The sequence below is a fragment of the Oryza glaberrima genome, chromosome 11, assembly GCF_000147395.1.
Source record: "Oryza glaberrima chromosome 11, OglaRS2, whole genome shotgun sequence".
Classification (NCBI taxonomy): domain Eukaryota; kingdom Viridiplantae; phylum Streptophyta; class Magnoliopsida; order Poales; family Poaceae; genus Oryza; species Oryza glaberrima.
In genome coordinates this window covers 6,004,915-6,134,121 of record NC_068336.1, presented here as the reverse complement: position 1 = coordinate 6,134,121, position 129,207 = coordinate 6,004,915, and the positions used below count along the sequence as shown (strand labels likewise).

At 41.4% G+C, this 129,207-nt stretch overlaps 11 protein-coding genes, 1 long non-coding RNA gene and 1 other non-coding gene across 17 annotated transcripts; 8 read left to right on the top strand and 5 right to left on the bottom strand.

Annotated features, from left to right (window-relative positions):
* Positions 1-3,712: 3,712 nt before the first annotated feature.
* On the top strand, positions 3,713-7,617 carry LOC127753767 (uncharacterized). Its single transcript, XM_052279192.1, has 7 exons — positions 3,713-4,206; positions 4,927-4,995; positions 5,398-5,511; positions 5,617-5,691; positions 6,576-6,707; positions 6,799-6,940; positions 7,134-7,617. Exons 1-7 carry the CDS (start codon positions 4,048-4,050, stop codon positions 7,283-7,285), a joined length of 843 nt encoding a protein of 280 aa, XP_052135152.1. The 5' UTR covers positions 3,713-4,047; the 3' UTR covers positions 7,286-7,617.
* A 2,417-nt stretch (positions 7,618-10,034) lies between these two features.
* On the top strand, positions 10,035-11,336 carry LOC127753769 (uncharacterized). The gene is made up of 3 exons (XR_008012696.1): positions 10,035-10,631; positions 10,724-10,780; positions 11,128-11,336. It is a non-coding gene; the product is annotated as an uncharacterized LOC127753769 (long non-coding RNA).
* Positions 11,337-29,266: 17,930 nt separating this feature from the next.
* On the top strand, positions 29,267-31,310 carry LOC127754843 (uncharacterized). Its single transcript, XM_052280438.1, has 3 exons — positions 29,267-29,444; positions 30,341-30,417; positions 30,927-31,310. The coding sequence occupies exons 1-3, from the start codon at positions 29,317-29,319 to the stop codon at positions 31,067-31,069; spliced, it is 348 nt and encodes a 115-aa protein (XP_052136398.1). The 5' UTR covers positions 29,267-29,316; the 3' UTR covers positions 31,070-31,310.
* Positions 31,311-31,494: 184 nt separating this feature from the next.
* LOC127754842 (uncharacterized protein At4g06598-like) lies at positions 31,495-35,039 on the bottom strand. The gene is made up of 5 exons (XM_052280437.1): positions 34,872-35,039; positions 33,763-34,458; positions 33,153-33,228; positions 32,935-33,061; positions 31,495-32,208 (listed from the first exon to the last, which is right to left on the bottom strand). Exons 2-5 carry the CDS (start codon positions 34,437-34,439, stop codon positions 32,003-32,005), a joined length of 1,086 nt encoding a protein of 361 aa, XP_052136397.1. The 5' UTR covers positions 34,440-34,458; positions 34,872-35,039; the 3' UTR covers positions 31,495-32,002.
* Positions 35,040-50,771: 15,732 nt separating this feature from the next.
* LOC127754922 (uncharacterized) lies at positions 50,772-63,591 on the top strand. Its single transcript, XM_052280528.1, has 18 exons — positions 50,772-50,958; positions 54,386-54,563; positions 54,940-55,075; positions 55,191-55,342; positions 55,626-55,709; positions 55,784-55,846; positions 57,142-57,279; positions 57,355-57,561; positions 57,848-57,961; positions 58,174-58,223; positions 58,844-59,006; positions 59,092-59,214; positions 60,218-60,346; positions 60,440-60,538; positions 61,943-62,032; positions 62,134-62,218; positions 62,538-62,668; positions 63,052-63,591. The coding sequence occupies exons 2-18, from the start codon at positions 54,435-54,437 to the stop codon at positions 63,184-63,186; spliced, it is 2,028 nt and encodes a 675-aa protein (XP_052136488.1). The 5' UTR covers positions 50,772-50,958; positions 54,386-54,434; the 3' UTR covers positions 63,187-63,591.
* Positions 63,592-63,948: 357 nt separating this feature from the next.
* On the bottom strand, positions 63,949-68,879 carry LOC127754925 (glucuronokinase 1-like). Of its 3 annotated transcripts, none has more exons than XM_052280531.1 (7): positions 68,727-68,878; positions 67,811-68,020; positions 66,487-66,636; positions 66,047-66,235; positions 65,802-65,918; positions 65,547-65,707; positions 63,959-65,443 (listed from the first exon to the last, which is right to left on the bottom strand). In XM_052280531.1, exons 2-7 carry the CDS (start codon positions 68,012-68,014, stop codon positions 65,203-65,205), a joined length of 1,062 nt encoding a protein of 353 aa, XP_052136491.1. In that variant the 5' UTR covers positions 68,015-68,020; positions 68,727-68,878; the 3' UTR covers positions 63,959-65,202. The 3 variants fall into 3 exon arrangements, with proteins under 3 accessions (XP_052136492.1, XP_052136491.1, XP_052136490.1); XM_052280530.1 differs by having other exon boundaries at positions 63,962-65,443; positions 67,811-68,034; XM_052280532.1 differs by lacking the exon at positions 66,487-66,636 and having other exon boundaries at positions 63,949-65,443; positions 67,811-68,034; positions 68,727-68,879.
* Positions 68,880-71,999: 3,120 nt separating this feature from the next.
* Positions 72,000-74,984, bottom strand: LOC127754924 (methylthioribose-1-phosphate isomerase). The gene is made up of 9 exons (XM_052280529.1): positions 74,827-74,984; positions 74,676-74,731; positions 74,353-74,511; positions 74,148-74,247; positions 73,416-73,558; positions 73,206-73,311; positions 72,762-72,900; positions 72,408-72,676; positions 72,000-72,305 (listed from the first exon to the last, which is right to left on the bottom strand). Exons 1-9 carry the CDS (start codon positions 74,890-74,892, stop codon positions 72,219-72,221), a joined length of 1,125 nt encoding a protein of 374 aa, XP_052136489.1. The 5' UTR covers positions 74,893-74,984; the 3' UTR covers positions 72,000-72,218.
* An 11,424-nt stretch (positions 74,985-86,408) lies between these two features.
* LOC127755893 (DAG protein, chloroplastic) lies at positions 86,409-89,966 on the top strand. 2 transcript variants are annotated; one of them, XM_052281504.1, is made up of 6 exons: positions 86,411-86,853; positions 88,127-88,224; positions 88,317-88,382; positions 88,485-88,745; positions 88,827-89,116; positions 89,600-89,966. In XM_052281504.1, the coding sequence occupies exons 1-6, from the start codon at positions 86,483-86,485 to the stop codon at positions 89,609-89,611; spliced, it is 1,098 nt and encodes a 365-aa protein (XP_052137464.1). In that variant the 5' UTR covers positions 86,411-86,482; the 3' UTR covers positions 89,612-89,966. The 2 variants fall into 2 exon arrangements, with proteins under 2 accessions (XP_052137463.1, XP_052137464.1); XM_052281503.1 differs by having other exon boundaries at positions 86,409-86,853; positions 88,485-89,116.
* Positions 89,967-104,062: 14,096 nt separating this feature from the next.
* Positions 104,063-109,585, top strand: LOC127755296 (protein ACTIVITY OF BC1 COMPLEX KINASE 1, chloroplastic). 2 transcript variants are annotated; one of them, XM_052280949.1, is made up of 15 exons: positions 104,063-104,223; positions 104,984-105,300; positions 105,383-105,589; positions 105,712-105,801; positions 105,908-106,054; positions 106,435-106,599; positions 106,835-106,975; positions 107,070-107,249; positions 107,521-107,716; positions 108,022-108,149; positions 108,241-108,312; positions 108,575-108,687; positions 108,764-108,911; positions 109,022-109,091; positions 109,173-109,585. In XM_052280949.1, the coding sequence occupies exons 2-15, from the start codon at positions 105,001-105,003 to the stop codon at positions 109,241-109,243; spliced, it is 2,028 nt and encodes a 675-aa protein (XP_052136909.1). In that variant the 5' UTR covers positions 104,063-104,223; positions 104,984-105,000; the 3' UTR covers positions 109,244-109,585. The 2 variants fall into 2 exon arrangements, with proteins under 2 accessions (XP_052136909.1, XP_052136908.1); XM_052280948.1 differs by having other exon boundaries at positions 104,978-105,300.
* A 623-nt stretch (positions 109,586-110,208) lies between these two features.
* TRNAA-UGC (transfer RNA alanine (anticodon UGC)) lies at positions 110,209-110,281 on the top strand. The gene has a single exon. It is a non-coding gene; the product is annotated as a tRNA-Ala (tRNA).
* A 743-nt stretch (positions 110,282-111,024) lies between these two features.
* On the top strand, positions 111,025-112,479 carry LOC127755013 (NAD(P)H-quinone oxidoreductase subunit T, chloroplastic). The gene is made up of 2 exons (XM_052280640.1): positions 111,025-111,467; positions 111,899-112,479. Exons 1-2 carry the CDS (start codon positions 111,133-111,135, stop codon positions 112,317-112,319), a joined length of 756 nt encoding a protein of 251 aa, XP_052136600.1. The 5' UTR covers positions 111,025-111,132; the 3' UTR covers positions 112,320-112,479.
* A 138-nt stretch (positions 112,480-112,617) lies between these two features.
* LOC127755012 (pyruvate kinase 1, cytosolic-like) lies at positions 112,618-118,528 on the bottom strand. The gene is made up of 16 exons (XM_052280638.1): positions 118,281-118,528; positions 117,628-117,724; positions 117,432-117,529; positions 116,333-116,488; positions 115,960-116,037; positions 115,757-115,888; positions 115,087-115,167; positions 114,513-114,581; positions 114,337-114,426; positions 113,878-114,022; positions 113,717-113,805; positions 113,544-113,639; positions 113,395-113,462; positions 113,220-113,319; positions 113,057-113,113; positions 112,618-112,844 (listed from the first exon to the last, which is right to left on the bottom strand). The coding sequence occupies exons 1-16, from the start codon at positions 118,347-118,349 to the stop codon at positions 112,686-112,688; spliced, it is 1,584 nt and encodes a 527-aa protein (XP_052136598.1). The 5' UTR covers positions 118,350-118,528; the 3' UTR covers positions 112,618-112,685.
* Positions 118,529-127,170: 8,642 nt separating this feature from the next.
* LOC127754047 (uncharacterized) lies at positions 127,171-127,751 on the bottom strand. Its single transcript, XM_052279499.1, has 2 exons — positions 127,589-127,751; positions 127,171-127,439 (listed from the first exon to the last, which is right to left on the bottom strand). Exons 1-2 carry the CDS (start codon positions 127,731-127,733, stop codon positions 127,171-127,173), a joined length of 414 nt encoding a protein of 137 aa, XP_052135459.1. The 5' UTR covers positions 127,734-127,751.
* Between the last annotated feature and the right edge of the window lie 1,456 nt (positions 127,752-129,207).

The window sequence follows — 129,207 nt, the reverse complement described above, 5'->3', positions numbered from 1 at the left end:
ACATTTTCCTTTCTTTTGATTTTTTTCTTAAAATATTTATTTGGTCTATTATCCGATTACAGTGTTATATTACTTATAATTCAATCTTTATAACATGATATCACATGATTATATTTTGATAAAAAAAATCGAACATTGTTTCACCACTTGTAAAATATTGTTTTTAATTCACTTTCAGAGATATGCAACATTTAAAAATAGTCAACCAATATATGAAGCATTGAGTCCCAACGAGTAAAACATAAAGAATCATGGGGGACATATGATATATTTGAAAAACTTTATATTGAACATGTTTTATCATGTATGAACATTAAGTTGTAACTATAGAGACATTACACAATATTTGCCGAAATATTCAAAGAGCACCGTACAACATTTGTAAATTAACTAGCCATAAGCCACTCTAACACTATTAAGCCAAAAACTAGATTGGAAAAGCTTTTTTGGTTTATGTGAGGTAGATGCATGACTCCATCATTAAATTTAGGACATTAAATATATTGACTTATAAATCTTATAAGCCAATAAGCTAACTTAAAAGTCTAAGCCAATAAATTTAAGCCTAAACAAAGAGGGCCATAATCTGGTCCCAACGGCTAAGATAGGCTTAAATAAGTATGTTAATTAGAATATGAAGTCACTCATTTCTCACGATTATTTTAGAATGCGTACATGCCGTTGACTAATTAGCCCGTGCACACAAAATGAAGTGACTCATTAGCTGATGACTAATTAAGTATTAGCTAAAAAATTAAAAATGGATTAGCAAAGCAACTTTCCTATCGATTTTTCTTTTGAAAAAAAAAACTCACCATTTAGCAGAAAACTTTCCTTGCCGAACACAACTTAAGACCGCTTCAACTCTTCTAGCCAGTACCCAGTTGATTAATGTCTTTGCTGGGTAGTTGATGAAGGTCTCTTTGGCTCTTCGCCTAAATACCAGTCCCATCATCTGCGAAGGCTATGTTTATGTTTAGTTCATGAAAAAAGTTAGAAGTTCAGAGAAAGTTAGAAATTTGGAAAAAAAAGTTAAAAGTTTATATGTGTATAAAAATTTTTAGATATGATGTGATATAATGGAAAGTTAGAAGTTTGAGATAGTTGGGGTGAACTAGACAGGGCCGAAATAAGAAAATGTCAGGCTATTCATCTGCTTATCTAGCAGTCCCGTCATCCATAAAATAAGAAAATGCCAGGCCCATATCTCATCGAACATCTCATCTTCCTCCACTCTTCTCCCCTAATCTCTGCTTTCTCCTATACATATGACGGCAGAAAAAAATGTGATTGAGCCATAGACCATAGCACGTGAAACCCCATCCTAGATGGGTGCGGGTTTAATTCTTTGAAAAATCACAAAAGTTCACCTCATGAGATAGCATGTATGGGGAGTTTAGTACCGCCTTGCTTATTCTAGGAGAGAGAGACTTCCTTAAATGGGAGGATGCCCTCCTAGCCACTTGAAGCATGTGAGGTGGAGAGAAGAGGGGGAACACATGCGCTCGCTCGCCTCGCTTGGCGCGTGCACGATGTTACGCGTCGAATGGTCCACAAAATTGGTTACTCATGTGTGAAATCATGTGTGAAAATGGCATAGAGTCCGAATAAGTTACGCGCGACTTACGTGGAGTGGAGCTCGTAGACTACTCCATCCTGATCGCCGGTCTTCGACGTCCTGCACCGGGAGAAGGCGACAATAAGGTTTTTGGGAAGCGCTTCACACGACTGCTCCTCGTTTGTCCATGATGGCTTGTCTTCCTGTTTGCTCGCGTGCTGCGCGCCTTCGTCAATGCCCACAACCTACTCCATCCTGATCGCCGGCCTTCGACGTCCTGCACCGGGAGAAGGCGGCAATAAAGTTTTTAGGAAGCGCTTCACACGATTGCTCCTTGTTTGTCCATGACGGCTCGTCTTCCTGTTTGCTCGCGTGCTGCGTGCCTTCGTCAATGCCCACAACCGCGAGTAATTCCTGCTGAGCAACCAATCTTTCGGTAACCTCGATACGCGTTCAACATGTTGCGCATATTCGATCTGTTCATGTTTTACTGCTTAGTTTACATGTGTAGATCCAATGATGTGATTATTCTAGTTTACATCTGTAATGTCATGATTTATTTATGGAATAAATTAAATCATTATGTGCTTATTATTTCAACAGGTTCTTCCTACTCCTATATCTTTTGCTATATCTCAGTTGAAAGTTCATGATTTGGAGCGGGACATTTAGAGATTTCAGTTGAACAAAGTTTTTTTTATATATAAAAAAGAAATTTTTAGATCTTTGATTGAATGATTATGATTTTGAGTGAAAAACTTTTCAATTTTTGAATTCGTTTGAGTATATTTGAAACTTTCTCTTTATAAAGTTTATACATTTATACATTGAAACTTTATGCGTATAAAGTTTATACACCGAAAATTTTATGTTGCGATTGAAAGATTATGTGCATGAGGTTTATGCACTGGTATTTATTGTCAAACCGAGCTCAAAATCTCCACGCATCTGGTCTGTACGTGTTTGGAAGAAAAGAAAATGGGTAGAGTATGTGATTACTTTTTTATTATCTATTATATATTAAAAATCCATTAAACTTTCTATAAACACTCTAGGACGTCACTTGGCGCTCTAATAAATTAGAGAAACCCAAAAAATTCTAAAAAAAGAGAACAAAACATCTTACTCTTATTTTCCCTTAATACAGTGGGCCCATTATATTACACCATTAGATCTATTTTAAATATAAAACCAAAATCCCATCTCCCAAAAATCATCTCCGGCTCTCCACCTCCCTCACGTAAATCCCTTCTTTCTATATAAAGTTAAGATCCAAAGCTGAAACCTCAGCGTTCCACGTTATCACTAATTCTCAGTCGTTCGATTGATGTATGAGATTGCATATGAACTACTGGATCATAAGGTCTACGTCGAGCTTATATGCTAATCATCCCTGCAGCCAAAGAGTTGTGTTGCAGTGTTGCTCTTTGGCCTCCATCCATCCATGGCTCCCGTCGTCTCCCGCGGCGGCAGTGGGCGCGCGATGTGGGCGAAGGAGCGGAAGGACCGAAAGATGCGGTGCAGTGCAAGAAGGAGGCCGGTGACGAGGACTACATAAGTTGATATGACTTAAATTGAAATGGTATATAGAATGATGATTCAAATGTAAAAGTAAGATGGTGTGACTTTATGAGAGAACAAAAGAAGGAAGATAATTTAGACTATATATCTGAAGGCTTAAAAAATTGAGATAATATAGTTTAATGAGAAGAAAAGGAGAAAGATAATTTTAACCATAGATTAATCATATAATAACTAAAAGCAATTGATATTATATGGCTTAATGAGAGAAAATAAAATAACATTAACTAAGTGAGGATGAACTTATAGGATATTATAAAAAAATGATGGAGAGATATATCAAAATATTATATGAATTATGTGGGATGATGAAACATGCTTGCATTTTGAATCTCTAACTTTTTTTTTAAAAAAATATAAAACTATAGATAATATAGCATACTTACGTGATCCTTAAATGTTATAACTTTTTATATATATAGTAAGAAAGGATTTGCACGATTTCTCCGAGACAAAACAAGAAAAGAGCGAACGAGCCGTTGGCTCGGTGGTTGGGCTGCTCGGTGGAGCGCCCACCACCCGCGTTCGAGCGCCGCTCGACACGGGTTTCGCATTGGGGTTTTATTCCCCTGTTCCTTCTGTTGCAGCCTCTTCCTTCTGTTGCAGCCTCACACGTGAATGTGCCACAATGGTCAGGGTGACATGCTCGTGCGAAGCCAGTTCACTTCGCATATCTCTCAGCCACGTGCAGCCTTTGGGTATTTGCGTAGATCTTGGTTGTGTGTGTGTGTAGTGTGCGGTGTGGTGGTGTGAGTTTGTGCGTGAGTTCAGACACTACAACTTGTACTTGAAGGGTTGAGGCTTAAAAAGAAAACAAGAAAAGAAAACAAAAGAAAATAAAAGAAAAGAAGAGAAGAGGAAACAGGTGCGCATTATCTCTCTCCCACGGCTCCCACTCCCACCCATCCATGGCCGCCTCGGCTCTGCTCCGCCTCCTCTCTCCCTCGTCCCCAGCATCCCTCCACGCGCGCGCGACGCGCCGCCGCCATCCCCGCGCCGTAGTACGCTGCTCGTCACCGTCGCCGGCGTCCCTCGACCTCCCCCTCCTCTCGTTCCAGCCCGCAGAGGTACTACCTCATGACCTCTGAACAACAAGAAAGCTGCCGCCCCTACCTATGGCTATGGTGATTTGAAATTGGACGCACATGCATACCGTCAGTTTGACACAACAATAGGTCAATAGCAGTGTTCGAATCGAGCTGGATTAATTATCTGTAGCTAATTCAAGTGAAAGAAAGTTATTGCTTTCTTGCAAGAGGCTAAGATGAGGAGCTACCAAAAAAATTTCGCAGCTTAGGCCGTCCCTGACATAGTGGCAGTGGCTGGCATGTATCTACGATTGTTTCTAGCAACCAGTGTCTGTGCACTGTATGCCATGATTAGCACTAACTTGATCACGATGCCAATTGTTTACCTTCAGCTGCCTTTGTGTAACGTCTGTATAATTTTTCTTTCACCCCACTTGGGAATTACATGTGAAGAAACATATCTGAATCTGCAGTATCTGTGATAGTAACAGTTCTCTGAATTGTTACTGGTTATAATGAATAAGAAGTAATTTGATCAGTTACTCGTCATATGCTGCAGCGACTAAGCAAGCTAGCCAGTATCTTAATTTGGTAGCATGTAGGTATTTGGCTCATTACTCGGCAAAGGCCGATTGGGTCAAATATCTGCATTCTAACAGAGGTGTTTGGTTTTCAGGGTTGCCACAAATGCTTACTATCTGCACGTTTTACTGTCAACTAAATCACTAGGGTGCTGCTAAGACAGTAAAAATATTGTAGGTGTTGATTCCATCGGAGTGCAAGACTTTACACTTGTATGAGGCTAGGTATCTGGCGTTGCTAGAAGAGGTAATTACCATTTGCTGAATCCCTTAAGTTTGAATTATATTGCTATTGCGCTATATTTTGATTTCAGCTCTAAGCTCTTCTAAGGTGCTCTAGTTACCCTTAATAGGCAAGGGAAGAATTTCTCGGTGGAAATGGGATTATGACATAATATGACGTAACAGAATTACAAAAACTGTATATCTCTATCACTAGATTAATAGTTATAACGAGACCTTCAGTAGTTCAGCTGAGTGACACACCACACCAATTTCCGTTATGTAAGACTGTCTCTGTTTTTGGCTTTCTCCCAAAGCCGGGTAATTTGCTTGTTATAAAAAAAACACACACAACCCGCACCAGTGTTGTTGTAGTTATGCGAAAATATAATTATTTCTCATCTGTTTCTAACTTTTTGCTCAACAGGCCTTGTATAGGAAAAACAATTCTTTTGTGCATTTTGTGCTCGACCCAGTTGTATCAGGTTCACCTAAAGCTTCCTTTGCTGTAAGACATGGTTGTTTGGTCCAGATAGAAAGTGTAAGTTCTTGTGGTTCATACCCTTTCTTTTTGACGTTTTTTTTATGACATGATTCTGCATAGGATTATTTACATTTTCTACTCAATGATCTTTCTTTAGTATAGGTTGAAAGGCTTGATATTGGAGCACTAGTATCAATTAGAGGAGTTTGCCGTGTAAACATTATCAACCTTTTGCAGGTAACCTCATTGCAATTTTATAGTTTGAAATATTTTTTCAATGTTTATACTTATAACATGTCATACTTAATCAATATAAATTCCATGAGTTGTCTGTATAATCCACCAAGCGTTGCCGCATTGACCCTGTAAGGGCATTGTGTCACCGATAGGAACACATGTGCCATTCAATGCTTCATATTTTGTACGGTGTTCAAAGCTATATTCCCTCTGTCCCAAAATAACCCAACCACAGATAGGATGGGGCATAATATAGTACAATGAATACTATATCACATCCCATTCTAAGTTTGGTTTTTAGGGGACAGTGAGTATATTGCATCCCATGCTATCTGGGTTGGCTGGCCTGAGAGTGCAGTGTTGAGTATCTCAAACTTAGCATCCCATTTTTCAAAAAGAGAAGATGCAGCAGCCAGCCTCTGACACTATGCTAGCTATGGTTGGTTCAGCCTGTAAGGCTGTAACGCTACGTTGGTGGTTGTGGTTCAATGGAATAGCCTACTTGGCTTGGCCAGGTGAATAAAAAACCGGTGGCTGAGCCAGTTTTTTCCAGGGTTAATTACATGAATGGCTCAGATGTTTGGTTTTTCCCTGTCAGACCGCTAGGCTGGTCTAGTTTTTAACTCCATACATGTGATTGTATACATCCCTAATTGATGCAAGTCGAAAGTACTAATTCTACTGTCTATAAAATGCTCTGGTTTGGTATATTTTGATGGAACATTATATAATGGTTTTTTTTCATTGGTTTTGAAGTATGTATTTATGCTAGTAAGAAGTGGCACAAACAAATGACTTTTCAGGCACATTGCTCTTTAAAACTGTACGTTTATTTGAGCAGTTGTGATTCACAGTCCCTCTCTTGTTTTACTTCACTGATCTAGATGGAACCCTACTTGCGTGGCGATGTTTCTCCCATTATGGACATATCTTCTGAGAGTATTGAATTGGGATTAAGAATTTCCAAGCTAAGAGAGTCTATGTGTAATTTACACAGTCTACAGATGAAACTGAAGGTTTGGCCACTACCACTGTAATTTCAGCAATTTGCGAATGCTGAACAATGGTTTTGTCATTAAGTCGTGAGACTTCATTTTTGCCACATAGGTACCTGAGGATGAACCATTGCAAACTAACATCAAGGCCTCCCTGTTGTGGTCTGAAAAAGAAATTTTTGAAGAGTATAATGAAGGTTTTATCCCAGCGCTACCCGAACGTCTCTCCTTTGCTGCGTACCAGACTGTTTCAGGTGACAACAGATCATTATTGCCTAACTATATAGCTTACAATGTTGAATTTAGCTTTTTATTTGAAATTTCAATTTCAATGCGGTATGCCAATCTTTCATGGAATGACCAACAAAAACAGATGCTGCACACAGTGTGTGCAGCAGCTTCATGTAGTCCTATGATCCTATCTAACATCAAAATCATGCACTACAGGTATGTCAGAAGCAGAACTTCTTTCCCTGCAAAAATATAAGATACAAGCAATGGATTCAACAAACACTCTTGAAAGACTAAACAGTGGGATTGAGTATGTAGAACATAATATTGGTATGATCGCTGCAAGACTGGCAATTCAGAATATATGATCCTCTCTATTCTATCACTCATGTAACATTATCATCAGGGAAGTGATATTTCATACTTATTTGATCTAACTGATCGTGCCTGTGATGTGAGGTGTATTTGAAGCATTTGCAGAGCCAGAATTTGATGGATGGTATTGAGTGTACAGAACTATGTGCAATGGAAAAAAAAAATCAATTTGCCCTTGGCAGGAAAAAAATTTAGAAAACAGTACAACTTCTGGCTGTTGCAGCAAACTAGAGATACACGCAACCATTCTACCACCATGCTAAAATCTTACTACAAGTTTGGCCAGAAAAGCCAAAAAAAAAACATTACAAACTAAATTTCAAGACACAATCAGCCAAAAGGGAAAATAAAAATCATCTGGCATCGAAACTAAACAATATGCCATCCACAAGAGCATGACAATTGTGTAACAAAGAAATGATGTGGCTTTAGGCTTTGTTTTTAGATGAGGGTTGGGAACCCTCACCTTCGTATCGACAGGACTTGCATCATCGATACTAGATCCGACGAGTGAAGGTCAAGTGAAAGATATTCACCTTGGATTATAGGTACTAGTTCTACGAGGCAACACCTTCAAGAAGGACATATCACTCTCAACGTCATCGCTCGATCTAACCAATAAAGGCCATATATGGGGTTTTCATCTGGGATGGAGTACCAAAACTTCCAGACCGTTTCTTTGGTGTTCATGGCATTGCTGGTTTAATCGGGGAACCACACAAATTAATGTGATACAGTGCAGCACCCGCTCATTAAGGAGATATATATGAGACAAAAGAATAGAGGAATGTGAATAGATCTTCATTCAGTTTTTCCCCTAAAAATTTAGGCTGCTGACAATTTCAAAAGGTAAGAATAGAATGTTGAAAAATTATCGTTTCCAATAGATCTTATTAACAAATCTTTAATAATTTTGGGTCGATATTTGATTCATTTGTAAGTAATATCTTATTAATCAACAGATTTGTGAAAATTCTACCATACGACTGTAAAATTCTTGTCAAAATTTATGTGTTTATGCCCGAAAATGGAGGACCAAGATCATACTCTACCGGTTTTCACCTGAATTGTGTTGTCTGTTGGCACATGTTTAATGACTTTATGTACGTGCATATATATCACTCTATTCAAAAGAAGTATGTGTAAATTCCTGAATTCATGGCCCTCCTTGCTCACAAGCATTCATAAAACAAATGAATGGTTGAGACATTATTTTCTACCGCTCTTTTTTTTGTTACGGAAATATTTTATACAATTCTCAATCTTGATAGTTTTTGGCCCGCGATCCTGGCCCAGATATTATTTGACATTATTAACGAAACAATAATGCACGATATATCATTTTTACTTTCTCACAATGTAAGTAACATTTTCTTTTTTACAAGCTGCTTGCATATAACCTGTACTAGATGAATAGTTATTACTGATTACAAAATTAAGTTTACAATACTAATATTTATGCCATCACTAAAAAAAAAAGGTCTTTTGTGAATATGATATTGTATAACCAACTAATTTGACAAACTATCTTTCTGCCTGTTGATATAATTGTCAAGTATGTTAATTGGTTGTCCTTTCTCATTTTTTTCTAATGTAATACAGTTCTTTTTGGTGCAAACCATCTCAACTAATATAGTTCCACATTGCTATAAAATAATATATTCTTTATATGGCACACTGAACGTTATATTGTTTGAACACACGCCTAGTTCATTTTCTTAAATGTTCAAGAATTAACATTTTTATAAAAATATAACTACTAGTATTAGTTTACATGCAAGTGCTATGCACATTTCTAGAAAATTAAAAAACTATTCATCTCATATTTCTGGTATATCTCGTTAAATAATTTACGGAATATATTAGTTTTGATAGGCGGTTGTATAGTTGCATTACCAATATATGGCTACATAGAAGACATAAAATAATCTTTATATAAGAAATGTGATGACAGATGTGCAAAATATAATAGCAAATTGCTAGTATTGTTTGGAAGTAACTTAGTTTTACTGTTATCAATTTTGATAATACAATATATTTCCTTATAACAATAATAGATGAGATGAAAACTGTGGGAATGTATGTGATAGAAAATTGCTAGTCAAATTAATCCTACAATTTACATGTTTGTGAGATACTGTAGACAGTGTATCTGCTTATTGTCATTTATTAAATGGCATATTAGGAGTTTTTCCCTATACTAAATAACAAGGGAATCAATTACAAGCTGTCATTTCGTAATATTGTAATAAAGAACAATGAAAAATAATATGAGCTATCACTTCTCGATAATAACAAATAAAAATATTTTACAAGTTAGTTCCCTTCCATATCTTACCTAACCTACCTAAAAAATCAACTTACCTACCTGAACAAATCAAAGTGCTTCTGTTTCGTCATCTTTTTTTAATCGTCCGTCAATCTTAACATGCAGCCCCCTACCCACATCCTTCCTCGAAAACACTTACGATTGATTTGGTGGTCCATTGTATTTAATCGGATGGTTGACATCTGCATTTCCACCAACCAAAACTCTCTACTAATCATCCCTCCCCCACCCTCACCCCTCTCCCTCTCATCGAGAGCAGGGTTTCCCTGCGCCGCAATCCGCTTGCCCCAATCCTCACCAGTGTGCCGCCCCCACATGTGCGCATCTGGTATTCCTGTTCCATGCCGCCCACTACCCTCTCTTATCCTCCCCTCCTCTCTTCATCGTGTTGCTATCTCCTCCCCCACCCTCCCTTACGCCGCCATCTCATCTCATCCCCTTCTTACCCAGTACGCTGCCTCCTCCCATCTCCTCCTTGTCACCGCTCCCCCCCCTTCCCTAACATATCATGCACCCCATCCCCTTGCACATATGCCCAACGGTGGCGCCCTTTGAATTGGTGCTCTAGATCTGGACTGGCTCATCGATGCAGAGTGGATCTAGCAGCCATGGTAGCCAAGGCGGCCACATCCTCCCCTCCTGGCTAGATGATCATTGCCAGTGCCACCTTTATATACCACAGCCCCGCCTAGTCTAACATTGGGACCTGGTTGTAGTGACCACGCGCTGTCGGGCCGCTCCGCCTGATGTTCCTGTCCCCGCGGCTGCAGCTGCGGCTACGGTGAGCAGCTGGCAGCTCAGGATGGATGAGCTGTTTCTGGCTAGCAGTGGCCGTGAAGGAGGTGAAGGGGAAGTGGCTGGAGGTGGACCCGTGGAGGGGGAGACAGAGTGTAGTGGAGGGAAGGACGAGTGGAGCGCGCGGATGGCCGGGCCCGAGGTAGTGTAGGGCGGGGGGCTTCCTGGAGCACCTCATAGTCATGGTCGATGGCCTCGTTGGGAGGTAGATCCGTGTAAGCCATTGTGTGTTGGTCGTCACTGTATTAGCTCAGTGCGATTTTCTGGCATTGGTTGCGATTCTTAAACTTTCTAAGTTGTTTTACAGTGTGGATGACTGGAAATTTGCAGCGGAGCAGCTCGTGAGGTGGAGTGATCATGCACGGTAAGTACCCCCCCAATCTACAGGAAAATCTAACTGTACCTCTCGCTGAATTTATTTGTTCTCTCAAATTTGGATTGCGTTGCAAAGTAAGACCTTTCCGTTTGCGTGATGTTTTGAGGTGATATCATGGAAAATTAGATTATTGCCTCTTCATGGAAGAAATCGAGTTTAGGATAGACAGTATATATCAAGTAGTTATTTTGGTAAGTAAATTGATGCTCCAAAAGATCATATCCAATATGAATGAATTAGTTTCTTCCATTTAAATTTTGATGTATTTATCTCAGGATGACAGGATTTGAGCTGGCCGAGCTGTTTTTCATTGATGATTGATGCTTTTGCTGTAGGGTTTTAGCTGATCGTGTGCCATCCACCGCAAAGCAGTTAACGCGAGACCCCACCGTCTTCCATAGAGAAGGTAATCTCCCTTCTTAGCACTACTGCTCGGTCATAGAGAATGGATTCACCCCAGTTTTGGATTGATTTCTTTGTTTGTTAATTAGTGATGAACTATGGCATGTGTGGAATTACCACAAAACGGCAGCCCACAACCTATTAGCCCCCCCCCCCCCCCCCCCCCCCACCCCCTTCTCTTTGTCTGGTACACGCGGACAGGAAGCCACCCATCCGTGCATGCAACATAGTGAGAAGAGAAGTCGCAGACGAGCAGCCTTCCTCCAGCGAGCTTGCTCCGCATCCATCCGGTGAGCTTCCTCCGATTGAGAACACAAGACGTAGTCGAGCGGCTTCCCTCTGGTGATGACGACGACAAAGGCCTCCTCTAGTGAGCCCCAGCTCACTCACTCCGGCGAGCTTTCTCTTGACGAGATTGATCTGGCGACTAGGTTAGCTCTTACCTCGACTGCCACCCACATACATTGCAGTCGCGTGGCCTTGGCGGCACCAAAGGGAATCAATGTGCGGCGCGCCACTGCAGCGCTGGCCTCCTCCCCTCTCCTTTACCTCACTTTGCCTCCGCACCAACACCAGCCCACAGTCAGTTGCCGATCCGTGGCTCCGGAGGCACTACCACCGCCTCGTTGTTGATGTTATGTATCGGCAATAATTCAAGAAGGCTACGCACGAGATTTAAAAGCAGATGGATGTGAAAAACAAGGGTTTTGTCATGGTTATGGATACCACATACCTAATAGTAGTTGACTAAATTTTTGCAGGACCTACCACATACCATGTCCTATACGGAAACTGACTTCAGATATGGAGGGAGTTCCGGATAAGGAAAGACAACCAGAGTTCTACATGGAAACGACAAGGACTACTCGGATTGTATCCATATTGGTTTCCCTAGTTCTACTTAGACAAGGGGACACCTATGGGTATAAATACAAATCCCCCTAGGAAGACAGGGGCACACACTCACCATGAAGAGACAATCAACACCCAACGGGATCAGCGCCTAACGGGAGAATCAACATACACAGAGGATCAACACCCAATACAATCAACATAGAAGCCTACATACGCCAAGACACGCCGCCGGATATCGACTTCAGGGATAGGCATGGCTATTCCGCTACGGTGTCTCCGGATACCGTTAGGAGATACGAAAGCGCTATCTCTGATCTCGCCGGGCACGGATTCGAGGAGGAAGACTATCCTGTTGTCGACTATAAGTCAGACCTTCAGACCGACATGTCGACAACAGTTAGATAGGCTACCCACATATTGTACTGGTGTGATTATGGTGAATAAGAGCAATACCGGCTTCGGCCAACAGGATGTAGGGTTATTATCTGACAACTCAGGGGCCTGAACCTGTATAAAAATCCATGTCCCATCTCTTTTACCTCAGTCTCGCGTATACCCTAGCACCGACGATCCCCGTACTGTCTAAATACCGTAGTCGTGACATCAAACATCGTCAGTGGCACGCCAGGTAGAGGGATTTTGGTGCTCTAGGATTTCGACGAGATGGGTTTAAGAAGATGGATTCTCCGACAACATACTACTCGACAACTTCGGCTATAGGAGATCTAACCCGACCGAAGTACGTCTTCCGACGAGATTGGAATCATCGTTATCAACTAATCGATCCGACGAGATCGACCAAGCTTCGAGAAATCGTTGCCGCGGAGAATCAACCCAAGATCTATACGGCATCAAATTGGTGTGAGGCACTGGCCGGCCGATTTCAAACCGTACACGGCACTGATCTCAGCCAACCCATGCCGTGACCGAATTTTTCCAGCAGCCCAAACCGAGTTGGAGTATGCATGACGTCAGCATGTAGGACAATGCACAAATCACATTGGTGCACGAAGGACCATGACCGTACAGTGCACGTGAGTATTTGTCTCGGGAACCATGTGTGAAAGGCCGTTCAGCACATACAAGTCTAATAAGGTAATTAGTGAGATTAATTTTTTAAATTAAACTACTAATTCCGTAGATATATCCGGTATATATCTACACAGGTACGCAGTAATGCATATGCAATTTATCGTACCTACCTATTCAGATTATACAGCATTGTCAGATCTATAATTTATTATGTTTACCTAGAGCATGTTTTTTATACAATATCTGTTGCGCGAGTGTCCCCGACGTTAAACCAACTACGGTCTAACGCTGGGGGCTCGCTCCGTTCTATTCTGTATAAATCATGCTTGCTTACGGTTTACATAATGCCTGATATTTAATCTGCTCGTTATATCCTGATAATACTAGAAGATCCACGCAGTTTTTGAGTACATACTCGATATTATCTGCTATATATCTTGCCTTGTAGAAAATATTTTTCAGGAACAACTGAGCACTCGAGTAGGTTATAGTCGAGTACACTCCATTATCGAGAACATTCTCGACAAATACGGAGTTATCGCACCCAACCTACCAACAAAGACCGACGACCTATCTCATAGCACTGGCCATGGTTGGACTACTCGAGAAAAGGTTGTTAACGGATAACTCCTCGCGAACGTCGTCGGCTTGATCACCCGACATGATTGCGAACGGACATCCGGATATGCTATAAGTTGGGTACGTGAGTCATGCTGGCCACATGAGATACACTTGCAATAAACCAACTCTAGCACTTCCATTGGTATTCGAGAGATAATTCCACTCGCTCACTGGTTCTCGCACTAGTACGCAGCAATCTCTCACACCACAACTTCCATTGGTGTTCGAGAGATAATTCCGCTCGCTCACTGGTTCTCGCACCAGTACGCAGCAATCTCTCACACCACAACTTTCATTGGTGTTCGAGAGATAATTCCGCTCGCTCACTGGTTCTCGCACCAGTACGCAGCAATCTCTCACACCACAACTTCCATTGGTGTTCGAGAGATAATTCCGCTCGCTCACTGGTTCTCGCACCAGTACACAGCAATCTCTCACACCGCAACTTCAGATGGTCAAGGTACGACTACGGTAGCATAGCGGTCCTCGTACCACGACTCCAAATGATCGAGGGACACCTATTCACCGGTTCTCAACCAGTTGATCGTAGTGATCTCTCGTACATTGGCTTCAATTGGTCGAGTTACGACTACTGCCTGGTCCTCGACCAGCGATGTAGCGTCTCTCCCACCACTTCCACTTCAAGTGGTCGAGTTACGACTACTGCCTGGTCCTCGACCAGCGATGTAGCGTTTCTCCGGCTACTTCCACTTTCAGTGGTCGAGTTACGACTACTGCCTGGTCCCCGACCAGCGATGTAGCGTCTCTCCCACCACTTCCACTTTCAGTGGTCGAGTTACGACTACTGCCTGGTCCTCGACCAGCGATGTAGCGTTTCTCCGGCTACTTCCACTTTCAGTGGTCGAGTTACGACTACTGCCTGGTCCTCGACCAGCGATGTAGCGTCTCTCCGGCTACTTCCACTTTTAGTGGTCGAGTTACGACTACTGTCTGGTTCTCGACCAGCGGTGTAGCGTCTCTCCGGCTACTTCCATTTTAAGTGGTCGAGTTACGACTACCGCCTGGTTCTCGACCAGCGATGTAGCGTCTCTCCGGCTACTTCCACTTCAAGTGGTCGAGTTACGACTGCTCCCTGGTCCTCGACTAGCGATGTAGCGTTTCTCTCACTATTTCCACTTCAAGTGGTCGAGTTACGACTACTGCCTAGTCCTCAACCAGCGGTGTAGCGTTTCTCCCACTATTTCCACTTCTAGTGGTCGAGTTACGACTACTGCCTGGTCCTCGACCAGCGATGTAGCGTTTCTCCCACTACTTCCACTTTAAGTGGTCGAGTTACGACTACTGCCTGGTCCTCGACCAGCGATGTAGCGATTCTCCCATTACCTCTACTTCAACAAAGTTGGTAGCAGGTACACAATATCGCCAAGTGGTTTACCTAGAGATCCCTTACTACGACGACACCTAGCGTTGAAACCTATCCTACTGTCCCTTTACGCCGTCTTGACAAGGCCTCCGAGGAACCTAAGGGATTTTCGGCTGGGGACGCCCAGAGCCGATAAGGCCTTGTCGGATCCTGTAGAGATGAAAGATCATGTAAGATCTGGTCGTCTAAGAGTTCTCGCCGTGCGTATTAACCAAGCCGTGTAATTGGAAATTAACTTTCTAACTTCAAGGCTGGGGGCTAGGATCAGTGCTTGTTCAACCAAGGCAGGTCAAGGGTCCAAGAGCCTTATCCTCCGAGAACGATTCTCTGACGACAAGGCTGGGGGCTAGGGAGAGTATATGACTCTACAAACTGACTGATCGAAGTCGGTAAGAGAGAAGACGCTCATACACAAAACATTGGTCGGTAAATTTAATTCATTTTCAATTTACCATACATATTATAACATTGTCACCTTTTGAGCGTTCGCTCGGGGGCTATTTCTATCTAATATTCTTTTCTGAGTATTGATTTCAGGAAAATTCTATTCGACATTGTTGAAGACTCCATGTCTCTGTGGTTCTACACCAAGATCGACTAAGGCGAGTACGACAAATGTCGACAAAGCTCTGTCGCAGACTCTACGCCTTCTCGATCGCTCGAGAACGGTTGCTGGATCTCGACAAGGAATACGGAATGAAGAGATGGTGTACCCGCCGAGATAAAATTTCTTGACTTCAATCCAAATTCTCGATTACAGCAAGACGGGAGACTTAGTCGTACACTCTGTACTTTCTCGGTCGACATCAGAGATTGACTTAGACAAACCCTTTCGGTGCCCGCACGAGGCTGACAAAGGAAGTCCAACGTTATCTCTAAACTCACCGAGAACGGTCACATGAGCTCGATAACAGTTACTCCAATGTCTCCACGCGGTTGAGAATATGAATTCGTTCATTTGCATTGAAGTCGGGGGCTACTGTCATGGTTATGGATACCACATACCTAATAGTAGTTGACTAAATCTCGGTAGGACCCACCACATACCATGTCCTATACAGAAACTGACTTCAGATATGGAGGGAGTTCCGGATAAGGAAAGACAACCAGAGTTCTACATGGAAACGACAAGGACTACTCGGATTGTATTCATATTGGTTTCCCTAGTTCTACTTGGACAAGGGGACACCTATAGGTATAAATACAAACCCCCCCTAGGAAGACAGGGGGCACACACTCACCATGAAGAGACAATCAACACCCAACGGGATCAGCGCCCAACGGGAGAATCAACATACACAGAGGATCAACACCCAACACAATCAACATAGAAGCCTACATACGCCAAAACACGCCGCCGGATATCGACTTCAGGGATAGGCATGGCTATTCCGCTACGGTGTCTCCGGATACAGTTAGGAGATACGAAAGCGCTATCTCTGATCTCGCCGGGCACGGATTCGAGGAGGAAGACCACCCTGTTGTCGACTATGAGTCAGACCTTCAGACCGACATGTCGACAACAGTTAGATAGGCTACCCACATATTGTACTGGTGTGATTATGGTGAATAAGAGTAATACCGGCTTCGGCCAACAGGATGTAGGGTTATTACTTGACAACTTAGGGGCCCGAACCTGTATAAAAATCCATGTCTCCATCTCTTTTACCTCAGTCTCGCGTATACCCTAGCACCGACGATCCCCATACTGTCCAAATACCGTAGTCGTGACATCAAACATCGACAGGTTTATATAGGTTCATGCCAGAATGGCCGTTGCGCGAACGTTCGTGGAGGAGTTCGCACGAACGATTGGCCCATCCTAAAAGAGCTGCTTTATATACCTTGGTGAACAGGGTTACAAAGGGGGAAAATTTAGCCGGACATGGTTTCAGTTTCCTAATCTATACATAGTATTCTTCGGCATGGATTGTATATCCTATCTTAGGGTACAAGGCTACATGGCAATCGAGTTTTACTTTATCTCACATTACATGGATCTGGTTCACCTTCTATCACTAATCTGATAAGAGGCCTTGTGGGTATCTAGTACCCATACTATCCATACTCGTCGTATGCCCTTGTCCATCGCCTCCTGCGCTATCCCTCTAAGCCCGATCCCCCACTTCCCCTCCCTAGCACCACACCCTCCCCAACCCACCCCCAATACCCTAACACTAACCTGGAGATTGTTGTTATGCGTCCAGAACGTGTTCATGCGTGCAATGGGCATGTGTGTTCGCGAATTAGGCTTTTTGGATGAAGATGGCTAACCCCACACCACCGGTCGATGCTATGCCATTGTGTAGCACGTCACGGTGAGCGAGATGTGACACCCAGGAAATGTTAGGGCTGAGTGATCCTCTTCCGGAAATCTCATGATGTGTTGTTAGGTTTATGCGTGAAGTGTAGCCTGGTTGGCTGGTTGATTGGTTGACTAATGGGCTGAAGACCCTCTAGGTTGGTCTTGATTTTGGAAAAGTCTATTTTGCCTTCCTCAGCTATGGGCCGAGCCTCATTCGCTTCCCTCAGACCTCTAAACTAGATATGAAGGATCCCTCAACTATTGAAATGGTTTGTTTTGCCTCCGCAAGCTGCGTGGATTGTGGTTGCATCCTATGTAGTGCCTACATGACATGTTTACCTGGTCTTCATATGATGTGATGCCTACATGTCACTCATGTGGCATTGCAATTAGGGAAAAAAAAAATAAAAATATATATAGTGGTACCCACATCTCAGTGAGCCCATCTTCATCCTCTCTAGTCTCTTCCCTTGCCTCCTCCGTTAACCTCTCTTTGTCACCCTCTAGGGACATCAATACCACTCTCTCGATGCCACACTTGGAAGTTCAAGTTGGCATCATCGAGTTGCTCTATCTAGACGATGGTGACCTTGTGTTCGTCCATTGTTAGTCAATTAGTACCTCTGGCTGCTCCCCTCTTCATTCGCCACGGGTGTACATGCTCCTGCATCAGCTTCTTCCCCCCACTTGCCGTTCCTCTTCGTCGTGGTTTTCTGCTCCATTCCTATCAATGAGGGAACCTCCCCGGCCTCACCTAACCTCCCACCATGGCTGCATGGGCAATAACTACCATGGCTAGTAAGTTGGTATATTGTGCTTTTGTCGTGTGTTGCGTCATCCATGCCATCTGCAACAGGCTCAACTACATACCCTATTTCTACACGGTGTGCCGGGAAGAGGGGCTCCATCGTGCTGGGCGCCACCAATCAGCCACTACACAACTCTAAAGCGTTGCCCGAGTTCATCATGAGTTATATATATATAACTCACCATGAGTTATATATATATATAACTCACCATGAGTTATATATATAACCCATGGAATGTTGAGACCATCACAAAATCCACGTGCATCGCCATGGATGTCTAGGAGGAGCAGGCGAGGCATGTCAAGCACTACACCTTCCTTAAGCTACACAGCATCATCATCTAGACAAGGTCGTTCATCACTGACCTGTCCTCATGGCCATGCGTCATCAAGGAGTCATCGTCACGTAGCCCAAAAATGCCATTGGACGTCTACTCACACCTACCAATCATAGAGTTGACAATGTTGTGTCAAAACTGACAAAAATCTAGTCCAAAATCATTTGACTATGTTTTAGCGAAATCATTTATTTAATACCACTACTTATTACACTTGCTTCGCATATCGCTCACCCCTCTAATTATTTAATATCAGCAAATGCACATGCGTCCACTCCAACTACAAGCCAATCACTAGTAGGCAGTTAGCCATCGAAAAATACTCTACTAGAAATCAAACTAATCTAGTTGGTGTGGCATAGCTCCATTGTGTCATATGAGTTCATGTTCATTGGGTGCTTGTCATTGCTAAGCGACGTGATACGCTCAACCTGTGGAACATAAAGGCCATGTACATCACCATCACCATGGACATCAAGGAGAAGCAAGTGAGGCACATCAAGCACAACATATTTCCTCATGGTACACATCAACATCATCTGGCGTGGCCATTTACCACTGACCTGTCCTCCAGACCTTCTTGTCATTGCTAAGCGGTGGGATACATGTCAATGCTTGGAACGTGGAGGCCATGGCACACGCCATGTATCACTATGCACGTCCAGGAGAAGCACAAAAGGCACGTCAAGCACTACATCTTCCACACGCTGAATGGAACTATCACACGGGCGAGGTCGTTCACTACTTATCTGTCCTCGTGGCCTTCCCTCATCAGGGATTCCATGCCGCTAGGCCCGACATTGTCACTAGATGTCAAGGTGCTCCTGCTCCGGTTGCTGACACATGTGTGCGCGCACACACGCATGCACGCACGCACACAAACTCGGATACACAAAATCATATATAATACAGTGAGCAAAATTGAAAAAAATGAAGTCCAAAAATCATTTCACTTTGTTTTAGCAAATTCTTAATCCAAAACCACTTCAAGTTTCCCTCGTATGACATATAACTCAACCCTCTAATTGTTTAAATCCAATGGAACATCAGCCAAGCACTACTAGGCATTTAGCCACCAAAAAGCCTTCTATCTAAAAGCTCTCAGAAAAACCAATCCCCTTCAAGATAGTGCGGCATAGCTCCATTTGTTGTCCGAGTTTGTCGGGTGCTTGTCATCGCCAAGCGTCACCATACACATCAATCCTTGAATTGTGGAGGCCATGGCGGAGGCCATGTACACCGCCATCAACATGGACATCCAAGAGACGCAAGAGAGGCATGTCAAGCACAACACCTTCCCTGAGTGGCATGGCATCATCATATGGGCGAGGTCATTCACTGCTGATCTATCCTCCTACCCTTTTCTCGTCATGGACTCTACTCTGCAAAGCCTAACATTGTCACTGCATGTCAAGGTGCTCTTGTGCCGGTTACCGACACACACGTCGGTGCGTGAACCCCCCCCCCCCCACACACACACACATGCACACGCGCGCGCGCGCACACACACACAAACGGAAACTAACACGCAAACTCACAAACAATCAATCATACAATTTTTAATGCAGTGTGCAAAATTGATAAAAAGAAACAAGTCCAAAAATCGTTGTTGTAAATATCACTCTTCGGTTCCTTATCGAGCATGGGCAGTGGCTGGTTGTTTTGATGAGCGGCCAAATTTGTGCTTCCACTTTTGTTTCCCAACTATAGAGAGGTCAGCCAAAGTACCCGACCAAGTAGGAGCAACGCTTTTCTCTTGAGTAAACACAGTGCTAAATGAAGTCGGATCTTAGGGTTTGTATAGTGGATCCATGTGATTTGAAGGAACCAAAGAGACCGCACCATCCTAATGCAGAGGAGGAAACTTTTTACTCTTGCTTTTCGCAGTTGCGTGTGTTATTAATCTTGTTTTAACAATATTTACTTGGAAGCATTGGAACGGCTATATTTTAAACAACGTCATGCCTAGTGTCAACGTTGTTTTGGAAGCAGTGGTAGGGGAGAGTGTTTTGTGGTCCATGGCTAGAGCTAGGGCTCTCCATGAACTCCTATGTCGGTCTATCCTATTGACTGGTTACTTGTTGCCTGAAAGTGTGTTTTGTGTTTTGGTGACGCATCGCTTGTTGTGATGTTTTCTTTCTCAAGAGGGTTCCTTTGTGAAATTCTCTTTTCAACATATTTTGAGTATTCTTAATGAGAAATGAAGCACATGGCTTTTTGCATTTTCATGAAAAAAGAAGTCCAAAAATCAATTTGACTTTTTAGTGAATTCTGTAATCCAAAACCACTTCTAATTTTCCTTGTATGACATATAACTCACCCTTCCCATTGTTTAGTACCATCAGAATGTCTACATATTCTCACAATACAAGCCAAGCCCTAGTAGGTAGTCAGCCACCGAAAAATCTTCTAGCTAGAAGCTCTCACAAAAACCAATCCCCTTTTATGTAGTGCGGCACAGCTCCATCCATCGTCCAAGTTTGTTGGGTGCTTGTCATAGCCAAGCATCATGGTACACATCAATCCTTGTATCGTGGAGGCCATGGCAGAGGCCATGTACACCGGTATCAATATGGATGTCCAAGAGACACATGAATGGCAAGTCAAGCACTACACATTTGCCACATTGCATGGCATCATCATATGGGCGATGTCATTCACCGCTGATCTATCCTCCTAGCCTTCTCTTGTTAGGGATTACATGTTGCAAAGACTAACATTCTCACTGGATGTCAAGGTGCTCCTGTTTCAGTCAACGACACACATGCATGCACGTGACCATAAACACTCCAAAACACACACACACACACACACACACACACACAAAAACACACACACACACACACACACACACAAACTCCACGTGGACCCCATGGCCTCACCCGATTTCGCTACCTCCCTACCATCACTGCTCCATCTCCAAGCCCAAATCCCAAAACCATAGCCCATGGTCGCATCTCCCACCGGCTCCTCCTCCTCGGCCACCGCCGTGGCGACGATGGCAGCAGCGGCCGAGCCCACTGATGGGCCAACCCTTAGCGTCGTCTCGAAGTGGCTCCACGCGCTGCGGAAGAAGCACAACAAGATTATCGAAATGGAGGAGCCGCTCGCTGACAGGCGGAAGCTGAACAAGGAGCAGGAGGAGGTGCCCTAATCCAAGCTCGTCGTCGTTGTGCTCATCGACGAGCTCGAGCGGATGCGTGCCCCGCTCGCCACCACACTCGCTGAGGAGCTCTCCTCCCGTCCCGCCCGTTCCCCATCCGTCGTCACGTCCTCCTCCTCCAGTGTCGATTTGTCTATCGAGGATCTCCTCGCGCTCATCTACTTTGGCTCCCTCTTCGACGTCAAGCCGCAGTCCGAGTTCGTCGCCACCATGCTCGTGCGTGCCAAGGAGTGGGACTACTGCATCACCTTTGACTATGTCCTCCCTTGTCGCCTCACGCCCTGTCACTCACCGGTCCCGCTGCCACTCGCCGCTCGTTGCGGGAAGAAGACAGGAGAAAAAAGGAAAAAAGGGGAAAAAAGAAGAGATGGATGGAAAATGTGACAGTGGTGGCACGGTTCGAATTTTGTAAAATTTTAGTAGCACGGCTACGAATAGACGAATTGTAGTGGCATTTTTCTGAACCGACATATTTGTAATTGTATGGATCCAATTAACCCTAGTATTTATTGTGTGGTGAGAAAAATCGATAAAAATCAAGTTCAAAAGGCATTGTCTGTAAATATCACTCTTCAGTTCCTTACCGAGCACGGGCAATGTCTGGTTGTTTTGATGAGTGACAAAATTTGTGCTCCCACTATTGTTTCCTACCTATAGAGAGATCAGCCAAAGGATCCGACCAAGTAGGAACATAGCTTTTCTCTTGAGTAAACATAGTGCTAAATGAAGTCGAATCTTGGGGTTCGTATAGTGGGTCCATGTGATTTGAAGGAACCAAGAGACCACACCATCCTGATGCAGAGGAGGAGGAAGCACAATAAGATCCTCCAGATGGAGGAGTCGCTCGCCGACGGGAGGAAGCTAAGCAAGGAGCAGGAGGAGGTGCCCTGATCCAAGCCCGTCGTCGTCATGCTCATCGATGAGCTCAAGCGGATGCGTGCCCTGCTCACCATCGCACTTGTTGAGGAGCTCTCCTCCCGTCCCGCCCGTTCCCCATCCGCCGTCGCATCCTCCTCCTCCTCTAGTGTCGATTTGTCTATCGAGGATCTCCTTGTGCTCATCTACTTCGGCTCCCTCTTCGACGTCAAGCCGCAGACCGAGTTCGTCACCACTATGCTCGTGCGTTCCAAGGAGCGGGACTGTTGCATCACCTTTGACTATGTCTGCCCTTGTCGCCTCACACCCTGTCACTCACCAGTCCCACCGCCACTCGCCGCTCATCAGTGCGGGAAGAAGACAGGAGAAAGAAGAAAAAAAAGGAAAAAAAGAAGAGATGGATAGAAAACATGACGGCGGTGGCACAGTTCCAATTTTGTAAAATTTTAATGGCTCGGCTATGAATAGACGAATTGTAGTGGCATTTTTCTAAACCGACATATTTGTAATTGTATGGATCCAATTAACCCTAATATTTATTGTGTGGTGAGCAAAATCGATAAAAATCAAGTCCAAAAGACATTGTCTGTAAATATCACTCTTCAGTTCCTTACTGAGCACGGGCAATGCCTAGTTGCTTTGATGAGCGGCAAAATTTGTGCTTCCACTTTTGTTTCCCACCTATAGAGAGATCAGCCAAAGGACTAGACCAAGTAGGAACATAACTTTTCTCTTGAGTAAACATAGTGCTAAATGAAGTCGGGTCTTGGGGTTCGCATAGTGGGTCCATGTGATTTGAAGGAACCAAGAGACCACACCATCCTGATGCGGAGGAGGAAACTTTTCACTCTTGCTTTTTGCAGTTGCATGTGTTATTAATCTTCTTTTATCGATATTTATTTGAAAGCATCGGAACAATTGCATTTCAACAATGCCATTCCTAGTGTCAATGTTATTTTGTAAGCAGTGGCAGGGGAGTGTTTTGTAGTCCATGTCTAGAGCTAGGGCTATCCATGAACTCCTTTGTCGGTCTCTCCTGTTGGATAGTTGTTGTCTGAGAGTGTGTTTTGTGTTTTGGTGACACATCGCTTTTTGTGATGTTTTTTTTTTCAAGATGGTTCCTCTGTGAACTTCTCTTTTGTGCTTATTTTCCCTCTTCTTAATGAAATGAAACGCAAGGCTCTTGTGTTTCATGAAAAAAGGTCCAAAAATCATTTAACTTTTAGCGAATTCTGTAATCCAAAACAACTTCTAATTTTCCTTATATGGCATATGACTCACCCCTCCAATTGTTTAGTACCAGCAGAATGTCTAAATCTTCTCACAATACAAGCCAAGCACTAGTAGATAATTAGCCACAGAAAAATCTTCTAGCTAGAAGCTCTCACAAAAACCAATCCCCTTCTACGTAGTGCGGCACAGCTCCATCCGTCATCCGAGTTTGTCGGGTGGTTGTCATCGCCAAGCATCACGATAGACATCAATCCTTGGATCGTGGAGGCCATGGTGGAGGCCATGTACACCACTATCAATATGGACGTCCAAGAGTCACACGAAAGGCACGTCAAACACTTCACCTTTCCCACGATGCATGGCATCTTCATATGGGCGATGTCGTTCACCGCTAATATATCCCCATGCCCTTCTCTTGTTAGGAATTCCATGCTGCGAAGCCAGACATTCTCATCGGATGTCAGCGTGCTCTTGTTCCGGTTATCAATAGGCACACGGGTGTGTGACTACAAACACTCTAAACACACACACACACACACACACACACACAAAATTATAGAATTTACTGTGCAGTGAGCAAAATCGATAAACATGAAGGCCAAAAATCATTGTTTGTAAACATCACTCTTTTGTTCCTTATCGAGCACGGGCAGTGGCTGGTTGTTTTGATGAGCGGCCAAATTTGTGCTTCCACTTTTGTTTCCCAACTCTAGAGAGATCATCCAAAGGATCCAACCATGTAGGGACAGAGCTTTTCTCTTGAGTAAACACGGTGCTATATGAAGAAAGATCTTGGGGTTCGAATAGTGGGTCCATGTGATATGAAGGAACGAAAGAGACCGCACCATGCTGATGCGGAAGAGGAAGCTTTTCACTCTTGCTTTTCGCATCTGCATGTGTTATTAATCTTCTTTTTTCATATTTATTTGGAAGCATCGAAACGATTGTATTACCAACAATGTCATGCATAATGTCAATGTTGTTTTGAAACCATTGGCGGGGGAGAGTGTTTTGTGGTGCATGGCTAGAGCTAGGGCTCTCCATGAACTCCTTTGTCGGTCTCTCCATGAACACCACTATCACTGGGCGTCCAGGAGAAGCACGGGGCAGTCAAGCGCTACACCTTCCCATGCTGCATGGCATCATCATATGGGCGAGGTTTTCACCGCTAATCTATCCTCCTGCCCTTCTCTTGTTAGGAATTCCATGCCGTGAAGCCTAACATTCTCACTGGATGTCAACGTTCTTCTGTTCTGATTATCAATAGACACGCGGGCGCGTGACCACAAACACTCCACACACACACACACACACACACACACACACAATCATAGAATTTACTGTGCGGTGAGCAAAATCAATAAAAATCAAGGGAACAAATCATTGTTTGTAAACATCACTCTTCCGTCCTTATCAAGCACGGGCAGCGGTTGGTTGTTTTGATGAGCGGCCAAATTTGTGCTTCCACTTTTGTTTCCCAACTCTAGAGAGATCAACTAAAGGACCCCCATGTAGGAACAGATATTTTCTATTGATTAAACAACTTTTATCTTGAGTAAACACGGTGTTAAATGAAGAAAGATCTTGGGGTTCGTATAGTGGGTCCTTGTGATATGAAGGAACCAAAGAGACTGCATCATCCTGATGTGGAGGAGGAAGCTTTTCACTCTTGCTTTCCACATTTGCATGTGTTATTAGTCTTCTTTTTTTGATATTTATTTGGAAGCATTGGAACGGTCGCATTTTCAACAACGCCATGCATAATGTCAATTTTGTTTTGAAAGCATTGGCGGGGGAGAGTGTTTTGTGGTGCATGGCTAGAGCTAGGGCTCTCCATGAACTCCTTTGTCGGTCTCTCCATGAACACCACTATCACTGGACGTCCAGGAGAAGCACGGGGCAGTCAAGCGCTACACCTTTCCCACGCCGTATGGCATCATCATATGGCGAGGTTGTTCATTGCTAATCTACCCTCCTGCCCTTCTCTTGTTAGGAATTCTATCCCGCGAAGCCTGACATTCTCACTGGATGTCAGCGTGCTTTTGTTCGGATTATCAATAGACACGCGGGCATGTGACCACACAGACACACACATACACACACAAAATCATAGAATTTACTGTGCAGTGAGCAAAATCGATAAAAACCAAGGCAAAAAATCATTGTTCGTAAACATCACTCTTCTGTTCCTTATCGAGCATGGGCAGTGGTTGGTTGTTTTGATGAGCGGCCAAATTTGTGCTTCCACTTTTGTTTCCCAACTCTAGGGAGATCAGCTAAAGGACTCCCATGTAGGAACAAAGCTTTTCTCTTGAGTAAACACAATGCTAAATGAAGAAATATCTTAGGGTTCGTATAGTGGGTCCATGTGATATGAAGGAACCAAAGAGACCACACCATCCTGATGCAGAGGAGGAAAATTTTCACTCTTGCTTTTCGCATTTGCATGTGTTATTAATCTTTTTTTATATATTTATTTGGAAGCATCGGAACGATCACATTTTCAACAACGCTATGCCTAATGTCAATGTTATTTTGAAAGCATTGGCGAGGGGAGAGTGTTTTGTGGTGCATGGCTAGAGCTAGGGTTCTCCATGAACTCCTTTATCGATCTCTCCATGAACACCGCTATCACTGGACGTCCCGGAGAAGCACAGGGCCATCAAGCACAACACCTTCCTCACGTTGAATGGCATCATCATATAGGTGAGTTCATTCACAACCATCGAAAAATCTTCTTGCTAGAATCTCTCACAAAAATCAATCCCGTTCTAGCTAGTGTGGCACATTTCACCGTGTGGTTGTCATCGCTATGTGGCACGATACACATCAATGCTTGGAACATGGAGGCCATGGCGGTGTCCATGTACACTGCTATCATTATGAACATTCAGGAGAAGCATGGGAGGGCAGTCAAGCATTGCACCTTCCTCACGCTGAATGGCATCATCATATGGGTAAGGTCATTCACTGTCGATCGGTCCTCCTGGCCTTCCCTTGTTAGGACATCCATGCCGCAGAGCCCGACATTGTCACTGGATGTCAAGGTGCTCCTGCTCCGGTCGCCGATACACATGCGGGCACGCGTCCACATACACTCCAACACACGCACGCACACACACACACACAATCATAGTTTTTTGTGCAGTGAGCAAAATCGATAAAAATCAATTCCAAAAATCATTTGATTTTGTTTTAGCAAAATCTTGAATCTAAAACCACTTCTTATTCCCCTCAAATATTTAGTACAAGCAAATGTGTCTACATGTTCTCATAGTACAAGCCAAACACTAGTAGGCATGTGGCCACCCAAAAATCTTCTAGCCAGAAGCTCTCACAAAAACCAATCCCCTTCTAGCTAGTGAGGCACATCAACATCATGTTGTGAGAGTTTGTCGGGTGCTTGTCATCACTAAGCATCACAATACACATCAATCCTTAGAACGTGGAGGCTATGGCGGAGGCCATGTGCACTGCTATCACTATGGACGTCTAGGAGAAGCACGCAAGGCACGCCAAGCGCTACACCTTCCTCACGCTACATGGCATCATCATATGGGCAAGGTAGTTTACCGTCGATCTATCCTCCTAGCATTCCCTCGTCAGGAATTCCATGTCGTGGAGCCTGACATTGTCACTGGATGTCAAGGTGCTCTTGTTTCGGCTGCCAACACACACGCTAGCACGTGACCACACACGCATACTCACACACACACACACACAAAATCATAGGGTTTATTATGCCGTGAGCAAAATTGATAAAAATCAAGTCCAAAAATCATTTGACTTTTGTTTAGCAAAATATTTAGTCTAAAATCACTTCTGGCTTCCCTCATATGGCATAATTCAATCCTCCAATTATTTACCACCAGCAGATGTGTCTACATCTTCTCACAGTAGCACTAATAGTCATCCAAAAATCTTGTACCTAGCTAGAAGCTGTCAAAAAACCTGATTCCCTTCTAGCTAGTGCAGCACAACTCCATCATGTTGTCTTATCATCGCTAAGCAGCTCGATATACGTCAATGCTCGGAACGTGGAAGCCATGTACACCGCTATCACTATGGTCGTCCAGGAGATGCACGCGAGGCACGTCAAGCACTACACCTTCCTCATGTTGCATGGCCTACACCTCCTGGCCTTTCCTCATCGGGGATTGTACACCACAGAGCCCGGCATAGTAGCTTTAGGTCAAGATGTTCCTTCTCCAATCACCGACACACACGTGGGCGTTCGACCATACACACACACAGAGAAACACACAATCATAGAGTTGATTGCAATAATACGTGCCTTAGTTCTATTTGGCACAACTCTCGGTTCTAGGTTTATGCTGAATTTAAAGTATGGCACACACAATCGTAGAGTATTTTGTAGTAATACATATTTTGTTTTTAAAAAATTAGATTAACTAGAAAAAATGCCCGTGCGTTGCAACGGGTGAAGACTATTTTTATCGTATTATTGTTAGATATATTTTTTTGTCTAAAAAGTATATGGAATTTTTATTTTGAGATGATATCAAATTCGAAACCCTTGTATTTTTAAAAGCGAACGAATTTTAAAACCAACTTAAATACGGACAACGTACCAAAACTATCAGCGGAAACAACTTCAGTTTTAATAATAAATCACTTAATACTAAATGGCCGAACGAAATCATATGTTCAAAAAATTACGTTAAAAAGAATCATGCGTAGATGAATCCTTCACAAAATAAACGGACATGCATGCAAGCCACCTATACAAAAATTAGTATGTTTCTATTTGGATGTGTACAAAATTATTGAAATAACACAAACAAAACTGGAATAAATAGTATGTAACGTATGCTTAGAAGATGGGCAATATCTTCAAAATAGAAAGACAGATTGTGATAGATGTTGGGCCCTTTTACAATTTTAGGCCCATATGTGAAAAACGTATTGGATGTGCAGAGAAAAATAAAAGGAAACGTGAATATGGTCAAAATGCTAAAACAGATATGAATCGGAACAAGACGGCTTGTTAGAATGAAGGGACTACAGACGAAAATTCGATGAGTATAAAATTATCTTCAATTTTTATAATAGGTAAAGATTACGACGGAAACGTTTTGTTCTCTTTTGAAGGCATTTTTTTGTTTTTTTTTGCCTTTTTATTATTTTGGATGGAATTTTTTTCACGGACCGCTTGACTGCCTTTTTTATTGTTGCATACAAAACAAATCTTTTTTTTGTTTTTTTTTAAGGAACGACTTTTTTTGGCCGCTCTGGGGAATCGGACTTCTCTTCTGGGGGACTTTTTCGCTCTTTTTATTATTTTTTTTTACGGACGGTTTTTTATCTTTTACGGGAATCGGACACGTTTTCTTTTTAAGGCGGCCCAATTAATTCGCTCGTATGGAAACATTAAATTAAAACCTATTCAAATATGGGTGACCTACTAAAATCTCGATAAAACCACCTTAAATTTGTATAATATTAGAGAAAAGATAGGGATAGAGATAGAGAAGAGATATAGATATATGGTTCGACCGTTCGAGGAGGCGGCGATGGAGCACGGGACAGTGGAGGACTCGAGCGCGTCGACGTTCTCCATCGCGGAGGAGGAACACACCCTCGCCAACCCCGCCAGATTCGTCCTCAACCAGGAGTGAGTTTTGTGTACTCTTTGTTTCTTGTCCCCTTTGTTTTTTACTTTTTTTTCCTGTGTCCCCTTTGTTGGTTTCCGTGAAATTCGATCGTATTTCCGGCCAACAATTTGAATCCAACATTTTGAATTTGTGCGGTAGATGAAACTGTGGTTAGAGCCCTAGGAGAGGAGGCAAAAACTTGGTTCTAGCTTCTATCAATCTTGGGGTTTACAGTGGAAGAGAGGAGAGATGTGGATTTGTTAGGCAATTAGATCGATTCTATTTTAGTGAGTAAACCGATTGGCTGTAGCAGTTGAATCTCCAGTTCTCGATAGGAATTCTGATGAAATTAAGTGGGCAAGATTTTGTTTTGGGTTTTTGGAGAATGAGGGCATTGTGAGTGTTTAAAATGGTGAAGCCTGCTTTTTTTTTTTTGTTAACTAAGTAAAATTACAAAGATAGGGGGAAACATTTGTGGGGTAATGTTGCAAACAACCATCTTGACCTGTTGATATTAGTGTCAGTGTCACCATGTCTATCTTGCTTTTGCAGCTTGCATCTCGTCATTTTTTATGTATTTGTATCTCCATTATCATCATATCCATGCCCTTCAGATTATATGTGTGGACTTAAGTACCCTGAGATTAGAAAACCAGAAATCACATGAACATGTCAATTGGACCAGTGCAAATTTATTTATTTTTTTACGATACTCATTCTTGTACAACTTTCAAGTGAAGTTTTGAGATGTGTTTTAGCAATCAAAAAGCCATATTGTTTCACTTGGACCAGTTGGTTGCGTTGAGTTCAAAAGATTGTGGAAGGTCTCTCTTGTGCTTTTGATGTGTAGAAAAGTATTAATGAACATGAAGATTCTTATTTTTTTCTCCTTCCGGTTCTCTTTCTGCCATTGCAGCCCAAGGGTAGCGTTTTGTGGATATAGCATCCCTCGCCCTGCTGACAACAAAGTCAACATAAGAGTTCAGACTACAGGTAATTTAAAATGTTATATTATCCTGATGTTTTTAATACTGTAAGATGGACTGAAGTTGTTGGTTTCAGACCTTTTTTTATCTTGAATGCATATTAGATTAATTTGTGCAACTTAATCAACTAATTAAATTATGTTTCCTCTCAAAGTTTGTCTTTTGGCATTTAATATTGTTTAGATTGTCACCTAACATATATTTTCAAAATGGTAAATAGTCCCATTATCTTGTATATTTTTTCCCACTTGTGGTATAGATAGGTCTTACATCTAAATAGAATGTTATGGGCATGTTTCTGTTGAAAGATAATTCGACTACCAAAATGGTTAGTAACTTCTAACATCGATATTCATGTTTGAACCAAAAGTTAAATTCAAATAGATGTATCTCAAAGAAATACTTGTACCATTATGGTCGACTTGATCTCATTGCCTTCTTGATATTTTATGGTTTCACTGCTTTTGTCCCTGAAGAAAGTGTGCGTTCTCTTCTGACGCGTTTTTATGTTGGCAGGGGATCCAGCCATTGATGTATTCAAGGATGGTTTACAGGACTTGATAGTCATGTGCCAACATGTTAGAGGGACTTTTGACAATGCAGTGGTAGATTTTAGATCAAAGGTACCTGCTCAGCAAATGGACATAGATTCAAAGTAGAAATGAAATTTCCGTATGCCCTCTGCTCCATTGTTTTCCATCAGAACTTTGTGTAACCAGTTCATTATTGGAACGTTGATTAGGTGTGATTCTTGGCTATAAGGCGATTTTACTAGAAATCTGCTTTGACTGAGTTGTGGAAAGTCAGTGCTCTGCTTTTCAATGTTTGGAAAATCAGTCTATGTACTAAAACTAGCCTGACAATGTGAACAGTAAAATGTTTCCGTGGTTGTTGCTTAAATACTTGTTCCAAAATGCATTATCATCCATTCATGTTTCAGGTAGGAACATAGAGAATTAAGAGAACTTTGCTTTCGTTATGTTCTGCTGTGAATTATCCTCAAACAGGCATTGCACCTAATGATAAAATGACACAGCAGTTGACAGGATTTCACAAGGAAATTGCAAACATTCTCACATCATGGTTTGGAACACTGAACAACGCTAATACTTCATTTGCACTAGCTTATTGAATAACAATGTTACAACACATACGGTTTCTCAAGGATGTGGCACAATTTCAAAGCATCTGTAGGTACCAGATGCTGACTAGTGCTCCACATTCCATTGATAAAGGCAAGACTAATCCAAATATCGCTAACATAATGCATGATCACAGGGAACAGGACGGTAACAAATTAGAACCCTAGCATTCCGAAAATGGTACAACGATGCGATAATAAAAGCATCAAACTACAAAGAAAAACCCTAAACACCTCCGACTGGTCGAGCATCAACAATGGAAGTGAGCTGAGGATGACCGCCAGGTGCATATTCCAAAAGAATAAAGATCAGATCCACAGTTATTAGCCTTTCCAGTGTTATTATTCACCATAGATGGGGGTACACGATTCCAGGTGCGCCTGCTCCTTTCTTGATGCAGATGACAGCCACAAAGAGTTATCTAGGAGTTGTGGCAACTTTGTGTGGAACTCACAAGATTGACGAGGACTGAGTACGAAGAGGCCCAGAGTTGGGGTCTTTGTGTTTCAGAGACAGATTAGCAAACTGTGAATCCAGGTCTCTGCTGTTACTTCGACTGAGGGTAGTAGTAGGTTGCGGCTGCTTCTGTTGCTGCTGCTGCTGCTGGTACAATGATCTGAGACGACCAATTTCCCGCTCAAACATCTCCTGTTGAACTGAAAAATCAGAGGAAAAAATCTTTAGAGCACTTAATAATTTGTTGTCAGCATAACTTTTGGTTTATTTTTAGCATCAGTAAATAAATTGATATACAGTATTCCGTTGGACTGAAAGGCAGTGATGATGCTAAAATAATACTATAGTTCATCATTAGGGCAGAATTTTTCTAGTTTAGGAACATATGAGGCTTAGTTTCTATCTTGTGATAAGAAAAGAAGCTTTAACAATATGTTCAGGCCCTTATATAATACAATCACTGGCATACCGATTATGCAACTATCCAAACATTTATAGGACTTCAAATACTCATGTACCAGCAGTCAGAAGTCAGATACTGTATGTTTCTGCCAAGTTCCTAAGTTATAGAAGTGGATATGGAATTACTTGACCTTTGCACATCTTGGCCAAGGGTAGCATCATTCTTACTAAAGGAGCTAAGTAGTAGGCTGTTTGGCTTCTATATTTGAAATCTTTGGTTAAATGGTTTGTCAACTGAGTTTATACTCCATGTATAGACCAAAAAAACATTCTACAAATAGTTTGGCTAAAAGCTCAACTATAGGTATTTTTGTCATGATTAGTACATCTTAAAACTTGAGAATTAAATTTCATTTCTTCCTAACTGCGAAACTTTGACACATGCTAAAATGATTTTTACTAGCACTTAAGTGCAGACAAGAACAACAAAGTAGGTACACCAAATCAAAATGGAGCATACTTACAGCGTTTAATTAGTTGCTCTTGAGCTAGACTTTCCAGCCTTTGCTTTAAGGCTTTGTTTTCCAAGTCAAGCATAATATTCTGTTGGCTAAGAAACTCCATTTCAGCAGACACATCTATCCCTTCTGACTGTATTGTTCAAAAAAAAAAAATCAGTGTCAAATATAGAATTGGAGTGTTGAAGAGATAGCAGGGGAAAAAAAGGTTGTAGCAACCTCACCTGTAATGCCTGAACTTTTCTCTCAAGCTCTGCAATATATTGAAGCTTCCGAACGCGGGACCTTTGAGCATATTGCCTGCAACAAACATGGGGAAAAATCTTCAAAACATATAGCATGAGAAGTATTTAATCACGCCATATGAGGAAACATTTAATTACGTATGTTGTAAGTTTGGAGACTTTGATGGGCTGTCTAAGATTTACGTTGAAGGTTTGACCATATCCAAAATACAATCCACAGTCTATGCACATGCATACACAGAAATGAATGCATTGTTCGTGCCATCCTGTCCCATGAATCATACGCACAAACTGCGCACAAGTGCCACTATACAAAATAATTGACATCCACCAAATGCACTGTTCACTTTCATGTGACGCATACTGCATTCTCAAGGCTTACTGGTTGATAGATGAACTCCACAACAAAGCCTCCAAAAGCATATTCAGATTGCATATTCTAAGTGAAGGCCTGATCCTTCTTGTATGTGTTAAAGCAAACATTATTTGATCTCTTCAGATTATCATCATCAAATTTCACATGTGATATCCTACAATATGAACACACTTTTGAAAGCGATAATGTGAATGCGACAGGATTTGAACTCACTGTTTAGCGCGCTTGGTGTCCGCCTCGGATTGTGCATGCTTCGGCGGCACGCCCTCCTTCCTCTCAGGCCCAACCTTCTGATCATGCCCCGATTCGTCCGAGGATCTCCTGTCCATACCATGATCATGATCCCTCAACACGCTCGGCGACCCATGGTGCCCACCAACCTTCTCCTTCGCCGGCATCGGTGGACCGCCGCTTTGCCTGTAATTCACCAAATTGTTCATGCCCTGCTCCCATGGCCGGCCCTGGTGCCTACCAAACGAGCTTGGCTTCGCATAGTACTCCTGCACACCACCCCACGGCGCGGCCTGCCCTCCTCCTCCTCCTCCTCCCATCCCTTCAAAGCCATTGGCGTAAGCGCCGGCGGCGGCGCCTCCGTCGAACATCGCAAACGAGTCACTCGACGACCGGCGGTGGCCGGCCCGGCCGTGCTGCCGCACCGGCGTCTCGGGCTCGTTGAGCAGGTCGTCGAGCCACGACGGCTGCTCCTCGATGAAGCTCTCCGACGACGTGCGCTGGTGGTGCCCGTGGCCGTGCCCGTGCCTGTGGTGCGGCGCGCCCTGCGGCCGCGCGATCGGGCCGTGGTCGCCGGCGTACGGCCCCGCCGCCGTCGGGAACGGGCTGCGCGGCGGCAGCAGCGCCTGCTTGGGCAGCTTCGCGTTCGCCATCATCATCCGCTCCGACCCAACCAATCTGAAACAACAAACACCTCTCCTCCATAAGACTCTAAACCCAACATCAACTCGAGATTTGAGCGAATTCAAGCACCGAGCAACCACGAACTCGCATCGAATCGAAGCAGGCTACTCCCCCAACCCACCCCCCAGATCTCAGCGACCAGTTCGCTCAAAGCAAACCCCCGAATTCGAGCCAAAGATTCGATCCACCCCCCGAGCGGAAAAATCAAGGTGAAGCAGCACACGGACACAGTCAAGATCCACCAAAGCACAAGCAGCAACACCCAAATTAACCTCAGAAACGCGGCTCCCAAACCCCGAATCACAACGAAAACAGCGCAAACCGAGCACGGATCAAGAACCACAGAACCCCAGCCAACGCCAAGAATTGCAGCGACAAACACCAAAAACCCCCCACGAGATACCCACCAATTCGGCCGCCCCGACCGCCGCAACGAACCCCAGCTACGAGTTTCCGACTCCCCGGACTCTTCTCCGGTGGTAGCCAAGCTAATCTATGGAGGAGCTCGAGCTCGAAGGCTACGAAGAAGAAGAAGAGGATAGAGTAGTGGAGAGGAGGAGAAGAAGAATGGAGAAATCGTGGAGAGAAGGGAGAAATCGAAATAAATAGTGTCCTTAAATAAAAATTACTTGGATTTAAATTAATTTTAGGAGGAGAGATTTTTCGGGGCGGCGAATTTTTGGGCGAAGCGTGGCCGTTGGATCTGATGATCCGACGGCACGTGAGGGTGATCAGGATTTTTTTTATTTTATTTTATTTTTCAATGCGATGATATTTGGGTGGGGGTGGCCAACAGCCCAACACTGGGACACTAGTGACTCGTGAAATGCTAAGCGTACTACTGTAGTGTACATGAGGAGAAATTCGGGTTATCCGTTGATATGTTTACGTTGGCAATTCGCGCCAAAAAAAATAACTTCTTATTTTCGGCCGTAAGGAATATTTAAAATATTACTATAATTTAGGTGTTGTGAGTTTAGTAAGTAATAGAAAGTACTATTATAATTAATATTGTCTCATCTATTTCGGTTATCTCGTATGTATTAAATTACGTCTATTCTTGTAACAGGTATAGGTACTACCGTTTGTTCACTGAGCTTTGGGCAGTTGACAAATGTAATATTTTTGCCATGGTGCCTGCTATGAAACCTAGCATATAAAGCCCCATGACATTGACAATTGCCAATTTTCTTCTCTTTTTTATACCTTTATGCTTTCATGCATATAAATTGTTCTCCTTAGTGCCTAAGCTATTAACATTAGTTGTTTCTTAGATTTCTACTGCTAAAACCATAATATTGACCACAATAAAATATATTTTTATAGACTGCGGTTGGCTTATTTTAGTTTACCACTTACGCCTGCAATATTTTTAGAGCCTTATTGCTCTATATATATATAATTTTTAGAGCCACAATAAAATAATTTTTCTCTGTACGCCACGTCTACGACACGTATATAAAAAATTTATTTACTAATTATTTTTTATTTACAAATATATCGTTTCGCATTTTCCTTTTATCAGCCAACGATGGGGCCGAAAGTCACAAAGATTCATCTTTACCAAAAACTCTAGATCAGGGGGAGTGGATAAAGGGCGAGAAGGAAAATATCCAAGAGGTACATAGATAGCAAATGCAGTTGGTGCATGTGGCAAAACACCAGCTATATGAATGGCCTTTCTTTATGCAGCCCATATTGGGTAGTGGGGGCGAGTGAGCGAGCGAGCAGAGCAGAAAACAACTAATGCCAACAGCAGGACAGCTCAGGGATGGATCATCCAGCTGCGACCACACCACCATTTGTTGGCTCTGTCGTGCTGTTTTGTTTTTAATTAATTGATTATAATTAAACCCCATCTTTATTCTCCCCCCTCCTTGATCTCTAGCTTGTTAATTCTTTCTCCCTTGTGACCATCTCTTTGGCTGACCTGATTGGGTGAAAGAACCAAAAAGAAAAGATCATGCATTTTTTTTTTTTTGGTAGGGAGATCATGCATGTTGGCAACAAAAAGGAGGAGACATAACCCTAAAAAAAATGATCCCATGATTGATGCATGAGTATGATGTGCATGCAACGAATAATTGTATGTGGTATAGTGGCATTTCTATTTTATTTTCTTTAGAATGAATTGGTGAAGATAATGTAATAGCTATCCATTCATCTTATTTATGAAATGTCAAATGTTATCTTGTACTATGTGGAAGAATAATATGGCATATACATAAATTGTTTACAGAAAAGAATTAGCTCAATTGTATTTCTTTTCAGATACTCAATAGTGGATGTGGATTGGGTGGAGGTTTATTGGCAATAGCTGTGTTTCTTGGAAGGTTTGGTTTGGTTTTCATTGTTTGCTACTTTGATCTTTTTCTCTATTTTTTTTCATTTCTTGGCTCTGAATATTTACATTATTTATGAGATTGGAATTATGAGGGGGAAAATGATTTTTGGTAACATTATTGGATCACCTTTTGCTGCCCCTACACTCTTGCCTTCTGGGGTGACCTTAGCTGTGGGCAACTGAGGTAACAGCCGGCAGATCATGGTTGCATACGCACCAAGCTTATTAGTTGTAAAAAGATGACAGTTACATTACCAAATCCAAACTATACCTCTTAAACTCTGCCACTGAAGATTTGTGCTTGACAACGATGCACTTATGTTTTTCCTACCTGCTATTAGCTTCAGGTTTTTAATGCTGCCCTATGATATGGTTGTCTAGTTGTAAACCTAATCAACTGTATTCCTAGGCTAGCTAACTGCCACATCCTCGGGGAAAAGAAAAAAAGAAAAAAAAAGAAAGAGTTCATTATATGTTTGAAATATGTTCTTAACTTTTGGACCGAGTACATTATAATATAGGGGTAAGTATGTGTTCTTTAAAGGTTATATTTATATAACTTTGTGTGCAGATGTTCATGAAAGTCTAGAAGAGAATGATAACGACACACATTTTAATTTATCACACAATTTATATTTTCACGAATAACTACTTCAAATAGAGTTATATATCTAAATGCGATGATAATTTATACGTTTAGTTTTATATACTGGCTCATTGTTGACAGGGTTCATTAAAAAAAAATCAGATTTCGTTGCAAAAGAGATGTGTGACATGTAGAGCTTATCCTGCTTGAGTCCAGCCTGCTGCTCGTATCATCGACGTGAGGACAAGTTAGCTAGCCGTTCGGTTGGATGTCACGGTTGGAGTATGTTGGCTCATCAGTGTCACAGTGCAATAATCTCATAACAATATGGCAAAATTTGCTACATGATATTTAGGGATGAAAACGGATCGAATACGGTCGGAAACTAGCTCTATCATATTCGTTTTTATTTTTTTTAATCAAAATCGGAATCGGAAACCCGCATATGAAAACGGAATCGAATATTATCGAATACAAATACGGAGCGAATACGAAGCGAAACGAATACGGTGACGAATATTAATCGGAATATAAAAACCCCTCACTACTAAATAAATGATTTTTATGTACGAGACCCTACGATTTTTGCAAATAGACTACAACTTCTCGCGTCTGGAAAAATCAAGCAGCATTTTCACATACGGCTCCTTAAGACACCCCTATGGAAAAATTGATTTTTTCATACGGGCTCTTCAGCATATGGACCACTTAAGAGTCCGTGTGGAAAAATTGATTTTTCCATACTGGCGTCTTAAGAAGCCATATGCGAAAATAAAATTTAAAACTAGTTTATCTTACTCATATGAACTCTAAATTGAATAATTATTTTTCCTAAATGTTTCTAAAATCATACTCTATCATGTTGTTATGTTCTTACTGCTATTATTTTAGCCATTTTTTCTTGTGAATTTGTTTTATCAATTAAAAATTTGAATTTCAAAACTTCAAATAATATTTTGAAGCAGTAAATAATTTCAGCTGAAAAGGTTATGAATATAAAAGTTGTAGAAATCATCAAGACATACAACTTTTATTTTGATCATTTCTTCATCCGACAAAATGGTAGTAGTATTATTTACAAAATTTATATATCTCTCTTATAGTTTATAAAACCAAATGAGAGATATGAAATATACAATGTTACTATCACTTTGTCGGATGAAGAAATGACAAAAATAGAAGTTATAGATCTTGATGAATTATACAACTTTGTTGTTGATGACTTTTTCAGTTGAAATCATTTAGTATTTGAAAATGTTGTTTGAAGTTATCATATTTTCAAATTCAAATTTAAACTATTCAAACAAAGTCATATAGAAAAATGACCAAAATAAAAAAGTTGTTGATCTTGATAAGTTATACAACTTTGTTTTTGAGAATTATTCCATTGGAAATTATTTACTACCCGAAAAATTATTTGAATATCTTATATTTTAAAATTCAAATTTTATACAGTTCAAACAAACTCGGATGGAGAAATGACCAAAATAAAATTTGTAGATCTTAATGAGTTGTACAACTCTGTTTTTGACAACTTTTTCATATTTGTTCATTTAGCATCATATAATTCAATTCGAAATTTATTTTTACCAAAAAAGTCCGATTTGCCTCCTCTTCCCTCTCCACTGATTCAAAATTTCAGCAACTTATCTTCTCTTCTCCCTCACACTCAGTCCTCTCTCTCCACCAATATTTCTCATCTTCTCTTCACTACTTCTCACTTCTCAGTCCTCTCTCTCTCTCTCTTTCTCACCTCCTTTTCTCTCTCTCTCGCCAACCGGCGCCCGACGGCGGGCTCGACGCCTGCGACGGCTGGTGGAGGCGGCGGCGGAGGCCGGGCGGTAGTTTGGCGGGCAACGGTAGGGCGGCGGGAGCGGCGGCGGCAGCAGGGAGGCGCGGAGGCGGTGGGGACGGTCGGCGGCGCCGGATCCGCCACCCACACCCTCGGGAGCGACGGTTATGTGGCGGGAGTGGCGGCGGCAGCGATGGGAAGGGTCGGCGGTGCCGCATCTGCCACCCACGCCCTCGGGAGCGATAGCGGCGGGCGGCGGCGGCGGGAGCGTGCGACGGCGATGTGGCGGGCGAGGAGGCGATGGGACATGGCGGCGGCGGCTTGGCCCTGTGGCGGTGGGCTGATGGGAGCAGCGGCGGTGGGCCTCATCCCGCCCGGATCCGGCAGCGGCGGGCCTCCTCGCGCCCAGATCCAGTGGCGGCGGGCCTCGTCCCGCCCAGATCCAATGGTGGCGGGAGCGGACGGCGGTGGCTCCCACGACAGCGGTAGCGGAGGGCGCGATGCCAGCATGATTTTTCTTTTAAGACTTTATTTTTGTATTTTGGATTTTTATTTTTCATAAGAATACCATATATCCGATGGAAAATACCGGATAGTATTCGACCGTTATCTGATTCCAATGGATATCACATATATCATATTCGTTTTCATTTCCGAAAAAAATATCCAAATTCGTCTCCGAATTTGAAAATTTCCGGATATATCCGACCGAAATTATCCGAATCCGAAAAAGTTTCGGTCGGACGGAAACTATCCGAATCACTTTTAACCCTAATAATAGTCAATTTTTTTGTAGATATCGTAAAAATATGTCACGATTAAAAGATACCCTAAAAGACTAAGAATTTGTTGGATGACACTTTCAACTCAGTTGGATAGAGGAATTCTTCAAAAAGACAAGAATATGGGTAAACAAAATCTTTTGAGCTAAGACTAAAGTGAAAATGAAATACGAGATATGAAAAAAGAAAAAGCAAACGTTTTAAATCAAGTAGCAATAAAATGAATGATCAAAAATTTATCAAAAAGTCAAACGGTGGTATATATTAAAAACCGAGATAATATTATAATAGTTGTCTTTACAACCTTACCACAACTTAAGTTGGAGGAGAGAAATACAAGGACAATATGTGCCGTCTCATGGCACGCAACAAGACCAAAATATACGTGTCCCTCTCAAAATAGTTAGTCTCGAGCACTTCTTAAATTTGGCATCAAGTCTCACTCTAAGATCGTGATGCCATTTTCAGTAAACATCGTCCGGTTTGTGTTTTATTAGACTAGAATATCACATTTTCTTGTAAATTAGAGGCTCATGTTTTTCCTGGTTGACTAAAGAAATGTTTAAAATATTTGTCTATATATAAAGTCCATATCTGAATACGACCTACACATAGCAAAATAGAAGGTGTCACTACCACCGAGTGAAAGCGAATTACACTCGCTAGACATTTTGATGTAAAAATAGCTGCCATACATTTTTTCCTTTGTATTCGGACAGACTAAAACTCTCTTGTGTTTTTTTTTAAGAATAACTCTCTTGTGTTTTTAAATGTGCATGAATTGGAATATAATTATATAATATTCTAACAACTTCAACTCTAGCATGCATGGAGTAGTGCCCGTGCCAATTTCGTAGCAAAGTGCACGACATTTCAACGAGAACACTAAAAAAATTGTTATAGTGGGAACAGGAACAGAATATATATATATATATATATATATATATATATATATATATATATATAGTCACTGTTTAGTTCCAAAAACTTTTCGCAAAAACATCACATCAAATCTTTGCACATATCTATGGAGCATTAAATATAGATAAAAAGAAAACCTAATTGCACAGTTTGTATGTAAACCGCGAGACGAATCTTTTGAGCCTAATTATTCCATGATTAGCTATAAGTGTTACAGTAACACACATGTGCTAATGACGGATTAATTAGGCTCAAAAGATTCGTCTCGCAATTTCCAGACGAGTTATAAAATTAGTTTTTTCATTCGTGTCCGAAAACCCCTTCCGACATCTGGTCAAATGTTCGATGTGACACCTAAAAATTTTTATTTCACCAACTAAACAGGCCAATAATCCCTGGCTTGTGTACCGTCATTGATATTTATCATGGTCTCTGTGTCTAATTGACATAATTGAGAATTGTTTTAATCGATCTATGCCTGCAGGTGTACGTGTTCAAGGCCCAGTAAAATTTTACACCATGTCACATCGAATATTTGGACACATGTATAGAGTATTAAATATAGACGGAAAAAATAACTAATTACACAGATTGCGTATAAATTGCAAGATGAATCTTTTAAGCCTAATTGCGCCATAATTTGACAATGTGGTGCTACAGTAATATTTGCTAATGACAGATTAATTAGGCTTAATAAATTCGTCTCGCGGTTTATAGGCGGATTCTGTAATTTGTTTTGTTATTAGACTACGTTTAATACTTCAAATGTGTATCTGTACATCCGATTGTCACGTCAAAACTTTACACCCCTTGATCTAAACACAGCCTAAGCAGAAGATAGGAGTACTGAGGTCCTCTTTAGGAAGCTTGTATAGCTGCAATTTATTATTAGTTTTTGAAGAGTTGTAACTTCTTTTAGAATATTCAGCTTTCCAAACAATTTAAATTCTCACATAAATTCCAAAAAGTTGTAGTTATTGAAATATAAACTATCCCTCTATTTCATATTATAAGTTTGACTTCTTTTTAAGTTAAATTATTAAAAGTTTAGCTAAGTTTATAGAAAAATATAGTAACACTTATAACATCAAATTACTTCCATTACATCTAACATTAAACATAGTTTGATAGTTTATTTGTCCTGTATTAAAAATAAGGTTATATTTTTTTATAAATTTTATCAAACATAAATAAGTTTAACTTAGAAAAAAGTTAAAATAACTTATAATATAAAACAGGTGTAGTAGAAAGCAGATAAAACGAGGTTCATTCTCACTAACTGGTCACTGTGTTGGGAAGAGGATCCTCTGACTTACACACAAGTTGATTCTCAGAGCTTTCTCAGCCCTTGGCTGGTCACTGTGATGGGAAGAGGATCATCTGACTTACTTCCCTCTGACTTTGAGTCACTGACATGTGGGGCCACTGACTTTGAGTCACTGAGTAGAGGGCCCACATGTCAGTGATAAAAGTTAGAGGGAAGTAAGTTACATAATCTTAATTCCACTATGATAGCTCTAGATGTTCTTTTTGTTTCCTATAACACAAAGGATGTACATGTATATATATTTGACGAAACAGGTGATTACATGAATTCTATGTTCCGATTAAGTAGTTAACTGAGCATCACATCCAGTTGACCCAAAAGAAGTGAAGCCGAAGTAAAGTGCTCAGCTCAAAGAAAGAAGATGGTGGGGGCTTCGAAGAGTGAATAAGTTCGGCATTCTCGATCTCAGGGCTTGACTAGTTGACTATGGGCCTGTTTGGGATGTTTGGCAGAGTTTATAGCTATGGCAACTTTTCCTAAAATAAGAAGTTTCCTAGAGTTAAGATTCTAAAAGCTGTAGTTGTAAAACCCAGAAAATAAATTAGAACATTAGACGGATTTGCTAATTCGCGCATACGTGCCGTGGGCGCGCACTCCAGCCCACCCGGCCCACGCGTACGCGCGCACGGTCCACGTCGCTCACAGAGCATGACGGGCCCGTTACGGAGTAAAATGCGATTAGCGCGAGGATTAGCGTGCTGATTTTTTCTGAGTAATTAGATCGTAATTATTATTTCGGTTAAAGTTTGAAAACTTTCTACACAAATTTAAAAACTTTTTAACTCATATTTAAAACTTTCAAATTAAAATTTAAAATTTTTAAGTCATTTTAAAAAGTTTTCAATCTAGATTTGAAAACTTTCAACCTAGATTTAAAAACTTTCAACCCAGATTTGAAAACTTTCAATTCAAATTTGAAAACTTTTAGCTCAAAATTTGAAAATTTTCAACTCAAATTTGAAAACTTTCAGCACAAAATTTTAAAACTTTCAACTCAAAATTTGAATTTTTTAAAGTCAAATTTTAAAAACTTTCAACTCAAATTTAAAACTTTCAACCCATATTTAAAACTTTCAACCTAGATTTGAAAACTTTCAACTCAAAATTTAAAAACTTTCAACTCAAATATGAAAACTTTCAACAAAAAATTTGAAAACTTTCAAGTCAAAATTAAAAACTTTCAACTCTACATTTATAAAGAGGTGTGTGAAAGATTGAAAAAAAATCGGAAAGAAACAGAAAAAAGAAAAACACGATGGAGGAGAAAAAAAGTGCGAAAAAAGAAAAAAAAGGCGCAGGGACGGGCCCAGCTAGGCCAAGCTGGCGTGCGCGCCAAAATTTGAAAACTTTCAACTCAAATATGAAAACTTTCAACAAAAAATTTGAAAACTTTCAAGTCAAAATTAAAAACTTTCAACTTTACATTTATAAAGAGGTGTGTGAAAGATTGAAAAAAAATCGGAAAGAAATGGAAAAAAGAAAAAAGAAAAACACGATGGAGGAGAAAAAAAGTGCGAAAAAAGAAAAAAAAAAGGCGCAGGGACGGGCCCAGCTAGGCCCAGCTGGCGTGCGCGCCAGCTAAACTGCTGACGCGTACGCGCGCGCTAGGAACCCACAACATTAGAAGCTGGGAAGCTTAATTTTTCCAGAGAAACTGACTACCTACCAGCTGTTTCTCAGGATGTTAAGTTTCTCAAATAGACCCTATAGGACACAACAATTAAGGAACCAAATGGCTGTGATATCAAGAGAGGGAGTTGGGGGGATACTTATACAAAGTTAAAAGTTAGACAATAATTGACTATAACCACCCATGCCACTGGTAATACATAGCGTGATTTGATTTAGCACGCGTGAGATGGGACATTATTACACGAAGCACGTACTGAAATTTGGCGAAGCATCACTCGAGAATGAGATTGTGATGCCTACGCGGCTACGCGCCGTCCAATTGTGCTGTGTTTACTTGGAGTACTTTTGATAAGCACGTACCCTTGTGCCGCACAACACCATCGCTCACATCATCTAGGACCAAAGAAAATTCCAGTGGTCGTGCTCACTGCAGCCTGCAGGCATCAGCATATTGACCATATTTCTCTGTCAATTTCCCGGCACACCGTGTTGTAGTTTTAGCTTATTCACCAGATTAATAAAACAGATTATTTGTTTCATGTTTTAAAAAATATATTCAGTAAAAGATTTTTTTACTGCATTGCATTAATTAGACCACTTGTGACTTGTCTTATGTGGCCCTGTTCTTTTCCTTAACTCCAAACTTTATCTTTCTCGTTTTCCATTAGCATACTTTTCAAACTATTAATTTTTTTTAAAAAAAGTTCTACGTAGAAGTCGTTTAAAAAATTAAATAAATCAATTTTTATTTTTTTTATAATAATTAATATTTAATTAATTATGTGCTAATGAGTTTTCTCGTTTCGTATGCAGTATAGTTAGAGAACGAACAGGGCTTTAGACTATTTAACAAGTTTATTCATTAAAATACTTAATGTATCCTCGTAACAAAGGAGATAGTTTGTGATAATAATCCATTCAATAATTTAAATTAAAGGGGCCAGATCATCTACGCTAACAATTTGGAATTTTGCAAAGGTAAAGCTTAATAAGAGAGAATTTTAAATTTTTATACTACTGTTGGTAGCTGTTGATAGCGGTGGTGACAATTAGGGCCTGTTTGGCACAGCTCCAGCTCCATCCCTCCTGGAGCTGGAGCTCAGCCAAACAGTTTCAGCTCCATCAAAACTGGGAGTGGAGCTGGGCGTAGAGCTCTCTCACAAAATGAGTTGGAGTTGTGAAGCTGGGTTTAGGCAGCTCCACACTCCACTCCAGACCCAACTCCTGGAGTTAAATTTAGGAGCTCTCTCACAAAATGAGCTGGAGTTGTGGATCTGGGTTTAGGCATCTCCACACTCCACTCCAGACCCAACTCCTGGAGTTAAATTTAGGAGTTGTTGTGGAGCTGCCTAAACCCAGTTCCACAACTCCAGCTCATTTTGTGAGAGAGCTCCACCCCAACTCCACTCCCAATTTTGGTGGAGCTAAAACTGTTTGGCTGAGCTTCAGCTCTAGGAGGGGTGGAGCTGGAGCTGTGCCAAAAAGGCCCTAATTATCAGTGAAAAATTCAAACTTTCTTGCCTCCTACTGTATGAGCTACTCCCCCGTCCCATAATATAAGGGATTATGGAGGATGTGACATTTCTTAAAACTATGAATCTGAGCAGGGAGCCTAATATTATGAAATTACTTATTGTTTTATAACTTTATTATTACAAATCTTACTAACTTTAGCCATTAATTTCTAAAAATCTGTATAGTTTACTTATGTTTTCTAATTTACCATAGCAAATACTTTCATAATTTATAATTCACATGTCGTTAAACTATATAAATTTTTAAAAACTTTATGGTGAAATTTAAAATTGTTTGACTTATGACATGCCTAAAACGACAATAATTTAAAACTGGGAAAACATGACATTTTCCTTAAAATATGTGCACATACAAATTTTTCTTGATTCTTTGTTCAGTTTTCTATGCTAAAATCATGTAGCTATACATCACTTCAGGGGCGGAGCTACATGTTCAGAGGGGGGTGCCCAGGAACTCGGAAAATTTTTTAGCTATAGTTCATCTATTTTCACCATAGTGTGCACTCCCTCAGTACAAAATTAAGCACCTACATCAGTTTAAATTTGGTCTAAAACAGAGTAAAGCAAACATGTGGCACCCCTCTCCATTTGGCTCTAGCTCCACCCCTGCATCACTTCGTAATAAATACGACTGAACATGAATGTTTCTAAAAAAAAAAAAGAAAGAACATGAATGAACAGTTCTAATTTGTGTGGCTGACGATGCTCCTCGCTCTCGCTACATTGCCAATTTGCCATCATCGATCTTCCACACAGAACCGCAGTGCAGACACAAGTCCGAAAATGAAATGGGTGAAAAAGAGAGGAAATGAAACGGGTGAAAAAGAAATCAGGTTATCTCGCACTGATGCATGCGGTGACGTGCTTGTAATGAATCGACACTAAAATGACAGCTTGATTGATACAAAGTATGCGTATGATCAGCTATAGGCGTCTATTGTAGCTTTTGAGTGAGTTAATTGAATTGTTTGCCTGTATTTTGAGCTTATTGGAGATCTGGGCAATTTTTTTATTCGTTCAAATTTCGCGTGTAAACTGGTTGATATTGATTTTACATGATCTTTACAAACTCTTATCCTCATAAGAAAACTTCCACAGGTTGCTTTGAAATTGTTCAGATCAAAATAGCAGCAAGAAAAAGGATCAAGAAAAAGAAGTACTTTATAGGGCCCAAATGTATAAGAAAACTCAAGGGCTGCATATGGCCCATTAGTCGCTTGTTTGGGCTTCAAATGGTTAGGGTGGGAACGACGAGAAGGCCCATCCATCCACATCTATCAAGCGATGGGCTTTTGCTATAGGAATAAGTGCACTTAAGGTTCCTCAATTTGTTACTGAATCTGAAATTCGTCCATGAACCCAAAATCAGGTATAGCACATCCCTTAACTCACAATCCTATGTCAACTTTGATCCCTCTGCAGTATAGTGGTCGATTTCGGTTGACGTGGCGAGTAAGACCCACGTGGGCCTATATGTTAGTGGTTAACTCTTCTTCCTCCTTTCCCTCTTCCTCTTCTCTTCTCTTTTCTTATCTTTAGGATTGTGCCGGCGCTGTTGATTGATGAGGAAGAAAAAGATGATGCTCCTGAGGCAACATGAGGAGGAGCAGTTTCAAAAGATGATGCTCCTGAGGCAACATGAGGAGGAGCAGTTTCAAAAGATGATGCTCCTGAGGCAACATGAGGAGGAGCAGTTTCAAAAGATGATGCTCCTAAGGCAACATGAGGAGGAGCAGTTTCTTCACCACCGACATTAGGAGGAGCATGAGGATGAGAAGGCATTTGAGTCCAAAGAGACGACGGAAATCAGACTTCGAAGAGACTCCGACGATGAGAAGATGGCCGTCGTTTTACATGGACATGCTCCTATTCATACCTAAGTCATTGCGTGACACTATCTAGCTCAAAGAGCAAGAACGGAAGCGATGACGACAGCTTGAGTTGGAGCTGCACGAGAAGAGGTCAAGAGGGTTGATGACAGGAAGGCTCTAACGAGGCAGATCCTGCTCCAAGAGATCATCAACGAAGAGCTCCTCACCTGCAACACAACTTCAAACGACGAATCCATCAACTGTGTTGTCAACATTGACGACGAGACAGACCAAGCCGAGGAGCATGAGTCATGGCAACGCCGGGAGATGGCAAGGATCAAGAGGGGCAGGGAACAAAGCAGCATTGATGACAAGTCGATGGAAGATGAGAACCCGGTTGCTGATCATCCCAAGAAGCAAATGAGATCCGTGCAGAGGTACTACCACAAGGGTAGCTTCTTCCAACAAGACGCCAACAACGCCACGCAGACTGCCGAAGCAGAGGGAGAGGGAGATGAGGGAGAAGAGTTGGCCGCTAATATGTGGGGTCCACGTGGATCCCACTCGCCACATTAGCCAAAACCGACCACTATACTGTGTGGGACCAAAGTTAACACGATATTGTGAGTTGGGGAATGTGTTATAATTAGTATTTCGGTTCACAGACGAATTTCAGACTCGACAACAAAATTGAGGGACCTAAAATGAACTTATTCCTTTCATATACAATGAAGCTTCATTGGAGCTAACCAATGAATATTTGCTAAAAATATAAAAACTATATAAAATGCTATAGAAAAAGTTGAGCTAGGGTTTAGGATTCAGATTTGGGTTCGGGGTTAGAGAGAGATGCATAGTAATACACCCTTTCAGTTCCTCTTTTGTGTCCTATCTTACTACAAGTTATCCCTCACTAACTCCTTAAGCTTAAGCTTAACATGCAAAGATGCCACATCATCATCCACTAACAATCATCACATTTAAACATCATGCAAACATGTTGTATTATCTATAATTTTATAGTTTTTATAATTTAAAAGCTTTTAAAATATAAGCATGTTAAATTATCATCCCACATAATTCACATGCTGTTTCAATGTATATCTTTATTATGTTTTATAATATCCTACATACTTATATAGTTCATCCTCACTTAGTTAGTGCTTAAATGATTAATCTATGGTCCAAATTATCTTTCTCCTTTTTTTTCTCTAACTAACTCCTTAAGTTTAACATGCAACAAAGATGACAGATCATCATCCACTAACAAGATGCCACATCATCATCCACTAATTAATAAGATGCCACATCATCATCCACTAATAATCATCACATTTAAACATCATGCAAACATGATATATCTTTATAGCTTTTATAATTTAAGAGCTTTTCAAATACAAACATGTTAAATTATCATCCAATATAATTCACATAATGTGTCAATGTATATCTTTATTATGTTTTATGATATCCTATATACTTATATAGTTCATCCTCACTTAGTTAGTGCTTAAATGATTAATCTATGGTTCAAATTATATTTCTCCTTTTTCCCTCTAATTAAGTCATATCACATCAATTGTTTTTAGCTTTTAGATGATTAATCTACGGTCCAAACTATCTCCCTACTTTTCTTCTTCCATAAAGTCATACCATCTTACTTTTTATGTTTGAATCACCATTCTACATACTATTTAAATATAAATTATCATAAACCACATTAATTTACTTAATCTGATGTTATCTAGCTATCTTACACGTTATTTTATTATTATTATCCCCGTAGCAATACGCGGGGTTTCACCTAGTTTTAAACATGTTCAATACTTTGCCACATTTTATGAGTGTGTTTTAAATAATATTGCCAGTGCATTTTGATATATACAGAGGGTTAAACATATAAGTTCATCCAAATATGAATGCTATCCTAAGCTCTAGAATAATTTATATGAACAGAGCACAGAGTGTCTCACACCAAGAGTAAACTGAAATAAAATGAAACATAAGTACATAATCTCAGCAATAAGAGTTTTAAAAAACAAACAAAGAAGTGGGGTTGACTAGTAAAGAAATTAGTCGACCCATTAGACTCGGTACCTAAAAACTGTAGGTTCGAATAATGCTAAAATATAATTTACAGAAAGCGATATAACCTTACCTGTCATCAATCCATCGCTCAAATGTCAATGCCAATCGTTCTCTATACTCTTATGGCTTCAAATTATTATAATAGAGACAATAATCTTACCGAGTCATCACCAATACTCACTATTGTGGGCGAAACATTAGTCGATCGACGATGTGTCCATGGAGTCATGTATTCTACTCACCTTGTTTAAATCCAACTTCCTACATATATTAAGCACACACAAATATGTTCTTGGTCTCCGTGTCTTCCCCGTGAAGGAAAGAGAGGAGGCAGAAGTTCAAAAAATTGAGATTACGCCTAACGCGATGGTCGACCTCCTCCACTTCCTGCACCGTCACAACCTCCTCTAGCCCCAGTGCAATGGCCGAAGTGGGAAGCAGGGACGACGAGAAGAACCTGAGCAGAGGCGGAGCTTGCGGTCGTGACAATGCGCGGAGTAGTAAGAGAGGATTGGTTGGAGCTCAAGGAAGAGAAGAAGTAGGGAAGGAAGTATTCTAGCAATGACACACTGGTTAATAATAACAATTTAACTAAATAAACCTATTTATAAAATAATATTTTAGAGAAAAACCGTTCGTAACGCTGGCTTTGTTGTGTTCGATCCTTTGCAAAAGAGATATTTTTAGTGCACGCAAAACAAGAAAGCTCATTAGCATATGATTAACTAGATGAATACCCCGCCACGTTGTTGCAGAAAATTAAGTTGCATAATATGTACAAATAAGATGTAATTTGATTATCAAAACTAAAACAATTGGATACAATTTTGAGCCTAAAACTAATTAAGATTGCATGTTTTTATGAAAGAAGAAAGAAGAGACAATTTGGACCATAGATCTATCATCCAAAGACTAAAAATAATTGGGATGATGTGACTTAATAACAGAAGAGAGAAATAACATTAACTACACTTAGTGGGATGAAATATATATGTATATAAGATAAGATTAAGTATTAATAATTATAAACTTGAAAAATAGATTTATTTGATTTTTTTAAGCAACTTCTATATATAAAATTTTTACAAAATACATATTATTTTATAGTTTGAAAAACGTACTAACGGGAAAACTAGGAAGCTAAAATTTGAAGGTGAAGAATAGAACTACTATGCCTTAATCTCAATTTTCTCACAAAGCAAAGCAGTAACCAAGAAAGCAAAGCACTAACGGGAAAACTAGGAAGCAAAGCAAAGCAAACAAGAAAGCAAAGCAGGCCGCGCGCAACCAACGGAAAGGACGAACGAACTGACCAGTCAGCAGTAGTAGTCCAGCGGAAAAAAGGTTGCCGTCGTCTCGTCCCGGTCCGGGTCCGGGTCCGTGTGTGCGTCCAGCCGCGCACGAGAGCGCCAACCCAACCCAATCCCACGCCACGCCACCGCTCGAGCCGATTCGAATCGTTTCCACTCCATCCCATGGCTCCCCCCAAACCCTAACCACCCTCGTCCGCAGATCCCCCACCACCACAACCCCCGCCCAAACCCCCCTCCCTTCTCCGCCGCTCGCCGGCGACGCCGCCGTCCCGCACGCGCCCCTCCCTCGGCGGGAGGAGGGAGGGACGACAGCGCCCCCTCCCTGACCACCACCACCACCGCACCCCCCCGCTCCGGCGCGAGGTACGCCACGCCAACCTCCCCCCCTCCCCCTTCCTCCTCCTCCAACTCCTCCTCCCCCAATTCGCTGCGGTCCTTGGCTCGCGCTCGCTCCCACGGCGGTCTGGTTTCACCCCCTGCGCGCGTGCGTGGCGGGGGGCGCGGGCTGGGAAGTGGGAATTGGGGGCCGCGGCGGCACGGGAAACCCTAGGTTTGGTGTCTGGGTCGTACGGGCCGGGCGACGTGCGTGTATGGTCTCGGGATGGGGGGTTCGTGTGTTGGTGTGCTCGCGGTAATCCCCCTAGCAAGCGGTTTGGCCGGCGTTTCACCCCGTTTTTGGGAGAACCCTAGCTAGCTGTTTAGCTATTGCTGTAACTGGTAGTAGCGGTGGTGTGAGCTGTCCTTGTTTTTTTTTTTAGCTCGAATTTCATCTTTTGTGTCGTGGGCTTGTGGCTTGGGGCGGGTTTTCAGATGACACCAGGACATTTTTTTCCCATTTTCGCTTGGTCACTCCATTCTTGACATTAATTCTGTGGAGGTATGAACCTCCGTCATTTTTAGGTGGTAATATAGCTGCAAGAAACCTACATGCACCCTTTTTTCTCCTTGAAAGTACCATGTCGTCTGTCACTGCATGAATTATGTTACCTCTTTATGCTGCTATTGTGCTGGGGAAATTAAATGCCCCAAAATGAACATTTATTGTTGCTATCTTGGTTTCATGGACTTCAACATTTGAATTTCTCTTCAGTTGATAACTTAAAGTTGCAAGGTGCTAGGAAAAATGCACTTTTTCGGTGCCATGGACTTGAATATTTGCATATCTCTTCAGTACATTACTTAATAGTTGCAAAATGGGTGAGGAAAGAATGCAGATATTTTAATGTCTGGTGTGCAATTAACAAGTCAAATAATAACTTTAGAGTTGCTAGCTAAGTCAAATGCGTTGCAACGGATATTATAAGAGAGAAAAGCAAAAGCAAAACTTACAAGTTTATAGCATAGTTAGTCGATTAGGCATATAATGTCATCTTCATAGGCAACCATGCTGAAATATGCTGCTAGATCACCTCCTTTTATCTTCTTCATCTATTTCTATAAGCCATACGGTTGGATAATAATACTGTAATTCATTTGTGGGTGGCAGGTGAATTTGAAGATTTTGTATGTAACCCCTTAAAATTTCTAGAATTAGCAATTCTAGGGCCATTCATGTGTTGTGGGGACTTTATGCTTATGGCCCCACATGTCAGTTTATGCTTATGGCCCCACATGTCACTGAAACCCATGCAAATAAATGGGCAGTTTCTCAGTCTGATATTGCAGTCTGCCACAGAACTTACCTTGTATGGAGGTGATACTGTTTTATGTAACAATGGACCCTCAAAATCACAAAATTATTGTAAAACCACCTTATATTTGCGAGAAAAATTCTTTTTAAGTGACAATCAATATTACCATGTTTCCTTATTCGCCACTGAGAGTTGGCTTATCCCTTATATGCCACTAGTTCAGCCCCCCCCCCCCCCCCCCCCCCCCCCCCCCGGCCTCTCTATATCTTGGGATGCAGCCATGCAGGGCTGCCCATACCCATATGTACTTGTCTTGTATGATAGTCCATTCACTGGATTCACCCAGTAGATGTGGGTTGGGGCTGAGGTCGAGCACCTTGAGGGCGGCAGAGAATGCAGAATGGAGGTTGGTCTCCATTCCAGCTGTGCCCAGATTCCTATCTCTGCCTTAACTGGCTATTCACACTTGGATACCTATCTGCTCTGCTATTCCATGTCTAAATGATGAGTCTTGATGAGCATGATAAGTTATTATTATTAATTCGCTTGAAGCAACGATGAATTAGATAAGCTGAGAAGCGAAGTGCGTGAAAAATATATACTAAAAGGTTGGGGCTGACCTGATTTCATGCGTCTACGAAAACATGCCAGAAACCTGCTGTTATCAGGTGTCAGGTAGTGGAGGTTTTTTAGGTGAGCCAGAGGAGTAGCTGGTTTTGCCTTCTTGCCTGCGCCATGTGCTGCCGGTGTTACCTACCTCGGTGTGAGCAAGCAACGACTGATGGAACCAAAGGGGGGGGGGCAGAGAAGAAAAAGCAAAAGATAGATAGAAAGAGCATGTTGAATAGTGAGCCTGGGACAATGACATGTTGACTAGGGGCAAAATTGCCATTTTTGTATTTTAGTGACTAGGGTCGAAAGAAGGTTTGAAATTAATGAACCTCAGTGATGGGATTTTAAAGTATGATTACGTCGATGGCAAATAAGGGACGCAGAATTTCATTCGATAGTGTATAAGAGATGAGCCATTTATCAGGAATTAAGGAAAAATGATAGCATTTGATGGAAAATGAAGAATGTTCTCGTTTATTTATTTACCAGAGGCATAGCTGGTGCAAGCCACAAGACCTGTAATATCCAAAAATCTTGAAGTTGTGCAAGTGTTTGTCAAGTAATCTTCCACCATACAGAGATTTTCAGTTTCAAGTTTGGGTCTGTTCTATATAAGAAAGTTAATATAAGATTAATTGTTACAATAAAATGAAGGGAAAAAATAAAATTATTGTCCACAGAAAGTTTGCCATTATTGGTTATCTTACTATTGATTGAGTCTCCCTTCCAAATTTTCAGTCTTGGTATGTCACCATTTTTGTTCTTTTCAAACTTTGCGCTGACTTGATGCCTGAACTGAGGGTTTAGTGATGCTAGCACTAATTTTCCTGTGAACTAGATTTCCCCCCTTGGTTATAAATTTATATACTTCTACATATACTGGCAGGATTTGAAATACTGGTAAAATGGTAATCATTAGTATGCGTAGTCTTTATGATTTTGTTTCCATTGTTCATATCTTGTGTGCCTATCCTTCATCTTAAATTTGAGTCTAGTATTGTGTAAGGTTTTAAGTCAGGGGCATCTGAACTGACACTCAATCTCGTTTGAAATTTACAAACATGTTCTTGTGGGCTTTATGGCCATGCATGTTCATTGTCAACTTCCTGTTATTTGTTGAATTGTAGGCGTCACAATATGAAATATTTACTGTTGTGCTGTTTTCATGTTCAAGCTGGTAGCATAGCTGTAAGAGTTGTTCTTTTTAAAATCTGCAGTGCATAGGACATCGCATGCTTTATACAGGAATAGATACTAGGCTACACTGTTTGCAACTTTGCAACCAACACTGTTATTAGTGCCTATGTGATGCAAGATTTTCGTCAGTAGTTTGTATTATAAAGGATGTGGTTTGTTTCTTTGGGGGTGTGGAATGCTTGTCAATGAAGCTGTCCCTCAGTCCTCTTTCCTTAAGCTTGTATAGGTTGAAACTTGTGCTGTCTTTTCAATAATCGTGTTAATGCCTTCCGCTCACTTTTAATGATTTTGAGATTTTGATAATATTTGTTTCTCCATGTGTGATCATCTAAGTATATACTTGTTCTTAGGTGCAAATCTCAAAACGTTATTGAGGATATATGAAGTAGTGGATGTTGAATGACCTTCTCAATGGATTTAAACGCCTCACCATTGCCTGAGGAAGATGAACAGCCTTATGAACAACAGGTCGAGGTTGATTTTGCACAGGAGGAGCATGTTGAGTCTGCTGTTGCTACAATGCGAAGGGTACTACATGACACTCATCCTGCATTTACCTTTTGGTTCCATCTAGAAGGTTCCTAATGATAGCTGATTATTTATTACTGAAATGCAAACTGTACATTTTATCTTCAGCAAGTTCTCTTATTTAATATCGTTAGATGATGGGAAACAACTCGGAAGTTGTTAATGTTGGTTTACATATGTTCCTTTTCCTAGTTTTACTGGTATGTCGCTTCCTTTGTTTGCATAGCATCCAAATTTTCTGCCTTTTGTTTTGGTCATGCTTCAGATAATTTATTTTGAGGATTGGAAAGTGGTGACTGTCTGTTTCAGTTTTTCTTAATGGCAAGCATGCAAACTTGCATGCCACCTTTTTATGTTAATCTTGCCATTGTTGCAGGAGCGTGAAGAGAGACGCAAAAAATTAAAGAGAGAGCAACAAGATGAAGGCTCAAGATTACATTCTCAGCAGATTAGGAACGATTATGCACCTTATAACAGAGCTGGTAGAGGTCGAATAAAAGAGGCACCTGATGGTATGAAATGTTGGAAAATGTTTCTAACTGTTATCAACTTTATATGGCAATTTCTAGCTATGAGCATGCGCAAAATGGATTTTGATTATTCTTGCTTTTGTCTATGTTACTTCAGGTTGGATGAATTGTCCAGCATTTGGTGAGCCAATAGACAAAATCATACCTTCCAAGGTTCCTCTTGATGAAACATTCAATGACTCGGTGCCTCCTGGGAAAAGATATTCTTCCAAACAAGTAGTTAATAAACAAAGAAAAGCTGGTCGTGAAGTAAGTATTGACTTGTTGATTATTTTTATAGTTTGTAGTTGTACTACGTACTTATTTCCCTTTTGTTAATTGCGAAGATGATGCTGTTTTCAATTGATATTATTGTATAAATAAAAGATTGCAATTCTGAAATTCTTTTGTGAAACATGTGCACTTACTGCTCCTCCTCTTGTTCGAAATGTTCATATTATTGGCATGGTACGGATTATCTCGTATGCGTACATTCCTAGTCAGCCCCCTTTTGCTAACAGAACTATACCGATTTTTTCCTATCCCTTTTCAGATAGGTTTGGTGATTGATTTGACAAATACTACTCGATATTACTCACCTGCAGAATGGACAAGGCAAGGTATTAAGCATGTCAAGGTGAGAGAACTTAAGCTTATCTGCATCCTTGAAATCAAAAGGGCCTTTCCTATGTTAACACATTTCTGTTTTAGATTCCATGCAAGGGAAGAGATGCTGTACCTGATAATGAATCTGTTAATTGGTTTGTCTATGAGGTAACACCTATATTTGGCTACATGTTTTGTATCAGCAGTATATTTGATTCTGGTGTTTATTTGTCCAAGTAGGAGTCTGTTGCTTAATTCTTTCACATTTTTAAAGTATTTCATTTGTTTTCCTATCCCATTGTGTTTGCAATTTGTTTCTTGTGAGCTGTTTTCTTTTTGTTCCTCAAGTGTTTGAGCTTATTCTCTAAGGGCATGCTCAGTTAATCCCCATGAGGAAGTGATTGGAGGGGATTGAGATTTGAAAGATGTGGAATTAATCCCCTCCAATCCTCTTGGGAAGGGATTAACTGAACCAAGGCCTAAAAAGTAGTTTTACCTTTTAATTAGGAGCTACATGTTTTTAACTTCATGTGATATTGATTAAGTTGTGCAATGTGTCAATATATACCTATTATGATGTTTTGGTCTGCACATGTTAAAGGTGCCATGACAGTTTAGTTATTAAATGGTTATGAACTGCAGATTTTGGCTTTGCATGTAACTACCGTGTGTCGTCTTGGAACACGTGAAGCCAAAATTTTGGAATTTTTTACCTTTATTATTATTTCTAAAAATAAATGTATTTGCCGCATGTAATTGTAAATTTGATAGCTCTCTTTTGTATTTTTTTGAAACATACATACAACTATAAAAAAAAGTAATGGTCAATGTGTCCATCGGAGACTCTCTGTCAATACCCGTGGCGGAGCTAGGTTCTCAACCCTGTGCATTCAAAATGCATAAATATGTAACTATGTGGGGTCAATCCATACAAATTTTCATTGTTTTATGTATTTCTTCACTATTTTTCACATGATCAAGGTGTATGATGCAACCCCACAGTTTTAACGTGGCTCCGCCACTGGTCAATACATATAACGAATTACAGTTTGCATCAGAGGGAGTACTTATTTCTTCGCACGGTAGTTTATACCTACTTTGTAACTTAAAAGGTGTTTGCACTTTGGCATCTTTCATTATCAAAGATCCTGTTACCTGTATGCATATTTCTTTGGATCATCAGTTCATGGGAATGGTGTATAGTGGTTAAATGATCTAGGTTTTTCTGCAACAACAATTTGGGCTCACCAAATTCAATGATATACCCATTGAAGTATATAAACCATTATATATATTTTTTCTGTTACATTATTTTTAATGACTTATTTCCTCATCTGCAACCAATGATTTTCTTTATTATTTTGTACCATAGAACAATAGATTCAGATGTATGTAGTTAGCAACCATATGTACAGACAGCATTCAATGTATATTTATGGAATGATTTTTTTCTGTTATTTCAGGTGATGATGTTTCTTGACCGACAGAAGCAGTCAAAGAATCCTAAATATATTCTTGTTCACTGTACCCATGGTCATAATCGTACTGGTTTCATGATTATCCATTACCTTATGCGAACACAAGTATCCTGCGTCGCTGAGGTATGCCAACTAGATTCTCAATGTTGTTTGTTTGACTTAGTTCTACTGTTCTTCTTGACCTCATTTTCATTCTAGGCGATAAACATATTTGCAAAAAGGAGACCGCCTGGTATATATAAGAGGGACTACATTGAAGCACTGTATTCATTTTATCATGAGGTTCCTGAGCATATGATAACATGCCCTTCAACACCAGAATGGAAAAGGTCATCCGATCTTGATTTAAATGGTGAAGCCAAGCAAGATGATGATGATGAGAATGGTGATCTTGCACCAGTACATGTAAGCATTTTCAGATATTCAAATCTGAAATTACTTCCAAGTAATTTGGTAGAGAATTAAGTGCCTGATTCCTTGTAATTCTCGAAAGGTTTTTCATTTATGGACATAAAGGTAGAGTTTTGAGTCCATACGACCTACTTTATTATTTGATTGGATTTTTGGACTTTACTTTGGATGTAATTTACTATATCTCCTGGCTCATATTGTTTTTTTTAATTGTTGTGAAGCAAACTTGCTTGGAATATTCAAAGCTATTTTCTTGCTTTTGAGCCCTTGTATCTTGCAGAATGAGGTGGAAGATAAAGTTATCACTAATGATGATGTGCTAGGAGATGCTGTACCATATGATCAGCAAGATGCTCTGCGTGTCGTATGTTATCGCTTGCTGGAAATGCCCCCTGTAAGTATAAATTTTATATGGTCAATTGAACATCCATATGTGCACATACAAATTATATTGTCTGTTCATCTAGTCTCCTTTTTAGCTGTTATAATGCTTGTGCTATTTTCAACTGGTACTTATGTTCTGTAACTTTAATAGTTTCTGCATGTGTTGCCAACCACAACTTGTGTTTCTTACACGCTGCTATAATAGCATTTGTTTTGTTACAGGTGAGAGGGCATGCACAGTTTCCTGGATCACATCCTGTCTCTCTTAACAGGTGGCTAACAGTAATCTGGACTTCATGCATTGTTTGTAATACTAGTAACTTATTAGTATCTGTGTTAAGTCCATTATCTCTTACATGTTATCTGTGCGTTTTGATTTCTGATGTTCTTTGGGGCTTTGCAGAAAGCAAAACTGTAGAAAGTAGTTTATGAAAAATTTAAATTTCTGCCTCTAATATAAGGTTGGTAGGTAAAATTTGTGCACTTGATGGGTTGGAAATATGCACCCAACCCCTTCTCTTAGAAAGCTCCATTTCACATATGAACAACAGATTTCTGATTGCAGAAAGCCTTTCTTTTATGTCATTAATTTCTTCAGATCTTTTCATGTAACTTGTCCCAAATTTTTTTATGTACACATATTAAAACTTAAATGCGACTCTTTTTTTATCAGTTAAGCCTTGAAACTATGAGATCGCGCCTGCTATGCTGAAGAAAATTATTGTTCTTTCAGGGGAGGAAAGAAATGCCCGGTTTTGATTTAGAGGATTTTTTTTTGTAGCGTCCTTTTTCTCGTATGAAACTATTTTGTTTCAAATGGTCCTTATTTAGTATTCATTTGATTCCCACTCTAACTATGTTCTTGTTCTAAATTCCTTTTTACGCTCCGCAGTGAGAATTTGCAACTACTCAGACAGCGATACTACTTTGCTACATGGAAAGCTGATGGAACCCGATATATGATGCTTATAATGAGGGATGGCTGTTTCTTGATTGATCGGAATTTTTGCTTCAGAAGAGTTCAAATGCGCTTTCCCCATAGGAATCTTAATGAAGTAAGATCCCATTATTGTTCTGGAGAAAAGGTCGTACTGCATTTCGTTTTGCAAAAAGTTAACCTTATTTCTTTTCCAATCCAAGGGACTACATGAGATGACTTTGATTGATGGAGAAATGATTATAGACACAGTACCAGATTCAGGATTGAAGAGGAGGTATTTAGCATATGATCTGATGGCACTTGATGCCGTGTCAAAAACCAAGGTAGAATAATTTTTTATCCAGTTTATGTTCTGTTATTTGAATTGACTTATTTCTGTCCAACTGTTGTACTCTGTATTTATCAGATTCAGTGTACTTTTAGTTGGGGTATATTGTATTTGTAGTGAACAACTCAACCTGTTACCTAACTAGTCAGACCTGCTAGCATCTCAGTGATCCCTGGTTGAATTGTTACAGCCTATACTGGAAACAAGCTTTGCTATCCACTATCTATGTTACTACTCCATCCCGTTCCGTATTATAACATGTTTTGGGCTTGTCCTAAGTCAAACTTCTTCAAGTTTGACCAAGCTTATAGAAAAACATAGCAACATCTACAGCATCTAATTAGTTTCATTAAGTCCATTGAATATATTTTTATATTATATTTGTTTTGTGTTGGAAATGCTGCTGAACTTTTCTATTAAGTTTGTCAAACATGGAGAAGTTTGGCTTAGGACAAACCCATGATGCCTTATAAAGTTATAATATGAAACGGAGGAAGTACTAGACAAACTATTATTTTACTTTTGATTTATCTCTCTGCCATGATTTATTTAGTCCATTTTTGTGTCAGAATATAATCACGAGCGATTACAGATTTTCTGTTCACACATTTTGCTAACAATAATCGAAATGTTGCTTCATAATACCATCCTATTTTATTTGGAACCAATTTCACAGCGCTGAGCTACCTTTGTCAAAACCATCAAACAACAATTCTTGTGAGTGACATTTGCAGAGAAACACACTATTCGCATTATGTTTCAGAAAACTAAACTTGTACTGCTTTCATTTGATCTTTGCAATGGGGGCAAACATGTCATCCTTCCATCTCACATGCCTGTTTTGTTTAGTATGTCTGTCTATTAGGGCTCACACTTTATACATATTTTCCAATATAACTTTCCGCTATCTTAGTGACATATTTTTGCTTACAGTTTGCTCTTATTGATGTAGATATATGTCTGAATATTGTTCTAAATTTTCATGTTTATGCTTGCAGTTGCCATTTTCTGAAAGATGGAGGCTGCTTGAAGATGAAATAATTCGTCCACGTTATTATGAAAAAAAACAGTTTGAGAGTGGCGTTAAGAGCAACCCAATGTACAAATATGATATGGAACTATTTTCGGTACCTAAATCGACACCGGCTGAAATTTCTTGTTCTATCTACGTATATTCTGGAAAATACATTTTCTTACTCTATCTTCTGATTCCTTACCAGGTCAGGAGAAAGGATTTTTGGCTTCTTTCTACAGTAACGAAGCTACTTAAGGAGTTTATTCCATCACTTTCACATGATGCTGATGGTCTTATTTTTCAGGTAGGTTTGCCTTCTATCCAAGGGAATGGCTGTATAGTGATTGGTGAAGTTAGAATGCATTGAGGATTTTCTATTCAAGTTGATGCAGTACTTATATTTTTGAAATAAAGCATGTTATATCTATGAATTTTATTGTATATTTGAAAGCCAGATATTGGGACATAAAATTGAGCTGGTAAACAATCATTTTCACTCTTTGATTTGCAATTTGCATTCTACCTTGATTTTTGCTGTATGTAGAGCAGACCTATTGCTTTTGTTTAGGATAGGGCATACTTTTTGTTGCAATGCATGTGATCACTGATATGCAACTATGCAGTTCTGTGTTAAGTAAAATCACTAATATGCATTTATAGATTGCTGGTGCTTCACATCTCATTGCTCCATCTTTTTTTCCCCCATAATGTCCTTGTTGAGATTGCATTTTTGGGAACTGAAGCATGAAGTGCTGATTGTACATGAAGCACCATGTTGCAAGTCTGTGGGAGACCTATATGCTTCATTTGACTTGTCAATAACTCAGTATGTGAATTATTGAGAGCACCTAAATTATTTTCTTTACTTAACTTCTCAATATATGATTAACTGAGAACAAGGATATGAGATCCTCTAACTTCCCTCTTAACTTGTGTCACTGACATGTGGGCCCCTTACCTAGCGGGCCCACATGTCAGTGACTCAGTCAGAGGGAAGTAAGTCAGAAGATCCTCTTACGAGAACAAGTCATGTAATTGATATGTGACTTGGTTGCATGTTTGTTAACAAATGGGAAGAGAAATGTAAATTGAGAGCGAATTCATATAACTTTTTTCCTGATCCCCTATGGGGGGGGGGGGGGGTAAGATTGTAAGCTAATTCACATTAATGTCTCGTCAGAGCATGAAGGTGGTGTTAATCAATAAGGCCCCTTGCTTTCTGTTTTGGCAATCTGAACTTATCTTTTAGCAGGCCCCTTGGAATTAGTTTTTCATTTGTCTTGCTGTTGACACAAATCGTTATATATTATGCTTCAAAAGTGTTCTTTCAACTCATCTGTGAATTTCTTTAAAATAGTTTTGAGGTGAGGTTTCAACTGTACTAGGAGGGGTGGAATGGTGTAAGTAATTTCTACTGTGCTTTGTAGACTGGACGTAAATAGTTTCAGCAGGCTATTTTTTTCCTCATTATTATATTATAGCTGGATGTTTGATGTGGAGTTGTAGAATTGTGTTTAAATTTGTAAATACAGTATTATATGTTTGAATATGTGTAAAGGCTTTCCCGCACATGTGAATTCAACCATCTTCTTGGATTTATCATGTGCCATTGACATTCATATTGTGAATTTGTGGTTGTTAACAGTTAATATCTATTCAAAACTATAATTTGTTTGTGTTGGATGAATCACTTCTGTTATTCATGTAGGGCTGGGATGATCCATATGTAACTCGTACCCATGAAGGTCTTCTCAAGTGGAAATACCCTTCAATGAATTCTGTTGACTTTTTGTTTGAGGTTTGTATAAGTTTTGTGAACCAATGTTGTTGCTTCAAATGGTTTGCCATGTGGAAGAAATTTTTTTGATGGTTAGGTTCATTATACATATATCGTTACAGGTTGGGGGTGACAATCGTCAGCTTGTTTTCCTTTATGAGAGAGGCAAAAAGAAACTTATGGATGGTTCCCGCATAGCATTTCCAAGTAAGCATGTCATCTGATGTTCATTTCATCCTGTACACAGTTTTTTTTATTCTAATGATTGGCATAAGATAATATTTGGATATGTGGCGAAGCATTTTACTCTTTTATAGTATTAGATCTGACTGATTAAAGCATATATTATAATTTGAATGATTTTGGATCCATTATTATTTTTTAGCGTGCAAACTTTCTGATGCTAGCATGTAATTAGTTTCCTGTTTTGGAATAACCAAGTAAAATCAGCCATCGAGTGTTTACTGTTTTTTGTTGATGTGCTATGTGCTAAATAATTTGTGCTAATGTTCTGAAACTTGTGCAGATGAAGAAGATCCATCCTCTATCTCAGGGAGGATTGTAGAGTGCTCTTGGAATAAGGAAGAGGGCTGCTGGGTCTGCATGCGTATTAGATCTGATAAATCAACTCCAAATGATATCAACACATACCGCAAGGTTGGCTTTCCTATACAATCTGTTTTCTTATACTATCTTCTGTGTTACAATATTTTCTAATTTAACTGTGCATAATGGCTGCATCTGAATATGGTCGGTACTCTGTAACATTATGATTTGATATTTCTTTTTATTTGAACTAATGCGAAAAGGATTATTCCAGAATCAGTTGTTTTTTCTTTATCTTATGTTAATATGGCTTACCTGCTAAAGTCCTATATAATACCATAAGTCTGTATTTTGATGTTTTATTGTCGATGTTCTCTGGGCGCAATGTAGGCTAAAGATAATTTTAATAGAATATGATATGCTTACAGCTTACTGATGATGATAAAGGCTCAAATAGTGCTATGCTCTGACCATTTCATTCTATTTATGTAAAGGTAATGAGGAGCATCACAGATAATATCACCGAAGAGAAGCTTCTAGAAGAGATCCATGAGATCACGCGCCTCCCGATGTATGCGGATAGGATAAAGCAGGCTCAGGCAAAGATGGCCCAACATCGACGAAGATGAGGATGGATGCCATCAACATCGTCAGTATTTGGTAGTGTTAGTCTTGTTGCTATAGTGCTAGAGCGCTGCTACCGTCTATGGCAAGCGGCGGGTTCGCGTAGATTGTGTAAATTAGTAGGGGTTGTTGTAGGATCTTATTATAATGATGGCTGGTTAAGCCAACTAATTCTTTGTACCTCTCAAGTCTCACCAATCCCCTGTATAGTCAGTCAGTCGTCTGCAGAGTAGCCCTTGTAAATCGTGTATTGTGTTTCTGCATTCTCTCCTATGGTTTTATTTTCATGGGTGTAGAATAGCTTTTAACAAGAGGAGGGAGGGTTTGTGTTCAAGTATGCCCAGTAGCATTATTGTCTTCCTGTGCTCTAGAGTAATAAATGGCGCGTGAACTGTGTTGGCTCCTCGTTCTTCATCCTAGTATTGTTCGATTCTTTTGTGGTGAGACAGCTTGAGGTTCTTCTATCAGCATTTTGACGACACAAGGTCTAATTTTGTAGTTTTTTTGACCTCTGCTTAAATCTAAATTTGTAGATGCAAGGTCACTTGATCATCTGTTGAAATTGCAGTTCTATCTAAATCAATTTTGCTCACCTTGCCTCTCTTTTGGGGAACAAATTCAGCCTATAAATCAATTAGGCCCGCCTCAATTTACTAAACAAAAGGCCCATCCCTTTGGTCCAGCCCATCTATGTGAATCTATTCTGGCCCATCTAAAAACCGCATACGGAAAAAACGGACTGCATATGGCGCACATGAACGCCATTCGCTCTTAGCTAAGACTAATATAAAACATGATCATGCATACGTTAGGTTGGGTTTCAGATGTATATTATTTATTATATTCAACCAAAAAGAAGAAATGACAAGAAAGTTGTACATAGATAGAGGATAAAATTACGATGTGGAAAACAAGACACGGGTTTTTGTACAATTACACTGTACAACAATTTGGAAAAGGGATGTAGCGCAGCTTGATAGCGCGTTTGTTTTGGGTACAAAATGTCATGGGTTCAAATCTTGTCATCCCTGCATATTACTTCTCTTATGGGCAGTAACGAGGGATCAATTGAGATCGATTCAAATTGGACAAAATTTTGAGTTTCATTTTTATATATGCATGCGGAACAAAAATCATCCTTTTCTTTACTGCTTTATCTCCTGTCTTATGGTTGGTTGCCATCATTTGCATTAACACAATTATAAGCAGAATGATCAGGTCCAGTTGAACTAATCATATTGTGTGCCGCTACAATCATTTCCTTCTCGTTACAATTGAAACTCTCGGTAACATAATACTTTGGTTTTCAGTAATTGAACTGTTCGTTCTGGTTTTCAGTTAAGATTCAAGAAGTTAAGCTAAGATCCCAGTTCAGTGACCAATTCAACCGTCCCAACTCCCAAGCACAAAAAAAGTAACAAAACTCGATCAGTGCTGCACTCGTATTACGTTTTGGCTACCCAGAGCATTCAAATTTGAATTGGCTTTCCAAATTAATCGATGGGGAACTAATCCACTGGTGAACAGTAGTAATATTACATTCTCGTGTATGAAACTGAACTAGTGTGCTCTTATCTCTTTCAGGAGTCGTAAATAAAACAAACTCAGTCACTTAATTGAAAGCAAGATGATGACTTATTGTCATCAGGATTTGGGGGGAAAAAAGAGGCTCGACAAGAGGATATTAAGTTCTGTGCCTTCATGGAGGATTCAAAGCAAGAGAGTATGTATAATGTATGAATGATAACAAAAAGCTGAGAAATACTCCCTCCATCCCAAAATGTTTGACACCGTTGACTTTTTTAAAAATGTTTGACCGTTCGTCTTATTTGAAAAATTTAAGTAATTATTAATTCTTTTTCTATCATTTGATTTATTGTTAAATATACTTTTATGTATACATATAGTTTTACACATTTTATAAAATTTTTTGAATAAGACGAATGGTCAAACATGTTTAAAAAAGTCAACAGCGTCAAACATTTAGGGAAGGAGGGAGTAAACAAGAAGTCGAGAACAGATTAGAAAGGAGGATTACCCTCCGTGAGCGGTAGCGGTGATGGCGCGACTTGGATTCGCTGCACAAGAAAGCCAGCATCCCGACACACCTTCTCCAGGAGCAGCACCTGCGCTTCGCCGTCCGGGCACAGGGCCACCACCGCGCCCCCGCTGCCGGTGAACTTGGCGGCCGCGCCCACGCTCCTCGCTGCCTCCACCATCTTTATGTTCACCGTACCAATCACATCGTCTCCAAACATTTGCCTACTTGGACCAATGCATCCCACGCACACAAGCGTTCAAGTCAAAACATGTACTGCATTTATTTTCTTCTACATGACCAACTCAATAAATAAATAAATCTTACCTCCGCAGGTCGAAGTTCCTGTTCATAAGCCTCGCGAGCTCCCTATAATTCTTGTCCAACAGAGCCTTGCGGCCATCAAGGGCCAGCCGCGCTACTTCTTCCATAGATGATATTATAAACTCCTCTCCATCAAGCCATCTTTGTCTAACGGTGCTGTGGACCTAGCTAACAAGGGAGGAGGGACATCAGTTATTAGTCCTGTTTCTGGCATTTTTGCATTATGTCCAAGCAAAAGAAATCTGTAATTTCAGTAACCTTGCCAGAATCACTCGGATTATCTGCATAGATCAGATGTAGAGGAGGGAGAAGATTGATATCCAAAGGTGTGTACACGCCATGACCCAATGTGTCCATATGCTCCTTGCCAAAATCCTTGGGGAATAATAATACACTATAAGTGAAAGATTAACCAAACAGTAGCAAAGCTCTAGGTGGATCTGTTGTACTAACCAACCATTATGGAGTACTGCTAGCTAGTATGAATTGCATGGCATACATACCATATAGACTAGCCCACCATAAACCTGTGCCACCCGATCCTGAAGACCAGCAACAATTCCAAGCTCTTTCTCGGCATCAAGAATAATATTAGGTCTGATTTCGACTTTTATTAAATGTCTGACGTTGTAGAAATCAAGAAGGCAGCTTAGAGCGGCACAAATAATAGCGCTTGAACCAGAAAGCCCAGCCTACAGAACAAAAGAGCCACAATAATATAAAATTCCAACTTATCAACATCTAAAGAGAACTTCACAGCTAGGATAAATGTACATCAATCAGGAAAAAATTACTACTACAAACATTAAATCACACCAAGCTTTTAAGGATAATGAGAAAGAAGATCCTCTAGTCAGCCTAGAATGTGCAAGCAATACTATAATGGACAATTGAAATTAAAGAGGGACACAAAGGGTCAGTATTGAGATGCTGATCACCTCACCTGCCGAGGAATATTAGTATCATATGATAAGGTGAAATTTTGCTCCTTTAGTGCGATACCATGTTGGATACAGTGGCTATAGAAAACTTTACAGATGGCCATGAGCAGCCGAACACCCCCATTATATCCTTCATTTTGCAAGCGAGTCACCTAGACAAAAGGGACATAATTAATAATGCTCTAAGGAAGTTGTGAGATGATGGGAAAGGAAAACTAACTTATAATCTGTGCTGTTGATAGCTTGAAGTTGTTTCACGTGTTTTTCCATGTACACCACACTTTTCTAAAAACAGACAAAATTACATTCATCTTGACAAAACATTCCATGGTTGTTTGACATAGTAGTACCAAATACCAAATTGATCAATCGATCTATACGAAAAACTTCATTGCCATGGCCATCCAAATTATGTCTAGGTTCATAGATCCGCATCACGCAAGATAAAGGCTTGATAATTGCATCCAATCGTGTACAAATTATGTGGAAAGACACTTTTTTTTTTTCAGAACTGTAAGTGAACTTGTATTTTTATTCTCTTTTGGCAGGTTGGGATTGGGTATTTGAGTGTTTCCGAAGTTACAAATCGAATAGAAAATTACACAACATTTCACTCTGCTCCTGCTCTGTTTATATACATGCAGCACTGAAGAAAGATTTATGAGTACAAAAGTTTCTTTTGGTTTTATTTGATAAAGTTATGTCACAATAACTGCATGATTACCTCGGCCCTGCCTTTGGAGGAAGAAATTAACAGAAGATGATAAAATAGCTTACAGTTGTCTGAGGAGCAAGGGTAATTTGATGAATTCGGGGTACTTGTGAGGCTGGATGACAGGGCTGTCTACTCTAAAAATACAAAGCTGGACATCTATTCTATTTCAGTATAATTTACACTGGGACTGATGGCTAATATTAAATAAGCCGGATTTTGGCATTCCAGCACATTTTTAAGGAATTGCATGTGGTCTTACTGGCAATGTTAAAAAAATGTGCAGTGACCTTTGGAACACAGGAATTTCAAATGGTGTAGTTCATCTCACACAGGAATCAGGAAAAACTCCTGTGCTCCAAAGGACGCCATATAGGTTTTTCTTGGGCTCTTGTTCAGCTCGAACTTGGTAGATGATACATATGTTGAATTAGCATTGGTTAATGCTAGTTATTTGTCAATTTAGGCATTTTGAGTGGTGAACAATAATGCCACTCTGAGCACTGTCATACCCATGAGAGGAACTAATAAAGCATGCACATAGCTAAGCTAGCTGAGCCCCTATAATGAGAAGACTGACAACAGAGATAGAAGAAGGTACCAGAGAATCTTACAAGTTGTGGGAGGGACGCAAAATCGACGAGATCGTGTCGTGGGTGCGGCCGGATCACAAGGGGGCCACCATCATCGGATGGAGCTAGATGGACAGTGGCCCAGAAGTTGGAAATGGTGAAGGAGAGCGTCTTGCCGCCATACATGTCGCTCGGATTGCCGAGGAGCCCGACGCGTGCATACGCACGGTGCTCCTGCTCCGTCATTCCCACCTGAAATCAACGATCTGGTAGTCTGGTTAGGCCCTGTTTGCAAAAGCTATAAATTACGAGCAGTTAAACTAATAATCAACGGCGTATCCAAAATTTTAGATATGGGTGGTCCAACAATGTGCAACAAAAGAATAAAAATGATCAAATGTGCATCACGTTATATTAATAATGGAGCCTTTTCTCTTCCCAATAGTTTTTTTTTTCCTTTTTATTACATACATAGGTTGGCTTCCTATTTTTGGTGATCCCAGGACCACTTTTAGATACGTCTATGCATCAAAATCAGCCATTCAGCGAGCCAGGTTTTGTTTTGGGAGATTGGCTAGTGGCCTGATCAATTCGAAGCCAAAAATTGACTGGATTGTCTGAATTTCTCAGATGCAATAATGTTGCTGTCAGATTCACCGAGCACAAATCATTCAAAGTTTCGGCAACCAAGATTATCAAATACTTACCCCACCATAAACAGCATAAACAGCAGGAGGGGCGAATCCCAAACTTATTTTGTTGTGGGGGCAAACAAACTGCTATTATTAGTATCAAGATTAAGGTACAAGAGAGGCTAGGGTTTCACGCAAATTCTTTTTCTTTTTCCGAAAAAGAGTTCCACGCAAATTCTAGAGGAAACAACAAAAAAAGAAAAAAAAAAGAAAAAAGTGCGTGGGTAGAGGGAGAGGATGCGCGAGAGTACGGGGCGGATGCTCACCGGGATGGGATGGGATGGAGATCGGATGGGAGCAGCGGGACGGCGGCGCTCCCTGATCTGGCCGCGGGATGGAGATCGGCGGCGGGCCAAGTCGCGAGTCGCGGGGAGTCGACGCCGAGGGGATTGAGTTTATCTCCCTATCTCTCTCTATTTCTTGAAAAAAAAAACAAAAATAATTCTCAACTAACCTCCAATTTTATCCGAAAATTTGACAATTGACCCCTCTTATACTCCCTCCGTCTTATAATATAAGGGATTTTAAGTTTTTTTTATAACGTTTGACCACTTGTCTTATTCAATTTTTTTTAAAATTATTTTTTTTTATCTGTGACTTACTTTATTATCGATAATTCTTTAAGCACAACTTTTTTCTTTTTATATTTGTAAAAAAAATTGAATAAGATGAGTGGTCAATGTTGCAAGAAAAAAACTCAAAATCTCTTATATTTTGAGACGGAGAGAATATAAAACTGCGTCGTTTTTGGCCACCGTATTTCCGTATAGGACCAAAATGCCCTTTCCTCCATCATTGTAATCGCTGATGAGTTGGTTGACGAGCGCCGACGGCTTGATGTTGGTGCTTGAGACCTTCGTCGGAGCCAACGAAGAAAGCGCTGATCACCATCATGTCCACCTCTGTCCTCCAGCTCCACTCACTGCACCTCCTCCATGCCCATCCACCGTCGCCGCCGTGCGCCCCAGCCTCCCCCGCCGCCATCCACCTCAGCCTCCACCGTTGTGCTTGGACAGATGGGGGAATGGGGAATGGATTTTTGGGTGCATCGTGTGCTCAGGGTGACCAGCTATTGAAAGGGATGCAGGGGTAATTTGGTCTCTACGAAAATATGTCGCAAAAGAAACCATCCAGAACATGTCGTGAGTGTACATCATGGCATGGGTCCAATTTCATACGTATTCTGATGGCATCGTTTCAATTATGTAAATAGCAATGATATATTTCAAAACCTTAAAAGTTATAATGGCATGAATCCAATTAACCCTTGTTTTATTTACCAATTACCATGTCACAGTGTCCAAATTTCTTCTGTCCTTGAGGACCATAATATCTTTGGCAGGAAAGTATGAATGTTTGGGGAGAGTAATTATTTATTTCTGAAAAATGGCCAGATTCAAGATTTTCCAATTAAGTTTGCTTATCTGAAAACCAATTTAGGACAAGAGCATCTCCAACAGACTACCCAAATCATACTCTCCAAATACCTATATAGCCAACTCTCCAATTGATTTAGCAAGTTAAACATGTTGCTTACTCCAACAGTCTCTTCATCCACCATCTCTATTCTAAGTCTATGACACTAGGACCCGTATGTCAGTCTATCACTCCTTCCTCCCCCTTCACCCCCCCACCCCAAAACCACCACCATCACTCGGCGGAGTCGCCATGGAGCGACCTCGCAGCGGCGTCGCAGCGACGGTTGGTGCGAGCGGCGGCGCCACGGAGCGACCTCGCGACGGCGGCGCTGGCTCGGGCAGCGGCCTCGGCAAAGTCGCATGGCGTCGTAGGCGCGGGCGGCGGCCTCGACCGGGTTCTGCGAGCGTAGGGACGACCCGGGGCAACGACGACCTCGACGCCACTCGGGGCGGAGCTCGGCGGCGGCGGCTCGCGACGACCTTGACGGCGGATCTAGAAGGGGGCGGCGGCGGAGCTCGGGGCGGAGCTCGGCGGTGGCGGTGGCGGTGGCGGTGGCCGGCCGCGCAAAGACGGGGCGGCGGGGACCAGCCGCGGCGACGACAGGGCGGCGGTGGGCGGCCGCGCGACGACGGGCGACGACGACGGGGCGGCGGCGCCCTCGTCACAGGTGTGTGCCGCGTGGAGAGAGAGGGGGGAACAGGCGTGGGTCCCACATATGGCTAGTTGGCTTTGGCTGGCCAAATTTGGCTAATCTGGTGGGGAATTTAGCGAGTCGAATGGCTTGGAGAGGCATTTAGCTAGTCTGTTGGAGTAGATTTTTTTGTGTAAGTTAGCCAAATTTTAACTTAGAGAGCCATTTGGCTAGACTCTTGGAGATGCTCTTAGGAAATGTATACATGGTATGGTCTTACAATGGTAGCTTTACGTTTTAACATGGTCAAGTGTACAATTATTATTCTAAGAAAAAAATGCTTCTTTTTATGTATTATAATAATATATTCGTTGTTTTTCTGTTTGGTGATATACTGATATGTTACATTCTAAGAACAAAAGCAGATTGACTAATTGTATTGCCCGTCTAATTGTATTGCTGGAAATGGAATGGTGTTTTAGATAAACCTCAATATATATACTTTTAGGCAGCAACATGGATTCATGCTGGAATTTAGCATAAAACCTTTAGGTCCATTCTGGAGTTTAGAATTAATAGTTAACCAACCTTATCTGATGAGTACATAAGATGAATGACTGCTGCTGGGTGCTCTTCCTCAGTGAATCTACAACTTTGTGCCTCAGGATGTATGCCTACCTTCTGTTCAATGAAATAACTAATTGTGTTTGGTGATTTTTGGCAATCTTGTTTCCTATTCCCGAATGCTCTTTTCTATTAACTTGTCAGGTTTTTTTTTTCTGCCAAAGAAGCTTTGTGAAATGGCTGAAGCAAAGCGCTGGTAAGCATATTTCTGATGATTGAATTTCAAACATTGGTTCTGATCTGTAAAATTGTTATTTTAGCAGAAGCTGGAGGGGAGCAAAGGAGGTGTTAGCACCGACGGAAGGGAACGTCACAACTAGGATAAATGTACATCAATCAGAAAAAGAAAAAAAAAACTACTAAGAACATTAAATCACACCAGGCTTTTAAGGATATTGAGAAAGAAGATCCTCTAGTCAGCCTAGAATGTGCAAGTAAGCCCTTGTTTAGTTCCAAACTTTTTTTTCAAACTTCCAACTTTTTCATCACATCAAAACTTTCCTACACACACAAACTTCCAACTTTTCTATCATATTGTTTCAATTTCAACAAAACTTCCAATTTTAGCGTGAACTAAACACACCCCAATACTGTAATGGACAACTGAAACGAGGGACACAAAGGGTCAGTATTGAGACGCTGATCACCTCACCTGCCGAGGAATATTAGTATCATATATGTATTTAATTTGCGTTACTAAATGCTACCGTAGCGTTAGCACGGACATGCTACTAGTACACCTATAAAAGATCAACCGAAAGAGTATGTTATATTAGGCCATGATGTGCAATCCAAATTTTAAGAAAGTTCAGCGAGCGCATCAGAACTTAATTTTGGTTCCAACCGGAATATGAAAAAAAAAGAGTTCTTGATGGAGACGTGGATTTCTCAAGAATCTTGTCCGGCTCACGAGACACACATGGTCATATATCTTCACAGTACATCAAATTTTGTGGCGCAAAAAGACCTAATTTTCTGCTTCACTAGGAGCAATTTTTTTTTGACAGTACAACATGGGCCTTTTCAATATAGTAAGAAAAAGGATGCTTCATCAGATTATTTACTACCCTAAAGAGGTGACCCCTCACTGCATGGTAGAGTACAATTTTGCAGACTGGATGAAATCTTTGATGTTGAAAGTCTCATCAGCATCAGACTTTGTGATCACACCCTGTACATGAACAAGAAAACTCTGGTCAATAGAAACAATGTTCTTCATACATATAGACCAATTATTAACTGAAGTTCACGCCACAATGGCTCATTTGTATACCTTTTCCGTTATGATTGCGGTAATCAGATTTGCCGGAGTAACATCGAAGGCAGGGTTCCACACCGATATACCTGACGCGGCGACTTGCTTACCTAGGCCACCTTCAGAGTTCAGCAACTCATTGGGAGACCTCTCTTCGATCACAATTTGCTCACCAGATGGGAGGGAGAGATCAATCGAAGTTATCGGCGCAGCCACGTAGAATTGCACACCGTGATGCTTCGCAGAAATGGCGAGGTTGTATGTGCCAATCTTGTTAGCAGTATCACCTTGGAGATTTTATGATGGAAACAAAGTCAATAGCAAGAATTTTTAGTTTTCAATTCATCTGAGGAATGACATTGATGTGTGTACCATTGGCAGCGATACGATCAGCTCCAACGATTACAGCTTGAATACACCCGCTCTTCATCAGTGCAGCTGCAGCAGAATCTGCTATCAGCGTTGCGGGTACTTTGTCGTGAACTAACTCGAAAGCTGTAAGCCTGGAACCCTGGAAATCAATTAACAGTATATTGGCATGAGCTTCTTTATGTCCATAAATAATTACGAAAATTACTATCTTAAAAATAAGTGCCAAAGAGATGGTGGTAATCAGGTCTTTGTTAGGACAAATTTGAACTCAAAAGCCCTGGACAGGACAGTGGTTTAAGATGACTAGCTGCAATGATATTCATTGTCCTGCTAAATAAATAAAAAGAAATATGCCAAAGATGTAAAGATTTTGATCAAAATCCACATCTTGGAACAAACAGGAAGCCAAATCAAAAGCTCCTCTGCAAATGAAGGAATATCCACCTGGTTAAATGGACGAGTTTCAGTGCAAAAGGCCTTCTCTAGAATTCCTCCAGAGTGAAGAGCACGAATAACCCCCAAGGCAGTTCCATAACCAGCAGTCGCAAGACTGCATCATAACAAAAAGAGAAAATGCACCATTATGTTCAGAATCTGAGCATCATATATACAAAGAAAAACAAGTCATCTCAATTCACAGTTTCACACATTTACCTGCCAGTATTACAGTGGGTTAGAACAGAAATATCTTTAGAGACCTCAAGTTTCTGTTTGAGAAACTCAGCTCCATGAGAGCCAATTGCCTTGTTATCTGACACATCGTCAACTAGCATGGTCTCTGCTGCATCAATGTAGGCCTAGTTGTGGAAAGGAGAATAAGAATAGGATAATAAAGGTTAACATCCTTCCACCTACCCTCAATTAAAAAGGAAGCTCAGCACCATGTGCAATACATCATCACCTTTTTGAAGGGAAAAAAAACATGCAGCGTTACATGCAAAAACAATATGGGTTCAGCCAAAACTGCCACACAACTATCATCACTCTCCACAAAAGGCCCAAATTTGGGTAAAAGTTATCATTTCTCCTTATCTAGTGGTACTAAAGTAGATATATTTCAGTCAATGAGCATGATGTGAAATTATATAATTTTGTGTTATGGTTTGAAGTCCGAACTAATAAGTATCACATTTCAGAAAAAGTGCTAGTTCAAATCTACCAATTTGTCTCTGAATAAAAAACGTATTAATCTGTGGACTCCACTGTTTCAGGTTGGTTACTGCTAGCTAAGATAAAAAGAAACATACTGTCCCAGGATGGATAAACTGTATACTACTGGCAATTGTAATTCACCAATCACAATAAATATGTTTACTGTAAGTTATATCTACCGATGAAATGGTGAGAAGAAAGATACACTGAAATTATTGGTCTATAGAATAGCACCTGAAAGATTGCTTTGGCATCTTTCTCAGTTTCTGCTGTCCTTGAAACTAAACTCCGAAGCTTGGTTGCAGCATCAGATAGGTTCACTGCAGTTGGGCGGCTGAAAATAAAAAAGAGGAATATGAAGTCTAATTTTTGTCCAAATGGATAACATGAACATCAGGACCAAATTATTGCACACAATGATATGGTTAGCTTTGGATACCTCGATACAAGGTACTCCAATTTCTCGGAAACAAAAGCTGCTGCCTCTGCAGGCGTACCGGTGAAATCCTCCAACCCAGAAACCTCTACAGCCAGAGCCAAAGCCGCTGCTATGGCAATCGCAGGAGCGCCACGGACAACCATGTCTCTGATTGCGTTCCTGAACAATCCACGGAACAAAAACATCATTACATCATTCAAGAGAAAACAAAAGATTTGGATCTCTGCATCATCTCCCAGCTGTTGGGAACTTGGGATAGCTTTGGCAAGAATCTTTAACCGAGAGTGAACAGTGGAAGACTAAAGGAGAACACCGGAGCTCACCATCCATCGCCGGAGCACTTGACGTCGATGTAGTCCACCTCGAGTGGGAGCTTCCTCTGCACCCACAAGGGAAAAAAAAAAAAACCCAATCAAGAACTCATCCCCACCTCACCAGTAAAGAACAAAAAACAAGAAGAGAATAAAAACGAACCTGATCAAGCAGGCGGAGCGATCCGCGGTGGTAGACGATGGACTGGAGAGCACCCAATTCGCCCATTGCTGGAGCGGAGCGAATTCGGCGGAAATCGAGAGAAAACCCGGAGAATCGGGAGGAGTCGAAGAGCGGGTGGAGGAGGCGCCGCCGCTCGCAATCTTGTCCGTTCCCTGTGTATCGGGACTCGAGTATATATCCGACGAATGTTTCGCCGCTTTTTCACCTAGGCCCCTCTGAATGCGCGTAATTCTGTTAGGCCCACCGACTAGGGTTCGCAACGAAAGAATATCTGGTGCTACGGAACAGTGCCGCGCTACCGTGCTACCGAGCTTAAAAAATACACCCAAAAAGTCACAAAAAAATGTGAAAAAATCAGAGATCTTCAGCACTATGACATGTATCATCACGGTTTTGCTAGCGCGCACGCCCGGCCCATAAGGCCCACGCGCGCGCGAGATTTTTTTTTTTCTCTAACTAATCTCTAACGCCGGTTTTTCCGTTTTTTCTTCCGCGTTTTTTCTTTTGGCGTTTTTTTTCGCTTTTTTTAATCTTCTAGCACACGTGTTTTTTCAAATGTTTTGAGTTGAAAGTTTTTTAAGTATTGACTTGAAAATTTTCAAATTTGGCCTTAAATTTTCAAATCTCAAGTGAAAATTTTCGAATCTGGGTTGAAAGTTTTCAAATTTTTCAAATCTGGACATGAAAGTTTTCGAATCTCGAGTTGAAAATTTTCAAAATATTTAAATCCGGACTTGAAAGTTTTCGAATCTTGAGTTGAAAGTTTTCAAATCTCGAGTTGAAAATTTTCAAATCTCAAGTTAAAAGTTTTCAAAATTTTCAAATCCGGACTTGAAAGTTTTCGAATCTCAATTCGCGAGTTGAAAGTTTTCAAATCTAAGTTGAAAGTTTTCAAATCTCGAATTGAAAATTTTCGAATCTGAGTTGAAAGTTTTCAAAATTTGAAACTTAAATCAAAAGTTTTCAAATCTAACTTAATCTTTTTTAATTTCTTAGTAAAAATATCTCTCAAAAAAATCTTCAGAATCTTTCCTAATTACTACTAGTATCATTAGTGTTAAGTGTTAACTAATAGATTAATAGATAATAGAGGTAGTTAAACCTTAAGGAGAGATGCTCGCTAGCAGCGCGTACGCGCTAGCTAGGAGCCCCCGTATCATCATACAAAAAAATCACCTTAAAATATGATGTACACAGGGAGAAAAAAAAAACAAATTCGTGCTCCAACAATGTTCAAACATGTCACTTTCACCCCTCACCAGTGGCGGGAAGGAGGTGGCTAGCCACGACAGTGTATGCAGCCGGCCGACGGCATGGCGAGAACGCCGGCGAGAGGTCCTAATTGGTGGCTTGGTGCCTAATGGTGAGGGGTTTACCACTAGCGAGCGCGAGGTACCCTCTGGCGCGCGCGTTACCGAGGTTCGGGATAGCTTAGACGGCGGTAGCCGGCTGGTCCGGGCCGCGCACGTCTTGAACGGAGTTATGGAGCGTCGCATGTGCGTTCGCGTTTTCCCGTGGCGCGGTTGAACCGATGACCAGGGAGGCGTGGCGAGCTAGGCAGGCACGATATTAGGGACCTAGTGTCTAGGCGCAACAGCTGACAAGGCGGCGACCATCGCGAGGAGCGGGCGCAGTGTTTCACCCATTGGTGGCGCCACGCCATGGCAGCTGCGACATCACATGAAAACGCGGCTGAGAGGAGCAAGAAAAGGGGGAAAGAGAGGGTGCTCACCGTGCGGCAGTCGGGAAGCGGCACACCAGCGAAGTCACGAGCAAAATAACGGGCGTAGAGGTACCGGTCGATGAAGGTCGAGCACGCGGTTCGTCCTCGCGCTCCAGGTGTTCGACCGGCGACCGAAGGTGTTCATCCGTGTTTCAAAGGTGTTCGATTGATTAGATTGAGAAAGTTTTAGTTGAGTTACGTTCAATCGTTCGTCCAATGCACGGCGCGGCTGCCTACCCCTCCATCTTGCTCAACCTAAGCTCTAGCCCGAGGCAAGCCGAGGCGAAGTAAGTGGAGCGGCGGCAGCTAATGCGCAAACAAGAGAGTAGAAAGGAACGAGAGCGAGAGGGAAGTGGTGACAGAGAGGATGGAGAGAGGGCGCATGGTGCGGATCTATATATAGGGCGCGGGCGCTCACCGAGCTGATGAAGGCGCATTGAATGCCTTCAATGCGATTCCCGTGCGCCGACCGAATGGCGACGCAGAGGAATGTCGGGGCGGCGGCGGCAATGGGATGGCCTCCCTGTGCAGCAGGGCGTGTGGCGACGGTATGTTGGACCGTGCGGGGACAAGGTGACGTGAATCGCGAGACGCCGTTGCCCGGGGTAGCTGAGCCACCGTCGCCACCAACCTTCACCAGCCAAGTTCCATCGCATTGATTGCCATGGTTGCGCCTCCGTGTAGTTGAACGGTACACCTAGCCGAGCGCGGGGAACGGGACTCATGCCACGGCTCAGCGGTGCGGTGGCGGCAGGCCGGGGAGCAAATGGAGGGGAAGGGCGACGAGTCCGCCGGCGGAATTGGCATGGCGGCCGTTAGGGAGGAGCAAGGGGGCGGCGCAAGGGCTCTGTGGGTGGCACGGCCTTGCCGAGAGAGAGGAAAGGGGATCGAGCCCCACCCTTGCGCCATGTTGGCTCGGCTCGGCTGAGGCTCAGAGCCAGCTGGGAGGGAAATAGATATAGAAAAGAAAGAGGGAGGAGGGAAGCTAGACTTTTCCTGAGAATGGTGATTGGAGGGAGCAAGAATAAACTTCCACAGACAGGTCAAGACAGGAGGCAACACAGAGAGGATAAAATAAAATATTTAGATTTCTTTTTAAGGACAAAACAAAAGGTTTAAGATTTAGGGGCAAGAAAGTCAACAATGCAAAAGTAATTCGATCGAAGATTCAACATGATGCAGATTTTTGCAAAAAAAATTTGGGGGAGTGACTGAGATTGGACTATGACTTCAAATAGGGCAAAACTCAGGATGTTACAAGGCATCTGCTGGAACTACTCTATCAGCTTATCAGCCAATAGAGTTAAGTAAATCTCTCAGACTGTTATGTTCATCGACTTAGTTTGCGTCAACACAATTCCGGCACCATTGGCTGAGCACGAATTTTTCGTCAACACTAACACACCAGACTTGTTTTCTTTCTCTAGGGTTTTATGTGTAAATTATTGGGGGCTGAAAATAAAGAGAAAAAAGTACTAGACTGATCAGCAAAAGTGAATCTGTCAGTTGAGAACCGTGCACTCTAAGGCTATGTTTCGATCCTACCTAAAATTTTTCCGTCATATCGAACGTTTTAACACCTTCATAGAGGATTAAATATGGATATAAAAATAACTAATTACACAGAATACGTGTAAATTGTGAGACGAATTTTTTAAGCCTAATTAGTCCATGATTTGACAATATGGTGCTACAGTAAATATTTACTAATGACAGATTAATTAGACTTAATAAATTTGTCTCGCTATGTACAGACAAAATCTGTAATTTGTTTTTATTATTAGTCTATATTTAATATTTCAAATGTATGCCGATATATCCGACGTGATAAAAACTTTACAGATCTAAACACCTCATGAGAGTCGGAATTTGTGATCCATGGATTTATCCTACTTTTGTCTAGGTGGAGAACGAGACGTCGCCAAATGGGTTGCTTGCACCGCTAAGCACCCTAGCGAGGCAATAATTCACTACAATTGGTGGTATACTGGTATGGGTCACTGACGTTGACAAGTGATGTACTGATGGTCCTTCCTGTCTGCCTGCACCTGAATTTTTGAGAAGTTAATTTTAGGCTCGTTTGATTCGAATGATTTTCAAAGAAATTCTTAAAAGGATTTAATTTCTGAGGAAAAATAATGTGGATGTGCTTGGAGCATATGAACTAGGGCAAATCGTAAACGGGGAAAAGATTAATATGGCGATCAATATTTCGATGAATAAAATTTTAGTAAGGTTAGGGATATGTCGCATAAAAACCGAATCTATAATTAGATGTGGCACATTCTAATACTATGAATCTGGACAGATATATGTCCAGATTCATAGGACTAGGGTATGTTACATTCGGAACTAGGTTAGTTTTTTATGGGATGAAGAGAGTATGTTTGAACGTATGTTAGAAAGTGCATTCGTGAACTTTTTTAAATGGTGTACTGATTTGTATAACACCAAAAAGTGGCCCTTCCTGTCTGCCTGCACCTGAATTTTTGATAAGTTACTTTTAGGCTCTTTTGGTCTAAGGATTTAATTTCTGTGGAAAAATAATGTGGATATGCTTGGAACATATGAATTAGGGCAAATCGTAAACATGAAAAATTCATGTGGCCACCAATGTTTCGCCACATGGGACGTTTTGCAAATTGCTTCTAAGACTGAAGTTTTATGGTGTAGAGACACTTTATAGAGGTATTTTAAAAATTACCTAGAAAACTTTTACTCTAGAGACATTTAGCTCAGTTTATTAGATTTTATCTTGTAGAGGCATTATTTCGGTACTGTAAAATACGCCTGATATGTAAAGGAATTTTCTCGAGACATTTTAAATAATGTAGAGACACTTTTGAGAATGGTAATTTGTACTAAAGGACTAAATATAAGTAACTAATGGCACAAACATACAAGTAATGACATGGAGTTGAGTTGGTTAGTGCATTAAAGATAAAAATGATTTGTCCAAGAGATCTTGAGTCCAAGGCTTGACAAAAGTATGGAAACAATTTTATTCTCCTTTTTAGACTGGTTTCATACGTTCGCGTTATACAAGTTAATGTCTCTAGAAAATATCTATACATATATTTTACAAAATGTCTCTTCGTTTGTAAAGACAATTCATTATAACACACTTATTAGATATTTTTTGAAAATATCTCTTCGTTTGTAGAGACAATTCATCATAAGACACTTATTAGATATTTTTTAAAATGCCTTTACAGTATTGTAAAGGCATTTGAAAAATACCTCTACAGTACTTAAAAAAATATCTCTACAAAGTACTTTTTTGGTAGTGTTTGTGAGTATGAGTGTGTAATGTTATCTGTGCATTTGTCTTGTAATCGCATAAAAACCAAGAGGAAAATTGTTCTCTTCCCTACGAAACAGAGGTAAAACTCATGAAAATTAACATTGGCCTCAAACCTCTTGTTTTCTGTGACTAAGCAAGATAATTACCAAGGTAATTAGGCATTAATCTATTGGTGAATTGCTGTATATGCAGCTGGTGGAGCCTGCATGCATGTCCCGAATATTCTTATTTCTACCGTCTACTACTAATCTTCAACCAGGAAAAAAAACAATAAGAGCAATTCTTGGAGGCGAATAGTGGATTTTATTACGAGCACACTGATCTACAATGTAATTACGTGCTTCAGAATTTAAATATTCTTTTATTAAATAAACAAAACAATAAACATTTATATTGCTTTTTGTAGTTTGACCGAGTGAGAACGACAATGTTAATTAATTATCAGTTGGTTTGAGCTGGGTGAAGATACAAGAGAAATCATGCGGTGCGGCCAAAAGGTGGCAAGAGTCATGCATGCAAAAGCCATGTGTGCAAACTCTGCAATTTAGGAGAATGTCAGTGGCTAATGTGAAAGAAAGAACACTAAACAAAGCGAGGGTGCGAGTCTGCAAAGAGAATTGTTCTTTGGACTACTTTGTGTTTTGATCGTTGTAGCTTTCTATTATTTTTATAGTTTCGAATCTTTGTATCGTTACATCACACCTTGGTGCACATCAATGTGGTAACACTTTTTAGCCCTTGTTAAATATTTTTTTTGGAAGACTAAAAACAGTTTAAATCGATTTGTTGATATGATGCTGTGATTTTTTTAAGGCTGTCTAAGACCCTATTTGTTTCAGCTTAAGATTACTGTAATCTAGATTATTAAGTCAGATTACTATAAGCTGGATTATAATAAGCCGATGTAGATGTTAGTTGTTTGTTTCTCTAGATTATTAGTTGTTTGTTAGCTGATAAGCCATCCAATAATTATAAAAAAACACATTTAGAGTGGATTACCATATTATAGTAATTTGGCTTATAGATTGTAATAGTCTATCATAATAAGCTATCCGTTTGTTTCAGGTTATTCTTAATAATCAATATTATAATAATCCTAAGCTGAATCAAACAGGGCCTAAATGGCATTCAACAGAAAATACCCCTAAAATCTTACGTATTCTAAACCGTTACATCATTTTGAGATTCATTCAGTAAACATACCTAAACCTAATATCTATTTCCCTCTCCCTTAACTGCCGACTTCCACCGCCTTGCTTTGCTTCCTCACGCATGCCACTTGTCTCCCGTGCCACCGCCGCCCAACCGCGTCACCACTCGACATCACCAGCTGGCCAAAAGACGTCAACGATGCCCGCGAGTCTCCCCACCGGCCGGCCTCCCCACTTCTCAAGCCCTCGCCACCAACACTGGTCCGCCACTCTTTTCCATCCACCGATGGGCCGTTATCTCCCTCAGCGAGCCCCCCTTTCTCCACCCTTTCTCCCGGAGTTTCATCAAAGTTGAAGGAATTGGGCGCACGAATCTTCAAGCATACGCGTAGTTCAAAATCTGTAACAAACCCCCCCCCCCCTCCTCATTTTTTTCTAATAACTTTTGGCAATTCTTTTTTTTATCACTCAAATCAGTTTAGTAATAGTGCATGAAAATAAACACAAGCACACGAACTGACTATAGTTTAGCTGGTTAAGATACTTTATGATGGAACCTGCCTATCGTCTTTTAAAGTATAGAAATGTTTATACAAAAGCAACCTTATACAAAATCCAATCAACCGTTGAACCAAAAGAAAATTCTACCTTTTAATGTTTGGAAAAAGTACAAATTACCCCCTGAACAATCGCGGTCGACTGAATTACCCCCTGAACCCGAAAACCAGACATTGTTCACCCAAAACTTTTAATGCCAGACGAATTATCCCCCTCAAAACTGTTTTGAGAGGTTTTGACTTGAGTTTGCACACACGGTGATAATGTGGCAATCCAATCAGCAAAAAAAAAAACTCCTTGGACCCACCGGTCATACCTCTCCCTCCCCGGTCGCTTTCTCTCTCCCTGGTAGCACTCTCTCGCTCGCGAACACGCTTGGGTAGGCGGCTGCAGAGGCGGAGGCAGACCAGGCTATCGGCGGTGGAGGCAGAGCTCGCCCGAGTGGTCGGTGGCAGAGGCGGATCGGGCGGTCGGTGACGGAGGCGAAGGCCGATCGGGCGCCTACAGAGTTCTCTCTGTGTGCTGTTGGCGTTTGAGGCGAGCAGCTGCAAGCGTGGCCGGGCGAGCGGCGGCAGGTGCGACTAGGTGAATGCGGCCAACGGCAGGCACGAGCAGGAGGGGGAATTGGTCGGCGCTGAGCGACAGCGGCTGGGTGGCACTAATCGGCGGCGGGAGCGGCAAGAAGGGGGCGCGGCTGGGAGTGCGCTCTAGGATGCGATGGGAGTGGCGGGGAGGAAGCTTCAGTCGACGGTGAGCGGCCCGCCTCGCCGGAGCCGTGTCGTGCGCCAAATATCGCCTCGCCAAAGCTAGAAGAGGGGCGACAGGCGGTGGAGACATGCACTATTGGGTCCCGCCTCCTCTTTCTCCTCTTCCCCTCTTTCACCCCCCTCTCTCTCTCGGGCATCGTCGGCCACCAGCGCAGGTCGAGCGATGGCTAGGGGCAGTGGGCGACAGCGCGGGACGTGGAGACGGAGCGGTGAACTCCGGGAGGGAGCTGGAGTGGTGGGGCAGCGCCGTGTTGCCGCCCGTTGGCCTCCGCCTGCGTCGCCGGCCGCCCGGTTTGCCTCCGCCTCCATAGCCGCCTGCCCGAGCGCGTGCACGGGGGAGAGAGAATGTGTGTGTGTGTGATGGGGGAGAAAGAGCGTGACCGAGGAGGGAGAGGTATGACAGGTGGGGCCAGGGAGTGTTTTTCCTGATTGGATTGTCATGTTGGTGCCACATGTACAAGCTCAAGTCAAAACCGCTCAAAACAGTGTCGATGGGGGATAGTTCATCCTGTATTAAAAATGAGTGAAGTGCACCAGCAGTCCCTAAACTTGTGCGGGTGTGTCATCTAGGTCATTAAACTCTCAAAATGCATTTTTGGGTCTTCAAACTTGTCTTCGGTATCATATAGGTCCAAACGGGCTCCGATCCACTCCATCCGCTGACGTGGCATCCACGGTAGCGCCTACGGGTCAGTGGGACCCACATGTCAGCTCTGTGCATCATCTCCACCGCCCTGGGAGCCGAGAGAGAGAGAGAGAGAGAGAGCAGGAAAGAGAGACGCCGGCGGTGCTCGACGCGTCACGCGTGGCCGGGACGTGGCAACGCTGAGCTCCTCCTTTTCTTCCTCAGATGTGTCACCTTCTCTTCTACATTCTTCTGGAGCCGAACTACTCGGACGAGAGAGAGCCCTATGCCTCTCCGTCGCCCACATTCTCGTCGTCGATCGCGAAGAAGATGACGCTCGCTGTTGCCGACGAGTCGTCTCCATCGCCAAATCTTTCCCGTTCCAAACTTCCCACATCATGCCGAGCAAATCTCCTTTTGACCCCATCTCGTTTTATCCACTACAGCAACGGAAACGCGACCTTGCCCACGAGAGCTCCGGAACTCGCACCAGGCGCCGCCGCCATGACGTCGTCGCTGTTCCGGCCGACATGGTCCATCTCAAGCCAAGCCATCGCGCCAAAGTCATCGCCTCACCATCATGGCCAAAAGCCCTCAAAGAAATTTTAAGAATCGTGCATAGACGAGGGAGATCGCCGTCATCTTCTCCAACTCCGGTCGCCGAGTGCCATCACCAATCCCTCTCTCCCCGGTGAGCCACGGACTAATTAATCGTGCATGCAACTCTTTAGGGACCTCACTAACCACCCATGCACCTTCTCTAAGCATTCCACCGCTCAAGCGAGCCGTCGCCGTGAAGCCGACGTTATCTACCACCGCCGGGCTGTCTTTTCCATTGCCGCTATTACCCAGACCTCGCCATGCCGCAATCAAGTTCTAGTGAGCACCCAGGGACCTGCTAGACTCGCATGCATGCATCTTTTTGCACTAAATCGGGCTGGGACTCTACATGCACAGGTGTACTGAAGACCACCGCCGCTCGCGATGCACAGGCGTACTGAAGACCACCGCCGCTCGCGACACCACTGGCATCGATTCCGGCCACCTCCGGCGACAAGACCACCTTCAACAGGATCGCAAGGAAGTCCTCAGCATTTCTTCTTGTGGTTGTGTCGGCCGAAGAATCGCCGTTCGCCAACGGCATCGTCGTGAAGGAACGTCGGCCGGTGAACTCTGTGGCTGCTGTTGCTTTCTCCCTGTGCCTATGACAGGTGGGCTCCGCTCCATTAGCACGTACAGGATTTGATTAGAGTAAGTTTAAAACATATAAGGTTCTTTCTGTAAATATTGTTATCATATCATATATTTATTTTTATAAATATGACTGACATGTGAGTCTCCACTGACACGTAGGCGCTACCGTGGCATGCCATGTCAGCGGATGGAGCGGGTTGGTGTCCGATTGGACCTATATGACACCTAAGACAAGTTTAGGGACACAAAAATGCATTTTGAGAGTTTAGGGATCTAGATGACACATCCGCACAAGTTTAGGGACCACTGATACACTTCACTCATTAAAAATTTAGGGTGAGTATTGTCTGGTTTTTAGGTTTAGGGGGTAATTCGGTCGAGAGCGATAGTTCGGGGGGTTGTAATTCGTACTTTTTTTCCTTAATGCTTTACCATTTTTCACATGATATTTTCTGGACAAGAAAAGCATATTTTCCGTTCTCTGCAACAACTAATAATACACACAACTATATTAATCGACACTATATTTAAAACCTGACGAATGGTGTCATGCATGACCGAAAGTGGATGGCGGACGATGTGCTTCTCCTTATGTGTCTCCAAACTAAAACACGTTGACCCCAAGTAGTGAATTCGTTCCCCAAGAAGGTAACAACATGGAGTCACATTTTGTAAATCATAATGTTCCTCTGGTGATTTAGTTTTTGAACCAAATAGTTTTGATTGAAGGATGGCCGAATTTTGCGCTTTCAAGTTTCAAAACGGGACTTCACTTTCTACCTTCCCGTGGCCCACCTGAAAATTAGCATCCCCTGAATAGGAATAAGTCTACCCTGCCTCCCTCAGCTCATTCCCCAAATTGAAACGCTTCCTTCAACCGAAAACCGGGTATAACCCGTCCTCCAACTCACAAAACCGTTGAAAATCGACTCCTCGGATAGTTTGAGAGACAGTTTTGTCCCATATGTTATCTTTGACCTTGTTGACTAGCTGAGTCATCAGGTGGGACTCACTTGTCAGTCGGCCGGCTGCTGGCGCTGCGGGGCGACAGGGTGGCCTTCTCCTCCTCGTCGTCATTGTTCTCGCCCGACGCCGAGCTCCTCAGGATGCCGAACTCGAGCACCGCCAGGAAAGGAGGCGGCGTTGAGCTAGATCCCTCCTCTGTGAGTGCGCCGTGTTGAACGCCTCCGCGTTGAGCAACGATGGGGACGAAGGAGAGGAGGCGGCGGAGGGGCGCGGGAGGGAAGCTATTGTGCCACCTTCATGCCGTGCGGGGCCGCGGCAAGGCTGACCGGGACGGTTTCCACATCGCGCATGCTCTGGATGCACAAGCGGGGCGGCGGGGAGGGAGGAGAGGAGGCGGTGGCGAGGATGGTGGAGGCAAGGGCGGGGATGAGGTGGTGGCAGAGTGGCGCGAGGGGGAAGGCGGTGATGAGGCTGGAGTAGGCGAGGAAGGGGATAAGGAGGCGAAGGAGGGGCGCGAGAAGGGAGACGACGGCGGGGATGGAGGAGAGGAGGCAAGGACAGGGATGAAGTGACAGAGAAGGGGTGTGGGAGGGGAGGCGCGCGGAGACGAGGGCGAGGAGGTGAGGATGGGGATGAGGCGACGGAGGAGGGTCGCGGGAGGGAAGGCAGCGGCGAGGCTTTCTCACCTCTACTCTCTCTCTCTGCTCTCGCCGTCCTTTTGCCGTCGAGCTCATGGAGCTCTCTCCATCTCGCTTGCCGCCGAGGATAAAGAGGGAGAAGAAAGGGTAATTGGCACGTGAGACCAAAATATATTTTTATTGTTTTACTCACTGACATGTGGGTCTCATTTTGGTTTGTTTTTATTTCTATTTTAGTGCCATGTAAACACCACGTCGATGTCACATGGGAAAAAAAACCAAGTCAAACCGGGGGAGTCGATTTGCAAAGGTTTGGGAAGTTAGGCCTGGTTATGAGGTTGAGGGGGGGTGCGATTCTCGACCGGGCGCATGAGTTTAGGAACGTAGAGTAGACTTATTCCCCCTGAATATACATACACAGGGCCCACCCCGCCAAATCCGGCCCAGCCGTCGAGGCCCACCTATCAGCCACCCAATACGAGCCCCCAAGCGGCCAAGCGTAGGACTCACACTCCTACCCGACGCTCTCATTGACAAACGGGCCCCACTCTCCCCTGGCCCCACATGCAAGTGACACACCATGATACACCTAAAACTATCCACATTTCTCCCCCACCCTTAAACCCCATTCCGCAATAAACCCCTAGACTACTAGAAGCTTCTCCTCTCTCCTCCACCCCGCGCCGCCCAAACCCTAGCCCTCGCCGCCATGGCCCTCGCGCTGCGACTCCGGCGAGCCCTCGCCGCCGCCTCCACTTCCGCCTCCCCCTTCTTCCGCCCGGCCGCGTCCGCCTCCCGGTCCGCCCCCCTCGCGGCGGCGCCGCTGCCGCCGCCGCACCAGGTCTCGCGGCCGTGGCTCCCCGCCGCCGGGTTCCGGTCGTCGGCGGCGGCGTCGGCGGCGGCGCGCGGGGATGACTACGGGAGGCGCGACGTGGACGAGAAGATATCCCCCGACGAGATCCTCTTCGAGGGCTGCGACTACAACCACTGGCTCATCACCATGGAGTTCCCCGACCCCAAGCCCACCCGCGAGGAGATGATCGAGACCTACCTCCAGACCCTCGCCAAGGTCGTCGGAAGGTATAGGCAAAATCTCACCCTCCCTCTTTTCGTTTCGCTCGCGCTCCAGAAATAGGAATTGTTGGGATCGGTGTCGTCTTGTGATTGTTGGGTTGGCCTGCGGATGGTGAAATGTGGCACTGAAACTGTAAAATTGCTTTTATTTTGATTTCTTCTGTGTAGGAGTGAACCGCGCGTTGATTAGTTTCTCGATGTTAGTGTATGCGTGACACTTGTATTGTTGCAGTTCTAGTTAGATTATACTAGTAGTTTATTTGGTCAATTGTTCCATTACTACAATAATCTGTATCATCGATTTAACTGCGATGGTTTGTTCCCTCCTGATTTATGATTTTATGAATAGATCTGTTTGGCACTAATCCAAAGTTACATTTTCGGTTTTCCTTTAGTGATCTGGATGTAAATTTTATTGCTGATGAAAAATTCTTTTGTGCTTGGGATCTATTTGTAGATATAGGCAATGTCAAATATGCCTTTTTCTACTGAATTATTCTGAACTTAATATTATATAGTAGCACTACTGTGCATAATTATTATTTTCGTGTGAAAAATTCTGTTGTGCTTGGGATCCATTTTCATTTGAATTCACAGTTGCATTCAAATGATTGATTTGAATGCTAATTCCTTTCTTTCTTGTATCGAAATGGAAGAATTAGTGTACTACTAGGCTGGTGTGCTGAAAAGATTCTCCAGTCTATAGTGTCAAAATGTTTGAAATTCACTCCTGCTTGCATTTTAGTTACTTGAATGGTGATATTTTTAATACATGAGTTACCCTGCTTTTTTTATACTGCTATAAAATTTCTGTTTTCTTATGAGTTGTGTTCTCAAATAAACTTTTCGGTTCAAGGCTGAACCTATCTGTTTTGTTTTTACAATAATTGTGTTGTCCATAAAACTTCTGTTCCAAAACATGTGAAATATTTGGAAAGAGTTCTCTACTTAGGCGGGTGGAATTTGTCTATTCCCTATATATCCTTTTTTGGATATTTCCAAATGCATAAAATCGTTGAAAATTTAGAAATGTATCTTACTTGCTGGAATTGTTATACGGATTCTCTATTTCTTATATATTTCATAGTCCTGTTCTTAACTAGTTATGCAATTGTTGGTTTTTGTAATGCTCCGTTTTACTACATTTTAGTTATTGTACTCATAAATAATCAAGCCATTGCTCTTATGGTTCTTAATCTTGGCTGACATAAGAACTAAAATTCAAGAAATTGGAACACATAATTTGTGTTTTTTTTCCTGAGCTCTTTATTCTCTGTAGTTATGAAGAGGCTAAGAAGAGGATGTACGCTTTTAGTACAACAACATATGTTGGTTTTCAAGCTGTAATGACTGAGGAGATGTCAGAAAAGTTCCGTGGTGAGTGGAATTGTAGTTACATTTATGTTTTGCTTGCTACAATTCAGGATCCTAGCTTAAAAGGTACTTTTCTGCTTTGTCATCTACATCAGGATTGCCTGGAGTTGTATTCATATTACCTGATTCATATCTTTATCCAGAGACAAAGGAGTATGGAGGTTTGTTTAATTCTTTGTTTTGTATTTCCCAATTCCTTATTTTGGTTCACTAACTTCATAGGCCCCCTAATCATATTTGTGTTTGTATATTGGTTTCATCAGGAGACAAATATGAAAATGGTGTGATCACCCCAAGACCACCTCCTGTTCATTATAGCAAACCTTCAAGGACTGACAGGAACCGTAACTATCGTGGAAATTACCAGAACGGTCCTCCACAGGGAAATTACCAGAACAGTCCTCCACAGGGAAATTACCAGAACAGTCCTCCACAAGGAAATTACCACAACAGTCCTCCACCATATGGCTCACAGCAAGATGGAAGAGGCTATGCCCCACGGCAGAATTATGCAGATCGTCCAGGTTACAGTGGAACGTCTGGTGGCTACCAAAGTCAAACAACACAATACCAAGGGCATGCAAATCCAGCTGGACAAGGTCAAGGTTACTACAACTCACAAGAGCGCAGGAACTTCAACCAGGGGCAGGGAGGCGATTTCAGGCCTGGCGGCCCTTCAGCGCCTGGAACTTATGGTCAACCACCAGCACCTGGAAATTATGCGCAACCACATCCACCAACTTATCCTGGAAGCAACCAAGGAGCTCCTGGTGTAAATCCTGGTTATGGTGGAAACAACAGGCAGGGGCCTGGACCTGCATATGGAGGAGATAACTGGCAAGGGGGTTCTAATCAGTATCCTAGCCAAAGCGAAGGACAACAAGAGAGCTGGCGGGTAAGAAAGCATTTGGTATATGATTATTTACTGGTAAAATTATTATTTTGAAGAGACAATTTAGTTTACACCTATTGGTATTTGTGCATCATGAATCAATTGGCAAGCCACCGCCTAATAATTGATAGCAACCCATTACAGTCTTGCTTAATGAAGTTTTAGAAAGGGAAATTCATTTCAATAGAGCTTGTTTGGGTGTGTCATAATCTGTACACGCCCAACTGAGCCTGTAGGTGAAAAAAAATGTAGACTAATCAACCCAGCGTGTACTTTGAAAGCTTTCAGGTGCTATTTCAACATTAAAAGATATACATAAAAATATATACAAAATTAATGACCCAAGTTGTGTCCAGTTTCTGTGCAGAAATTGGTATCACCAGCGCTTGTACATCAGTCATACAACTATGACACATCATGTTTTGTCTGAGGGTTCTTTTGCCTTTACGCAGTGCATTATTGACACTTCTTGTGGTGTGTTTGCAGGGAAGGCAATAAGGGCTTTAACATGTGTTCCAGTCACGGACGAGAGGGCATAATTATGCTGCTTGAAATGTAGAAACTCCCACCTGTACAATAAACGACTGCGCTGCTTTACTATTTCTTGCTGCTTGCATTCATGTTCTGAAGAATGAGCTAAGCCTAGTACCAACAGTCTAAATGGATGCAGACATTAATTTTGTTGTTCTTAGCCATATTGTCATTTACATCACAAGGGCTCTTCATTTTTAATGATTGGCATGCGTGTCTATCACTAATTGAATCGTGGCATCGGCCTACAGTTGCTAGTTCCCAGAAGTTGAATCTTATCACAGATGGAATGAACAATATATTGAAGGTTAGCTTTATATAACCTGTGAAGTTTCTCAATTTTTAATTTTGATGAACCCCTTCATTGTCGTTTAAATGATGAGATCATTCGCATAGTATTGCAAAAGGAGCATCATGCTCCATCAGGACCTTATGCTTCACTAGCTATACTGCACAAATGTTTACCATCTTCCGATGCATTTGAGATTCTGAACTCTTGACTAGTTGGATGCTATTGACATTCGCTCAAAGATTTCCCCTTTCTGGAGGCTATACAAATATGCTTGTATCAATCTTATTATTGGGCATCTCGATCGATCTTATCATTGGGCATCTCAATCCATTTAGATAGATTCAAGTTGCATTGAGCATGAGAAGATTTCAAAAGATTTGGAGAGCTAGGTCAACTATAAGGCTGTATGGAACAAAAGTCCAGCTTTCGGTTAATTGCGACTTGCAGATGCATTTCTGTAGAATATGTTCCCTTCGAACGGAACAATGTTGCCATAAAGAACATAAAAAGGGCAGCAGATTGTACATGCGAATCGGTTAACAGCTGCTGGTTTTGCTTACTAAATTGTGGTCTTAAAGGTAAAACCTATAATCATCCTGTGCTTATTCAATCAGCCAATTAGTGGCTGTGGTTGGCTCAACTTTACCCCCAGATTATAATCCACCTTGGTAAACACTGAACTGGTTTGACTGAAGGTACATATTTGCAATGCAATATTGAACTTGAAAGAAATATCTTTTGTGTTGACAGTCAACTTGAGCATTAGCTATATTTAGGCCAAGTCTAGGTACGGACAAAGCCTTCTTGCAAACACCAATGTTCAAACAATGGTCTGACCGAGAGGATCCCATTACTGTCTAACCAGAGGTCATTAAACGATCTGACCGGAAGACTCTACTCCGACTGCAATTTGGATCAACTTACGTCTCCTTGCTTAGAGGTTTCTCGAGTCTTAATACACCCTTAAATCTAACTGAACATGAAGAATAACTTATAAACGAAAGATCACTACTATAAATGTAAAGGGCGAAGACGAATTGAAACAACCAACAATCAATCGACTATCTTTTTTTCTTGTCCATATCTATTTGCCTTTAATTTTCTAATTGCTCGTTGTCTCTCATCCTAACATTAGACGACGTCCCAAGTGGTCTACTAAGTCTAGTACAAACCGAAGCGTGTACGCTTTCTATCAATAATTTGATATGTACTACCTCCGTTTCACAATATAAGACTTTTTAGCATTACCCACATTCATATAGATGGTAATGAATCTAGACACATACAAAAACATATACATTGATCAATGTATGAATCTATGTTAGACAAAAAGTCCTACAATATGGAACGGAGGGAATATTTGTTTACACCCAAATTTGACACCTATAAACGAAATGTGGGAAAATTGCGAAAGTTTGGAAAGCACCGGGTTTCCTTCATAGGGCCTGTCAAAGCGCAGGTATGTGGCCAGTCTAATCGGCTAGTAGGGTCGGTCTACAGGGCCTGTCAGACCGCAGGTATGTGGCCAGTCTAATCGGCTATTAGGGTCGGTCTGACCGCAAACATGTGGACGGTCAGACCGTCAGAGTCCGGGTCTGAAGCGAATTTCATCGGGTTTCGGGTTTCCTTGCTCGGAAAGTTATGTTTCAGGTTTCCATTGGTTTCTACTCCGAGTTGGACGTGGAGGAGAACATGTAGGAGGCAAGACTAACTCCTACATAAGAGACAAGGTTGGTTCAATTGAGAACAACAATCTACTTTCAACACAATTAGCCAATTGAATCACATTTTCAATATTGCATCTACTTTTCGCATAATTCTAGCCTAGTTTCGTCCATCTTTATCGGTTTGCGCCGTAAACCATCCGCTATAGCTGCCGTAAACCGTCCGCTATCGCTACGAGAGTGTGATATCCCTTTGTAAGTTTGTCCCGTAAACCTTCCGTTCGCCCACGTGATGGGTAGTTTGCAAAACCCATCTTGATTTGGCTGTTTGGCTAGATCAGGGTGGTTGGCGACTTTATATCACCGCAAAGCGTTTAAGTGTCCCGGTCGTTACTGTCTTCTTGGCAAAAAAGTTGCCAACAGTATTGTTGAACTTGAAACTTGTAGTATCATTCACGAGACCTAGAGAGACACGAAAGAGCATATAAATTTGAGAACTAAAACATGTCAACAATGTATATCAAGTGATTTCTCATGTATATCAAATTTGAGAGCTAAAGTCGTCGTATTCTTGCTTTTTTTATTCTTCAAAATGCTTTCTCATGCCTTTTCTGAAATTCTTTCTCATCCCCACCACCACCACCACTATTGATCTGCAATCAGGTGCAGATCATGCATCATGCAAGTTATTCCTATTCCAACAGAATAACGGCAGGGTGATGATACCCTCTAACTGAAATGTGACAGACCATCCGCTATGCTGACTCCTCTCCCTGTCCACATTATAAATAGCAGGTGCAAGCTTGCAGTGATGACACACAATTCACACACCAGAGAGAGAGAGAGAGAGAGAGAGAGAGATCTGAAGAATTGATAAGAGTAAAGAGTGAAAAAGAAGAGGGGAGCCTTACATGGAGATGGAGAGGCTACTCCCTTTGGTAGCCAAGAATGACTTGCCTATGTGTTTTGCCTTGTGTTGGCTCATCCATCCATCTATCAGCCGTTGCAGATTTGCAGTGGCAGATTAAAGGGTTTCAGAAAGAAATTCTTGTGATGGATGTGCAATGTGGCTGCATGGGCCGGTCTTCTTGGCTAGCCAGAGTGGCTCTCATCCACCATGCCAGGCCACTCCTCTTCTGAATTTTCAGCCTTTTTGCTCTCTCTCTCTCTCTCTCAATGCAAAGGGAATTTGGTAATGTTCATCCTGATCTCTCACGATCTTACTTTTCCTCTCTGTTCAATTCTTGCCTATGTTGGTATAGGATGTTACTGTTTTGGTTGGTGCAAATCTTGATTCAGAATCATTCTGCTGCACTAATTAGAAAGCCAAGGAATTGTTCTCATTTCAGAGATCGATCAGGGTAAAGAGCATATGCAGGAGCAAACTACTATCAACTGAAATCTCTGAACTTGCTCTTCCCTTTTCCTCCCATTACAATTTCCCGTACGCAATTGGACCAAACTAAGAATCAATGCCATTAATCTATAGCTAAGGCTGATTCTGTAAATTAAAGCAGATGAAATTCTCCAATTAATCCCATTTTAGATTTTACCGTATGTTACTGCTGATGCATGCTGTCTGTAGGAGAAGAAGCATTAGTACGGACACGACGAGTTGGCGACGGCGTGTGTGTTGAGGCTGCGGCACGTGGATGTGTAGCTGCACGCGGCCGCGCTCTGGCGTACGTACGTGCCGCATGCATTCGCCGGCCGCTTGCACGTTGCACGGCCGATCTCACAGATCATGTAAGAGTTAATAGTACAGCCAAATACCAGCTCTAAATAATTTATAGTTAATTTAATAGCTAATTTATATATTACTATAATATTAATACATGGTCCCACCTAACATACATATTGCGTCTTAGAGTTCGTGCTATAGCTGTCTACAGATCTATAGTCCACTGCTTTTCTCTCGTATTTTTTCTCTTTAAAATATGTTTATAGCTGGCTAATACTCCCTCCATTCTAAAATATAAGACACAACCACCCTTAATCCAAAGATGAAGAAATAATTATTATCATCTTGTAGTTTGGATCATCCTAATAAATACTAATACATGCATCAAATAGAATTAGATAACATGAGAGTGGATGATTTAAAAAAATAATAATTTAATGAAGAAGATGTCATAGTTAATTGCATGCTTGCATATATGCCTTATATTATGGAACATTTTAAAAAAGTGGTGTGCCTTATATTATGGAATAGAGGGAGTAATACCTGCTCTAATTAATGATTCTTCTTTTTTATCCTGACAAGTGGGGCTGCCGGGCTGGTATACATATGTGTCATCTTTAAAGTAAGTGATTAACGTTTACGTGATGGTTAATTAATTAATTAGACTGCGGTCGAGATTGGAGTTTGAACGATGTATATATGTCTGATGGGATAGATACAGGAGTATATTATATATGTCTGATGAGATATACACCATGGTGCCCGGGCACCATAATATCAAATGTACAAAATCACTCAAATTTTTCAAAATTTTCAAATTGTGAGTATATACCTAGTTATAATAATTCGATTCATATCTATACCTATCAACAAAACAACTCAAATTTAACTTTATTTCACAATCCATGATTACATACCTAACTAATTATAATTATATGTATGGATGCTACATACCTACAATCAAAATCTAACAAAAACAAGTTCAAATTCAGTTCAAACTTGCTTTGAACTAGTTAGTAAAGTAGTTAATGTTAATACCTAAGTAACTGAAAAAGTTTCATACTCATTTGAATTGGGTATATACTCAATTTCAACAATGGTGCCCGGGCACCATGGAGCACCAAACAAATTTACTATATATATATATATATATATATATATATATATATATATATATATATATATATATATATATATATTATATACTCCATCCGTCTTAAAATTTAAGCAAATTTAGACTTTGACCCAGTTTTCGAGATGCTATTTTAAACGATATATATATACAAGTAAAACAATATCTATTAAAGTAAGATGTTTTAAATAAATATAGTTGCATATTATAGTAGTCTGTTTAATGATAAATTTAGTAACATCAATTTTATATTATTGATCATTTTTATTTTTTTGTTATTAATAGTTAAAGTTAAAAATGTTTGACTTGACACTATGTTAAAAATGCTTATATTTTAGAAATGGGAGAGTATATATGTTTTTAGGAAAAAGTTTACTCTTTTATGAATGAATAAAGAATCGTTGTGGTGAAACCTTTCCTTTCGAATTGAAGTCATATGTGCTTTTAGTGACGATTAATTTTTTAAGCAGTAAACGATGTACTCATTGATAACTAGCAGTTCTCTTGTATTGTAGTGGCTTCATCAGTCTCGAGATATATCTGCTCAGTCCAGTCTTAGTGGTGTTTGTAAATATAGGGTATTCGTGTATACGTTTATAAGGATAATTGTACACAGGTATATATGAGCGTCTATATTTATCCCTTAATTTTAGTCTATCTACTTTAGCATTAGGAGAAAGTTTTGCACCACCCACCCGATCGATAACCAAATATCAGACACCATACTTCTACCCGCTACTGATTTTATTTTTCAATATGCACATGTACTTTGCTGGCTCTATCTTTCCCTCTCGGTAGTAGTGATGATCCTTTTTTCTCTTTATTTTCATAGTATGATGAGAATATTGCGTGTAACATGGAGGAGCCTCTATTATCAACCCTTAAATGATTTTTTCTTTTAAAATATTTAACCTATTACATAGTTGTATCTGTTATAAATAAATATTTTTAACAAAATATTACATAACTATATTCCAATAAGAAATATATATGCTTCTACAATTGAAATTTGATGTTTCATGTATAAGAAGCGAATGTTTCAATTAGAATTCGACTCAATTGCACTTGTTTTTTTTTTCTCGTTGTTGCGATTGAATGTTAATACGGTGGTTATCAATGTTGCAATCAATATTTTTAAAATGTTTTATCTCTGAAACATTTCACCAAGTGAGTCGATGCCTATTTTTTAAAGATAAATAGGGTGCCTGAACTTACAAAAGTTGTTTTTCCAAAATGCTGCTTACATGTGACAATATAGCAATAAAGTAAAACTTTATATGGGACCCACATATTGTCCCTCTCTTCTGTTCTTCCTCCGCTCTCTCCCTCTTTCCCCCTTCCCCTGATGTGTTGTTGTATCTGATGCCAATGCTTTCTTCTTGCATCGCGGATTACTTGATTTGGAACAAATTATTTGTAAGACTCCCTTTTAATAAAGGATAAATTATTTTTTGTAGAATTTAAATCCTATAGGATTTTTTTTCTAAATAGTTATTTGGAACAAAGATTGGTCACTATTTTTGAAGTAAAGGATTGGTTACTATTGAATTAAAAAACAAATCTATGGAATGCCTCAACCTATCAAGTTTGGGAGGAAATTTTTCATGAGGTCAAACCTCGTGAAAAGTTTCCCTAGACTATTTCTTAATTTCTCCTCCAATTCTTATATTTTTCTTAAAGGCGTTCCAATAACTTTTCCGTGTTTTGTTATTCTCTATTTTGTACTTGTGTTTCTACCAAATTTATGATTTTTTCTACTGATGTGTTTTCTCAATCCTACGCTTCAAAGTGGCCCTAGAAGCTGTCATTATACAATATTGTCTATAACATCATCTTAGTTATACACTGTAAGAAGCTAAAATTAGGAGTAAATTTGGTCTGCGTTTTTTGCTACCATACAATTCTATATTTTTAGTGGTCTCTAATTTTGGCACCACATATATGAGCTAGAGCCACTGTTTGTCTATATGTGTTATATCAACTGCAAAATTGTATCAGAAAGAACTGCAAGTTTGTACTTTTGGACCGAGTTAAAAGTTCAATTGTTTATTAGATAGGTGATATGATCATATGATAACAATTACAGTTACTTGAACACCACTCTTAATTAACATAATAGACTTGACACTACTTCCTTTCTGGCTTATCCAAGATGAGAGAGAGAGAGAGATATCTGAAGAGTGAAGAGAAGAGGGGAGCCTTACATGGAGATTGAGAGGCTACTCCCTTTGGTAGCCAAGAATGACTTGCCTACGCTTTTGCCCTCTGTTGGCTCATCCATCCGTCTATCTATCTGCCATGGCAGATGGCAGATTAAGGGTTTCTGAAAGAAATTCTTGTGATAGGATGTGCAATGAGGCTGCATGGGCCGGTCTTCTTGGCTAGCCAGAGTGGCTCTCATCCACCATGCTAGGCCACCCCTCTTCAGAATTTTTCAGCTTATTTTGCATTCTCTCTGCAAATGAAATTTGGTAATGTACTAATGTTCATCATGACCTCTCAAATTTCCTCTCTTTTATTGTTTATATTGGTAAGGAACATTATTATTTCTGTTCATTTGGTGCAATTTTGGACTCGGATGATCATCATTATGGTAATGATTCGAAAGCAAGCATGGTCGTTCTCAGTTGAGAAAACAAGGAAGATACGCAATTAAGTACCATAGTATCAACTGGAATCTGAGAACTCTCTCTTCTTCTTCTCCCCCATTACCATTTCTTCTCGCAAATTGGAGCAAAGAGCACCATCCCAGATGCAAAGTAGATTGGGCTTGCAAAAAGTGATGTACTTCCTCCGTCTTAAAATAACTTAAGCTAGTTAAGATGGATGTAACCCATCCTAGTACAATAAATCTTTTAGGATGGAGAGAGTATGCATCAGATGCTGGTTCTGTAAAGCAGGAAGAATAATTAGATTTTGAGTTGGAATAGATATAGGATAGAGTTAGAGTCCAAGCTCTCTCTTAAATAGATAAGGAGGCACCACAATGTAACTATGACAACTTTAATGTAGTGTAGACACCTAGGAAGATGATGGTGGCGAGGCCATGGACTCATAGCAGCTAGGTGCTATGTTGATTGGGGAGAAGCGCTCATAATTAGAGCCTCGGAGATGTAGGCTCTACTGAATTTCATTAACGAATATTGTGTGCTCCTATATCGTCATCTATATCTTGAATGATCAATGACTAAAGCGATCGAGAAGGTTCATCGTCGTTCCTCTATATCAACTAACTTCTATAACATTTTACAGGCATACTGCTGCTGTCTGAATAACATTTAGCCGGTGCAGTTTTGTCAGTTATCACAAAATCCAAGGATTTGCCTCTGCGAACTGCACGGGCACGGACACGAGATTCTGGTGATGGCGTGTGAGGCGGCGGTGGTCACACGTGGTGATGCAGCTGCACACGGCTGACGCCTGACGTGCCGCATGCATGGGGTGAACGGAGTTGCTTTATCCGTTTCATGTTATAACTGTTGTTTTACTTGTTCTTTTGTTAGTCAAACTATAATAATCTATCTATTTACTCTACCATATAATAATTCATCAACTCACTATTACACCTACATTATTCATTCATCAAATCCAATGATCCATAATCATCAACTGTATAACCCAATGGCCGATATGATTCCACGTTCCTCCCCATGCCCAACGGGCACACACCTCCTCCTACCATTGCAAGCCCTAGCCTCTTCCTCTCTCTTAAGCGCTGCACCTCACCCGACGCCGGCCACCCCCTACCTCTCCATCGGCACCATACCACTCCATTCTCTGCTACGACTTCTCCCTTCGCCATCGTCGACCCAATGCATCCCCACTCTTCGCACAACATCCTCCATCGCCTCCATCTCGCCACGCCACCACCACCGCGCCCCCATTGCTGCTGCTCCCGTCTCTCCATCCACGCCTACCGCCGGCCGGAATCCAATTATCTGCTCCGTCCTCCACCTTCGCCCGGCACGCCACCCATCCCCCATCCGTGCCGCTTGCCATCAGCCCCGACGCCTTTGCGGAGACCCGGCACTATGAGCCTCCTCATTTGCCTTCCTCCAGTCACGCCATCGTGCTCTCGGCCACCGGCCCACACTTCTGGGCCACCATATTTTTTTAGATAATGGAATGAAACATTCCGGTCTTTGCTCAAGAGCTACAGCCAATTATTACAAGGTTCACACAAAAGCAAACTAATAAAAACCAAGCAAGATAAAGACCCCACGACTACTGAATTCTATTGGTGAATTTCCACCCGAAGTTGGCAAAGAGCTGCATGATCGTCGACTCAAGTTTACGACACACATCCTTTATTAGCTTAATATGATCATCATGCCTTTGTAGTGGAGCTCATTCCCGGAGCCAATATATTGCCCTGAAAAGAATCGGCAAATAAGATTTTGAAGGTGATTTATCAAAAACCATTTCATTTCTACTAAGCTAGAGAACCCAACATGACAATCCAGGAATACGTTCCAATAAGAATACGTTCCTTGATCTTTTCATTAACACCCACAAGCCAATTCCCAAACATATGAGATATACTACGTGGAGGGTATAATCCAAACGCGAATTGTATAGATCTCCAAAGAAATCTGGCAAAATGAAAATCCAGGAAAAGATGGTATATCGTTTCATTTTTCATACAAAAACATCTCAAACTACCATTCCAATTCCTCCTAGCCAAGATGAATTACCTAACCACTTATCCTCCTAGAATCTAACTTGTTCACCATTGTTAATAAACCAGGAACCCATATTTAGAAAATAATTTTTAACTTTCATCAATCCTGACCAAAAATGGGAATCCCTTTGTTTCCTCTCAACGTGAGTTATAGATTTAGTACCAAGATATTTCCTTTTCAAAAGATCCTGCCACACACCTTGTTCATTTATTAATTTAATTAGCCACTTACTTAGTAAACACTGGTTTTTGATTTCTATATTATGAACACCAAGTCCCCCTTGATCTTTAGGCTGACAAATAATATCCCATCTTATCAATCTATATTTCTTTTTATGTTCATCATCTTGCCAAAAGAAACGGGATCTATAATAATCAATTCTTTGAAAAACCCCTTTAGGAATCTCAAAAAATGAAATCATAAACATAACTAAACTTGATAACATAGAGTTAATCAAAACCAATCTCCCACCTACAGACATATGCTTACCTTTCCAACTACTAAGTTTTCTTCTCAATTCTTTGTTCAATTGTTAACTAATCTTTATTACTAAGCTTTCTAAAATACATAGGAATGCCAAGATATCTAACAGGAAAATCTCCTAGTTTGCACCCAAAAAAATTTGAATATTGCTCATGACATTCCTTTGCTTGGCCAAAGCAAAATAATTCACTCTTGTGAAAATTTATCTTCAGGCCAGATAATTTTTCAAAAGAAATTAAAATCAATTTCATATTTTTAGCTTTCTGTAAATCATGCTCTAAAAAAATGATAGTATCATCAGCATATTGTAAGGGGAAACGATAACTCGCGCGTACGTGTTGCCGGCGCGCACCCCGGCCCACTAAGGCCCATGCACACACGCGCTTATGTTCCTCTCTTTTTTTTTTCTTTTTTTAGCCACCGTTTCTTCTTTTTTTCGCTGTTTGTTATTCCTGCCGTACGGATAGATTAGTTCCCTATTTTTACTAGTTATTAGTTTACTAGTAATTTTTAAATCTTAACTTTAAAATTTTCAAATCTCGAGTTGAAAGTTTTCAAATCTTGAGTTGAAAGTTTTCAAATCTCAAGTTGAAAGTTTTCAAAACTTTCAAATCTGGACTTGAAAGTTTTTGAATCTGAGTTGAAAGTTTTCAAATCTCAAGTTGAAAGTTTTCAAATCCGAGTGGAAAGTTTTTAAAATTTGACTTTAAAATTTAAATCTTAAATCAAAAGTTTTCAAATTTGCCTTAAAATTTTTCAATCTATTAGTAAAAAAATCTCCCGAAAATTTTTTCCCTAATTACTCGTCATTAGTGTTAAGTGGGTGTTAACTAATACTATAGATTAGTTAGGGGAGGTAATACTACTCTATAGAGTAGTTAGGGAGGTGCTCGCTGCTGGCGCGCACACGCCAGCTAGCAGCCCCCTATTGTAAGATAGATAAAACATCATCAACCAGATGTGGGACCACTCCAGAAATTTGACCATCATCTTTTGCTCTCTTTATTAATATAGCTAACATATCAACAACTATATTAAAAAGAATTGGAGATAACGGGTCCCCTTGCCTTAAACTCTTGTATGTTTGAAATTTTGATCTCGGTTGGTCATTCACTTTAATGCCAACATGTCCACCTTGGATAAAAGACGCAATCCAATCACACCATTTTTGTGAGAAACCCTTCATTCTCAAAATTTGTTGAACAAATGACCATTTTACTTTATCATAGGCTTTCTCAAAATCAATCTTAAAAAACACACCACTCTTTTTTTTCGGTGCAATTCATGTATCGTTTCATGAAGAATAACAACACCCTCCATAATATTCCTCCTAGGTATAAAAGCCGTCTATGTGGGACTAATAACCTTCTGAGCCACTCCAGAAATTCTATTTGTAGCAACTTTAGTAAAATTTTTGAAACTGACATTAAGTAAACAAATAGGCCTATATTGTTGAATTTTCAAAGCCTCTTTGCACATGAGCAGTAAAATAATAGTACCAAAATTAATAGAGTAAAGAGGTTAATCTCCTAGTTTGCACCCAAAAATGCATAGGAATGCCAAGATGTCTAACAGGAAAATATCCTAGTTTGCACCCAAAAATATTTGAATATTGCTCGTGACCAAAGTTCAGAGACTAAAGAGGTAAATTACAACTATGAAAATCATTAAATAAATCAACCAAATTGGGCTTAATAGCATTTCAGAAAACCTGATAAAACTCAGCTGGGAATCCATCTGGACCCGAAGCTTTATTATGTTCCATTTGAAAAGTCGCATCTTTAATTTCCTCCTCAGAAAAATCTTGTACTAAAGCATTATTTTCTAATTGAGAAACCTGTGAAATATCACTTATTTGGCTTTCATCTAACGTTAAGGAAGAAGCTTCAGGAAGGGCCAAAAGACCTTTATACTAAGTGGTGATATGCACCTTTAAATTTGCATCACCATTAATTTCCCGATCACCATTAATTTTCCTATGCTTACCATTTGCTACCAAATGAAAATATTTAGTATTCAAGTTCCCTTTCAAAATATCTTTAGTCTTAGCTCGTTGATACTATTTAATTTTCTCTTCCCTTAGCAAACAAGATACCCAATCCCTCAAATAAAGTCTAGAATCAAGGTCCTCTTGAGTTAACAGAGTTGATTATCAAGAAAATCAAATTATTCTAACAAGACCTTCTCTTTCTTATAAATGTCACTAGTCTTTTTGGTCCTCTTAAAAATTGTCTACGAATTTTAGCCTACCAACGCTCTGAAGTAGTATTATCATTAACAACATTTAACCAAATTTCCTTAACCATATCCACAAAACCATCTCTTAAAAGACAATCTAACTCAAACTTAAAATTTTGATGGCTATTGGAAGTAGATGAAAAATTTGTATTTAAGAGGAAAGGAGTATAGTTAGAGATATATCTATTGAGAGCAAACACCGTGTACAACAGAAATATTTATTAGATAAGTATGGATAAACTTTAGATAATCTTTGACTAATAGCTTGATTTAGAAACAATAATAAGTCTTATTCTAAGCTATTGATTGGTATTTAGGAAAGAAGATCATGCTATATTCAAATTCCCATAAAGATTTCTATTACTTTCTAATCCTTTAAAGTGAACTTAAGATTTTTTTTACCAACTCAAAATGAGGCAACAACACCTGCATTAGTGAATCTTCATATGAATTTATACCTAAATGGTTACCTTTCAACCAATTTCAACTTGAATACTACATACTGAATACTACATACTGTAGCACCTCACGGGCTCTCCTGACAATGACAATCGACATCTTCTTCGCCCCTGATGATAAGATTGCTCTCATGCCTGCGCCTACGAATAAGTTTGCCGTGCTGCACGCCTTTAAAGGAGAGTCACATATGGTGGGACTGCAGCAGCTGCAACATTCTTTTGATGGTGGGACTTAGCGGCATTCTTCTGATGGTGGGACTGAGCAGCATTCCTCATATGGTGGGACTGAGCAGCAGTCGAGTCAGTCTGAGCAGCCCCTTAGGGATAATGTCATTGTGTAATGCTTGGCGGTAAAAAAATCTTTAGTTAGAAATTCTTGGCAACAAACAATTTTAGTTAGGAAAAATAGAGATATTCATCGATTTTGTCTGTGTTAAGATTTTCAGAAACAGTGAAACACCATGCATGTTTGGTGATTTTATAGCTTTGAGGGGCATGATAATCCTAGAAACAAATGGATTCCTTCTCTTCTTTTTCTTAGTTTATGTGAATTGGATATGATGTTTTGGATTAAGGTTGTTGACAACCTTTGTTCGGTTCACTATTAATTATCCCACTTTGTCAATTTCCGTAAACAAGTAATGGATAGCAAAATCGCTGTTATCACTACATTGTATGTTCTATCTGTTTGCCACGACAAGAATTTGCGTTTTCCCCTCCTAAATCGATGACTGAGGTAGCACAGAAGTTTTCTAAATCGGTGAGAGTCCGCGATTAGGTGCGAGGCGCCGGGAGGAGCTCCTGAATCCAAGCTAGCTCGCTCTAAGAATATCAGAAAGAACTCTGTTTTGAGTAACTAGAACATATATAAAAACCAGCAGCCTGCATACTCATGCATATATAAATATACAATTTCTACCTTTATGGAGAGAATATTTTGTTTCGCATCTATCTATTACTTATTAAAGTAATAAGTAATAGATAAAGAGCCTCCATATTTGCTCTCACGGTCTAGAAAATCTTATATTAATCGGAGAAAAGGAAGGAATAGAGCCCATGTAAAAATACAATTTAAAAATAGCTAAAATTCATAATTAAAAATAAGGAATATTAGAACAGTTGTCTAGAGTCCATACTCCATTCAGGTATGCAATTTATAACTAATTGAAATTTGAAATTAAAAAACAAGAAAATTAAAAGTGGAGGTTTGAGTTCATATAGAAACGCAATTTAGAAATAATTAAAAATCAAAATTAAAAGTTAAGGAGTAGTGGAAGAAGAGTCCATACAGAAACACAGTTTAGAAATAACGGAAATTGGTAACTTAAAAAAATAAGGGACAGTTGAAAAGTAGCCTAGAATCCATATAGAATTTAGAACTAATTAAAATTCTAAATAATAAAAAAAGTAGAGTTTACAGAAACACAAAAGTAAATTATCATTAACGCATAATTAATTGAGTTTTGATTATTAAACTTAAAAAATGAATTTATCTATCTAAATCAACATTTATATAGAAATAGAAAGCCGTTTAGTAATTTAAAAAAACGTGTCGATAGGGATTTAGTTCAATTCAGTATCTTAAATACTACTAGAAATTAACGGAGACTAAGGCTTGATCGGTTTCCATTTTCCCGTGCTATAGGAGGCTATTATTTTCCCATTTTGGCAATTTCCGTAGGCAACTTGTGGTTGCGGTCTCGTGGATAGCAAAATTTCCCATTTCTTGATGCGTGACGTGGCCTCCTATCTCACTGCATTGGATGGCCACAATTTAGCTAGCCAAGCTCCTCATTGCTTCTCTCTCTCTTGCCCCCATCCATAGCTACGTGTACTCTCCCTCTGCCACCACAAAAGTCGCGCTTTTTCCCCGCCTAAATCGTGGAAGATCAGTGCGGCGGTGGTGCGAGCTCCTCAATCCCCAGCCCGGCCAAGAATTAGCGGGAAAGGTGAGAATTTTCTTGCCCCCACCCGCGCCGTGCCCCCGTGCCGTCTTCTTGGGGTTGGGGGTGGTTCCCCATTCGGATGAACTGTACTTGTTCGAGTGATTTGCGTGTGCAGATATGATTTTTGGTTTTTTTTGTTTTGGGCTGTTTCAATTCACTGCGGTAGAGGTCTTGCTACTCCTAGACGGTTTGTGGTTGCTTCCTAGTCCTTCTTCTTCTCCTCTGGCCAGCGAATTCAATTCTCCGGCGAGGTCGATCCGTGCTCGCGCAGGTTGGGGCCATGTTGGACCTCCGCATCAGGTTTGGGGGAGGGAGTGAGGGCGCCGGGTCGGTCGCGTTCTGGATGTGGATCCCGCCGCCGCACTCGCTGGGTCGGAGGCGATCTCGTGGAGGAGCATATGGCGTGGTGGAAGTGGGCGAGCTTGACGGCGAGCTGGGCTGCATTAGGTGGTGGGCAGCGCGGCGGCGCCCATGGGTGTAGGTTATCACGCTCGGATGCTCTTACAAGACGCCTCCAAGAACTCAATTTGTGGTTCTGAACTTCTCTGAAAAAAGAAGTCTGTTGGTTGTAAATTGGGAAGGGCGATTCATGTTGAATAACAGCAAATAGGGGTGAGCTCAGGGAGTGATAATTAGTGATTTGTTTTTCTCCTCAATTGAATTTTAGGAAGTAGGGTTATAGTGTTTTCTGTAGCTAGGGATTTGACATTGGAGATTATATTTCAAGTGTGATGATGTAGCTTGTTATTTTGTCCAGATACAGTTTACCGTCCCTTGAGCATGGAGCTCTGCACCTCTTCTGTATCAGGTTCGGTACAATGGTCTCGTATATCAGCATTTGACTGTCGAACTCGGTCCCATGGATACGCGAGTTCAAGTTCCTGGGTTTGTCAAAGGAGGAGAAAAACATCCTTTTATGTCATGAATGCTGCGTCGACTGGTGCTCTGCCCCCTACAAAGAAGCTAATCCCACGAACTAATGTCAGAAACATATCCGGTGATAAGCCCAGCAGTGCACTGGAGCAACTTGATATAGAACGTGGCGTCTGTATCCCTTTCCGGAAGTACACTCCAGAGATGGTATTGAACACTTCAAATGGTTATATTTACAGGGTTAGTTTTCTGAAATCCGTTGTAAATATGCTCATTTCCAAATTGCTAGGTCAGAAATAGAGTCTTGGGATCAAGAGGTTCTGTGCTGTCCCTCGCTAGTCGAGGCGTGGAGATAATTTGGAAACTTGGCCTTTACTGGTCAGCTCTAATGTATGACTTCTTGGTTGGGCGAGATGAAGAGATTGTTCCATTCCGTGCCCGCCAGCTCCGCAATCTTCTGTGTGATTTGGGCCCTTCATTCATTAAAGCAGGACAGGTTATATTCTTCTCTTTCTGATAAATCCCTAAATCTCCCAAGACGATAACACTCCAAATATCTCTGCTGCTTCCTTTGTATATTACAGTCCTTAATGCATTTGGTCCCATTGTTTTTGTTAGGTTTTAGCCAACAGGCCTGATATTATTCGAGAGGATTATATGAATGAACTCTGTATCTTGCAAGATGATGTTCCTCCATTTCCTAACCAGGTACATGTGTACTGTAAAAATTCCATGCATGTTTGTGGAAGATTATACTTACTAGGACTGCGGAGGCATCAGGATGATTAACTTCACTTATTGATCGAATTGACAGGTAGCTTTTTCCATAATTGAGGAGGAACTTGGACAGCCATTAGAGAGATTGTTCAGCAGAATCTCATCACGGACAATAGCAGCTGCAAGCTTAGGCCAAGTTTACCGTGCTACACTTAGAGAAACTGGCGAGGATGTTGCTATTAAGGTTCATGTTTGCTTCATTTCCTTGTATTTGTTTACTACTTTAGTACTTTATTTCTTTTGTGATTTGAGATGATCGAAAAGTTCTATGACTTGATGCTTCATTTTTACCATGGTCCTCTATCTCTATCATGGCCCATGGATGAGTACAAGCGTGTTTTCTCACTCTAATGAAATTCGTGACCATTTTACACCTTATGAGTTGTGAAAAAGAATTTAGCTAAATGTTTATACATGCTTCAGTAGAATGTCCAGTCGCCGACTCTATCAGTGGTGTCTTGGACTAGTAGTTTGTGACATTTTTAATGTTTGTTCTTGTACTCATGCATAATATAATGTTTATTGTTGTGCTTATTTATTGATTACTGTGATTCAAAATAACAGGTTCAGAGGCCAGGAATTGAGCCCATCATATATCGAGATCTTTTCCTGTTCCGAACTCTCGCATCCTTTTTGAATGGAATTAGCCTTCAAAAACTAGGCTGCAATGCAGAGCTTATTGTGGATGAATTCGGTGAAAAACTTTTGGAAGAACTTGATTACACCCTTGTAAGCTTTTTGTTCCTTTTTATTGGTGTTATCATGTTCCCAACATAATGAATTAGCTATTGGACAGTAGGTATCACAATCTTACATGTGTTGTCAATGGTGTCCACTTTCTTTTGTTGGGAAGACAGTACCGGAAAAGAGAAAACAATTTCATTGACAAACTCTTATATCTCTCATGGCTTATTTTGTCATGGATGGAATGTTGACGTGCTTTCTATTCCATACAATGCTTTAGGAAGCTACAAACATCGAGGACTTCTTGGAAAATTTCAAGGATGATCCAACTGTCAAGATCCCTCAAGTATATAAGCAGTATTCAGGTTCTCGTGTTTTAGTAATGGAATGGATAGATGGAATCAGATGCACTGACCCACAGGTTTGTAGCATTATTTCTAGTTTTTTTTATCAAAGGTGAAATAGTTCAGTGTAATTTTTCTTGTGTTTTTGAGTCCAAAAGTTTATTTGTACAGGCTATAAAAGAAGCAGGTATTGATGTGGAGGGCTTTCTCACAGTTGGAGTAAGTGCTGCATTGCGTCAGTTGCTTGAATTTGGCCTTTTCCATGGAGATCCACATCCTGGAAATATCTTTGCGATGCGTGATGGTCGTATTGCTTATGTTGACTTTGGCAATGTGGCTGTCCTAAGTCAGGTATGAAATATTGCTTTTTAGCAGTGGTAAAATTCATCTTTGAATTTTTCAGTTAATTGGATTAGTAATATTTTTTGTCAATACTCAATTTGATAAATAATATCTGATTCATGCCTACTATGAAAAAAAATCGATTCTATAGTAAATAATGTACATTGGTCATTTACAGTCCTGCAATCTGTTAAAACTGCAGAAATATATCTTATCAGGCCTGTTGGCTAAAACAGAAATTGGCTAACAGGTTGTTCTGCTATTGTTTTCCTATGTGCAGCAAAACAAACAAATCCTAATCGATGCTGTTGTTCATGCTGTAAATGAAGACTATGCTGAAATGGCAAATGACTTCACAAGGCTTGGCTTTCTTGCTAGTGGAACAGATGTGTCCCCAATTGTCCCAGCTCTGGAAGCTATTTGGCAAAACTCAGCCGGGAAAGGCTTAGCAGACTTCAATTTCCGGAGTGTAACCGGTAAGGCTGTAATGCTTCGCAGTTTATCTATTACTGAGAACTGGATGTGTGCTTGCTTTGTTCTTCATGATCTATATCAGCATTTTTTTTCAATGCATGGTCATCAAATTATATTACTGCTGAAGGTGGACATTTCTGATCATGATTCATGGATATTATTTTGATGGCATTCCTTGTGGCACCCACACTTGTTAGAATGTTTGCTTGATTATTTTTGTTCTATTAATCATGAACGCTTAGGATAAGACTGCTTTCTATATTCATATATATTTCATCCTCTAATTTATTTATAACCAAATTTATAGGGAAGTTTAATCAGCTTGTGTACAATTACCCCATCCGCATCCCAGAAAGGTTTTCTTTGGTTATTCGTTCATTGTTGACACAAGAAGGGATTTGCTTCACTCTGCAGCCTGATTTTAAGTTTCTTGAGGTGTGACATGTGCCATTCTTTTCAGTTCTCAAGAAAGAAAAAAAAATGTGTGATCAGTTCTCACCGTTCACTGTGCTGTTTCAATATCCAGGTTGCATATCCATATGTAGCAAAGCGTCTCTTGACAGATCCGAACCCTGCTCTCCGTGAACGGCTGATACAGGTAACCAGTCAAGGCCTCCTTAACACTACTGCAAAGCTATTGTCCATTGGTAGTTTCTACCATATGATCCACCATTGTATATGTGAAAGTGTGGAATAAAGCATCAGTGCAGAAAATAAACAGCAAGTTTGTTCTGTCAAACTACAGGAAAGAAGCATGTTTTAGCATTTAAATGGTTGACAATTGTGTGACATGCCATTATTTATTTTTAAAAAAGACTTTTACCACTTATGTCGTCACCATGTTTTTTTTCCCTATGAAGGTATTATTCAAAGATGGTCTGTTCCAATGGAAACGGCTAGAAAACCTTATAGTTCTTGCCAAGGAAAACGTGTCCAAGATGAGCAGCAATCCTGCACTAAAAAAGAATAGCTCGTAAGTATCAGAACTGTCTGTTCTATAACGCTCTAAATCTTATTTCTAGAAATACTCTGATCTTGTGAACCACTAGGCAAATTGAGAGAAATCGACAAATGGAGAAGAAATTAGATCTCACCGACACAATAAAAGACGGAGCACGTTTGTTCCTTATCGACGCTGGCATCAGGAGACAACTTATTATGGCTTTCACGGAGGACTCCAAGTTGCATGTAGAAGAGGTACTTTAACATGGATTGTTCACTACAGTATTCACACAAGTTGTATACTAAGGAAAGATGGAAGATAATTTTTCCAGTGGATTACTGTAACCCATTTCTCTCTTTTGCAGCTTGTTGATGTGTACAGACTAGTCGAAGATCAAATCGACATTCCATCAGTTGCTCTCGAGGTTATCCAAGGTAAGTCAGTCGACCTATGTTAGTTGGAAAAACTCTCCTGTTCTTCCATTTGAAATGCATTTACTTTACTTTTCTGTGCAGATTTACCATCCGTCGCGCGCGATTTCATGCTTTCTTGGAGCGATTCCATCCTGTCAGATCGGCAATACTGATCTCAGGTTAACAGTTTAGAGCAGCAAGCAGAAGTGCTGTCAAGACCTGCAGGAGCCATTCTTCCTTCAGTTAACCTACACTAAAATAGATAGATATAGATGACTACATTTTTCCTCTTTGCTGTACACAATTTGGTTTGCTATTCTTTTCTATAGTATATCATTGTATAGGAAACTTGCCATCTGCATTTCATTTATATATTTTCGATGGCTCTGTATATGCCGTTTGTATAGCGGAAGAAAAGGAACTTGTATATAGAATGAGCTTGTATTGTGGGAGAAAGTAGCTATATGTGTACATCGAGGAAACTTACATTATAAGATCAGATCATATGTTTTGCATGTTATAGTTCCCTGGTGACAACTAAGCGCTTTTTTAAAAAAATACGAACCGCACAAAAATAGTGTGAGGCTTCATACCAAACTGTTCAAGATTATATAGTCTAGGAAGACTATGATTAGGAAAAGAAAACATAACCCAGGCGCCGACGGCTCCTACGCCTAAGCACATCGGGTCAGTTGGTTCAGTTCGACATCTAACGGCAGGTGTTCTACAATACATTTTCTCAACTTAACTACTAAACAATACTCTCATTTCTAAATATTTGATACAGTTGACTTTTGAGCACATATTTGACCGTTCGTCTTATTCAAAAACTTTTGTGAAATATATAAAACTATATGTATACATATAAGTATATTTAACAATGAATCAAATGGTAGGAAAATAATTAATAATTACTTAAATTTTTTAATAAGATAAATGGTCAAATATATTTAAAAAATCAACGACGTTAAATACTTAGAAAGGGAGGGAGTATGTTTTTTTAAAAAATTTTAGCTAATAGTTAATTAATCGTATGTAATCCGCCGCTTCATTTTCATTTCCTGAGAAAGATGTTCCCCTGCCGAACTCAGCATTTTCACAAGTAAAATAATACTAAGAAAGAAAGAATTACATGTTCGGGGATGTAGCTCAAATGGTAGAGCGCTCGCTTTGCATGCGAGAGGCACGGGGTTCGATCCCCCGCATCTCCATTTCGTCAATTTTTTTATCCCATTTTTCTCCATTTATCGTTAGCCATTTCATCCCTTCTTTCGACTGAGGTCTGAGGATATAGCTGTTATTTATCCGGCTACGAGCCAATGCACGTAAACAATCTCCATCCATGTCCAAACTGGCAAGAAGCCAAAAACCCAAAACGAAACATGTGGATTAGCCTTTTCGTTGTGGCGTGCAAAAACAATTTACCCGAGGATAGCTTTATTTTTCTAGTTTTATGTGGTATAGGCGTAAGTAACAATCGGTTGGAAGGATAGCTAAAATTTTTCATCTCCATCATTTCTCTTGGAATTTTTTTTTTGAGGAGCCATTTCTCTTGGATTGAGATCTTTCGAGTGCAGTCAGAGAAGCACGCTGTTGTGACTTAAGGGTATTCTCAGCCGTCCGATATAACGAACGGATGAGATTGATCGCTACAATACTCTAGAGTAACACGCGAGCAGTATCTATGTACAGTACAGTTACTATTTACCACTAATATTATAGTAAATAACTGCAAAATCACTGTTCCACACGGTAGCACAGGATACAATTTACTTTGCTCCTCTCCCTTTAGCACTTAAAATTTAGAGCCGGATCCCATTTTCTTGGCGTGAAGCTATACGTGGGCCCGGGAGATGCCATGCTGGCAGGTGGGCCCCACGCCAGGGCCCCACCTCATCGCCTCCTCACCACGTCTCGCGCCGCAGCGTATGCACACCTCCTCAGCCTCGAGCTCCTTTGGAATGCACCACCACCTCAAAAAATAATAACAAAAACAAAAGCACTCGACTCGACTCGTGCGCCGCCGCGCGCGCGCACGCACGCACACTCCGGCCTCGCTCGCATGGCGGCGTCCACGGCATCCGCCCCGTTCACGCCGCTCCTCCACCGGCGGCGAGCGAGCGTCCACGGCCGGCGCGGGAGCGGGAGGGCGTTCGTCGCCGTCGTCGTCGCGGCGGCGGCGGGGGGCGCGCCGGAGACGGAGCCGTCCCCGGCTACGGCGGCCGGGGCGGCGGCGCAGGGGAAGAAGAAGACGGTGGACACGAGGATACACTGGTCGGACCCGGACGAAGGGTGGGTCGGCGGGAACGGCAAGAAGGACGGCGGCGGCCGGAAGAAGGAGCCGCTCGGTGGGAGGTTCGCCGACCTCATCAACAACCCGTCCGAGTCTCACTACCAGTTGAGTGCTACTGCTGCCTCTCTTGTCCCATTCTTCATTCATAATTGAACAAATTTCAAAATGACTTGAATTTTGGACAAACTTCAACCAAAATTGAACAAGTCTCGAAATTTCCAACCCGTATGAAAAAAAAAATCACCGTCCTAGTCACAATACCAATTGAGTGTTAACTCCAATGCATAGCGAATATTAGTAAATAACCTAATACCAAAATAACTAGAAAGGGACGAGGCTTTGAGCTTGGAGCTAGCCAGAAAACCCATGGATGTTTTTCAGAGATTGTTTGGTTTCGAGACAATTTTAGGGGATGTGCAGGGACTTTTTTTTTCTCCTAACAAAACCTTGCTAATTTTTGGTACTACCTATAGAATTTGAACTTACCTGAACAAATTCCAACAAAAAACTGTACAAAAAAAAAAATCAAACCCAGGTTCTTGGGGGTGGAACCGAAGGCGGACATCGAGGAGATAAAGGCGGCGTACCGGCGGCTGTCCAAGGAGTACCACCCGGACACGACGTCGCTGCCGCTGCGGGAGGCGTCGGAGCGGTTCATCCGGCTGCGGGAGGCGTACAACGTGCTGAGCCGGGAGGAGTCGCGGCGGTTCTACGACTGGACGCTGGCGCAGGAGGCCGAGAGCCGGCGCCTCCAGCAGCTGCGGTCCAGGCTCGAGGACCCCTACCAGCAGGACCTCGACAGCTACCAGTCCGTCCCCGACATGGTCGACCGCCTCGGCGGCCGCAACATGGACCTCAGCGACCAGGCCATGACCGCGCTCACCATCGACATCGGCATCATCATCTTCTGCGTCTTCTGCCTCATCTACGCCGTCTTCTTCAAGGAGCAGTACTAGATTATTCATGCCAGGAAGAAGAAGAAATTTTCAGGTACATATACGCTCTCTTAGATGCTTGCTATACGTACGGGTGTATCATCATGTAATGCGAAATAAGTACTGCACATCCACACCAAGTAACAAAAATGTCCCTGTATCCTGTATTTTGTCCACAAAATTGGATTGTTGCAATGTGTAAATAGGCTCTTGAATGAAATTATTGAAAAAGCAAGTATGGACCTAAAATGGGTAAATTGCCAAACAGCACAATTGGCCTTCCCTAGTCTAGTCTCAATATCATGTCAAACAAGAAAGAAAGCAAAAAGGTAATCCGCCTCTGTGTGGTTGAAATTCTTGGACGGAATGTGGTAGGTGTCTAATCTTTTACGAACTGTCACACTCGATGATCTTGACAACAGATGAATCGCCGATCTTCTGGAAAATGATCAACCTGTCATAGGGCTTTAGCATACCAACCGAGCGACCATAGTTCTGTGCAAGTTTTATCCCGTACTCTTCCCTGGTGAGCCCACCAGTTTCAGCCTGTTACAGAAAGTGTTCACGCATATGTACATATTAAGAACAAGTTGAAATTTTAAAAATGCCAAATGGTAATTAAGAGGGGATAATGCAGCTATCATTTTTGTAGAACTACAAAGAAAATTTGCATTGTGGGCTACCGCAAGATGCAAGTTTTGGCATTGCAAAAAAGCAGAAAGTGAAGGTGCCTCTAGTATTTAGCAACTTCAACATACCTCCTCAGTACTCGCCATCAAAGGGTAGACACCTCTTGCAGCAAAACATTGCCTTGCCTGAAAGCAACATAGAAGTGGTAAAATAAGTTGGCATATTCTGTTCCACGAAATGAAAGATTGTTGTAAAACCCAGACAGATATGATAGATATACATGTTACTTACCTGAGTTGTGCCGTAAGAACGCCACTTTGTTGGATCAGAGCCCTCACGTGGGAAGACAACGGCCAACACTGGCATTGGTGGCTTGTACTTGGCAACTAACCTGCAGACAGGATGCATGAAGTGAATTAATAGCACTTGAATGATGGAGGCTTGAAAGGAGTCAATTGTGGAGTACCTGGCAGCTCTTCCTGAGAAAGTGAACACAACGATTGCAGCAGCTTTTACTTTCATTGCAGTGCGAACCTACAAGTGAAAAAATGGATTATCACAATAAATCCTTGATAGCAAAGTAGTATCTGTTCCAAATGAATTAAGAGTGTTTACCGCTGAAGATGCCACAGATTCTTCATGGGGCATTGGATCACCTACATGCTTCACTAATTTCTTGAAGTGAACCAACTGGTTATACACAGACTCAGCCTACAAGCATTTACCATTGATCAGTCAAGAAATTTGGATGGCTCTGTTGCAATATTGATGGACAGAAAGAAACATACTTCTGCACATATTCTCCCAACAGTACTCACTGCATCAACTGGATAAGGGCCTCGATGAGTCTCCGCACCAAGCAAAATGCCATCCGTTCCTGCCATTTTTGCAGTATAAGAGAAAGTAACAAATTTGTCAACTTGTTGTAATATAGTACAGGTTTACAGACCATCTAGGACAGCATTTGCAACATCAGTGGCCTCTGCACGTGTTGGGCGTAGATTGTCAATCATGCTGTCCACAACTCTAGTGATGATCACAGGTTTGCCAGCAAGATTGCATTTCTTAATAGCTGTTTTTTGGGATATGAACACCTGAAGTTCCAAGAGTGAGAGAGGTCATGGTATGAAGCAAGGCATGTAATCATGACATTTTTCCAAATTATGAGTACAGAACAACGGTTCATGCACTAAAATTTCAGATGGATCAACAGCCTATCAGAGAAGAATGAATCACTTAAAGCGTAACTTGATAAGCAATTGATGATAAGATTTTGCACCAGAATAATGAAGATATTCTCATAACTACTATTGGCAAGGCGTCATGAATAAAATGAATATGCACATGTCCAACAGCATGATAGGGATAAATAGTGTATAATGGGGTTTTGAGGAAAAAAATAATTTACATCTTCTGGTGGAAGGTCAATTCCCAGGTCTCCCCGTGAAATAATGACGCCATCAGCTTCTTGGAGAATTTCATCAAAATGATCCAAACCCTAGAAAGGAATAAGCAATGCAGTTAATTGTAATGAGGGAAGTGAAAAGCCTGACAATAATATTTTCATAGAAGCAGGGTAAATACCTCAGTATTTTCAACCTTGGCATATATCTGTGTGTCCTGAAGGCCATGAGATTGAAGAAAAGATCTAAGCTGCATGCCAAATATATGTAAGGATCAGTGGTGTTGCACAACTTTATTGTATATATCAAGATTTAATGCACAAATAGCTTAGATGCTAAGGGAAACATGTGGTCACAGGTACAGGGAGAACCAGTAACACCATGTCTATGAAATATAACACAAAAAATTGAAAAACAAATAACATCATGCAGTTCTTCATTGTCTGCAATAATGCTTGATACAGTTCGTTAAAATTTTCCCCTCTGATGTGAGTGTACTGTCAATTGTTGTCAACGTTCAGGATGCATGTACATATAGATGGCCCTTCATTAAACCCAAGAACCAACAGTTCAATTGGCCGAGTTTACATCAAAAACTTCTTGCAAATTGATCTTTTGTGAGTTAAAGCTATAACATAAAAAAAACCACTTAATAATGAACTAAATGAACAATACAAGGAAATCAAGAAGCACATAGATGATCAACAGAATGAATTCAAGTGCAATAGTGGCACAATCAGGGAAAGAAAGCTCACCTCCCTGACATCCTCGGCAGAGCGGGTATGGGAAAGTGATATAATATCAACACTGTTATGTAATCCCCAAGTTGAAATGACCTATCGCAAGGAAACTGTACTTAGAACAATTTTGAGAAGGTACATATATATAATTGCATCAAAACAGAATTGTGCATCATGCATCATTGAAATATGCAATTATGTGTCAAATATGCAACTTGAGAGATAATCATACAATGATCTTGAAAGAAATTCTCTTTTAATTGTTTTGGATTGCAATACACTTCATTGGCCCTTAATAAGTTTTAACTTTGGCAAAGCCTATTAAAAGTCTAGTGACTTGGAACTACTGGGCTTATTAAAAGGTTTGAGCATAAAGGGAAAAAATGAACAGCATGCTAAAATGCACTAAGACAGATGTTTTTACATCCAGCAAAATTATTTGATATTTGCAATATTTTAACTACAATGGCATCATAAACATATTGGTTTTCTTTCTGAACAGGCCATAGCTTTCACTGGTTGAGAATTGGTAAGAAAAACTTTCAAAAAAATGCACTCCTTAACAAATTCTGCTTCCAATTGCCAAAGAAGTTTCTATACAAAAGTATTCTGTCAGCCACATGTAACATGCCAAAAAATTCAAATTTATTTTCTGTAACGTAAATAAGCCCAGTAGTCCCCTTACCTCTTTATCATAATCACTCAAAGTTGGTAAACTGACATGGGCTTTTGAAACATGCAAAGTGAACATGGGGCCTGCAAGTGTAGCTGTATTGGTCACAAGACATTCAACATTTTCTCCAGAAGTTTCCACAACCTGTAAATTACAGCACATAAGGAGATGTACTGAAAAGTGGTATGAAGTCAAAGAAATACAAATTTGCACACCTCAAGCCACGAAGATGTTGTTTCACTTCCTGTGAAGAGATATTGACCAATAAAAAGAGTATCACCCTTCTTGACAGCCTGTATATACACAAAGAAACAATTCACTATGCAATATTTTAAGAATAAAGGTTTCTGAGGTAGAAGAAAACAAAGTCAATACAAGTATTTTAATAGATGGAATTGAAAAGACAAAAGCCTTTAACTCTTGCACAAGTATCCATGAAAATTATTTTAATGACAGCATTCTTGCATGAATCACACAAAATCAAAAGAGGCCCTTCGATAGAAAATCATATGATAAATGTTGCAATATGACAAGTATTAACAGTAATATCATAATTCGCATCTTCATATTCCCATATTGCTCACTTACTTTTGCAAGACCACCAAACTTAATTGGCAAGATTTCAGAAGAGGGAGCTTTAGAAAGATCTGGTGTTATGGTGACATGATTTCCAGCTTTCAACTCAATTGGTCCACCAGTTGAATTGTGAACCTGAATTTCTGGACCCAGTGTATCCAGCATTACCTATATAGTGTACTAAAATTAGTTAGAAGTTAATAGGATATGCCTCTTAGCACAAATCTTAACTTAAAAGGAGAAAGCAGAAATATCGGATAGTACAACTGAATAACAAAAGGCATGAACTTTCAAACATGTGGATTTGTAAATTGTGATCATTAAAAATGGGGACACAATAACAGATTGTCAATTAGATTAGAAAGTCTTCGGAACACCAGATATTCAAAAATATATGAAATTCAAACTTCACCATTCACTACACCATTTCTGGTAACATTGTTTTAATAAAATCAAACGAGGAAACTAGCATAAATCTAAGCAACATAAATCTCTACATGAAGTAGTACAATATGCATCCCAAATGGAGAAAGTTGGCCAAATTTAGTTTTCACTGAAAAATTATTATTCAGAAGCTCAAGGCAAATATATTGGAATTGCATTCACATGGAACTAAGAAATGGAATCTTAGGTAAAGGCATATCTCCAAGGAATAGAGCTACAACAGGAAGCATTTTGCGCAGTTTTTGTACCTAACAGCATAAAACACTTGACAATAACTAATTAAATAGGAACAGAGAAATATAACAGCATCTCAAGAAAGACATACAGTATGTGGGATACTGGGTAGTAATTAAAGAAAAAGCAATGTTTACATATCCAAGCATTTACAAATACTCATAAGAAAATCAAAATGAGTTCACAGATACTGATGTTAACTATTGAAACTAAAACCTAAATAATAGAAAAACATATCACATTTAATGATGGAAACTGATCTTTTTAGTAAACTGTAAACATGCCACCAAGTCACTGTTAAGTAAATTGATAAAGTAACACAAAAGGATCAAATAGGCACATTTTATATATCCTAAATCCTATTTGCCTAAGCGTATCAAAGTATTTGCGCCAAAAGATACTGCCAATCATTTCTGTCATGCCGTCAACTTACAGGGCACAGCTTATTGACATTTTGTGCAGCTTTCCTCAGATTGTTAAGGGTCTCCTGATGATATGAAGCATCCATCCATGAGAAATCAAACCGTGCGACTGCAAAACAAAACATAAAGAGAGCATCATCATTTTTCGTAACAAAAGGAAGGGAAAACAAATCAAGAGCAGGCCCCCAGCACTAAATCGAGTCCAACCTGCCATCCCAGCAGTGAGGCATTCTTGAATAACCTCGACGGAGTGTGAGTTGGGCCCAAGGGTCCCAACAATCTTGGTGAGTGATGGGAATACTTTCTGCAATACACAGGACAAGGCGTAAAGATGACATCCATCATGCTCAAAATCAATTCACTGTGACATGTCAAAATCAAATCAATCCAGTGTTACATGTCAAAATCAGGGCAGCCATACTACCCCCAATCCTTCCACGCATCAAATCCCCACATTGCAATTGCAAATAATACAAATTAATTCCACATGAAAAAAAAATATACGGCATTTTTTTAAAATAATCGTGCGATCACAAGTAACAGCACGCAACATTAAACTCCCCCCTAATCCGGCAGGTCCGCTGCTCGTCCGCAAATCGCATTCTGACGAAATGTATCTCACATCTCGACGAACCCCACCCCTCCCCCGCACACCAAATCGGATCGAACACCGAACCAACCAAACCAAAACAAAAAAATCGATTCAGTATTCACCACCCCCACAGATAGAGAGTGCCCCGAACCCGCCGCTCGTCACCATTCCGCGCAGCGGCGCGTGACATCGAGCGCGAGATCGACCAGAAATGAACCGAAACGGAAGGAGACGAGAGGGGAGGGGCAGGGGGAGGAGCGGCGCTTACGGGCTTGACGGGGGTGAGGACGGAGGTGAGGCGGACGGGCTCGTCCAGGAGCATGTTGGCGCCCTGCATCCTCCCTTCCAGAAGCTTCCGGAAGGTTCGCCTTCTAGGGTTTTTGCGCCTCCTCGATGCGATCGCCTCTCTATCTCTCTCTCCCCAAATCGAAACGGAGGCGAGGCGAGAAGAGAAGAAGAAACCCGAGGTTTGAGGAGTCCGACGCCGCGAGTCGTGAGGAGGAAGAAAGAAAAAAAAACAGAGTCGCAACGTGGCGTGGCTTCTCGTCGACGGTTTGAAGCGACAAATGCTACTCCTGGCTACGGTCGCTTACATGTGGGCCCGTGAGATGTTTTGCGCGTGTAGGGACCACTACCAGTGGAGAGCAAAGCGGGGACACGTGGAGCGTTGAATGGTTGGTCAATCGGGAGGAGGAGGGGAGGAGGATTTTGCGGCGTGGAAAGACGTGCAGAGTTGCAGTATTTGTTGGTCGCCGTTGAGTACGGAGAAGTGGGATTGGCCCGTTTTCTGTAACACAATTCTGTTGTGCCCAGGCGACCGGTTTTAGGTTTTGAGAGTGTCGCAAGTTTTTTTTTGCATGGAAAATCAAATACTCCATAACTCGTACTCTCTATCCCATAATATAAGGCGCGCACGTAATTCAATATTCAATCTTTAAAACATTTGACCAATAATTAGTACTCCCTCCATCTAAATAGTTATATTTCATCTTGGCACACAGACCAAGGATAAATAATTCTACTTATCATCCATTTAAACATGTTACTAGTCATTCCTCGTAAACAAGCGATTCATTAATATTTACATGTCTCGATGCCCATGTAGCTAATCATGTGTGGAAGAATGGAGAGTCACGCATTAAATCCAAGAAACTCATTAAGAGGATAGATTGTTGGATTGAAATATGCCTATCAAAAATTCAGATTTAGAAATATGATTGTCAGGGTTATGGATACCACATACCTAATAGTAGTTGACTAAATCTCGGTAGAACCTACCACATACCATGTCCTATACGGAAACAACCTGCGGATATACGAGGAGTTCCGGATAAGGAAAGACAACCAGAGTTCTACATGGAAACGACAAGGACTACTCGGATTGTATCCATATTAGTTCCCTAGTTCTACTTGGACAAGGGGACACCTATGGGAATAAATACAAGGCCCCTTAGGAGGAGGGGGGACAATCAACACCCAAGAGAATCAACACCCAACACAATCGACATAGAAGCCACAACATAGAAGCCTACATATGCCAAGACACGCCGCCGGATATCGACTTCAGGGATAAGCACGGCTAGTACCCTACGGTGTCTCCGGATACTGTTAGGAGAGACAAAAGCGCTATCTCTGATCTCGCCGGGCACGGATTCGAGGAGGAAGGTTACCCTGTTGTCGACTACGAGTCAGATCGTCAGACCGCCATGTCGACAACAGTTAGAGAGGCTATCCCAAATATTGTACTGGTGTGATTATCATGAATAAGAGCAATACCGTCTTCGGCCAACAGGATGTAGGGTTATTACCTGACAATTCAGGGGCCCGAACCTGTATAAAAATCCTCGTCTCCATCTCTTTTACCTTAGTCTCGCGTATACCCTAGCACCGACAATCCCCATACTATGCAAATACCAGAACCGCGACATCAAACGTCGACAGTGGCGCGCCAGGTAGGGGGATTTTGGTGCTTCAGGATTTTGACGAGATGGGTTTAAGAGATGGATTCTCCAATAACAAGCTACTCGACGACTTCAACTGTGGAGAGGTCTAATCTGACCGGAATATATCCTCCGACGAGATCGGGACCATCGCTGCCGAGAAGGAGACGCCGACCTCCACCCGGCCGTGCAGCTGCTGTCTCAAGTGTGACGCCCATCCAAGGAATGCCAAACCCGACTTGGTGGCAGATCAATCTGTATTTGCTTCGTTCTTGTGTCCGGTTAGGACTGGAATTAGGCAAACGGAATACGTGCATGCATGACAACCGTGCCGACCAATCAGGACTCAGGAGATATCCATCCACAGGCCTACATGTTGACGTACGTACATATGCCGATCGGTTTCCAAAACCTATTCGGTATATGCACATCAACACATGTCTACACAGCACGACTGCATAATATTCAAACAAATCAACAAAGGTATTTAGTAGATTGATTTTTATAATTAATCTACTAATTCCATAGATACATCCGGCATGTATCTACAAAGGTACGCAATATTTTATACACAATTTATCGTACCTATTTTTCCAATTTATACAGCATTGTCAGATCAATAATTTATTATATTTACCCAGAGCATGTTTTTTATACAATATCTGTTGCGCGAGTGTCCCCGATGTTAAATCGACTATGATCTAACGCTGGGGGCTCACTTCGTCTTCTTCTGTATAAATCATGCTTGTTTACGGTTTACATAATGCCTGATATTTACATCTGCTCGTTATATCTTGATAATACTAGAAGATCCATGCAGTTTTTAAGTACATACTCGATATTCTCTGCTATATGTCTTGCCTTCTAGAAAATATTTTTCAGGAACAATTGAGCACTCGAGTAGGATGTGGTCGAGTACACCGTATTATCGAGGACATTCTCGACAAATGCAGAGTCGTCGCGTCCAACCTACCAACGAAGACCGACGACCTATCTCGTAGCACCGGCCATGGCTGGACTACTCGAGAAAAGGTTGTTAACGGATAATTCCTCGCGAACGTCGTCGGCTTGATCACCTGACATGACTGCGAACGGACATCCGGATACGCTATAAGTTGGGTATGTGAGTCATGCTGGCCACATGAGATACACATATAATAAACCAACTTTAGCACCTCCATTGGTGTCCGAGAGATAATTCTACACGTTCGCTGGTTCCCGAACCAGTACGTAGCAATCTCTCGCACCGCAACCTCCATTGGTGTTCTAGAGATTCTACTCGCTCGCTGGTTCCCGAACCAGTACGTAGCAATCTCTCGCACCGCAACCTCCATTGGTGTTCGAGAGATTCTACTCGCTCGCTGGTTCTCGAACCAGTACGTAGCAATCTCTCACACTGCAACTTCCATTGGTGTTCCAGATATTCTACTCGCTCGCTGGTTCCCGAACCAGTACGTAGCAATCTCTCGCACCAAAACTTCAGATGGTCGAGGTACGACTACAGCAATAACGCAACGGTCCTCGCACCATGACTTCAGATGGTTGAGGAACAGCTACGACTAGTCTTCGACTGGAAGCGTAGCGGTCCTCGTATCACGACTCCAAATGATCGAGAGACACCTACTCATTGGTTCTCAACCAGTCAATCGTAGCGATCTCTCGTACATTTACTTCTAGTGGTCGAGTTTAGCCTACACCTGGTTCTCGATCAGCGGTGTAGCGATTCTCCCACTACTTCCACTTCTAGTGGTCGAGTTTAGCCTACACTTGGTTCTCGATCAGCGGTGTAGCAATTCTCCCACTACTTCCACTTTAAGTGGTCGAGTTACGACTACTGTCTGGTCCTCGACCAGCGATGTAGCGTTTCTCTCACTACTTCCACTTTAAGTGGTCGAGTTACGACTACTGCTTGGTCCTCGACCAGCGATGTAGCGTTTCTCCCACTACTTCCACTTTAAATGGTCGAGTCACGACTATTGCCTGGTCCACGACCAGCGATGTAGCGTTTCTCCCACTACTTCCACTTTAAGTGGTCGAGTTACGACTACTGCCTGGTCCTCGACCAGCGATGTAGCGATTCTCCCATTACCCCTGCTTCAACAAAGTTGATATTAGGTGCACAAGATTGCCAAGTGTTTTACCCAGAGATCCCTTACCACAAAAGACACATAGCGTTGAAACCTATCCTAATGTCCCTTTACGCCGTCTTGACAAAGCCTCTGAGGAACCTAAGGGAACTTCGGCTGGGGACGCCCAGAGCGGATAAGGCTTTGTCGGATCCTTCAGAGACGAAAGACCATGTAAGATCTGGTCGTGTAAGAGTTCTCGCCGTGCGTATTAACTAAGCCGTGTAATCGGAAATTGGGTTTTTCAACTTCACGGCCGGGGGCTAGGATCAGTACTTGTTCAACCGAGGCAGGTCAAAGGTCGAAGAGCCTTATCTTCCGAGAATGATTCTCTGACGACAAGGCTAGGGGCTAGGGAGAGTGTATGACTCTACAAACTGACTGATCGGAGTCGGTAAGAGAGAAGACGCTCATATACAAAACACTGACTCCATGTCTCTATGGTTCTACACCAAGATCGACTAAGGCGAGTACGACAAATGTCGACAAAGCTCCGTGGCAGATTCTGCGCCTTCTCGATCAGTCGAGAACGGTTGGTGGATCTCGACAAGGAATACGGACTGAAGAGATGGTGTACCTGCCGAGATAAAATTTCTTGACTTCAATCCAAATTCTCGATTACAGCAAGACGGGAGACTTAGTCGTACGCTCTGTACTTTCTCGGTCGACATCAGACATTGACTTAGACAAACCCTTTCGGTGCCCGCACGAGGCTGATAAAGGAAGTCTAACGTTATCTCTAAACTCACCGAGAACGGTCACGTGAGCTCGATAACAGTTCCTCCAAAGTCTGCAGTTGAGAATATGAACTCGTTCATTTGCATCGAAGTCGGGGGCTACTGTCAGGGTTATGGATACCACATACCTAATAGTAGTTGACTAAATCTCGGCAGAACCTACCACATACCATGTCCTATACGGAAACAACCTACGGATATAGGAGGAGTTCCGGATAAGGAAAGACAACCAGAGTTCTACATGGAAACGACAAGGACTACTCGGATTGTATCCATATTAGTTCCCTAGTTCTACTTGGACAAGGGGACATCTATGGGAATAAATACAAGGCCCCCTAGGAGGAGGGGGGACAATCAACACCCAAGAGAATCAACACCCAACACAATCGACATAGAAGCCACAACATAGAAGTCTACATATGCCAAGACACGCCGCCGGATATCGACTTCAGGGATAAGCACGGCTAGTACCCTACGGTGTCTCCGGATACTGTCAGGAGAGACAAAAGCGCTATCTCTGATCTCGCCGGGCACGGATTCGAGGAGGAAGGCTACCCTGTTGTCGACTACGAGTCAGATCGTCAGACCGCCATGTCGACAACAGTTAGAGAGGCTATCCCAAATATTGTACTGGTGTGATTATCATGAATAAGAGCAATACCGGCTTCGGCCAACAGGATGTAGGGTTATTACCTGACAATTCATGGGCCTGAACCTGTATAAAAATCCTTGTCTCTATCTCTTTTACCTCAGTCTCGCGTATACCCTAGCACCGACGATCCCCATACTATGCAAATACCAGAACAACGACATCAAACGTCGACAATGATTATCAAAAGTAGATGGAGGGACTAGTATAATATAAAATGAACTTTATTTGTTAAAAATTATATCCTTAGATTGAGATTTAAATTTATTACTTTCATTTCATATAGATATAATTTTGTTGTTACAAACCTTATAGTATATGAAATTATAAACTAAAGATTAGTTTTAAATATTAGTTTTAGAGACCATGTCAATTTTGACCGCGTCTTATATTTTGGGATAAAGGGAGTATATAATTAATAGAAAATTTATTGTGCCTGAATGCCTGATGGAGAGTGGTGTACACGAGGTCTTGTGCTTAAATCCTGGCCAACACACTACTCCCTCCATCTCATAATATAAGGGATTTTGAGTTTTTGCTTGTATCGTTTGACCACTCGTCTTATTCAAAAACTTTTGAAATTATTATTTATTTTATTTGTGACTTACTTTATTATCTATAGTACTTTAAGCACAACTTTTCATTTTTTATGTTTGCAAAAAAAAATTTGAATAAGACGAGTGGTCAAACGTTGTAAGCAAAATCTCAAAATCCCTTATATTGTGGGACGGAGGGAGTACAATAATTTTTTTTACTTCCCACCTATACCAAAATTCAATGATTTATTTTAAAAAATATGTCGCAAGTAATCTAGTAATTATTATTTTTACTTCCCAACTAGTATAAAGCAAATCTAACGGTTCAAAATCGAAAGTTTTCTAAAACAAAAAATATGCCGCGCGTAATCTAGTAAACCGAAGTTTTGATGCACAAGCCTAATTTATTGGTTATGTTGATAGAAATGTACTTTAAGTAAATTAATATAGTTAATGTAATTATGTCCTTATTTATAAGAATTGGTAGTGCCAAATTCCACACTTTAATTAGTATATGATCAAGATTTAGCTAGGAGGAATTGGAATGGTGATAAAAAATGTATGCATTCATACACCATCTATCAACCGAATGTCATTTTGCTAGTTTCTGTGGAGAGCAGATTAGGTGGCTTTAAGTTTACAACCACATATATTAATATTATCTCCCACTTAATTGGGAATTAGCTTATGAGAGTTGATTCTAAAAGCATGTTCTAGTACGGGTACGTACACTGTGTGCTCAAAGGGGTAAGGGGTGCTGGGTGCATGTGTATTCATAGGGTCAACTATTCACGCGTCGTGGTTGTCTGCTTTCATACTGTGTTTCTTAAAAAGAAATACTAACACATGATATTACATCTGTAACAGCTCAAAACTCACATCTATAACGGTTAGACCAACCATTCCAACCTAACAGTTACAGATGTGGAGATTCATCTGTAACGGCTCAAAATGGGGAGCCGTTACAGATATGAAAATTCAGCTTAAAAAAAGGAAAAACCAACTCATGAGCCATTACAAATGTGGAAATTCATAATAAAAAAAGCAAAAAAAAAAACCCCTCCTCCATCCCCGCTCTAGTCTCCTGCCACCTACGGCCACTGCACAGCGGCAGGTCGACGGCGTCAATGTCAACATCAACGTCGTGGTGGCACAGGGGAGTAAGGGGAAGGGTGGTGTGTCCTGGGCGATGAGGAGGCGATGCTCATATCGGCGGTGGTCAGCGAGGGCGGGTTCACCATCAAGGTCATCGTGGAGAAGTGCTCGCCGCCGTCAAGGTCCACCATCAGGAGCTTGACGCGCTGTCCTCACAAAGCCATCCCCTCGCCATCGTCACCGAGCCCTCACCGACCGCCACGTGCCCGCCACTGGATCTGGCTATCCCGTGGCCATCGTTGCCGGATCTGGCGGTCCCGTGGCCCGCCACCACCGGGTCTGGCAGTCCCAAGGTTGGCCTACCGTGCCGCCATCGGGGGTCTGTTGCTGGTCGTGGCCGCGCCCGAGCCTCTGTCAACCGCCGCCACCTGCGCCAACCCCGCCGAGCCACCGCCCACGACCACCACCAGTCAATAGGAAGAGGGGGAAGCCGGGAGGAGAGGGCCGCCGGTCAGCTATGATGGGGAGAGATGGAGGAGAAAGGAAAGAAGTGAGGGAGAGTTGGGGAAAATATTTCACCTAAATGATTTTCCACCGGCCAGCTGTGAGATTTTTTTATTTAAGTTGGAGTGAAGTGATCCAGAAGTTATCTATAACGGCTCTCAATGTGAAGCCGTTACAAATGAGGGACATGTCTATAATGGCTTTTGAAATTGGGCCATTATAGATGAGGGGCTAATATCTATAACCGCTCTCAATATAGAGTCGTTATAGATGAATGACTCATCTATAAGACTATAACGGCTCCTAGTTGAGAGCCGTTACCAATAAAGGGGCTTACATCAGTAACGACTCTTGGTTAGGAGCCGTTATAGATAAGGGGGCTTCAGTAACAGCTCAACAATGTTTTGGTCATTTGTAATGGCCGCATATGCCACCCGTTACAGATGACATAATATGTAATGGTACCCGTTACAGATGGCTCGTTACGGATGTAAGAATCTGTGCTAGTGAAATGATATTATGCTTGATAAAGCTCCTATTAAATCTTAAATAGGACCATGTTATTAGCTCCGCCGATAATGGACCATGTTGCAAAGATATGATGACGACAAGGACTTCATGTAAAATACATGCCAATTGTTTAGAGGCTATGGTTATGTAAATGCTAGTTTTAATGATACTTATTGATATGTAAACGTTGCTAGCTTTTTATATAAATTTGTTCAAACTTAAAAAAGTTTAATCAGGAAAAAAATCACAACAACTTATATATGCAAAAGAGGGGTATTAGTTTTCTGAAAGTTGTAAACCCCCCCTCTTCTCCGATGTGTCGAGGATTCACCGTTTGCATGGCTGATCAGTACGTACAGGGATCACCTCACCTTGGACTGGAGGAGTCATGCAGCCATGCAGGTTGGTCCTCTGATCTGCTGTTCCTCGTGGCTCAACGAGCAAGCATGCAGTATAGTTGCAGCTAGCTAGTAATGCAGAGAATATGTACACACTGTCAGAATGAACCTCATGTTCAGAAAATCAAGTAGCTCACAACTTAATTCATTGCATGCATGCATGGCAAAGCATATGTTTAAACATCATGCATTTTGTTTCTCGATTAATGTGTTTCTGCTTGCAACCTATTCCTGACTCTGGAGTAGAATATACTTGAACCGTATGATGCTCCTGACTGTATACACAGATAGGTGATCAACTTGCATGTACTGTTTGTTTCATGCTCTGTGGAGTAAACGGCAAATTAATTATGCTCGGATTAAAATCATAGCCTGTTTATTTCTGTTGAAAACTTTGCCAAAACTCCTGTGATTTGGAATTTGATTTTAACCAAACCAACGACACACATAAACAAGAACTGAAAAATACTACCATGCATGCCGCATAATTAATTAATTAACTGAGAGGGATCACTAAGCAAGCACACTGCACATAGAAGATCACACGAGCTAAACCAAAAACTACGAAAGTCGAAAAGGCGCAGGCACAAACGGCTGCAACAAATTGTGTCCCCCTGGAATCATTGGAGGAGCTAGCTAAGCTAAGTTAACCTAGCAATTGATCTAGCGCGCCGCCGCCGCGGCGAGTAACATCGTGGAGAAGACGGCGGTGGCGGCGGCGGTGGCACCGACGAGCGAGATGGCCGCCGGCGGCGCCGTGGAGTAGGGCATGGCGACGGGTTCATGGTAAATCCATGATTGGTGAGTAGTAGGCAAGCCACTGCTGTCCGGACGATCAAGCTGACGAGGGGGCAGTGCAGATTCAGACTCATTGCCGCCGGCCATCGCCGCCGCCGCCATGGCCTCCGGAGTCGCGCCGGCCGCCGCTCCGGCTGCATGCACGCACGCACAAAACCAAATTAAACCATGAAAATGTAGTAATAAGTTAATTAAGAGGGAGCACACATGCATTTTGATCCTCATTTCGGTGATGAGTTGGATCAGTAGCTAGCTAGTAGTGTGATAGTGTGACGACGCGTACATATGCAGAGGGGATCGCACGGCGCCACGGTGGCCGCCGGCTGCTGGTGGTCTGCCATGGCGGTGCGGCGAGGCTGCTGCTCGCCGGCGGCGGTGACGGCGGTGGCCAGGAGGAGGCCGGCGAGGAGGAGGAAGCGGCGCTCCATTGGTGTTTGTAAGAGTGTGTGCTTGTGTACAGTGGATGGGTAATCAAGTAGGGGAAAGCAAGGCTTTGTGGTACATCGAAACTGTACATATGTATATAAAGAGGGCAAAATTTGTTACAGGACACTAAAAAAATATGTAATTAGATGTGGGATATCTGAAAGACGTGAATTTGCCCGAAGACACTTTAAAAGTGTGGTAATTTGCTACAGGACACTAGGCTCATTAAAATATACTCCCTCCGTTTTGAAATGTTTGACACCGTTGGACTTTTTAGCACATGTTTGACCGTTCGTCTTATTATGTAAAATTATATGCCTACATAAAAATATATTTAACAATAAATCAAATGATAGGAAAAGTATTAATAATTACTTAAATTTTTTGAATAAGACGAACGGTCAAACATGTGCTAAAAAGTCAACGGCGTCAAACATTTCGAAACGGAGGGAGTAATATCCACTGAATTGACGAGAGAGAAACCACGTAAAATGACTTTTTTGCCCCCTTCTCCACTTCCCCTTCTCTATTTTCTGTCCTCTTCCTCTCGTTGACTCTCTCTCTGCTTCTTTCTAACACGAAGGCAGCACAACAGGGTGAAGCGGCGCATGAGATTGAATGCTGGTTGGCGCTTGCGCGGGTTCTCGTGCTCGGCGTCCTCGTCATTGTCGTCGTCCACGCGCGGCCAATGTCGCCGGCTCATCCCGTTCTCCACCTCTGACGCGTCCCTCGCCTTCGCGTGTCCTCCTCCTCCACGGCGGCAGATGGTCGACGAGCCCGGCGAAGCGCGCGGCGAGCGACGGCGGTGACTTCGACGATGGTCGACGAGCCCGGCCGCGGCGGCTTCGATGGCAGCGACAGCGACGGAGGCAACAACGAGAAACGGTGGTGGCTTCGACGACGATTGATGAGCCCGGCGGTAGCGGCTTCGATGGCGGCAGTGGCGGCTGTTGCCAGGCAGCGGCGAGCAGCAGCTTCGACGGCGGGAGATGGCGAGCGGCGCTGAGATGCTAGTGCCGGCAGTGGGGATTAGATAGGGCTGAGGGCAATTTTGTCTTTTCAAAATTTCTCTCCCATCTTTTTATCAGAAATGATAAAATATTGTCTTGGGTGTCCTACAAAAAATTACATGAATTTTGTGGTGTCCATCAGCAACGACACGATTTTACAGTGTCTCATAGCCAATTACATATTTTTTGGGTGTCTGTTAACGACCAAATTTGATAAGATATGAACCAGGTTCGACATTGGAATCGAAGCGGATTCCGTAGAAGATTTGACTCGAAGAACAGAGTATGCATCGGTTGCGAAAGCATCAGCTGGAGTCTACATTGGCTGAGATGGATCGGACAGAGGACAGCCGATACAACCGATAGAGTCAGTACAGCCAATTCTGACGGCGATGGCTTCAAGGCTGTTTCCAGAATCAATCAACGTGCTTCGTAAGGATTGCCACGATAGAGATAAAGCTCTTAG

Bases quoted from the DNA above. Each gene is read 5' to 3' on its own strand.
- LOC127753767 (XM_052279192.1), top strand. From the start codon at position 4,048: ATGGCCGCCTCGGCTCTGCTCCGCCTCCTCTCTCCCTCGTCCCCAGCA. The intron at 4,996-5,397 runs GTAATTACCATT...TTTGCTCAACAG, and splicing joins ATCTGGCGTTGCTAGAAGAG to GCCTTGTATAGGAAAAACAA. The intron at 5,512-5,616 runs GTAAGTTCTTGT...TCTTTAGTATAG, and splicing joins GTTTGGTCCAGATAGAAAGT to GTTGAAAGGCTTGATATTGG.
- LOC127754843 (XM_052280438.1), top strand. From the start codon at position 29,317: ATGGTTCGACCGTTCGAGGAGGCGGCGATGGAGCACGGGACAGTGGAG. The intron at 29,445-30,340 runs GTGAGTTTTGTG...CTGCCATTGCAG, and splicing joins AGATTCGTCCTCAACCAGGA to CCCAAGGGTAGCGTTTTGTG. The intron at 30,418-30,926 runs GTAATTTAAAAT...TTATGTTGGCAG, and splicing joins CATAAGAGTTCAGACTACAG to GGGATCCAGCCATTGATGTA.
- LOC127754842 (XM_052280437.1), bottom strand. From the start codon at position 34,439: ATGATGATGGCGAACGCGAAGCTGCCCAAGCAGGCGCTGCTGCCGCCG. The intron at 33,229-33,762 runs GTGAGTTCAAAT...TGTTTGTTGCAG, and splicing joins GACACCAAGCGCGCTAAACA to GCAATATGCTCAAAGGTCCC. The intron at 33,062-33,152 runs GTGAGGTTGCTA...TGAACAATACAG, and splicing joins GAAAAGTTCAGGCATTACAG to TCAGAAGGGATAGATGTGTC.
- LOC127754922 (XM_052280528.1), top strand. From the start codon at position 54,435: ATGACCTTCTCAATGGATTTAAACGCCTCACCATTGCCTGAGGAAGAT. The intron at 54,564-54,939 runs GTACTACATGAC...CCATTGTTGCAG, and splicing joins CTGTTGCTACAATGCGAAGG to GAGCGTGAAGAGAGACGCAA. The intron at 60,539-61,942 runs GTAGGTTTGCCT...TTATTCATGTAG, and splicing joins CTGATGGTCTTATTTTTCAG to GGCTGGGATGATCCATATGT.
- LOC127754925 (XM_052280531.1), bottom strand. From the start codon at position 68,014: ATGACGGAGCAGGAGCACCGTGCGTATGCACGCGTCGGGCTCCTCGGC. The intron at 65,919-66,046 runs GTATGTATGCCA...TTATTCCCCAAG, and splicing joins ATGGTGGGCTAGTCTATATG to GATTTTGGCAAGGAGCATAT. The intron at 65,708-65,801 runs GTTACTGAAATT...CTTGTTAGCTAG, and splicing joins ATCCGAGTGATTCTGGCAAG to GTCCACAGCACCGTTAGACA.
- LOC127754924 (XM_052280529.1), bottom strand. From the start codon at position 74,892: ATGGGCGAATTGGGTGCTCTCCAGTCCATCGTCTACCACCGCGGATCG. The intron at 73,559-74,147 runs GTGCTATTCTAT...TTCCACAACTAG, and splicing joins ATGCCAAAGCAATCTTTCAG to GCCTACATTGATGCAGCAGA. The intron at 72,677-72,761 runs GTACACACATCA...AAAATCTCCAAG, and splicing joins TGATCGTATCGCTGCCAATG to GTGATACTGCTAACAAGATT.
- LOC127755893 (XM_052281503.1), top strand. From the start codon at position 86,483: ATGGCCCTCGCGCTGCGACTCCGGCGAGCCCTCGCCGCCGCCTCCACT. The intron at 86,854-88,126 runs GTATAGGCAAAA...TATTCTCTGTAG, and splicing joins CTCGCCAAGGTCGTCGGAAG to TTATGAAGAGGCTAAGAAGA. The intron at 88,383-88,484 runs GTTTGTTTAATT...TGGTTTCATCAG, and splicing joins AGAGACAAAGGAGTATGGAG to GAGACAAATATGAAAATGGT.
- LOC127755296 (XM_052280949.1), top strand. From the start codon at position 105,001: ATGGAGCTCTGCACCTCTTCTGTATCAGGTTCGGTACAATGGTCTCGT. The intron at 106,600-106,834 runs GTAAGCTTTTTG...ACAATGCTTTAG, and splicing joins AAGAACTTGATTACACCCTT to GAAGCTACAAACATCGAGGA. The intron at 106,976-107,069 runs GTTTGTAGCATT...TTATTTGTACAG, and splicing joins TCAGATGCACTGACCCACAG to GCTATAAAAGAAGCAGGTAT.
- LOC127755013 (XM_052280640.1), top strand. From the start codon at position 111,133: ATGGCGGCGTCCACGGCATCCGCCCCGTTCACGCCGCTCCTCCACCGG. The intron at 111,468-111,898 runs GTTGAGTGCTAC...AATCAAACCCAG, and splicing joins CCGTCCGAGTCTCACTACCA to GTTCTTGGGGGTGGAACCGA.
- LOC127755012 (XM_052280638.1), bottom strand. From the start codon at position 118,349: ATGCAGGGCGCCAACATGCTCCTGGACGAGCCCGTCCGCCTCACCTCC. The intron at 117,725-118,280 runs GTAAGCGCCGCT...TGTGTATTGCAG, and splicing joins TCCTCACCCCCGTCAAGCCC to AAAGTATTCCCATCACTCAC. The intron at 114,023-114,336 runs GTAAATTATTTT...TTGGAACTTCAG, and splicing joins TTGACCTTCCACCAGAAGAT to GTGTTCATATCCCAAAAAAC.
- LOC127754047 (XM_052279499.1), bottom strand. From the start codon at position 127,733: ATGGAGCGCCGCTTCCTCCTCCTCGCCGGCCTCCTCCTGGCCACCGCC. The intron at 127,440-127,588 runs GTACGCGTCGTC...GCGTGCATGCAG, and splicing joins GTGCGATCCCCTCTGCATAT to CCGGAGCGGCGGCCGGCGCG.